We start from the raw sequence: 144179 nt of genomic DNA on the forward strand, positions 1-144179 counted from the left end.
TGTCAAGGCTCAAACTTGGTATTTGTTCAACTTAGTGTTTTTAAAATAAGATAATAATAAAAGGGTTAATAAATATATATTAAACTTTTTATCATAAAAAAATAAAAAATAAAAAAACTACTTGTTAGACTCGATGAACATCCTCCAATAACAAATAACTTATGAATAATTTTGGAAAATAATTTGAAAGCTTAATGATATACGTAAAATAAATTTAGTTGAAAACATATAGCAAATGTAAGTTTTCCTTGGAAAGGATGCGGTATGGGTTATTTTTATCTTATCTTAAACGTAACCAACCCCTTACTTAAATCTCTGGAACAAATTCATTTTTAAAATTCTTAGTCTCCTTAAAAAAATTAGGTGATGACTTCATATTTTTCTTTAATTTTTGGAGGTCTTGTATTTCATGTCGAGTGTGATGGGAGGAAAGTGAACTTTCCTAACCATAAATTTTAGAAGCATGTCTCGGTAAATTTGGCATAACTTTCATTTAAAATACCCAAATTAAGAGATCTTAGTGGTAGGTGAAATCTTAGAGGGAGATATACAACTTTGATGTTTTTGAATTTCTCAAAACAAATCAATTTAATGGAGAAAATAGGGTTAAAAGTTAGGATTCAAAATCTAGTTGTTTTGAAGAAAATATTAGGAAACAAATAAAATGAGATTTTGGACCAAAAAAAGAAAGAGGGAGGAGATCAAGGAAGAGAATATGACTAAATCTGGAAAAAAAAAATGACGGGGGCAAGAAAGAGAGAACTAGAAAGAAGTCATGCTGCGAAAGGAAGTCATGTAGAATGGAGTGTTTCATCAAGGAATTCCAAGCAAAAGATTTTAATTATTCTCCTTATTTTTCATTTGATGTATTCTAATAAGAACATGGTCCAGACTAGCATATTTGACCCGAAAAGTAGACAAAAGTCCATACTATCATATTTGAACCTTTTTAACTCAATCCTCTTTACTTAACCCATTCAACTCCTCTCGGATCCACTTTGTTTTAGGCCTTACAATAGACCTAATAAACACTCCTAATGGATAGTTTGATGTTGTAGCTAGGATCGCATCACTTAACGTGGATCACATAAGGTGTTCTTTAATTAATGGCTTGCTCCAATTGATATGTGATCTTTGATACCTTTTTACAAACATATAGTAAGTTAATTGTTGATAATAAACAATTATGTTGTGCTATTATTTCAAGATGGCTTCTTTATCCATATCAAGCATAATGCTTTTGTTATAATGGTCAAGTCTCTATCTTTGTGCAAACAATGTGTATGTTTCTTCTCTCTTAGTTCATGTTAGTATGGACATGAGAATATGGCTATTTATTTCTATGTATTGTGTCAATCATTTCTTTTTAGATACGATGTTTCAAAGGAAAATGTTCTAAATTCAATAAGAATGTTGCTGCTTCATCAAGTACTAGTGTCGATGATCATGTCGTTAATTTAGATATCAATCATGAAGAGGCACCTATTATACATGTTTCCAACTAAAGCCTATCCAATGCATTCAACAAAGCTAGAATCCCTTCTTCTATAGACATTGTATCAAGAAAACTTATTGCAAAATAAAAAGCCAACAACATTATGAAAGTCATGTTTTTTCTCACTATTGAATTTATTTATTTGTAATAGATTATTTTAAGTTGTACATTAAATGAACATGACTTTTGATGAATTGATTTTCATTGCTGTTATTCGGGCAGTCTTGTTTGCATAAATTTTTAGTTTTATTTAGCTTTAGCCTTTTATCGTGGTGCCTTAGGTCAGTTGGATTTGGGTTACGAGATGATGTACATCTTAGGTACACCTTTCGTGTTTTTGTTTTACAATTTTTCTCTTTAATACAATTACATTAAAAAAAAAACATTCGAAGAACCATTGTTTTAATGAAGTCAACTTTAAGATCATTCTAAATGTATGAATATAGTAGATGTTTGTGGGAAAAGTTTAAGGTTAAATAAATAATATATACTTTGAGTTAATATATAGTTTTTTTAAATTTTAAAAAATAATTAATGTATGAATTGACTATAAGGAAAAAAATTACTAGGGCAAGGAAAATGAGGGGGTTGTTAGGAATGTGTGGGAAAACCACATTGCAATTAGATAAGTATAATGCAAAAAAAAAATTATATTATTGTAAAACTATAATATTTCGTTTCCTTATCTTAATTTTGTTTATCAAATTACTACACTAGGTTGCGTGATTTGTGGCATGATGCCCCTAGATATGCAATGAATAGAGCCAACTTTCATACCTGTTTGTTTTTGCATTTCAAAAACGTTTTTGAAAAAAATTGAAAATTTTTTTATTTTTTTTCTTTGCTTGAAATTAATATTTTTTGGTGTTTTTAGATTATTTTGATGCGCTGATGTCAAAAATAATTTTTAAAAAATTAAAAAAATATTATTTTGATACATTTCTAAGTTAAAAGCACTTTAAAAAGCAACCGTAGCCCCAACAGGCTAGCTTTTTTGACCGAGACATGTCATAGTGTAATTGTTAAAATTTAAAGCTCGATATGATAAAAGGATTATTAAAACAACCTGAATGCCAAAGTGTTGCTTGTTCATCACAGTTTCTATTTAAAATAAAAGAAAGATGCTGAAAGAATATGATCAAAGTATTGTTAAAACAACCTTCTCACTCCACCATTGGATGCCAATGTGTTGCTTGTTCATCACCGTTTCTATTTAAATAGAAAAGAGAAAAGCAAAGAAACCTAATTACCTAAGGAGTTTTGTTTCTTAGAGCTTCAGAAACCTCTCGGTATGCACAAGTCTCTTAATTTTGTCTAATTATTGGAAGGGAAAGTACTGATCATAGTATCAATTCTGCATGCAGGAAACTAGCTCGGTCATGTCAAGCGTTATGTATCTACAGCTTGAGTCGTGCTGCACCACCAAAATCCGAAGTAATCATTTTCTTCCCAACCAAAAAGAGTAAACTCAAAATAATATAGTCTACAGTGAAAACATTCATAGTCTATAGTAATTCGAACAATACAATCCACAATAAAAACAATCACAGTCTATAATAACTCTCTTTATAGTAAAACACTTGTCCTTTTAGTTATAGATAATTTAAGTTCGTCTCTCGTGGTTTATTGAATGAGTTTTATTATAGTAATATGTTCATTTTGAGGTAAAGCCTTCTCTCATCGAAAGGTTTGTTTATTTGATATCTTTATTCATTTTTATATCTCTTATGTTTTTGTGAAATATCAATCATCACATCAAGGGGAAGGACGAACTAAGGACGAAGAGGAGGAAGACCAGAGGACTGAGAGCAAACCGAGAGAACCAGAGGACGAGCGGAGAGAACGAAAAGAACAGAGAAAACCCACGAACAGAACACAACAGGGGAACGAAACACACAGAGCACACCAGGAGGAACGAACTGGGGAAATAAAAAGCAGGGGAAAAACAAGCAAACGCAGAGAGGGCGAACGAACGAAAAAAACCCGGGAAAAACAGAGACGACCGGACATAGAGGAGAAACAGATAATACACAGAGAACACTGGACCAAAGACCACAAACAAAAACACGGACGCAAGAACAGAGATAATACAGAGAAGACGAGCAAAAACAGAAGGCCACAGGAGAACGAAACACACGCAGAACAGGGGACGGACAGGAAGAAACCGATCAGAGAAAAGCAAGAACAGAGGTGAAAGCAGAGGAAGAAAGTAACTAGTCGACCAGTCCTCCATCACGTCTTCATCTCCAGAACTACCAGGTGAGTCTCTTCTCTTCCCCGGTCTTACAATTTCAATTCACTTAACACTGTGCACTTTGGATTTTAATGAACTCATCACTGTACACGCACGATACTTGCGTGCCTGTGGAATAGGTAATTGGCTAAACTAGGTTAAATATATGGATTATTTTCTCCTTTATATTATGAGAATTATTTTTGAAGATTCTATTCAAATTCTTAACAAACTGGCATCAGTTGTTTGTCTTAATAAAATTTATATTAATTTGATATATTTAAGCATATAATTTATTAATTTATATAATACTGTTAGAAAATATATTAAAAGACATAAAATATTATTTTATTTATAAATATAATACACAAACCCTTAGTTATTCTTGGACCTGGATATAAAAGAATGCCTTAACTGGAATTTTACGTTTTTTATTTTTATGATTTAAAAGTTTTTTTTGAAAAAAATTAATTTTTTAAAATTAATTTTTTATTAGTATTTTCAGATCATTTTAATATATTAATGTCAAAAAAAATTTTAAAAAATAAAAAATATTATTTTTCAAGTAAAAAATATTTTAAAAAATAATCATAACCACACTTTTAAACACAACCAATCAACAACGAATTAACAGCTTGATTTTGACTTGAATTTAAACATTTTTATATATTCTCCTAAATAATTGTATTGAGAAAAATTATGTAGGTAATGTACGTTTTCTCTCACTAATACTTTAATTAGCATATCTCTTGCATTCATGTTTTCTATGAATTCTTTAGTTTGCTTGGCCAAATAACAAGACATGTAATTACCACTGATACAACCGCAGCCAAGTTAAGTGACTCAAGAAGAGATCGAGCACTCAACCGACATCATACAATCTTCCAGCACGTTGCAACTCTCTATGCAATTAAAAATAGATATGCCGAGACCAGTACATGATCAGGAGCTTGAACGATGGAAGGCAGTTAAATTCCCAGTTCCGAAGCTTGCAGACTATGGTTTTTCTGAGCCAAATAAAATACTGCAGAAGGAGTTTTATACCTATGCAAAGGAAGACAACTTCAATGCCTTGTTTGGTCTCTTGTCCGATAAACTGGAACATGTTTCATCAGAGGAAGTGCTCAATGTCATTTTCCAACATGTTGCTGCCTCCGGAAATTCACTGCTTCATGTGGCAGCAAGCCATGGAGGCGAAGGTGTGACACAGCTACTGTGTCATCACTTCCCCCTCCTAATCACCAGGAAAAATTTCCTGGGTGATAATGCGCTTCATCTGGCTGCCAGGGCTGGACGGTTTGACACAATTCAAAATCTCGTCAAGCATGTGAAAATTCATCATAAAACACTTGAACTTGCTAGCTTGCTGAGGATGAAGAATAATAAAGGAAACACCCCTTTGCATGATCGATGCAGTCATCAAGGGTTGCCAAGAGGTGGCCTGTTTCCTCGTTTATGAAGACCTAGAAGTTTCCTACCACAAGAACAAGGAAGACAAGTCTCCCTTGTACTTGGCAGTAGAGAGTTGCGATGAGGAGATGATTGCTTCTCTTATAAAAGCTATGTCGGAAGGAAATTTAGGTAATCACAAGTTTTCATCATTTGGACGTGAAAAATAACATGTTACACTTATAATTATTGGTCTCATTAAAACTTATTCTTCTTAATTTCATTTTATGTAAAGCATAAACTTCCTGCATTTTGTGTTTTTTGTATTGATTATCTAATTTTAAAATTATGCTGCGCTAGAAAAACTAGCGGACGGCAAGCCGGATATATATATATATATATATATATATATATATAAAATAATGCTCAAAGTGTTGTAAAATGTATTCTAAAGCATGGAGAAATATGGTTGAAATTTATTATAGTTTTCAGGAAAATATCTTATTGGTTGAGTCTATTTTGTTAATTCTTGACTTGATTTTGCTATGATATGGGGTTGGACTCTTTTATATATATATAAATAATGTTCAAAGTGTTGTAAAATGTAATAATGGTTGAAATTTATTATAGTTTTCAGAGTCTATTTTGTTAATTCTTGAATTGATTTTGCTTAATTTAAGGTTTTCTATATTCAATGAATGGTCATCAAGATCAATAATTATTTTGCATACCTAGAGAAATTTTATGTTAATATTGTAAATTTATATAATCTTAACAAACTCTAAAAGTTGTTTGATGATGCTCATGGTTTCTTGGATAAAATATTACTTAAGAAATGATTTAGGCATTCTTTGAATCAATTGAAACTTTAAAGCTTATCTATTTATTATCTTTATCTTTACTCACTCCTTTAAGCTTTGTTGAATTATACTTTGGCGTTTTATATATATATCAACATCATATCCCTTATTCTTTTTTAGCTTAAACACTGATTTTCTTAACTTTTAAGATAACTAAGTTTACACAATTTTATTCGTGGAAGGTGTGAGAGAAAGTTAGTTTACAAGTAAAATTTATCGCAGACGATGTTATCAAAGTCAACAAGGTGTTGGGAAGTTATTTTCTTTTTAAAAAAAGAAATAAAGAAAAGAAATAAAGGAATCTTTGAAAGTACAATAAAAAAAGGTGTTTTCAGAGATCAAAAGGATTGAAACTTTGATTAACTTTGATTCCTATGGATTATAAACTTTAGAAAATCTTTGAGGAAATAAATTTTATAAAATAATAATACTTGACCCCTCTCAAATAAAAATAAAAACATTTCAAACAAAAAGGCAACAAATATTTTTATCAAAAAAGAATAAACAATATTTCAAAAAAAAGAATAAAAAATAAGAATAAAAATGCAATTAGGGATGAAATTGTGAAGAAATTAAGAGAAAATGGTTGAAATTGGCTAAACATTTGAAAGTCAATGACCGAACTAGAAAAGATAGCAAAATGCAAGGACAAGAAAAATTCAATCAAGGATGAAATTGTGAAGAAATATTAAGAAAAAGGTTGAAATTGGCTAAATAATTGAAAATTGAAAAGTCAAGAACCAAATTGAAAAGGAAAATAAAATTCAAGGACAATTGTTAATGCAATTAGTGGAAAAATTAAAAGAAATAAAAAGAAAATGTTGAAATTGGTCGACAATTAAAAAAAATTAAAGATCCAAGGACCAAATTAAAAAAAAATAAAAAATTAGGAGACCCATTTTTAAACACGAAAATTCGATTAAAATAAATAGCGCAATTTGGGGAAAATAATGTTGTTTTACAACTAAAAAAAGAAAAAAAAAATAGTCTAAAACGACGTTGTTTTGGACATGTATTGTGAACAATGTCTTCTTCTTTGTGGTGGCCTCACAACTTTGTCTTGTTTTCCATGGTTTTAGCCTAACTTTGGGCAATTTTATCTCTCTCCTATACCCTCAAAAATGATATTAAAAAAAAACACATCATTCCCCTCCCCTTAATATGCACTATATTATTAACTAAAGAATATGTGCTCTAACCCTCTAAAGCCATGGTACAACTAGTGCAAATAGACTAACTCAAACATGCTTAGCCAAAGTATATAACAATGGTGAAGGGTTGAGATTGATGCAAAGTAACCAATGATAATGATCATTCCACTAAGAAAGATTCTAGGAGCTTTATCTTTGCTATAAATAATGAGGCAAAACAAAAAAAATAAAAAGAGCTTATCTAGAGAAAAAATGTCGAGTTTGACGGAGAGAAAAAAGAAAAATGAGAGTCTGAGGTTAGAGAAGCGAGGATATATTGAGACAAAAGGTAGAAGAGGTGAAATAAGAAAGGAAATGAAACAAAAAGAGAGAAAAAACCAAAACCCAATAAAATGGATAAAAAAAGAAGAAGAAGAGAGTTTTAAGCTTGAAGTGTAGGTATTGTGAACCATAAGGTAGCGGGGGGAAGAAAGGAACGTAAAAAGAAAGAAAAAGAAGCTAACTCAATGAGAAACAAAGAGAACCAATAAATAGGGAGAGAAACAACTGAGAGTGAGAAAACCACCCTCCACCGCCAGCACCACCATCATCTCCACTAGCAGCAACAACCATAACAACCCTTCTCGCCTATAAATAGCCTCAAGGTAAGCCTCATATCTTTTCTTTTCTTTCCCGTTTAGGTTTGCATGGACACTATTTACTCATGCATTTTTATTTTTATTTTGTTTTGTTTTACTTTTTTATTCTCTTCATGTTAGTGTTATCTACATTTAATAAAATACATCTTCGTCTTTTTATGTATGTATATGTGTGTAAATATTTATTTTTGAAAAAAAAGAATAAAAACAATGTCTCGACAAGTTTTCATCATGTTCAGTTGTATTTTTCATAAAAATTGGACTTTAATAGTAAGGTTGATGTGTCTCTTAGTTTTTAGCAGTCAACATAGGCCTAACACAACATTTTCAACTATAAAACAAGTTCAATATTGCGTTGATGAGTTTTCGCAAGTTTGCATAATGTTCATAATGGTTAAGTACACATGTTTCCTAGTTTTAGGGTTCGATGTAGACATGACATAACATTTTTATGATAAAAACAAGGACAATAATGATTCCATGAGTCTCCACCATGTAGGGATTGTCAAGGCTCAAACTTGGTATTTTTTCAACTTAGAGTTTTCAAAATAAGATAATAATAAAAGGGTTAATAAATATATATTAAACTTTTGATCATAAAAAAATAAAAAAACTACTTGTTAGACTCGATGAACATCCACCAATAACAAATAACTTATGAATAAGTTTGGAAACTAATTTGAAAACTTAATGATATACGAAAAATAAATTTAGTTGAAAACATATAGCAAAGGTAAGTTTTCCTTGGAAAGGATGCGGTATGGGTCATTTTTATCTTACGTTAAACATAACCAACCCTTTACTTAAATCTCTGAAACAAATTTATTTTTTAGAATTCTTAGTCTCCTTTAAAAAACTAGGATGACTCCATATTTTTCTTTAATTTTTGGAGGTCCTATATTTTATGTCGAGTGTGATGGGAGGAAAGTGAACTTTCCTAACCATAAATTTTAGAAGCATGTCTCGGTAAATTTGGCATAACTTTCCTTTAAAATACCCAAATTAAGAGATCTTAGTGATAGGTGAAATCTTAGAGGGAGATATACAACTTTGATGTTTTTGAACTTCTCAAAACAAGTCAATTTAATGGAGAAAATAGGGTTAAAAGTTAGGATTCAAAATCTACCTGTTATGAAGAAAATATTAGCAAACAAATAAAATGAGATTTTGGACCAAAAAAAGAAAGAGGGAGGAGATCAAGGAAGAAAATATGACTAAATCTGGAAAAAATAAAATGACGGGGGCAAGAAAGAGAGAACCAGAAAGAAGTCATGTTACGAAAGGAAGTCATGTAGAGTGGAGTGCTTCATCAAGTAATTCCAAGCAAAAGATTTTAATTATTCTCCTTATTTTTCATTTGATGTATTCTAATAAGAATATGGTCCAGACTAGCATATTTGAACATTTTTAACTCAATCCTCTTTACTTAGCCCATTCAACTCCTCTTGGATCCACTTTGTTTTAGGTCTTACAATAGACCTAATAACACTCATAATATATAATTTGATGTTGTAGCTAGGATCGCATCACTTAGCGTGGATTAAGGTGTTCTTTAATTAATGGCTTGCTCCAATTGCTATGTGATCTTTGATACCTTTTACAAACATGTAGTGGGTTAATTGTTAATATTAAACAATTATGTTGTGCTATTATTTCTAGATGGCTTCTTTAACCCTATCAAGCATAATGCTCAAATTATAATGGTTAAGTCTCTATCTTTGTGCAAACAATGTGTATGTTTCTTCTCTCTTAGTTCATGTTATTATGGACATGAGAATATGGCTATTTATTCCTATGTATTGTGTCAATCATTTCCTTCGATGATCATGTCGTTAATTTAGATGTCAATCATGAAGAGGCACCTATTATACATGTTTCCAGCTAAAGCTCATCCAGTGCATTCAACAAAGCTAGAATCCCTTCATCTAGAGACATCGTATCAATAAAACTTACTGCAAAATAAAAATCCAACAACACTATGTGAGTCATGTTTTTTTATCACCATTGAAGTTATTTATTTGTAATAGATTATTTTAAGTTCTACATTAAATGAAAATGACTTTGATGAATTGATTTTCACTGCTGTTATTCGGGCAGTCTTGTTTTCAGAAATTATTAGTTTTATTTAGCTTTAGTTTTTTTCTGCTACCTAAGGTCAGTTGGATTTGGGTTACGAGATGATGTACATCTTAGGTACACCCTTCGTGTTTTTTTACCGTCTTTCTCTTTAATACAATTACACTTAAAAAAAATATTCGAAGAACCATTGTTTCAATGGAGTCAACTTTAAGATCATTTTAAATGTATGAATATAATAGATGTTTGTGGGAAAAGTTTAAGGTTAAATAAATAATATATACTTTGAGTTAATATATAGTTTTTTTTTAAATTTTAAAAAATAATTAATGTATGAATTGACTATAAGGAAAAAAAAGCACTAGGACAAGGAAAATGAGAGGGTTGTTTGGAATGTGTGGGAAAACCACATTGCAATTAGGTAAGCATAATGCAAAAAAAAATTATATTATTGTAAAACTATAATATTTCATTTCCTTATCTTAATTTTGTTTATCAAATTATTATACTAGGTTGTGTGATTTGTGGCATGATGCCCCTAGATATGCAATGAATAGAGCCAACTTTGATGACATAGCATTGTGAAAAAATTTTAGACCGAGACACATCATAAAGGATAATTGGGCTAAGTTTCAAGAATTTTTGGCATCATATGGTTTTAAAAAATGCTCACAATCTAGGTCTCAAAACAAAAGGAAAAAAAAAAAACTCATGGTTCGATGAGCATGCACACTTAAAGAGCACTTTCCTTGGTGAACCATGCAAAGAGCCTAATAAGAGCATTGCTATATATTTAATTATTTTTTCTTTAATTATTAATTTAGTTTGTATTTGTGAGACTTTTTTACAAACTATTTATTGTACAGGAAAAACAGTTTTGGTGTGAACATACTCCAATCGAGTTATATGAGGAAACTCATATAAGGAAAAGGGATAAGGAAAAAGGGTGAAAAGGTTTATCGATGATAGAATGAAATAGTTCTTTGTAAGTAATTTTGGATAGTTATAATTGTATTACTAATGCTTTTTTTAAAAAGGTTTAATTGGATTTTGACTTTTTTGTTTTGTTTTGAAAGATACATATAATGCCAACATGGTTGCTAAACATGAAGAAGACAATTACAGCCATCCTCTTAATGATCCTCATTTGTGGTTGGAGATTGGAGCAATTGATAGACTTGATAAGAATTGAGTTTATGGTATGCTTATAGCATTGACCCAAGATACAAGGGTGAGTCGTAGTGTTTCAATGGTAGGCACACAACATTCTGACTTCAACCAAACATCGTCGACCATTGAGGAGATGGTTTGAGATAGAATTCTATAACAATTGGCTATTGAGTTGCACAATATAAGAGCATAAATAATGGCAGAACTAAGAGAAGAAATAAGAGCAAAAATCAAACAAAAAATAATAGAAAATGAGAGCAAATACATGCATATTTGGCTTTATATTTCCTCCCTCTCATGGAGCTTATAGATCAAGATCTTATTCACCCCCTCCACCTTTTTAAAAATTGTAATATGTTGTTTACAAAATTTTTATGTATGAAATTCTGTTTAATATAATTATTGTTTGTGTATGGAATTCTGTTTATAATATTTTCAATTTTGTTGTTGTTGTTGTTGTTGTGAGTGTAGTGTAGTGTTAATAAAAAATGCATTTGAGATTATAAAAACTAAACAACACAAAAAAAAAGTATGAAACACTAAAGAATCACCAAAAAATTGCATTTTTGTTAGCAATATTTACTCACATTTCATCGAAAAGTTACATGAAGTTTAGGCATTTCCGATGGAATTGGTGAAGGAATATTCCATTGGAAATTAAAGTGTTTTTTCATCGATGATTTTAGTGGTAATATTTTTTTCTTTTTTTTATGGACTTCCCGATGGAACATGAATGATAAAATCTAAATTTTTGGTGTGAATATTTCATTGGTGATTCCATCATAAAAGAAAGTTTATGATAGAATTACGGATGAAACACAAATATGTTATGAGAAACTTGTTCGGTGGCATGTTTTCGTTGGGAATTCTGTTATTATTTAAATTGCTGAAATTTTTTTTTTCTTATACACTGATTGTCAGAATATTCTGTCAATGTTTTTCAATTTTCTATTAATGATTTTGTGTTAATTCTAGTAGGAAACACTATAGCACTTAAAACACAAAAATCATCATCCAAAAAAAAATATTTGGATAAAAATCGAATCCGCAAACGAAAGATCAGGGAATATGTAAGTTAATTAGCAAACCGAGTATCTAAGCACAAGAACTGGAAGCAAGCAATTACAAAACTGAATAAAAAAGCATAGAAAATAGAGGTATGATGTACGTTGGATTTGGCGATGGTAGGTGTTTGAATGGCTTAAATTCAGGTATGATTAGTAATTGATTTTCAACAAAGCTTACTGCTGCAATGAGCAAAAGATGTGGTTAAATTTGAATAAAAATTATTAGGAGTTCGGATTAATGATAAGAGGAACCCTTGTCAAATTTAAAGCTTGATATGATAAAAGGATGCCAATGTGTTGCTCGTTCATCAGAGTCTCTATTTAAAAGAAAAGAAAGATGCTGAAAGAATAAAGTACTATCTGCATCCAAAAGAGGAAAATCTCAGAGGGGAAACCTTGTCAAATTTAAAGCTTGATATGATCAAAGTATTATTAAAACAACACTCCACCTTGGATGCCAATGTGTTGCTCGTTCATCACAGTCTCTTTTAAATAGAAAAGAGAAAAGCAAAGAAACCTAATTACCTAAGGAGTTTGTTTCTTAGAGCTTCAGAAACCTCTCGGTATGCACAAGTCTCTTAAATCTGTCTAATTATTGGGAGGGAAAGTACTTGTGCATGCAGAAAACTGGTCTTCTTCGTCATCTCCCTTCACTATCCTTCTCTCTCAGTTTACAGTACTAATATACAGGTACACACATATATGTTTCTCCTTCAGAATTTATTTAATTTCTTATATATTCTTTCCTTTTCATTTTAACATGGAATCTCATGATTAGTGTAATGGTTCGGTGTTTTTTTTTTTCTTTTTCCTTTATATATATATATATATATATATATATATTTGATCAAGAACTTCTTTTTTATATTAAAAAATTCAAAAAACAATTTATGAATCTTTTGAATTTATTAAAAGTTTGTAATTCTTGTTACTCTATTATGATATGAGTATAATTGATTTCGGGTTTAAATGTTGTTCTTTCTTTGTTATATCCTCATTTTCGATTACAGCAAAATCCTAGTACCATTTTCGCCTGTGGAATAGGTACTAGGTTAAATATATATATTATTTTCTCCTTTAAATTATGAGAATTATTTTTGAAGATTATATTCAAACTCTTAACAAACTGGCATCAGTTGATTGCGCTAATAAAATTTATATTAATTTGATATATTTATGCATATAATTTATTAATTTGTATAATACTGTTAGAAAATATATTAAAAGTCATAAAACATTATTTTATTTATAAATACAATACACAAACCCTTAGTTATTCCTGGACCTGATATAAAAGAATGGCCTTAACTTGACTTTGATCCTGCTTGTTTTTATGTTTAAAAATATTTTAAAAATAATTAATGTTTTTATTTTTTGTTTTAAATTAATATTTTTTTAGTGTTTTTAGATTATTTTGTGTGCTAATGTCAAAATTAATTTTTTTTTAAAAAATATTTTAAGTATTTTCGAGTAAAAAACACTTTAAAAAATAATTATAACTACAATCTCAAACATACTCGATTTACAACGCATTAGCAGCAGCTTGATTTTGACTTGAATTTAAACATTTATATATATGCTTCTAAATAATTGTATTGAGAAAAATTATTATGTAGCTAATGTACGTTTTCTATCACTAATTTTTTTTTTTTTAGTTTAATGTTGGTGTCCGGGCCAGCTTGCGTGCACATCGACTAATACTTTAATTAGCATATCTCTTGCATTCATGTTTTCTATGAATTCTTTAGTTTGCTTGGCCAAATAACAAGACATGTAATTACCACTGATACAACCGCAGCAAAGTTAAGTCACTCAAGAAGAGATGGAGCACTCAACCGACATTATACAATCTCCCAGCACGCTGCAGCTCTCTATGCAATTACAAATAGATATGCCGAGACCAGTAAATGAGGAGCTTGAACGATGGGAGGCAGTTAAATTCCCAGTTCCGAAAGACTATGGTTTTTCTGAGCCAAACAAAATACTGCAGAAGGACGTTTATACCTATGCAAAGGAAGACAACTTCAATGCCTTGTTTGGTCTCTTGTCCGATAAACTGGAACATGTTTCATCAGAGGAAGTGCTCAATATCATTTTCAAACATGTTGCTGCCTCTGGAAATTCACTGCTTCATGTGGCAGCAAGCCATGGAAGCGAAGGTGTGACACAGCTACTGTGTCATCACTTCCCCCTCCTAATCACCAGGAGAAATTTCCTGGGTGATAATGCGCTTCATCTGGCTGCCAGGGCTGGACGGTTTGACACAATTCAAAATCTCGTCAAGCATGTGAAAATTCATCATAGAACACTTGAACTTGCTAGCTTGCTGAGGATGAAGAATAATAAAGGAAACACCCCTTTGCATGATGCAGTCATCAAGGGTTGGCGAGAGGTGGCCTCTTTCCTCGTCTATGAAGACCTAGAAGTTTCCTACCACAAGAACAAGGAACACAAGTCTCCCTTGTACTTGGCAGTAGAGAGCTGCGACGAGGAGATGATTGTTTCTCTTATAGAAGCTATGCCGGAAGGAAATTTAGGTAATCACATGTTTTCATCATTTAGACGTGAAAAATAACATGTTGCACTTATAATTATTGATCTCATTAAAACTGATTCTTCATAATTTGATTTTATGTAAAGCCTAAAATTAAAGTTATTTCCATGCATTTTGTGTTTTTTGTATTGATTATCTAATTTTTAAATTATGCTGCACTAGAAAAACTAGCGGTCGGCAAGCCCGATATAATGCTTCCCGAGGACAAAAAAGGGAGAAATCTCCTTCATCTTGCAGCATCCATGGGCTTCCTTTTTGGAGCAAGACTCCTGGTTAGTCGATGTCCTGTTGCCGCATCACAAAGAAACGAAGAAGGCAACTTACCCATCCACGTTGCATGCCAGAAGGGCCATCTTGAAGTAGTACGCCAACTACTTATTTATTGGTTCGATCCAATGGATTTTCTCAACGAAAAAGGACAGAATATTCTTCATGTTGCAGCGGAGAGTGGACAAATGAAATTAGTGGAAGAAATATTGGGAAATCGAGATCTGGAAGCACTTATAAATGAGAAGGATTACGATGGAAATACACCTTTGCACTTGGCTGCAATGTATGGCCGTACTGAGATAATGCAGGCACTAGTGAGTGACAAGCGGGTGGATAAAAGGATTGTTAATAATGAAAAGTTGAAACCATCTGGTGTTGTTGTGAAATTACTGCAAGGCGGACCCTTTAAAGCTCCAAAGTCAGATGGAATGGTATGCTTATATGCTGAGCCTTTTGCCCAAAAACTGACCTTATGGTGCCAATGGGCTTGCAATTGCTCTTGAACATCACGAGGGATCAGTTTAACTTGCAATAAATGAAAATGAAAAGGACAACCTTTAACATTACAAAAACTGATTGCAAGAAAATACATTCAAATTCAGTTTCGAATGTATACTTACAGATTAATACTGTCTTTGCTTGTCCTTGCTCAGAACAAGCGAATCGAAACCAAGCATGAGGATGATGCTGTGAGAGGTGTATGGAACAAATCGCAGGAAGCAGAAGTTCGCAAAATGGTAAGATTTTCGGTTTCACAAACTTTCTTTCTTTAAAGTCTTGGCATGTGCCTAACATCACAAAGGGTTTTCATTGCTCCATCATATATCTTAATTTTAACATTATCAATTCTAGCAACTTAGATTTTATTATCATTTACTAGCACCATAGAATCTCCATCATTTTCTTTGGAAGTATCAAAACATTATTTCTTTAAATAATTATGAAAGCAGCATGCAAAATCTACATCCATCATTTTCTTTGTAAATTACAGGACCACCTCTTGAAAGATAGTTGTGTATACCCATTCCTTCATCCATCCTCAAGAGTACAAATCTAACTTCAAAAGAAAAAGATTGGTCATGGGTCTAGAAGCATAAATACCCTCTAGTTTTTTCCATATGCCAATAAAGATAACTTCGTTAATTATCTCTTATAGCCAATAAGATAATGGTCGTATAGAGAGATAAAGAAGAATCAAGCTTCTAGTAATGGCATTATACTCCACAATCCAGCTTCTAGTAATTGCATAGGAACAATCAATACTCATTAATTATCTCTTATAGTCACATTTGTTTCTTTTATACCTGTAGAATAAAAGAAAACATATAAAAAATTTCTTTCATGATCTCTTAAAAATCCATCAATACCAGAGGGTTTTGGTTAGCCATTTAAAGAACCATTCACATTTCACTTTAGGTGGCATCCAAGTCAAATTATATTCTAGTTGCTTTGGTCCACATAAGAAGCTAATCAGGTGATTGAAGTAAATATATTCTAGTATAGCAACAACTTTCACATCCACATTTTGTCCATGTTGCAACTTTACGGAAAAGGGAATGGTAGATTTCTTTTAATTACCTTAAATTTGATTAATCCAAAGTGGAAATAAAGTTCTTTACTTGCTCAAAAATATGGAATATCTCACTGATCTACTAAATAGATAGCGATGAATTACTTCTTCGTTATTATGGGATATTAAGCTAACATTGTCATGATGCTTTATATAATTTGTTTACAATATATTTTCTAATTAACACTGTGTTGTTCAGCGTAAGGTAGTTAAAGGTTTGGTGGAGGCAGATGATAAGACTGAGTTTGACAACAATCTTATCTCTAATTTAACAAGAACGACGTTAACGACGGAGGAACTGAACAGAGGGGTAGGGAATCTTCTCGTGGTGGCAGTACTGGTAGCTGGCGTAACCTTCGCTGGTGCTATCACTGTGCCTGGATCATGTCGTGATCTTAACAGTGGTAGTTCAAAAAATCTGATGAGTTTATATATTTATTTTGACATGCTAGCTATGAATTCCTCCCTCATCGCCGCTATAATCCTTTGTCAGATATCATTAGGTCGTATCGGTAATTATGTAACATCAAGCATGGAGACTGCGGCATATTTTATTTTTTACTCCCTTATCTGCATGGGTTTAGCATTTACATTCATGCTGATAATCACGGTGCAAGAACGTACTGGATTTTTAACCATCATCACATCCCAAGCCATTCTTTTTTTTATCCAATTTAGTTTTTCCTATGGATTGATGCTTTCAACTGCAAATTCAGTATTGTCTTTCCTGCGTGCAAATCCCTTTAAATTCAAGGCTCGAATGAAAAGAAGGATGTACCATGTACGGACTTGTCTTATGGGTAGAGAATAGGATAACATCCAGTTCAAACTGGATAGCTTGCAAACGAGAGGGCATTTTATCTTGTATTTAAATCTCATGTAATTTGTAACAAATAGATATTAAGCTATTTCTCTTCTCTCTTGTAACGACTTTGGTTATATATAAAGCATAACATAGCGGAGCCAGGAATTTTTGTTTGTCTTGAGCTATTAATTAAATATATAAATATTTTTTAAGATAAATTATTAACTCATGTACATGAATTTTTGAAGTTAACAGTAAAGTTTTAATTCAAATACACTATCCAAAATATTAAAATATAAATTTAAAAGTACATAAAATTAAAGGGAAAGTAAAAATAAACTCATTATTAAAGTTACATCCTTTGATTTTTTGTGGAATATAATTCATCTATAATCGAATCTGAATCGATATTATAACAACCCCTTAACCGGGATAAAATAATTATCTCATGTCAACTGGAAAACAAAGTAATTAAATTTTTTCCCTCTTTCAATTCCTCCTTCCTTCACTTGATTCTTCCCTAGATTATTGTTTTATAAGTTGGACTTTGTAAGTTTACAAGGTTATTCTCTCACTTTTCTTTTCTTTTTTCTTGGATTTTTTTTATGTTTTTCCTTTACTTTTTTCTATTTCTCTCTCGCGTTTTCTTTTCTTATTCTGCTTCTGTCTAGTCGGTACCATATAAAAGGAAGGAGGAGCTGATTTGTTTTATTTTTTAATGGCAAATAACCATTTTACTCTTAATGAATAATTTTGCTTTTATTTTACGGTTTTTTTTTTGTTAGTACTACCAAGCTCCGTTCATCCTAAAGTTTTAACCAGATTTTATTCAATATATTTTAAAATCCCTCGTAAAATTTCAGCTCGATCAGATGGTCGGATTGAAAATTACGTCCAAAAACGTAAAACTGGTCAAATTGTAATTTTTCATCAAATTTCTAAATTTCTCCAAAAAATCTGAAATTTTAACCCAAGATAAAGCATCATATTAGAAGGCTCCACATAAATTTTCAGAATTTTTTGAAAACTTAATTAAGAATTACAAATTTATTTTACATAAAACTAATTAAAAAATATTGATAAAATTTTAACCTAGCCCACCCCAGCCTTTGCCATGCCTCCGCCTGTGAACATAATGTCTCTGGTGTGTCTCTTCAGAGTTCTTCCATGTTGCAGGGTACTTGACTTTCGTATTCTTAGCACTAAATAGTTTGACAACAACTAATCGCGTGCGTTCTTAATTCAAAATTTAATTTAACAAAAGGACTCAAAAAATAAGATTAAATAATAAAATTAAAAATAATTCAAAATTTCACAAAATAACCAAAAACAAAAATTAAAAATTAAAAATATAAATAATAAATTTAATGTCTTAATAAATTAAAGGAAAACTATAAAATTTCGCATGGCAACACGATTTTTAAATGGAAGAAAGAGTATAGTGGTATGAGAAGAAAAAAAGTCTTCAACATCGCCTCGCCTAATCAATGACACCACGTGTTGCTCTTAAAAAAAGGATATTACGATGCTTTCAATGATACAGCAAAAGCTAGTGTTCAGTCGCTGAGAAACACCATCCAAATGGCGCCAGTGCCATCGATACGCTAGCACAAGCATTACTAGTTCACATTCTTTTATAGCAAAACTATCATTACTTTGTTTCAATAAATAGTACTTATTAATCTACATGAACAGTGTTTTTCCCAACAGTAATAGTTTTGGTTGATGACCACAAGATGCTATTATTTTGTTTTGGAAACTCAATAAACTATATATTTTATTTATTTATCAGCCTCTATAAACAATAATTAATTATTATATTATTTTGCATGCGTAAAAAAATACCTGAGTAAATCGGCATAGACATGAGATTCGAAGCCCGTAGAATTTAATATTCTTGCAAAAGTTGGGATGTATGAAAAAATCTTTCTTTGTGATAGATATGTGATTTTAAAAAATACATTTAAAAAAAAGTTAAAAATTATATTATATTTTAATTAAAATTTTAAAAGAATTTTTTAGTAAAATATATATATATATAATAAATATTAATTAACTAAATACTATTTCAAATACATGACTATAACAAAATGTAACCTAACTATAGAAACAAGTGTAGCCTAATATTTTAATATATTGTTTTTTGGGATCATAATGATATAATCATGGGCACTTCTCGAAACATGACAGATACATTCAACCGTTTTTACATCAAATATTATCACTTCTTGTTACTCTGATAAATATTTATATGTTTTTAGTGTTGTGATGTAAATTATTTTTAAAAATATGTTTTATAAAATTTATTAAAAAATATTTTTTTTAAATAAAATATACTTTTAAAAATCATATAAAATTAAAAATTATAACAATCTCAAACATTCACCTCTCGTTTTGTACTGCAATGTACTTTTTAAGACAACAACATTTTGTCAAGATTTCCACTTTACACTCAATTCGACTTGCTTGTCAACATCATCATCAGTGTGTTTATATTTTAGATAGCTATAAAGATTGATTTTAATTTTAAAAAAATATATTTTTTTAAAAAATAAAATTATTTATGATTAGTTGAATTTAAATACATGTTTGGTAAAAAATATAATTAAAATTTATATATAGCAAAAAACATGTATAAATAATTTAGATATTTAGGATGCGTTTGTTTTTCATCGGCTTTTGTGTTTGCAATGAAACAAACACGGCAAAGTATTTAGTAATAAATCAAATTGTATTTTATAATCAGGAATCACTAAAAAATTAAATTTAAAACATAAATTTTTATACAGCAGTTTTTACATTATTTTTTAATTGAATTTCATATTAAAATTCAGTCGCTATATGTAAAGATCGGAGACAGGACCGAGGAGAGATAGGCGAGGAGAGAAACTGTCATCTAGATCCTGACAATGCAACCTGCTATAATGGTGTCCAGTGTCCCCTTCTTCCTTAAAAGGCCATTTTGTTGATGGTGATTACAGCACCCTAGAAGGACAAAGAAAAAGAGATCAAGGCCAGGAAAAATAATTAAGTTTCTTTTATTTGATTTTTTTTTTTATTTTTTCAGTTTCTGAGATGAATGAAGATGCACTTTAAGGCTTTAAAACAATTTATGCATGTCTTTAGAATGATTTTATTGTGTTTACTAGCTTGCAATGGAGAAATGAGGTTTGAGAGGCCTAATCAGATGGCCTCCCAAGCCTCGATGCACCTCGCAAACAAGACAACGCTGACTTTTTTTTCCTTTTTTTTTCCTTTTTTTTACATAAATAATTTTTATTAAATAATAGCTTAACTATGTTACATAAAAATAGATTAAATATCATATATAATTACGATATAACAAGAAAAGAGCAACTTTTTTTATATGCATGTAAAAGCTGTAAGTCAGTTTATTAGACTGAGATAAGTATATAAAAAGCAAATAAAAAAAATAATATATAGAGTCTTATTCCTAAAAAATCAAATGTAGAAAAATAAAATCGAAAGGAAATCAATTTAAAAGAATGACAAAAACACCAGCAAACCTACCAAACCTTATGATCCGAATTATGAGAATGAGATAAACCAATAAAAAACAAACTGAAAAAAATTACGAAACTCAATTCTAGAGGAACCAAATGTTCAAGGATGAAACTAATAAAATTTTAAATTAAAAAAGCAATGACCCAAAAAAAACTTGTCAAACCTGTGGTCCTGGTAATGAAATCGGGATAACTAAATTGAAAAAAAAAATCATGAAGACCAATTTTAAAAAAGAAATTGAATGATGAAAATGAAAAAAAAAATTGTGTTGAGAAAAATAAAGCCTAATAAATAAAAGACCAATGTTAACCCGGGTTAATTTTTAAAATATATGACTTGGTTCATAAAACCATGATCACCCTATAAAAAAAATATGGAATCCAATTCCTAACTAACACCAAGAATTATATTAAGAAAATTAATTTTACAAAAGGCTCTAAAACAATAAAAAAAAAAGCAACTAAAAGAATGCAGATAAAAGTAGAAATAAAAAAATAGAGGAGATTTGACATTTTTGAATTGAATGGTGAAATTGAAAGAACAATTTAATTTCACTAGAGGATAAAAAACTAAAAATAGGAATTAAAAATAATATGGACCATATTAAAAAATAAAATAAAAAGACAACCTATAATTTTTATTGAATGATGAAATTGAAAATAATTTTTAATTTTAGAAAAGGACCTATAAATGTCAAAAACATTATTTGTAAATGTCAAAAACATCAGAAACAATTTCTAGTGGAACAAAAATGCAATAGTGCAAGTCATTTTAAAACAACTCTTAGAGTATTAGCCTCGAGTTCTTTAGAAACAGAATAAAGTGTTTTTGGCATAATTTACATAGCATTTGGAGATACTAAAGCTGTGCCCTTTCAGATTCACAGAATCATATCTATTAATCATACAAAGATAGAGATTATTACGTCCTTTGATGCCAACTAATTATGCAATGATCTCATTTACAACAATGAATCTCACCAACAAAAAAGGTATAGAACAAAAGGCAACACCCAAAAGTACAAAATAGTAGCGAGTTGAACAGAAAAACCTTGCAACAAATGTCACTGACATTCTTATGAACTGACCACACAGAACAGCAATTACCACTGAAGAACAAGTAACCCACTGATCAAATTAACATCCTACATACCTCCCATTTTCTCTCCCAAACCAATAGCAGCTGCAAGCTTCGCCATATCCCTCCTTGACGCACTCTCTGCCACAAGCTTCCTCAAGAACTCCTCATCAAACCTCGACTTCAGCCCAAATCCCAACACCATTTGCAAAAACATGACCGCCTCCAACTAAAGCTCATCCAATGAATTCAGCAAAGCTAGAATCCCTTATTCTAGAGACATTGTATCAAGAAAACTTATTGCAAAATAAAAGGCCAACAACACAATGTAAGTCATGTTTTTTCTCACCATTGAAGTTATTTATTTGTAATGGATTATTTTAAGTTTTACATTAAATTAATTTGATGAATTGATTTTTATGCTGTTATTCGGGGCAGTCTTATTTTCAGAAATTTTTAGTTTTATTTATATTTAATAATTATATTATTGTAATTAGGTTAGTATAATGCAAAAAAACAATTATATTATTGTAAAACTATAATATTTCATTTCCTTATCTTAATTTTGTTTATCAAATTACTATTTTATGTTGCGTGATTTGTGGCATGATGCCTCTAGATATGCAATGAACATAGCCAACTTTTATGACATAGCATTATGGAAAACTTTTAGACTGAGACAAGTCATAAAGGGTAATTGGGCTAAGTTTCAAGAATTTTTGGCATCATATGGTTTTAAAAACTCATAGTTTGATGAGCATGCACACTTGAGAATGCAAATAGCCTAATAAGAGCATTGCTATATATTTAATTATTTTTTATTTAATTACTAATTTAGTTTTTATTTATGAGATTCTTTTTACAAACTATTTATTGTATAGAAAAAACAGTTTTGATGCAAACATGCTTTAATGAAGTTATACGAGGAAACTCATATAAGAAAAAGAGATAAGCAAAAAGAGTGAAAAGGTTTATCGATAATAAAGTAAAAAAGTTTGATATGATAAGATGAACCCTTGTCAAATGAACAAAAGATATTGCGGTTAAATTTGAATAAAAATTATTAGGAATTCGGACTAATGATAAGAGGAACCCTTGTCAAATTTAAAGCTTGATATGATAAAAGGATTATTAAAACAACCATTTGTATTAGGTGGTTTGGTACCCTTAATAGGATAGAGTTTTTCCTGGCTTTATTCTAAACTAGGCTATGAGCTGTGTACAAAGATTCTAAAAGCCAATAATAGATTTGAGATCAAAATTATGGGACCACATCTAGGTCTATCCTCAAAACATGGTCGAAAGAATCTTTGCATGTGTAACACACATTTTATATATGTTCAATTGGGTCTATAAGCCTATCAGGACGAACTAAGGACGAAGAGGAGGAAGACCAGGGGACTGAGAGCAAACCGAGAGAACCAGAGGACGAACGGAGAGAACGAAAAGAACAGAGAAAACCCACGAACAGAACACAACAGGGGAACGAAACACAAAGAGCACACCAGGAGGAACGAACTGAGGACGAACTGGGGAAATAAAAAGCAGGGGAAAAACAAGCAAACGCAGAGAGGACGAACGACCGAACGAAAAAACCCCAGGAAAAACAGAGACGACCGGACACAGATAATACACAGAGAACACTGGACCCAAGACCACAAACAAAAACACAGACGCAAGAACAGAGATAATACAGAGAAGACGAGCAAAAACAGAAGGCCACAGGAGAACGAAACACACGCAGAACAGGGGACGGACAGGAAGAAACCGATCAGAGAAAAGCAAGAACAGAGGTGAAAGCAGAGGAAGAAAGTAACTAGTCGACCAGTCCTCCATCACGTCTTCATCTCCAGAACTACCAGGTAAGTCTCTTCTCTTCCCCGGTCTTACAATTTCAATTCACTTAACACTGTGCACTTTGGATTTTAATTAACTCATCACTGTACACGCACGATACTTGCGTGCCTGTGGAATAGGTAATTTGCTAAACTAGGTTAAATATATGTATTATTTTCTCCTTTATATTATGAGAATTATTTTTGAAGATTCTATTCAAATTCTTAATAAATTGGCATCAGTTGTTTGCGCTAATAAAATTTATATTAATTTGATATGTTTATGCATATAATTTATTAATTTATATAATACTGTTAGAAAATATATTAAAAGTCATACAACATTATTTTATTTATAAATACAATACACAAACCCATAGTTATTCTTGGACCTGGATATAAAATAATGGCCTTAACTTGAATTTGATCATGTTTTTTTTTGTGTTTTAAAAATACTTTTGAAAAAATTGAATTTTTTTATTTTTTTTGCTTTAAATTAAATTTTTTAGTATTTTTAGATCATTTTGATGTGCTGATGTCAAAATTGATTTTTTTTTTAAAATATTATTTTGATGCATTTCCAAATAAAAAACATTTTGAAAAACAACTGCAACCATACTCCCAAACACACTCGATCGACAACGCATTAACAGCTTGATTTTGACTTGAATTTGAACATTTATATCACTACAAGATTTAACAGTTTTACCGGCGAAATTTTTTCATCGGCGTAAGACACATATTCCATCGGTAATTAATTTACCAACGAAATCACCGACGGAAATGCTCCGACGGATTTACTGACGGAACAGACGCGTCGGTAATAATATTTTTTTATTACCAACGGATTTACCGACGGAATTTCCGTCGGTAATTATTTAAAAACATTTTAAAAAAATTATTTTATAAAATTATAAAATAATTAAATTAACATAAATCAATACTCTATAATATATACTCAAAATGCTTGGAAAAAAGAATAAGAAAATCAACTCAAACAAATTTGCAACAAATAAATAAAACAAAAAAATAAATTCAACTAAAAAAATTCATACGAAAAAAATGAAGTTGCAATTGCTAAAAATTTAAAAATCATATAAATAAATCAACTAAAAATTGATCTCATATGAAAAAACAAATCTCATAACAACATTTATACAATTATTAAGACAAAAAACAATTAAAAATAAAAAAAAGTTTTCAGAAACCACCAACAATTACCGACGATTTTTCAATCCGTTTGTAATATTTAAATGAAAATTTTAAATTAATTGAATTTTTTCAGAAAACCGCCAAATAACACTGACGACTTTTCAATCCGTCGGTGATTTTTTCCGTAAAAAACAATAATTAACAGTGCAATTGGAAAGTGAACAGTTCTAGAGCTCTCTGGAAAATACGGACGGAATATTTTGTCGGTGATTCCCTTTATAATTGACATGATGAACAGTGTTCACAGTTTACCAACGAATTTAATTTCGTCGGTAATGTCGTTGGTAAAAATGACACGTCATCATTTTATTTTATTTTGCTTTGTTTTAATTTTTTAAAATCCCTCGGAAATTTACCGACGAAAATATTTCCTCGGTATTTCCGTTTATATTTATCGATTTTCTGGTAGTGTATATATGCTCCTAAATAATTGTATTGAGAAAAATTATGTAGCTAATGTACGTTTTCTCTCACTGATACTTTAATTAGCATATCTCTTGCATTCATGTTCTCTATGAATTCTTTAGTTTGCTTGGCCAAATAACAAGACATGTAATTATCACTGATACAACCGCAGCAAAGTTAAGTCACTCAAGAAGAGATGGAGCACTCAACCGACATTATACAATCTTCCAGCACGTTGCAACTCTCTATGCAATTAAAAATAGATATGACGAGACCAGTACATGAGAAGCTTGAACGATGGAAGGCAGTTAAATTCCCAGTTCCGAAGCTTGCAGACTATGGTTTTTCTGAGCCAAATAAAATACTGCAGAAGGAGTTTTATACCTATGCAAAGGAAGACAACTTCAATGCCTTGTTTGGTCTCTTGTCCGATAAACTGGAACATGTTTCATCAGAGGAAGTGCTCAATGTCATTTTCAAACATGTTGCTGCCTCTGGAAATTCACTGCTTCATGTGGCAGCAAGCCATGGAAGCGAAGGTGTGACACAGCTACTGTGTCATCACTTCCCCCTCCTAATCACCAGGAAAAATTTCCTGGGTGATAATGCGCTTCATCTGGCTGCCAGGTTTGGACGGTTTGACACAATTCAAAATCTCGTCAAGCATGTGAAAATTCATCATAGAACACTTGAACTTGCTAGCTTGCTGAGGATGAAGAATAATAAAGGAAACACCCCTTTGCATGATGCAGTCATCAAGGGTTGCCGAGTGGTGGCCTGTTTCCTCGTTTATGAAGACCTAGAAGTTTCCTACCACAAGAACAAGGAACACAAGTCTCCCTTGTACTTGGCAGTAGAGAGTTGCGACGAGGAGATGATTGCTTCTTTTATAGAAGCTATGCCGGAAGGAAATTTAGGTAATCACGTGTTTTCATCATTTAGACGTGAAAAATAACATGTTACTAATTTTTAAAACTGATTCTTCATAATTTCATTTTATGTAAAGCATAAAATTCAAGTTATTTCCATGCATTTTGTGTTTTTTGTATTGATTATCTAATTTTTAAATTATGCTGCACTAGCAAAACTAGCGGACGGCAAGCCGGATATAATGCTTCCCGAGGACAAAAAAGGGGGAAATCTCCTTCATCTTGCAGCATCCATGGGCTTCCTTTTTGGAGCAAGACTCCTGGTTAATCGATGTCCTGTTGCCGCATCACAAAGAAACGAAGAAGGCAACTTACCCATCCATGTTGCATCCCAGAAGGGCCATCTTGAAGTAGTACGCGAACTACTTATTTATTGGTTCGATCCAATGGATTTTCTCAACGAAAAAGGACAGAATATTCTTCATGTTGCAGCGGAGAGTGGACAAATGAAATTAGTGGAAGAATTATTGGGAAATCGAGATCTGGAAGCACTTATAAATGAGAAGGATTACAATGGAAATACACCTCTGCACTTGGCTGCAATGTGTGGCCGTACTGAGATAATGCAGGCACTAGTGAGTGACAAGCGGGTGGATAAAAGGATTGTTAATAATGAAAAGTTGAAACCATCTGGTGTTGTTGCGAAATTATTGCAAGGCGGACGCTTTAAAGCTCCAAAGTCAGATGGAATGGTATGCTTCTATGCTGAGTCTTTTGCCCAAAAACTGACCTTATGGTGCCAATGGGCTTGCAATTGCTCTTGAACATCACGAGGGATCAGTTTAACTTGCAAAAAATGAAAATGAAAAGGACAACCATTAACATTACAAAAACTGATTGCAAGAAAATACATTCAAATTCAGTTTCGAATGTATACTTACAAATTAATACTGTCTTTGCTTGTCCTTGATCAGAACAAGCGAATCGACACCAAGCATGAGGATGATGCTGCGAGAGGTGTATGGAACAAATCGATGGAAGCAGAAGTTCGCAAAATGGTAAGATTTTCGGTTTCACATACTTTCTTTCTTTTAAGTCTTGGCATGTGCCTAACATCACAAAGGGTTTTCATTGCTCCATCATATATATTAATTTTAACATTATCAATTCTAGCAACTTAGATTTTATTATCATGTACTAGCACCATAGAATCTCCATCATATTCTTTGTAAGTATCAAAAGATTATTTCTTTAAATAAATATGAAGGCAGCATGCAAAATCTACAATCCATGAATTTTTCAAAACCTCATTACAATATTTATGATCCATGGGAACATCATCATCTTTGCTCCCATCTTTCATGGTAATCGTGACATCTCTAGACTTCGTATGATTTACCTTTAATTCTTCGAAGTCGGCTTTCATCTTCTCACAATGATACCAAACATGGCCTTTTCATTGACAATAAATATATTTATTATCATTATAATCCACTCTAGGTCTAGAATCTCAAATAGAGTTATTTATGTTAGGAAAGGAATCTGACATATCCTATGTATAAACAGCGCTTACCTTTATATTATAGGATTGTAGTTAGTAGTAGTTGATATTATAATTGTTAGCTAAATTATAGGAGAAACATATGTATAGGAAAGGGATTCTGTGATGACTAGGTATTGTTGTGTATATATATATATATATATATATATATATATATATATATATGTACACATCAACGATATGTAATTAAGCTCTCCAGTTTGCATTCAGTCTGCGTAATAATCCTTTCTCTCATTGATCCTCTTTACATGGTATAAGAGCAGCGTTAAAATCCTAACTCAAATTAATCACTGCACTTTTTTTTGGCCTCCCTTCATCCTTTTCGCCACCATGGCTAATGAGAAAAATCCTTCTGCCACAACAATGATTCCAGTTCCTCTCACAGACGCAGCAAAAACAGAGATCTTCAACCTTTTTTTTACTCATCATTCAGATAATCCAAGTTTAATGCTGATTTCCAAACCTTTGAATGGAGATAATTATTCAGTTTGGAGAAGGGCCATGACTATGGCTTTGAACTCCAAAAACAAGTTAGGTTTTGTCAATGGCACAATCAAACCCCCTCCAGAAGAAACAGATTCAGATAGTTATGCAACTTGGTCACGTTGCAATGACGTGGTCCACTCATGGATCATCAACACTCTCATTCCAGAAATCACAGACAATGTGATTTATAATTATACTACAACTCATGAAGTTTGGGAAGATCTTCATGAACGGTTTTCTGAAAGTAATGCACCACGCATCTTTGAGATTCAACGAGAAATTACTTACCATCAACAAGAACAGCTCTCGGTCTCTGCTTATTACACCAAATTGAAAGGTTTGTGGGATGAACTAGCATCTTACAGTGATGCATCTTATGGAGCCCAACAGGATCAACAGAAATTGATGCAATTCTTGATGGGTTTAAATGAATTTTATAGTGCTATTCGCGGGCAAATCCTTTTAATGAATCCTCTCCCCTCCATACGCCAAGCATACTCCTCTGTATCCCAAGAAGAAAAACAGAGACTTCTCGCTACACGTACAACCACCGATTACAGTGGGAGTGAGGCCATGGTTGTAAGAAGCCACAACAGAACAAATCAATTTTCAACAGTAGAAAGGATGGAGAAATATGATCGTTTTTATAACAGCTCACATGAAAATCGACGCCATGATCAAGACAAGCGACGCCCAGGTTCATCTCGAGGCACACCACAGTGCTTCCACTGTGGAGATATAGGACATTTCATTGACACTTGCTACCAACTTCATAGATACCCACCAGTCCACCCAAAGGCAAGGCAGAACACAAATAAAAATCAAAATCATTTCAACAGTACCCATATGGCTAACCATATCTCTGCAAGTTTGGCTAAGGATACAGAGAAACCGATGGTGACAGGGATTTTAAAGGCATAACTCCAACAACTTTTATCCCTATTAAGTAAGTGCGACACCAATTCTGAGCCACAAGCCCATATCGCCACCACACAACTAGATGCACCTTACAGCCCACAGACTCATGGCAAGACAACAAAGCTAGGTTTGTCTAAAGTCGTTTCTCATAATTGGATAATTGATAGCGGGGCAACAGATCACATCTCTTCATCTTCTAAATTATTCTTACAAAAGAATAAAAATGGTTTGTTATCTCCAGTATTATTACCCAGCGGAGAGAAGGCTAATACCGTTGCAAAAGGGTCACTACCTCTGAATTCTGAATATTACTTATGTGACGTGTTATGTGTGCCTACATTCAAAGTTAATTTATTATCTGTCTCCCGTTTGACAAAAGGCTTGAACTGTTCAGTGACTTTTTTTTTCATATTTGTGTATTTTGCAGGATCTGGCTACGAGGAAGATGATTGGTTTGGGTAAACAGCGTGATGGATTATATCACTTAGTGGCACTGGCCAATAAAAAATCCACGAACAATTCACCTTCAAACAATCAACCAACCTGCAACCTAACCACAAAATCCACCGATCTCTGGCATAGCCGATTAGGACATCTATCTCCCTCTCGTTTACGTTTTATTGCCAAAAAATTTCTAAACATTTCAATCCAATCCAATAATGCTTGCATTGTCTGTCCTTTGGCTAAGCAAAGTCGTTTACCTTTTAATCCTAGTTCGATCTCCTCTGTAAAAGCTTTTGATATTATTCATTGTGACATTTAGGGACGTTATAAGCATCCTTCACTTTTTGGTGCCTATTATTTTCTGACCATTGTTGATGATTATACACGCTTCACTTGGATTTTTTTAATGAGACACAAAAACGAGGCTCAATCGATTTTAAAACAATTTTTTTGCTATGTCGTCACTCAATTCACATCTCGCATTAAAAATTTTCGTAGTGACAATGGTGGTGAATTCCTTTCCCTCCGATCTTTTTTTAAAGACAATGGTGTTATTTTTCAGCATTCATGCGTTTACACACCTTAACAAAATGGGGTTGTAGAACGCAAATATCATCATATTTTACAAGTGGCTCGCGCTTTAAAATTTCATGCTCACCTCCCTACTCATTTTTGGGGGGAGTGTGCCCTCACTGCAGTACATATCATCAATCGGTTACCCACACCTATCCTTTCCTTCCAAACCCCATTTGAGCGTCTATACTCAAAATCACCTCACTACCATCATCTTCGTGTTTTTGGATGTCTGGCATATGCCACCAATGTTCATACCTCACACAAATTTGATTATCGTGTCATGCCTTATATATTCATAGGATATCTTGCTGGCCAAAAGGTATATAAATTGTATAACCTTTCAACCAAAAAAGTCATCACAAGTAGAGATGTTTTCTTTCATGAAACTATTTTTCCATATGCATCTAACAAAACCATCTCTCATTGTGACCCCTTTCCAGCATACTCACACAGTCCAATCCCCTTTACAATCCTTGATACATCATCATTTAATCACAATCTCACAGAACAACCCTCTTCTTCCCAACCCATCGCACCCGACAATGTCACCCCTTCCTTTTCTATGCCCCCGGACCTACCCACACACCCATCATCCTCCAATCTCCACACACCATCTTTCGTAGCATCAGACTTACCCACACCAGACTCTCATCCCTTGCCACCACCCAACCCAGAACCACTTCTTCGCTCCAGCCGCCCACATAATCCACGAAAAAAATTACAGGATTATATGTGCTCCCACATCACGCATGCTTACACCGACCCATCTACTTCCTTGCTTCCAGATCCAATCAAAGGTACATATTATCCCTTAACCAATTATGTTTCATATCATCGTTTCAAGCCTGCACATCATTTCTTTGTTGCTCAGATTGGTCAAATTGTAGAGCCCACAAATTATTCTGATGTTGTTGCCTACCCTGAATGGCAAGCAGCAATGCAATCTGAATTACAGGCTCTCTAGGACAATGGTACCTAGACTCTCACCTCTCTTCCAGCCGGGAAGAAACCCATAAGTTGTCGATGGGTCTATAAAGTTAAACACCGATCTGATGGCTCAATTGAACGCTACAAGGCACGATTAGTTGCTAAGGGATTCACACAATTGGAGGGTGTTGATTATCAGGACACGTTCTCTCCCACTGCCAAAATAATCATTGTTCGTTGTCTCTTTGCTCTTGTTGCAGCTCGCCAATGGTCACTCCACCACTTAGATGTTAATAATGTTTTTCTTCACGGTGACCTCCACAAAGAAATTTACATGTCTTCACCGCCAGGCCTTCGGAGACAGGGGGAGGAAAACTTGGTGTGTCGGCTTCACAAGTCACTTTATGGTTTGAAACAAGCATCACGACAGTGGTTCTCAAAGTTCTCAGAGGTTATTCAAGCTGCAGTATATGTCCAATCTCGAGCTGACTACTTGTTATTCACCAGAACACAAGGCAAGTCCTTTACTGCCCTCCTGATATATGTTGACGATATATTAATTACTGGAAATGATTATGTGAGCATTGATAAACTTAAAAGATTCCTGCATAGTCAATTTCATCTTAAGGATCTTGGCAACTAGAAATATTTCCTTGGCATTGAGGTGTCTTCTTCTAAGAATGGTCTGTTTATCTCCCAACGCAAATATGCCTTAGAGATAATTAAATATGCAGGATTGTTGGGTGCAGCACCCATTGATACTCCTATGGAACGAGGATTGAAGTTGTCTGACAGAAGTGATCTGTTAAAGGATCCGAGTCGATATAGGAAGTTGATTGGCAGATTAATATAACTTACTGTCTCTAGGCCGGATATTACATATTTTGTACATTTATTGAGCAGGTTTATGCATGAGCCTCGTAAGTTTCACATGGAGGTAGCACTTCATGTCGTACGCTATCTTAAAAATGCATCGGGACAAGGATTGTTCTTCTCCTCAAACAATGATTTCAGGTTAAAAACCTATTGTGATTCAAATTGGGCGGGCTATCCAATTACTAGAAGGTCGACCACAGGTTATTGTTTCTTCCTTGGCTCCTCCTTAATCTCATGGAGATCAAAATATCAAAAAACAGTATCACTCTCTTCAGCTGAAGCAGAATATCGTGCCATGACAAGTGGTTGTTGCGAACTGACTTGGCTGAAACATCTTCTTTAGAATTTGGGAGTATCACTTCAAGAGCCTGCCTTGTTGCACTGTGATAATAGAGCTGCATTACACATTGTAGCAAACCCAGTCTTTCATGAGAGGACCAGACACATACACATTGAAATGGACTGCCATTACATCAGAGATCAAATCCAAGATGGATCCATTGTTACAAGATTCGTGAAGTCTGCATATCAATCGACAGATGTCTTGACTAAAGCTTTGGGAAAAGAAGCTTTCATTCCTATGATTCGCAAGTTGGGACTACGGGACATCCACTCTCCAACTTGAGGGGGAGTGTTAGGAAAGGAATCTGACATATCCTATGTATAAACGGCTTACCTTTGTATTATAAGATTGTAGTTAGTAGTAGTTGATATTATAACTGTTAACTAAATTATAGGAGAAACATACATATAGGAAAGGGATTCTGTGATGACTAGGTACTATTGTATATATATATATGTACACATCAACGATATGTAATTAAGCTCTCCAGTCTGCATTCAGTCTGCGTAATAATCCTTTCTCTCATTGATCCTCTTTACAATTTATACCAAATCTACCTCCTTATGCCATGTTCCTCCCATGACAATCATAATTTTATTTCCAAGATGACCTCCCATCACCAATGCCGCGTTACCTTTTGACATTGTTTTCTACTTCAAAACCTTTCATTCTCCAATAAGATTATAATTACATCATTTAAACATGAGGTTTCGCTCTTTATCCTCATTTTTATCTAGTATAACTCTTGAAAGATAGTTGTGTATATCCATTCCTTCATCCATCCTCAAGAGTACAAATCTTTCTTAAAAAGAAAATGATTAGTCATGGGTCTAGAAGCATAAATACTCTCGTGTTTTTTCCATATGCCTCTAAGGGTCAACTCACCTAAGATATTGTACTTAACATATGGAGTCGAAGCCAATCGAATTTGACTCGATGATTTCTTCTTAATTGAGTTCTGATTATTGTCCAGGATTTATGCAGGTTTAGTTTTTTAAGAGAAATATTAAGTCCTTGAGTTGTTAAAACATTCTTCACTATCAAAGAACGAAATCTTTTTTTTTCCTATTGAACAATTTGATTTCAAATTTTATCACACCAATTTGTATCACTACCACAATCTTTAGATTTACCGACAGAATTTTCCGTCGGTATTTGTACTATCATTCAATTGGTAATTAATTTACCAACGAAATCACTAACAGAAATGCTTCGTCAGTGAATCTTTCGTTGGTAATTTTTTATCCGTCGGTAAGTTCATTGGTAATAAAAAAATATTTTTACTGATGAATTTATTGACGGAAAAGGTGGGCAAAAACAATTATCCGCTTCATTCGGTCGGTATTTTCCTTGGAAAATACCGTATGTAATTCCATCGGTAATTATTTAAAAATATTTTTAAAAAATCCATTTTACAAAACTATAAAATAATTAAATTAATATAAATCAACACTCTATAATACTCAAAACGCTTGGAAAAAAGAAGAATAAAATCATATGAAAAAAAATCCTACAACAATATTCATACAATTATTAAGAACAAAAACAATTAAAAATAAAATAAAAAACAAATATAGTGAAAAAAACACGAAAAAAAAAAACTTACCTTAATGTGGTTGCAAGTGAAGCTAAGAAAAGAAAAAAAAAATTCGTAAAGTATATTAATTAAATAAAACTATGAAGAAAAAAGAAGAAAGGAGAAGAATATACATACCTGAGCATGGAGGAGAAGAGAAGGAGTTGAGGAGAGGAGAGAAGAGAAAGAAATGGATATTCATGTTTTTTACATATGGGGAAGAAGAAGAAGAAGAAGAAGAAGAAGAAGAAAGGAGAACCGTCTGTTGTGAAATTATAAATTCTAGGCTTTTTATTGTGCGTTTTACCGACAGATAATTAAATATTAATATTTTTAATCATTCCGTCGGTGATTCTATCTGTAATATTTAATTTAAATTTTTTATTTAATTAAAAAATTTTAGAGCCTGCCAAATATCACCGATGACTTTTCAATTCGTCGTTGATTCCGTCTGTAATATTTAATTTAATCAAAATTTTTCAGAAAACCGTCAAAATAACACCTACAACTTTTCAATCCGTCGGTGATTTTATCTGTAAAGAACAATAATTAATAGTGCAATTGGGAAGTGAACAGTTCACTCGGTATTTCTGTTTGTATTTATCGATTTTTTGGTAGTGAGTCCCGTTCGGGGTTCGTGACTGCCCCTCCCAAGATGTGCGCTTTCTGGGGATCGAACTTGTGTTCTCATTCTTGCAGGGATATAGCAGTTCCTTAACCGCTAGACCAACACTTCATTGGTGTGAGATGGTTTTGGTTTGCCATTTGAAACATTCACATTTCACTTTAGATGGTATTTAAGTCAAATTACTTTGTATTCTAGCCGTTGGGGTCCACATAAGAAGCTAATCAAGTGATGGAAGCAAATATATTCTAGTATAGCAAAAACTTTCACATCCAAATTTTATCCAAGTTGCAACTTTACGGAAAAGGGAATGATAGATTTCTTTTAATTACCTTAAATTTGATTCATCCAAAATGGAAATAAAGTTCTTTACTTGCTCAAAAATATAGATATCTCACTGATCTACTAAATAGCGATGAATTACTTCTTCGTTATTATGGGATATTAAGCTAACATTGTCATGATGCTTTATATAATTTGTTTACAATATATTTTCTAATTAACACTTTGTTGTTCAGCGTGAGGTATTAACAGTTTTGGTGGAGGCAGATGATAAGACTGAGTTTGACATCAAGCTTCTCTTTGATTTACTAAGAACGACGTTAACGACGGAGGAACTGAACAGAGGGGTAGGGAATCTTCTCGTGGTGGCAGTACTGGTAGCTGGAGTAACCTTCGCTGGTGCTATCACTGTGCCTGGATCAGGTTCTGATTTTAACAGTGGTAGTTCAAAAAATCTGATGAGAGCTTATATTTTTTTTGACATGCTAGCTATGAATTTCTCCCTCATCGCCGCTATAATCCTTGGTCGGATATCATTAGGTCGTGCCAGTTATGTAACATCTTGCATGGAGATGGCGACATTTCTTAATTTTTACTCCCTTCTCTGCATGGGTTTAGCATATACATTCATCCTGGCAATCACGGTGCAAGAACGTAATGGATTTTTCACAACCATCATCACATTCCAAGCCTGTCTTTTTTTTACCCAATTAGTTTGTTCCTATAGATTGATGGTTTCAACTGCAAATTCAATATTGTCTTTTGTGCAAGCAAATCTCTTTAAATTGATGGCTGGAATGAAAAGGAGGTCGGATGTACGGACTTCTCTTATGGGTACAAAATAGGATCAAAAGATTTATTGTTTTTTTAATATATTTTTTTAGAAAATCGAAAGACAAATTTGTATTCTGTGTAATTGTTTGGCGATAACATGTGCTGCCATATATATTAATTGTGATAAGGATAATAAGAGCCATCCAGTTCAAACTGGAGAGCTTGCAACCGGGAGGGCATTTTATCTTGTATTTAAATCTCATGTAATTTGTAACAAATAGATATTAAGCTCTTTCTCTTCTCTCTTGTAATGACTTTGGTTATTTATAAAGCAGAACATACATGTCTCTGGTGTGTCTTTACAGAGTTGCAGGGTACTTGACTGTCGAATTCATAGCACTAAATAGTTTGACAACAACTAATTGCATGCGTTTTTGATAAATAGTATGTACTAGTCGTGCACCTCAGCTATGATGTGGGGTTGGATTCTTTTTCTTTCATATAAAAGTGTTGTAAAATGTATTCTAAAGCATAGAGAAAAATACATGATTTAAATAGATCAGACTAGATTAAATAAATTTGTTTTATTTTAATTAAATGATAAAAAAAAAATAATGTGCTAAACTGCTAGAGCATATAGAACAAATTAAGAAAAAATAATCATGATGATAATGTCACACTCAGACATCGCGGCAGTCTTAAAAATTTTACAAGGAAAGAATAAATTTCTAGCATCTTATTCTTTTAGGGAAAATGTCTTATTTAAGGAGTCGCCACCTAGTATTATAATCACTAGAAACCCTAACTGGTCAACATAGATTCTATAGTACGAGACTAGTTGTGGCTAGAGAAGATATAAGCACCCCTAACACATCTTGTTTATTTGTGTTATTACAATTCACTGGTAATATTCATGACTCTAGCGTCGTGAATATTTAATTACAGTTACTTTCAACGCTGGTCTTGGTAAATATTCCATTCCGGGTAATTCCAACTCTGGCGTTGGTAATTACTCAACTACGAATAATTCCAACTTTGGCGTTGGTAAAAATTCCACTATGAATAATTCCAACTCTGGCGTTGGTAAAAATTCCACTACGAATAATTCCAACTCTATTCGTAGCTAAAAAAAATCATTAAGATCATTTTTTTTTATTCCGGTATCAGTGAATAAAATCAATAAAAAAAACATGTATTTTCTTATTTCTAATGCATGCAATTTCTATTTCTATTTTTTATTTTTTATTTTTATTTATTCTAGAGAAGATATAAGCACCCCTAACACATCTTGTTTATTTGTGTTATGACAATTCACTGGTAATATTCATGACTCTAGCGTCGTGAATATTTAATTACAGTTACTTTCAACGCTGGTCTTGGTAAATATTCCATTCCGGGTAATTCCAACTCTGGCGTTGGTAATTACTCAACTACGAATAATTCCAACTTTGGCGTTGGTAAAAATTCCACTATGAATAATTCCAACTCTGGCGTTGGTAAAAATTCCACTACGAATAATTCCAACTCTATTCGTAGCTAAAAAAAATCATTAAGATCATTTTTTTTTATTCCGGTATCAGTGAATAAAATCAATAAAAAAAACATGTATTTTCTTATTTCTAATGCATGCAATTTCTATTTCTATTTTTTATTTTTTATTTTTATTTATTCTTTTATTTATTTATTTATTGGCTGGGCCCAGCTCAGCTCATATGGGCTGGGCTAGACCCAGCCAACCCGGCCCGGTCACTAGCCCAAGCCAGTGACCCGGCTGGGCAAAGCACGCGTGAACTTGATTCACGCGTGCATGGCACTGTGCGAAGGTAATTAATTACCTTCGCACAGTGCTAAATGCACTGAAGTTTCAAAAAGAATGAAGAGGAAGAGAAAGCTTTCCTTGCCGCAGGTTGCTTCGCTGGAGTGTTAGCGTCTTGGGCGAAGATCAGTGAAGGCGTCCGTTGCTAGGAACTGGAATTCCTCCTTCTACCTCTGCTTTCCTGCCCTCTGTTTCTTCTTCTCTCGTCTGTGTATTTTTTTTTTGCTCTGTTTTTCTACTGCTTCCACCTCTGGCGTTTGTTTTCTTCCTTGCTGTTTCGGTCCCCTCTGGTGAGGGAAGGCTAGTTTCTGTTATGGGATTTCTGGAAAAAAAAAAAAAAAAACTAAGAGTTCCTCTGGTTTCTTTGTGTCTCTTTTCTTCCCGGTGCTTTTTTTCTCTCCGTCTCTCTCTGTTTTTCTCTCTTCGTCTGTGTCTCCTGGGTTTTTTTTGTGTTCGTCTCCTGTGTTTTTTTCTCTGGTTCTCGTTCCTCTCTCCCTGGGTTTTTTGCCTTTTCTTTTTTTTCTGGGTCTCTTCTCTCTGTTCCTGCCGTTCCCCCTCTGTTTTCTTCTTCAGTTTTTTTTTTCCTGCGCCATCTCATCTTCTCTGGCTTTATAGCCAGAGATTTGAAACGGCTTCCATCCTTTACTCCAGCAACGGCTCCTGAGGAGGAAGACGAAGAAGGCGATTAACAAATTCTAAAAACGGCGCCGTTTGTGTGATGGGAATAGACATTTTCAATCTGGTCACTGAAGTTATGAAATCGTGTAATCAAGTCCCTGGGTAAATTATAATTGGACCCCTGTATTTCCGCGCTTTTTACAAGCTAGTCCTTGGACTTTAATCTGCTGTAATTTGGCCCCCAATTTGCCCCAAACTTTGGTATTTCTTCAATTAAGTCCTTGATTTCATTAATTAAATTAATTCCAAGCTCAAATAAGTTTCAAAACTTATCAATTCTCCAATTAAGCCCTTGATTTGATTAATTAAATTAATTCTAAGCTTAATTAAGTCTCAAAACTTTCAATCATGTTGCCTTTAACCCAAATTTTAATTTATTCTTCATTTTTTTTTATTTGTTTTTCATCATCATTTTTTTATTTTTTTATTATCATTTTTCAGTAAATAAAATAATAGTAATAATAATAATAAAATAAAAGGGTAAAAAATTGGGTTATGAAAAAAGTCAAATAAGTTAAATGAAAAAAATATTAGCTAATAAAATTGTCCGAATATTGAAATTGTGCTCTAAAACAGTTAAAAATCTTTGTGACAAAGTACAAAGTCAAATAAGCTGATAACATTTAATTAGATGATAAAACAAAGAAGGGTAAATAGATTGAATCAAACAAAAAAAAGTTTGGATGAGAACTTATAAAAACATCAACAAAAAAGAAAAAAAAGTAATGGAGCTTAGTTCCGAGCCAACCAAATATTAAAGATTGAAATCGGAGAAATAAAAAAAAAACTTAAATCTATACGAGTGTGCATGTTAAAGTTGCAAGTCGGTTTATTAGACTGGGATAAGCATATAAAAAGCAAAAAAAAAAATAATAGAACCCTATTCCTAAAAAAATCAAATATAGAAAAATAAAATTGAAAGGAAATCATTTTAGAAGAATGGCAGGAAAAAAAAAAAGAAACACCAGTAAACCCAACAAGCCTACCAAACCTTATAATCCAGATTATAAGAATGACATAACCCAATAGAAAGTAAATTAGAAAAAATTACGAAACTTAATTATAAAGGGAACCAAATGTTCAAGGATGAAACTAATAAAATTCTAAATTAAAAAAGTAACGATCCAAAAAAAACTCGTCAAACATGTGGTCTTGATAATGAAATAGGGATAACTGAATTAAAAGAAAAAAAATAAATAAATCATGAAGATCAATTTTTTTAAAAAAAATTGAATGATGAAAATGAAAATGAAAAATTATGTTGAGAAAAATAAACCCTAATAAATAAAAGAACAATGTTAACCCAGGTTAATTTTTAAAATATATGACTTGGTTCATAAAACAATGATCACCCTATAAAAAAACACAGAACCCAATTCCTAACTAACACCATATTGAAGAATTAAATTAAAAAAATTAATTTTATAAAAGGCTCTAAAACAAGAAAAAATAGCAACCAAAAGATGAGAACAAAAGTAGAAATAAAAAAAATAGAGATTTGGCATTTTTGAATTGATGGTGAAATTGAAAGGACAATTTCATTTCAATCAAAAACTAAAAATAGAAATTAAAAAAATATGGACCAAATTAAAAAATAAAATAAAAGGACAACTTGCAATTTTTATTGAATGATGAAATGAAAAATAATTTTTAATTTTAAAAAAGGACCCAGAACAAGAACTTAGTAATTAAAAAAAGAATGGTCGAATTTGAAATAACAATAAAATAAGGGAACAACTATGAAATTTAAAATGGCTATCGTGAATTTTGAGGAGAAGAGAGAGAAAATAAGGAAAGAATAACGAAAATAACACTGACAACACACCACCGAGAATGAGAATACATGTGCCACCCCTGTAGGAAAGAATGTTGAGATGCATGAGCTACCCCCATCAAACTCGTGGTCCTAGTAATGAAATCAGGATAACTAAATTGAAAGAAAAAAAAAATCATAAAGCCCAATTTTTTTTAAAAAAAAAATTAAAGGATGAAAATGAAAACTAAAAATTGTGTAGAAAAAAACTCAATAAATAAAAGAACGATGTTAACCCGGGTTAATTTTTAAAATATATGACTTGGTTCATGAAACCATGATCATCCTATATATAAAAAAAAACATAAAGTTTAATTCCTAACTAACCACATGCTGAAGAATTAAATTAAAAAAATTAATTTTACAAAAGGCTCTAAAAAAAAACAACCAAAAGAATGAGAATAAAATTAGAAATAAAAACAAATTAGAGGATGAAATTGAAAGGAAAATTTAATTTCACTATAGAATCAAAAACTAAAAATAAGAATTAAAAAAATATGGATCAAAATTGAAAAATAAAATAAAAGGACAACTTGCACTTTTTTTATTGAATATCGAAATTGAAAATAATTTTACATTTTAGAAAAAGACCTAGAACAAAAACTTAGTAATAAAAAAGGGACCAAATTTGAAATAATAATAAAATAAAAGGACAACTATGAAATTTGAAATGACTAGTATGAAATTTGAAGATAAGAGAGGGAAAATATGAAAACAAATAAAGAAAATAAGACCAACTACACACCACCAAAAATAAGAATACATGTGCAACCCCTACAGGAAAAGAATTCTAAGATGCATCAATCGCCACAATGGAAGAGTGGGTTGGCCGCTAGAAAAGGTTGCATGTGCCGCCAAAGCTGCTACATTTTTTTAACTATACCCATTAATTCCAGTCTCCTATATTTGTTTCATAATCAAATTCAGTCCTTTAAGCTTTAATTGCTTTAAATCAACTTAATTTAAACATATTTAGATAAATTGGGCATCAATCGAGCACCAGACCTTTGCCTTAATAGATCAATTGCTTTAAATCAACTAATTTTTAGCATGATTACTAAATTGTTATGATTTTCCTGTTAGGCATGCCAATCTATTAATTGATAATAGATCAATGAATTCTTTATTTTACATGTTCCTTGTTATTCATTTCTTCCTTCTAATAAGAAGATACTACACCTAAAAAAGTGCAAGCAGCAAACGAAATTGGTTTGATTAACCAAAATTTGGCAAAAAAACAAGCATAGGTACCCAATGGCGACTCCAATCATGGAAAGAAGTGGAAAGAATACAACGCTCGATAGCCAAACCATTTAAAACTCACAGCACGGAAATCACATCCAGCTTGAGCTCCATATAAAGGTAATCAGCGTTACAGGCATGGGCATCAGATCCAGTCATGAGACAAGACAAAAAAAAAAAACTTTTATACGGGAAAGGGAGATGAAGGGGGCGGGTCCCAAAATTAGAGGGCCACATCCAGAAATCATAGAGACCAAATAAAAATAAAAATAAAAATCTTAACATCTGGCTAGGTTTCTCCCATCTTATTGAGTGTAGGATGAAGGTTGGTAAGTAACGGGTGCAGCAGAGCCGTAATCATATGCCCCATAACTGGTCTGGCTTCCATAAGAACCACTGGCACGGAAACCGGCAGCACTCATGTTCTCCGCTGGCTGTGAGTAGAGTTGTTGAGGAATTGTACTGGAGCTTTGAGAGTGATGGTAGGGTTGCTGAGAGATTGCAGAAGGGCTTTGAGCGTGGGAGATACCATAAGTTGATGCATACGGGGCTGCTGCAGGGCCCTCATAGACACTCTGGCTAGGGTAGTGGAATGGCCCAGAATATCTTCTAGCCGGGCTATGCTGTGCAGGGGGAGGAGCATTCCTGCGGCTGAAAGAGGAATAATTGTTCGAAAATTTGGCAGCTTTGGCTTGACGATAAGGAGGAGGTCCACTGTCCCGGGCACCACTGGAACCATGGCCTCGCTTGTTTTGAGACTTGGTAGCAGTGGCAGCTGACGTACCCCTCTTCCTCTCTGCTTTGGTTTTTTCAAGCAGAGAAGCACGTTTTCTCAAGCTGTCAAGGGAAAATTCTGATTCAAGCTTATGATCTTCCACACATTTGATGATTGCTTTAATAGAATTCAACTCCAAGGTACTTGACTCATCCTGCAAAAAAATTACTAAGAATCTTGCAGACTCAAATGTTTCATGTCATTAGAATTACACAATATAGATAGAGATTAGACACACCGTTGCAGCTGCACTATAATTGCCATTCTTCAAGACAGTAGTTGTGATCTTCTTGGAATTCTTAAGATATGACTTGAGTAGAGATACAGGAGAAAATATTTTCGTCAAACCAGATTCAGAAGCAAAATATACAGCCTCTATCTCTTTCCCATTCTTCACCAATTCATCGATTATATCTGCAAAACAAATTATGATTGAAAACGATTACTAAAAAAGTGATTATATATAGAACAATATATCAAAATCAGATTTGAAATACGAGAATAAAGTGATGTTCCTAAGAAAAAAGTTTAACCCCATAAACACTTGTTTGAACTCTCAGCTAAACTAAGTATAGACATATACACAGTGATAGTCATATCTTGAAACCAGTAATAGGGATCATACACTACTTAACTACCTCTCATGAGGGGAGGAATGAGGCAGGTTTGGTTCATATGAACTAAGAAATAAGCAAGAAAGATATTCTGTCAACTAACCTTAAATGATGGTTAGGATTATTACTCCCGGGAATACAGAAAACTTTGTTATTATCTGAAGTCACAACACAGATAAACTCTGCCTACCAAGATAAGAGGTTTGCTAACAAAGTTGCATGCACAATTTAAAGGGGAACCAACCCCTGTTGGAATGGCAAACCAATAAAATTAACAGACTTTTTTTTTCTTTCACAAATGGTTGATGAGAACCATTGAACACTTAAAGAGTCTAGTTCACTTAAGCGTACAAAGAACATTCTTCAGAAAAGGAAATAAGCAGTTCTATGCACAATGATGTAAGCAAAACCAATTCAACTCTCGCATGTCATTTATACATTTATTTGTCAGGGCAGTATAGCATTGTTTCCATCACCTTGGTAAAGTCTGTTTTATTTAAATAAACTATCACTTTCCAGGTGATATCAATGCCATAAGATTGTACACGCTGGCTTTCGAAAGCATCAGCCTGGAAACATTATGCAAATACCCAATTAACTTAACAAGGCCACACCAAGCAGATGTAGTAGTACCAGGATAGGACCTTGCATTATTTGTAAATGTCAAAAACATCAGAAACAATTTCTAGTGGAACAAAAAAGCAATAATGCAGGTGTAGACACAATTTTGAGCACCTGAAATTAAACAAGCACGCGTGTACAAATATATGATTTTATTAAATATATGAATGGGTACAATCTCTACGTAATATATTCTTTCAAAAGAACAAGACAATCCTCTGATTCTTCCCTTGGATTTGATGTATGGTGACTTGATTTATTTGAGTAATCAAGCCGAGATTTGTGCTTTGCAAGAACGCGAATTTGGGCGTGTATTGCGAAGCGAGATGTGGTGATTTGATACTTTAAAGAGTACCTTTGATTCGTCTTCAAAGTGTTGCTAAAGAATTCTTATGGAGCGTTTAGGCTTGATCCAACAGAGCTTAGCGAGATTTGGTGATTTGATGCTTTGAAGAGTACCTTTGATTTGTCTTCAAAGTGTTGTTGAAGAACTCTTATGGGGCGTTTTAGCTTGATCCAACAGAGCTTCGTTCTTTGTAGACTTCAAGCGTAGATGAAGGAGGCTTGAGAACTCTTTGAGAGAGCTTCCTTGCTTGAAGAGAGAGAGAGACCGAGAGCTTCCTTGCTTGCAGAGCTTGTCTTGAAGGAAATTTGTATCTCCCGGAATCCTCCTTCCTTTAGGTTGAGGCCCTCTATTTATAGAGATCTGTAAGGGCTCTCAGGTCCTTTTCCAATGCCACATGGTATAATTTTATTGGTTGATATTTATTGACGGGATCTTGCATTTATGAAGAGATATCTGATGGGATCTTGTATTTATGACAAGATATCTTGAATATCTCATCCCAAGTGTCAACTTTTCATTGGCCAAGAAATATATGAAGGCTCATTTATTTTCCATGTCATTTATTTCAATTTTATTTTATCCTTTCTTTTAAAGAATAAAATAACACAAGGCGAAATTTAATTGGTAGAAAATTTGTGTTTCTACAGATGCCCCCTCGAAACAAGTTCACTTACTTTCAAAACAAGTGGGCATGTCTCGAAAAATATGGTTGAGAGAGTTTTATACTTTCGACTAAAATTTGATTTGATCATATTAGATTTTCACAATAAATAGATAAATCTTATTGTGAAATAAAATATGATAGTCAAAATTGGAAATTTATGTACCAATCTTATTGAAATTTATCAAATCAAATGATAGAATATCTAAGTTTAATACCTTATTTGAAACAGTTGCATATTTGAGGACCAAACAAAATTTATCTTTATACTCGAATAGCAACCAATACTTTGACCGGCATGCAGGAAATTTTTTTTTTTTTCATCGGAAGTGGTCACTGTAACATCTTGTTTTGAAGAGCTCATTGTTCTGAATCCAACGACGCAATCCGTTCGTGATTCCAGCTAGTGGTTAATGAATTATCACAAATTAAAGATTTTGATTCATATTCTCTTTCTTCTCTAGATATGCGTGCCCTCATTGTTTGATGAATTATTTGCTTGCTTCATTCACGTTCAAATGCTCTTTCCTTTATAATTCCTTGTATTTTTAACCGATTGAGAGCAAAGACTAATCAAATGCTTTTCAAGTTAGGAAAGATAGTTTGCCTTTTCAACAGTACAGGAAAACTTTGTCTTGGGTAGCATGTCGCATCCTTTGTTTCCTGAATGAACTGCCGAGAGAGGGTAAATGAAGATTGCGGAATCGAACAGGAATTATCGCTTTTTTCGCTATGACTTGAATAGGAAAAATTTGCAGAACTGAACAAGAATTATTGCTCTTGTTTCATAAGAGGAAAAGCAACTTGCATAGCCGACCTTTCTATCACAGAATACGAGTTTTTTTTTCTTCTTTTGTAATCAGGCAACGGTCTATAGTGTGGCTATAAAAGGCAACTACATTGTCTTTTTTTTTTTGTCACCAACTTAGCAGTCCTTCTGTTCCTTCATTAACTGTATAGCATCCACCTAGCAGCTCAGCATCACCGACGGGCGACGGTCCTAGCAGGTATGCATAGCTCTCCAGTATTTGTTTTACAATTGCAGGTTTCCTTCCTTTTGTTTTTTGTATATATACAAGACACAATTCTGAGTTTATGCAGGTGAAGTAATCTGTAAACTTTTAACCAAAGCTCGTAAAACAACCTTTATTATGATCAAATTATCTTGATTCGAACGTCTATGAAATTGGAAGCAACGTCTGCTGTAGGCGGATTCACATGATTATTCCTTTTTTACCATTGTCAACACTGCAATCTCAACTTGGATTTCAACTGTGTGTATAATAAACCATCCGTGGAAAAACTTCCAAAGTTTCCAAGGCTTCATGATGCGTGAGTATACGTGATCTTCCAACCAGTGGTCTAGAATTATGATTTCCTTGTCCATCAGGCGTGTTTACGGTTGAAGTTGCTGCAAGAGATTCAACATCCTTGTCATCAATGCTCTCTAATCATTGGCACCACAAATTATGATATACTATCAGCCCTGAATTTGATGAGTTATGATATATATGTTCTCCCAGCTCTGGATTACATTTGTGAAAGCTGCTAGTTCAAGGCGCCTCTTTTTTTTCACGGACCTAGAATTCACACATGAAGGCCAAAGCAATTCTACCATCTCAGTTCTACAGAAGTCCATTTCACGTCAACATATATAATGTTTTTTTTTAAACGAGGGTGACCTTGCACTGATTTGTCGGATCCAATGCTTCGTGCACCCATGTTCTTCATCCAGCTTCTTCTGCCATTCAAGCAATCTGGATTTATCCTTAGATTCATCAACGTATGTTCTATCTGATGCTCTTTCAATTTCAATTGGTCGGGAAGACCATGCAGCCTTAACTCAAAACCACCCGTGATTGATTGGAGCTCCTCATTAGCATTCCGAAGCACTTTCATATCTATCTCCTTGTTTGCATCAATTCTAACAAGTACCTAATTTCTTGTTCAACTCATGCATAATGTCTTTTTTTTTTTTTTACGAAGTGCATTAGTTTTCTCTCCTGATCTCAGGTGCTTATTCTTAGAGTGTGGATTGGAAATCCATTCTCTGGTTCAGATAGCAGGAGCGACAAGTCACTAACCGTCCTTGTATAATCTCTTAAAGCATCGGTGACAAGAAAGATATATGTCCCTGTATAATATTTTTTTTTTGTATCTATGTCCTTGCAGATTTTTCTTCAGCAAGTCCTGCCCCCTGATGATCATAGTAATATTTTGCATGGACTCACTTTCATCTTCTCATTGAATTAACACGAAGCTGTTGCAGCAGTAGCGACAGAATCAACAAATCCTTCAGTCTTAAAAGTAGCGACAATTTGCAGTTGTAGCTGCAGCTTCCACTCGTAGTAAAACACCAGCAACTTGTAAAGGAAGTGTTTATTCAGACCACATTTCATCATCATCATCATCAAACTTTCCTCAGCAACAAGGCAGAACCCAACAAGGTAATACACATATATCTTTTGCAGCCAGCTAAAAATTATATGCTTCTTCATAAGGGCAACCAGGTCCCAGTAGTGACCAATCCTCGTCTCCTCCAATGGTGAATGGTTCCCCTACAACGTCGATTTCTAAGAGTACAGTGGAACTCCAAGGACACCCAGCTGCACAAGTAACAAAGGCGGCCAATCATCTCAGCAATCCAAGAGCTCTGTTTTAGTGCCTGTGCAAATTAAATTCATCTCCATTTGGTGGAGAAAAAATATTCCATCAATCCTTGGTTATCCTCACAACTCTTCTTCATCATCAGCAGCAACATTAATTAACAAAGCATGCATTGCAGTTGGCTCAGTTAATCTACATTAATGCTTTTTATGCAAGCTCTGTTGAATACTAAACTCAATCTAGAAGGTCAAGGAAGACAACCACCGGCCAGCCAGCCACCAGCTGTGACCGACCAGCCACCAGCCACCAGCCGCCTTCACACTTGAAGGTTGAAATATCTTGTTTTGAATTCGTGTATAAATAGCAAGCTGAGCTTATGCTATTCTGTGTGGAGAGATTAGAGAGAAACACTAGAGAGAAAGAGAGAGGGCGTGTATTAAGCTTTTTGTGTTTGTAAGCTATTTGTTTCTTGAAATAAAACAGTGTGTTTTATCCCCTCTGAGTGTTTCAAAACCACCACAAGTGGTTTCTCCCACCAACAATTGGTATCGGAGCCCCGTTCGTCAGAAAACAGAAGTGTTTTGGGAGATATCCGAATTTTCAAAGTTGTCACAAACAAGTTTTTATCACTCCACAGTGTAGAGCTCATCCATACGAACTCACTGACGCAAGAATCAGCTTCATCGGAGACGGAGGTAGCCCACACGCGCCTCCTGAAAGTTCTGTAACTGTAGCCCAGTCGCACCCACGCGCTCCAGAGGAAGAAGACGAGTGCCGTACACACGAGCCATATTCGAGCCGTGTAAGCCGATATCCAGCCGAGCTTCCAGCCGAGCTTCCAGCCGAGCCGATCTTTAGCTGCAGCCGAGCCGATAGAATATTCCACAGAATATTCCCGGTTCAACCCAGCGAACCGCCCGACGCCCAGAATTGGTTTCTGGACCGGTTCACCCATTTTCTGACCTGATTTATACAAAGTCAGACCGGTTCCCGACTATTTAGACCATTCCGGATCGATCTACAGTGTCCGTTTTGCCAAATTCAACTCCCAGAAGGAGATATAGTCATTAAAAGAGCAAAATGACTACAGAAGGTACACATACACTCATCTCGAAGCTGACCAAAGACAACTATGATAGTTGGTGCATCAGATTGAAAGCATTTCTTGGTTCACAAGAGTGTTTGGATATTGTACAACATGGTTATGATGAACCAGAGTCCAAAGAAGCAGAAGATGCTCTACAAGAGGCACAGAAGCAAGCTCTAAAAGTCAACAGAAAGAAGGACAACAAAGCAAAGACCATCATCTACCAAGGTCTTGATGAAGATATATTCGAGATCATAGCTTCCGCTGAAACATCAAAAGACATATGGGAGGCTCTCCAACAAAAATACAAAGGTGCTGACAGAATCAAGAAGATTCGTCTTCAATCTTTGCGAGGTAAATTTGAGTTATTGCAAATGAAGTCCTCAGAATCTATTTCTGATTATCACACAAGGATTATGGTGATAGTCAATCAGATGAGGAGAAATGGAGAAGCCATCATAGATTCTCGAATTACTGAGAAAATTTTGAGATCCCTAGATCCAAAATTTGATTTTGTTGTTGTCGCCATTGAAGAGTCCAAGGAAGTGGACAAGTTGACAGTGGATGAACTTATGAGTTCTTTGCAAGCTCATGAGCAGAAGATTGTAAAGCGAAATGGAGATAAGGCCATCGAGCATGCCTTACAAGCAAAGCTGTCTCTCAAGGACAGATATGAGCAAGGGGAGACTTCAACAAGTGGATATACCACTCAAGCAGGAAGTCAACAATCCAGAGGAGGATTCCAGATATTCCAAGGAAGAGGTTCTTGGAATACAAGCTTTAGAGGAAGAGGTGGTAGAAACACCACCAGAGGAGGTCGAGGACAACAAGCATTCACTCCTAGAGGAAGAGGAGGCGGTTACAATAACCGTGACAAGAGGAATATCCAATGTTATAGTTGCAATCAATTTGGGCACTATAGCACTGAATGCCGAAGGAAAGCTCCGTTAGAGATACGTGAGCAAGTCAACTATGCAGAGAAGGATGACAGAGAAGAAGCTGCATTTCTTGTCCAACAAGAACTTGGCGAGAAACAGGAAAATATATGGTATCTAGATACTGGAGCCAGCAATCACATGTGCAGCTACCGAGAGTTATTTGGTGATCTAGATGAGACCAAGCAAGGTCTAGTTACTTTTGGAGATACCTCAAAGGTTCCGTTCAAAGGTAAAGGCAGCATCCCAATCAAGTTGAAGAACGGCGATTCCAGCTACATGGCCGATGTTTATTATATCCCAGCCATAAAGCAGAACCTGATCAGCTTAGGTCAACTTTTGGAGAGGGGTTATACTTTTTACTCGAAGAATTGTCATCTGACAATTAGAGACAACAATTGGAGATTAATTGCCTATGTGAAAATGTCCAAGAATAGGATGTTTCCTTTGAACATCCAGTATGATGCAGCAAGGTGTTTGAGTGCCATCACCAACAGTGAAGAATGGCTCTGGCACCTGAGGCTTGGACATCTGAATTTCACGAGCTTGAAGATGCTAGCAAGCAAGAAGATGGTCAAAGGTATGCCTCACATTGATCATCCAGATGAAGTCTGTAAGAGTTGTGTCCTCAGCAAACATCACAGATCCAGTTTTGCCAAAGAAGTCAACTAGAAAGCAAAGAGGTCACTGGAGTTAGTGCACACAGATGTGTGTGGCATATGCAAAGATCCCAGATGCAAGAAGGAGAAAGCTCGATGATAAAAGCGAGAGATGCATCTTTGTGGGATATGGTGAGAGAAGGATGGGATACAAGCTGTATAATCCCATCACAAAGAAGGTAATCATGAGTAGAGATGTTATCTTTGAAGAAGATAAATCTTGGGAATGGACTGATGATGAAGAAGCAGTCATATGGATCAACATTGATTTGATCCTTGAAGGTTAAGAAGTACCAACAGTACTTGTCGAAGAACCGATTGTGCCAGCAGCTGAACCACAAAGTCCGGTACACAGATTCCCTGTATTCAACAGGAGGAACACACCAGGAGCATCATCATCAACACCACCATCAGCATCCTCATCAGAAGAACCAAGAAGGATGAGAAATCTTGAAGAGCTGTACGATGCCACTCAAGTAATGGAAGATACAAATTTGTTTTGTTTCTTTGCAGATAGTGACCCATTAAGCTTCAATGAAGCTGTCACAGAAGAGAAATGGATTAAAGCAATGGATGAAGAAATACATGTCATTGAGAAGAATGATACCTAGAAGCTGACTTATCTACCAGAAAACAAGAAAGCAATAGGTGTCAAATGGGTCTACAAGACAAAGAAAAATGCAAAAGGAGAAGTGCAAAGATACAAAGCCAGATTAGTGGCTAAAGGCTACAAACAGAGAGAAGGCATTGACTATGGAGAAGTATTTGCTCCAGTAGCCCGGCTAGAGACAATCAGACTGATGATCTCACTAGCTGCACAACATAGATGGAAGATCTATCAACTCGATGTGAAGTCAGCATTTCTGAATGGCTTCCTAGAAGAAGAGATCTATGTTGAACAACCACTTGGATACATTGATGCTGAAAATAAAGGCAAAGTATACAAGTTGAAGAAAGCTCTCTACGGTTTGAAGCAAGCTCCGCGTGCTTGGAATACCAGAATTGACCGGTATTTTCAAGATAATGGATTTGAGAAATGTCCATATGAACACGCCATATATGTGAAGAAAGGAGCAGATGGCAGCATCTTATTTGCGTGCCTGTAGGTTGATGATTTGATATTCACCGGCAACAACCCTACCATGTTTGACGACTTCAAACAAAACATGGTACATGAGTTTAAGATGACTGACATTGGTCTAATGTCACATTTTCTTGGCTTGGAAGTAACGCAGAAAGAAGAAGGGATTTTTGTATCCCAAAGCGGTTACGCCAAAGATATTCTTGAAAGGTTCAAGATGGAAAGATGCAATCCGGTATCAACTCCAGTTGAGAATGGAGTGGAATTGAGGAAAAGTAAAGTTGGAAATGTTGATCCAACTTACTTCAAAAGCTTAGTAGGAAGCTTAAGGTACTTAACATGTACCAGACCGGATATACTCTATGGAGTTGGTCTTGTCAGCAGATACGTGGAGACACCAGACCAGTCTCATTTGAATGCAGCCAAGAGAATTCTTCGCTACATCAAAGGCACAATGAATGAAGGTATGTTTTATACCTCAAGTAAAGACTTTAATCTTGTAGGCTACTCGGATAGTGATTGGGGTAGAGATTTGGATGAAAGGAAAAGCACAACAAGGTTTGTCTTTTTCATGGGAGACACATCTTTCACATGGTCATCCAAGAAGCAATCGATTGTCACATTATCAAGCTGTGAAGCTAAGTATGTTGCTGCCAACTCAGTCGTATGCCATTCAATATGGTTAAGGAATATGCTGAAGTTTTTGGGATTTCCTCAAGAAAATCCTACGGAGATTTATATTGACAATCGATCAGCAATCGCATTGGCAAAGAATCCAATATATCATGAAAGGAGCAAACATATTGATACACGTCATCACTTTATCCGGGAACATGTGAAGAATGAAGAAGTCCAACTGATATCTTGCAACACAAATGATCAAGTTGCAGACATCTTCACAAAGCCTTTGAAGAGAGAAGTATTTATCCGATTAAAGTTCATGCTTGGCATGATATCTCTCGATTGAGTTTAAAGGGGAGATATGTTGAATACTAAACTCAATCTAGAAGGTCAAGGAAGACAACCACCAGCCAGCCAGCCACCAGCTGTGACCGACCAGCCACCAGCCACCAGCCGCAGCCGCCTTCACACTTGAAGGTTGAAATATCTTGTTTTGAATTCATGTATAAATAGCAAGCTGAGCTTATGCTATTCTGTGTGGAGAGATTAGAGAGAAACACTAGAGAGAAAGAGAGAGGGCGTGTATTAAGCTTTTTGTGTTTGTAAGCTATTTGTTTCTTGAAATAAAACAGTGTGTTTTATCCCCTCCGAGTGTTTCAAAACCACCACAAGTGGTTTCTCCCACCAACAAGCTCAAACACTTCATGTAGCAAATTCAACAAACGTTGCATTAACCTATTGGGTTTTATCTGCGACAGTTGCATCAGCAACGTGTGCCTTCTTTGCACCTTCAGCTTCTTTTTAGATCCTATCAGCCCATCATATCGTTTTATCTGAGTCCTCTGGTGATAAAGATGACATGGCCTATTGAGCTTTATCTTCATCTTCTTGAGAGTTTATTCCGAGGTGCTCACTTATGGTAGCCATGTTCTCTAGGCTTAGATACTTCATCATTGATATGAACATTTGTTGTATAGTTGGATCCTTCATTTGGTCCCTATCTGTTCTTGCATATCAGAAGTTGAGGCAGGAAAGCTTGACGGAGGAATATTTCTCGAACTTGAAAAAGATATCCAATGAGGAACTAACTCCACTGATGCTACCATTCTTATTAACTGTAAATTTTCCTCGAGTTTCTATTGGTTTTGCCCCAGCAAAGGAACTTGATCCGTCAGTGTTTAAAGCTGAAGCAACGGCTGGAATTAAGTCATTTCCTCTCGAAGAAGATGCCATTTCAAACATTAATTTTCTGAAGCACTTATGGTGACATCTTACTCATTATATCACCTACTCATGTTTGGAGGAACCATACCAAATCTGAAGCCATTTGAAGCATACTTTGAAGCTCTTCAGGTCATCTCATTGATCATATTTGAGGTAGTCTTAAACGAACATGTCAAGAGACATCTCTCCAGCTTATGTCGCGTTTTGAAACAAGAAAAATCTTGACATCTCTTAAAGACTTATGCAGGTGACTTACCTATAGCAATATTCCAAATCGTTCTCTTATGCACAACAACATCTCAACGACTAGAAGGCAATTTTTTTTTTTTTGCTTTGACAGTGAAGGTGAGCTTTGGATGTTGCAGCGCAGCAAGACCGAGTTAGAGTAATTCCTCAAGGCGTATGATGGAGAATTTTCTTAAGAGAAATCATAACCTTCAGCATTTGAGCAGAGATCACCATATTATTTTCTTTCCTTTATGGATAAAGGATCAAGTCACAGCGTATTTCAAAATATATTTTTTTGTCAAAGAGGTTTTTTTTTTTTTGCGTGACTGTACTCAGAATGAATTCTGAGTTGCCTACGTACCTTTGTGGATAAAGGATCAAGTCATAACGTAGTTCAATTTTGTTTTTTTTTTTTTTGTGCCTTTCACAGTTTTAGCTCGTGCGGGCCAGGAGCTACATCAGATTTCAAGCATAGTATCTTTTCAAGAATTTGCCGTTGATAGGCCCAATCCTCAATCCATTCTCATCGACAATTTTGTAAGCTCCATTGGTGTAGACTTCTTGAACCACATAAAGGCCATCCCATTTGGAGAGGAATTTGTTGCCCCCATCTTGGCAATACTTAAAACATTGGTGGAGCGTTGAGGAGATGATACCATTTTCATGTATCCATGGTCGTCCAAGTAGCATATTATAAGTAGTTTTGACATCTATGACATGGAAAAGTGCATTGAACTTCATATCTTCCATGTGTATCGCAAGCCTTATCTTTCCTATGGCGTTTTGCCCTTCTTGATTAAAACCTTGAATCATCAGATGACTTGGGAAGAGTTCATCCATAGGAATCCCCAGCTCTTTCATAGTCTTAAGAGGTAGTATATTGACCGCCGAGCCATCATCCACCAAGATACGATTCACCATCTTTTCATCAACATATCCTTTAATGAACGGCAACTGATTATGGAGTTTTGATCCAAGCAACAAGTCTTCGTCGTTGAAGGATATCTCTGTTATGCAAACACCATGAGCCAAGTTTGAAGAGTGAGCATGACTTTCCTTCATGACAGGTTCAATAAGAGTTTTCTCTTCATCAATATGATAGCAAGCAGCAAGTGCATTTTCAATCCTTCTCGTCTCTATTGGCATGTACCCATCCAGTGTAACAAGCTTCCTTAGACTTTGAGCTGAAAAACCCTTATTTTTAACTGGTATGGATTTTCGTTGAATCTTTCGGCGTATCGGCTCAATTAGCTTCCTCACCGTCGAGATCCTCATTCTAGCTGGCTTTGTCATCTGCATGCGCCTCTTCCTTCCTCTTCTATGTATGACTAAAATCCATCCTTCGTCATCATAATTTTCAGATGAATCAGGTTTCGAGTTGTCAACATGAGGTGCGAGGGTTATACATGGAGTTTGACTTGAGGATGCAATGAAGCTCATAGGCAAAATGATTCCAAGCTCTATAGGTTCAAAGGAGCCAAAACTTATTGTAGGGAGTGACTGGCGTGGTCCTAAATTGACCATGGTTGTGATATTAGAGGTTGCTACTTCATCATCGAAAACGATATCCCCATTCTCGTGTAGCCTCATGATCTTATCTTTCAGCACAAAGCACTTCTCTACGGGATGACTGATCAAGCAATGGTATTTGCAATAGTTTGGATTGTCCATTTGGTTTGCTTCATTGGGGCGTTTCACCTCCGGTAACTCAATGATATTTGCCTCAAGCAAATCATCCAGCATCCTAGATATGTCTGAGTCGGGGAATGGATACACCTTTTCTTGTCGCTCTTTCATGGATGGTTTCTTTATTTCACCTTTTTGAAAAGTAGCCGATGTCGCCCGATCATTCCTCTTAACTCCAGCTGGTACCCTTATTGCAGTCGAGTTAACTACTAAAGATTTATTTCCCTCGACCTTTGAAGTGCTCTTTTCAAATCTATGACCTTCAAGCTTATTTCTCATTGGCTCTTGCATAGGTAATGATGAGCTTTCAGCCGCCGCAATGCTAAGTTCCATGTCGTGTGCTCGAGTAGCCAATTCTTCAAAAGACTTTGGTTTGATACCTTGTAAAATATAGCGTAGTCCCCAATGCATCCCTTGAATACACATGTCTAGCGCTGAAGTTTCGGTGAGCCGATCTCTACAGTTGAGGCTAAGGTTTCTCCACCGATGAATGTAGTCAATGACAAGCTCTTCCTTCCATTGACGTGTATTAGTGAGTTCAATCATGCTAACCACATGACGAGTGTTGTAAAAGCGGTTAAGAAACCCGCGCTCTAGTTGCTCCCAAGTATCGATCAAGCCAGACTCCAAGTCAGTGTACCAATCAAAGGCATTACCTTTCAAGGAACGAACAAACTGTTTTACCATGAGATCGCCCTTAGTTCCGGCATTGTTGCAAGTCTCCACAAAGTGAGCTATATGTTGCCTAGGATTTCCTTTGCCATCGAATTGTTGAAACTTTGGTGGTTGATAGTTCGGAGGCATCCTTAGCAGGTCAATTCGTTAGGTGTACGACTTTACATAAGAATATGAGGGTTGAACTGAGCTTTCTACTTGGTCCGTGATGGCTTCCTTGATAAGTTCTTTCAGTTGATTCATGGTAAAAATACCATCAGTAATACCGTGTATATTCCTTGCAGCTCCGATTGTAGAATCCTCAATGACATCTAATTGATCTACTTGTAAAGCCTTGGTAGCCGAGGTTTGGCCTCCTTCGTTCATGCTCTTAAGCTTGTTCATCAACTTTGTTATATCGTGGTCTTTTGGCTTGAGTGAAGTCGAAAGCCCCTCGACGAGTTTTGTCAAGGTAGCCACTTGATCCTCTAAAGATGTTGTCTCGGTCATCATCACTGACATGGTGCCAAAACCCGAAGCCTTACTTGGTGATTGACGCGAAGAAGTTTCCATGGGTGAATTGTCGAAGTCGCCTTGAGTGCCGAAGAGAATTTCGCGCACCCCACTTGACTCTTGTAGTGGAGTTGCTTGTGGCTTCATCTTTGAGGTGAGATCCTATGCCCCTCTTGCATTCGAAGTTGATGTCAACTTGAGAGTTGGCTTAGTTTGATCATACAACTCGACGATGGATTTTGTTTTCAATGGCGGGGTTGAAGAATCTTCAATAGTATGTTGGTGACTTGAATCAGTGGCCTTGTTGCTTTTCGAAGCGACAATGGTGATCATGTTCCTCCTAGTTGTCATTGAGAGTTTGTTGAAAATTCTTTCTTGAATGGAAGAGATGAGAGGTAGAGATTTCCCCAGTGGAGTCGCCAGAAATTTGTAGACACAATTTTGAGCACCTGAAATTAAACAAGCACGCGTGTACAAATATATGATTTTATTAAATATATGAATGGGTACAATCTCTACGTAATATATTCTTTCAAAAGAACAAGACAATCCTCTGATTCTTCCCTTGGTTTTGATGTATGGTGACTTGATTTATTTGAGTAATCAATCCGAGATTTGTGCTTTGCAAGAACGCGAATTTGGGCGTATATTGCGAAGCGAGATGTGGTGATTTGATACTTTGAAGAGTACCTTTGATTCGTCTTCAAAGTGTTGCTAAAGAACTCTTATGGAGCGTTTAGGCTTGATCCAACAGAGCTTAGCGAGATTTGGTGATTTGATGCTTTGAAGAGTACCTTTGATTTGTCTTCAAAGTGTTGTTGAAGAACTCTTATGGGGCGTTTTAGCTTGATCCAACAGAGCTTTGTTCTTTGTAGACTTCAAGCGTAGATGAAGGAGGCTTGAGAACTCTTTAAGAGAGCTTCCTTGCTTGAAGAGAGAGAGAGACCGAGAGCTTCCTTGCTTGCAGAGCTTGTCTTGAAGGAAATTTGTATCTCCCGGAATCCTCCTTCCTTTAGGTTGAGGCCCTCTATTTATAGAGATCTGTAAGGGCTCTCAGGTCCTTTTCCAATGCCACATGGCATAATTTTATTGGTTGATATTTATTGACGGGATCTTGCATTCATGAAGAGATATCTGATGGGATCTTGTATTTATGACAAGATATCTTGAATATCTCATCCCAAGTGTCAACTTTTCATTGGCCAAGAAATATATGAAGGCTCATTTATTTTCCATGTCATTTATTTCAATTTTATTTTATCCTTTCTTTTAAAGAATAAAATAACACAAGGCGAAATTTGATTGGTAGAAAATTTGAGTTTCTACAGTAGGTCATTTTAAAACGATTTGGAGCATAGGCACTTCAACTCTTAGAGCATTATCCTCGAGTTCTTTAGAAACAAAATAAAGCGTTTTTGGCATAATTTACATAGCATTTAGAGATACTAAAGCTGTGCCCTTTCAGATTCACAGTATCATATCTATTAATCATTCAAAGAGAGAGATTATTACGTCCTTTGATGCCAACTAATTATGCAATGATCTCATTTACAACAATGAATCTCACCAACAAAAAAGGTATAGAACAAAAGGCAACACCCAAAAGTACAAAATAGTAGCGAGTTGAACAGAAAAACCTTGCAACAAATGTCACTGACATTCTTATGAACTGACCACATAGAACAGCAATTACCACTGAAGAACAAGTAACCCACTGATCAAATTAACATCCTACATACCTCCCATTTTCTCTCCAAAACCAATAGCAGCTGCAAGCTTCGCCATATCCCTCCTTGACGCACTCTCTGCCACAAGCTTCCTCAAGAACTCCTCATCAAACCTCGACTTCAGCCCAAATCCCAACACCATTTGCAAAAACATTACCGCCTCCAACTAAAGCTCATCCTATGCATTCAGCAAAGCTAGAATCCCTTCTTCTAGAGACATTATATCAAGAAAACTTATTGCAAAACAAAAAACCAACAACACTACGTAAGTCATGTTTTTTCTCACCATTAAAGTTATTTATTTGTAATAGATTATTTTAAGTTTTACATTAAATAAAAATAACTTTGATAAATTAATTTTCACAGCTGTTATTCAGGTAGTCTTGTTTTTAGAAATTTTTTGTTTTATTTAGCTTTAGGTTTTTTTCATGCTGCTTAAAGTTAGTTGGATTTGGGTTACTGATGTACATCTTAGGTACATTCTTCGTGTTTTTTTTTTATAGTTTTTCTCTTTAATATAATTACACTTAAAAAAAAATATTCAGAGAACCATTGTTTCAATGAAATCAACTTTAAAATCATTCTAAATATATGAATATAGAAGATGTTTGTGGGAAACGTTTAAGGTTAAATAAATAATATATAATTTGAGTTAATATATAGTTTTTTAAAATTTTAAAAAATAATTAATGTATGATTTGACTATAAAGAAAAAAATTACTAGGACAATGAAAATGAGGGCTTGTTTGGAATATGTGGGAAAACTACATTGCAATTAGGTAAGAATAATGCAAGAAAAAATTATATTATTATAAAACTATAATATTTCATTTCCTTATCTTAATTTTGTTTATTAAATTACTATACTAGGTTGTTGCGTGATTTGTGGCATGATGTCCCTAGATATGCAATGAACAGAGCCAACTTTGATGACATAGCCTTGTGGAAAAATTTTAGACCGAGACACGTCCTAAAAGGTAATTGGGCTAAGTTTCAAGAATTTTTGGCATTATATGGTTTTAAAAAGTGCTCACAATCTAGATCTTAAAACAAAAGGAAAAAAAAGTCATGGTTCAATGAACATGTACACTTGAGGAGCACTTTTCTTGGTGAACAATGCAAAGAGCCTAATAAGAGCATTGCTATATATTTAATTATTAATTTAGTCTTTATTTGTGAGATTTTTTTACAAATTATTTATTGTACAGGAAAAATAGTTTTGGTGCAAACATACTCCAATGGAGTTATATGAGGAAACTCATATAAGGAAAGGGGATAAGAAAAAAGGGTGAAAAAGTTTATCGATAATAGAGTGAAAGAGTTCATTGCAAGTATTTTTGGAAAGTTATAATTGTATTACTAATGTTTTTTTGAAAAGGTATAATTCAATTTTGAATTTTTTTTTTGTTCTGACATATACATATAATGTCAACATGGTTGCTAAACATGAAGAAGACAATTACAGCCATCCTTCTCACAATCCTCATTTGTGGTCGGAGGCTGGAGCAATTGATAGACTTGATAAAAATTGAGTTTATGGTATGCATATAGCATTAACCCAAGATACAAGGGTGAGTCATAGTGTTTTAATGGTAGGCACACAACATTCCGACTTCAAACATCATCTGCCATTGAGGAGATGGTTTGAGATAGGATTCCATAACAATTGGCTATTGAGTTGCACAATATAAGAGCGTAAATAATGGCAAAACTAAGAGAAGAAATAAGAGCAAAAATCAAACAAGAAATAATAGAAAATGAGAGCAAATACGTGTATAATTGGCTTTATATTTTTCTCCCTCTCCTGGAGCTTATAAATCAGGATCTTTTTCACCCCCTCCACCTTTTTAAAAATTTTAATATGTTGTCAATAAAAATTTCATGTATGGAATTCTGTTTAATATAATTATTGTTTGTGTATGGAATTCTGTTTATAATATTTTTAATTTTGTTGTTGTTGTTGTTGTGAGTTTAGTGTTAATAAAAAATGCATATGGGATTATAAAAACTAAACAACACAAAAAAAAAAAGAGTATGAAACACTAACAGAACCACCAAAAAAAATTGCATTTTTTTTAGCAATATTTACTCACATTTCATTGAAAAGTTACATAAAGTTTAGGTATTTCCGATGGAATCGGTGAAGGAGTATTCCATTGGAAATTAAAGTGTATTTTCATTGATAATTTCAGCGGTAATATTTGTTTCTTTTTTTTTTTGACAGACTTCTCGGTGAAAAATGGGTGATAAAATCTAATGTTTTGGCGTGAATATTTCATCGGCCATTCCATTAGAAAAGAAAGTTTATGATGGAATCACCGGTGAAACACAAATCTCTGATGAGAAACTTGTTGATGGCATGTTTTCGTTGGGAATTTTGTTGATATTTAAATTGCTGATAAAATTTTTTCTTATACACTGATTGTCAGAATATTCTGTCAATGTTTTTCAAATTTCTATTAATGATTTTGTGTTAATTCTAGTAGGAAACACTATAGCGCTTAAAACACAAAAATCATCATGCAAAAAAAAAAGGATAAAAATCGAATCTGCAAACGAAAGATCAGGGAATATGTAACTTAATCAGCAAACCGAGTATCTAAGCACAAGAACTGGAAGCAAGCAATTACAAAACTGAATAAAAAAGCATGGAAAATAGAGGTATGATAAAAGGATTATTAAAACAACCTTATTGGATGCCAATGTAATATGTAGACTACTTTCTAACTTAGTATTAAAATTGATATCAATTATATAAACAGTAATATATAAAGTATAACTTTTCAAAGCACAAAGGGAAAGTGAAATCACAATTAAAACATAGAATTTTTAATGTAATTTTTTCTTAAGAAAACATTAGGCATTGTACTCCGATTGAATATTCATTATAAATTTTAAGAATATTATGAATATTATTTTTATATATAGTTATATATAAAGTAATTCCTAACATACTAAAAAAAATTGGAAAATACAGATGAAATATTTCGTCGGTATATAGAAAAGATTATGTTGATGTTGAAAATTGCTAATGAAAACGATGATGGAATACTACTGTCGAAAACTAACTCGTTATATTTTTTTTATTTTATCGGCAATTTTGTTGGCAATTTTATATACTAATAGTATCGTCAATAGAATATTTGCACCTAAAAATCATATTTTACTACCTATTTTTCATCAAAAAATACTTTGGAATTGGAAACTGCCAACGAAATAAAAAAAATTAAAAAAATTGAAAGCTATCTCTAATTCCATCACCGTTTATTTTTTTTATTGAATATTCCATTAATTAGCGACTTTGTTGAAAAGTTCTTACATATTCTGTAAGTTTTACCAAATATTCTAGAATGTTTACGAACATTCCGGTGGAACTGCCATCATAAATGCCGATGGAATATTGATTCCATTGATGATTCTGTTGGAGTTTTTAATTTTTTTTGTTTTGTTTGTTATGATCCTCAATCCAACAATTGCTTACAATAAACTTACAACCACAACAAAAGGCATCTTTAAAAATTGACTTGTACAAATTTTGCAACATATAATATTAAATGGATAACGAATACTTATGTGATTTCATAGTTGGAAGATTTAAGTATGAAATTTATATGAATAGTACACAAAAATGAGATGAAAAAATTTCATGCATAAACATTAACAAAAGTAGAAACAATAAAAAATAGCGGTAGGAAACTATTCAAATTTCAATTGAAATATAATCAAATCAACAAGATGAAGTATATCTAATACATCAAATCAAAGGTGTTGAAGGTTCAGGAGGTAGAGAAAAAGGTACACCAATAATTGCACTTAGTTGAGCCCAAACATTCTATTTTATTATAGCAGTTGTGCACTCATCTTCTCCAACTCAACAATCACTTATTCCTAAACCTTTTTATGCACAATCTAATCAAATTCCTATGATGAATAGCTTGGGTCGACATATGATGTGTCTAGAGTTGAAACAGTGCAACCCTCCATCAGTTCTTGGATTGATGCTATAAGCAAACAATAAATTGGATTCCTATTAGGTCCATCACTTGTAGCAGCCTCTAATCACACTTGAGGATGTTGAGGATGATGGGTAGAAATTTTTTCACCAGATTTCTCAACCATGTTGGCATTATATCTCTCCTATAAAAAAAATCAAGTTTTAAAATTCAATTATATTTCATATTATTAATGCAAATAAATAATCTTAAAAAAAATATAACTATCAAAAAACTTATAATGAATGCATCCACTCTTTTATCGATAAATGTTTTTCTCTTCTTCCCCCTATCACCCTAATTAATATGAGTTTTCTTATATAACTTCATTAGGATTAGTTTTCGACGAACTTTTTTTCTTAAAAATTAAATAGTTTGTTAAAAATCTCACTAATAAACACATAATTAAAATTGTGTGTGCGCGTCATAATGAACTCTTACTACGTGCTTTGCATGATGGATAAACAAAATTGCTCCTCTAGTTTGCTTGTTCATCGAAGCATAAGTTTGTTTATTTTGATTTTGTTTACTGGATCTTGAGCATTTTATAAAACTTTATGATACCATAAATCTAAGATACATTATCCAATGATGGTCTATAATATACTTTAGTTTATACCTTTTCCACTTCTCTATGTCAAGTGACCCAACCTTCTTCATTGCTCTTGCATGGGCATTGTACCAAAACATCTCGCAACCTGGTATAACCAATAGTTAATTCTTCAAATGAGCATTTTATCATAAATATGATGAAATGAGCAGCTTCAAGATTAGAAAAATATACAACAAGATTATCTAACAACTATAAATAACAACAAGATTATCACCCTAATATAATCAACCAAACACATTAGGGAGGTGAAATAACAAACCATTATGTAAAGTAAAATTTAGAACTAATAACTTACAAATACTAAAAAGATAATAAAACATAACAATAAAAACTTTAATTTTTTAGGTGAAATTTAGAACTAATTTTTTTTTATTAAAAATGAATCACAATTAACCTAAACAAACCAACTAATAATTCACAATTTTTTTTTGGCATAAGGCAATAACAACTTAATAACCCATCATTTTTTAAATCCCAAAGTAACTTAATTCCTCCAATTTAGAAAAATATAGTTCATAATCCAATAACTATCAATCCCTTTGTAGGTTGAAACATACTTTAACCCTAATTTTTATCAATTCCACACAAATTCATTTTTTTCCTAAAATTTCAACTAAACCATAAAATTGTCAAAACAATAATTGTTACCCCTTATTTATTCAATTCAAGAATAAATAACATCAATTAATACCTAATTATTATCAATTACACATTAATTTTATTTTCCCTAAATTATCAACAAAAACCTATATCAAATTAAATTAATTGGAACTCAACTAATTATACATTATTTCTTTAATTCAAACTTATTCAACTTAAATTAATACCTTTAATTATTATCAATTCCACTCAAATTCAATTATCCCTAAATTTTCAATTTAACCATAATATTAATATAAAAATAATTTGCACCCATTAAATTACCTATCATTTCTTCAATCCTAACACACTTAAGTTATAAAATCACACTCAATTTCATCAAGTAACAAATTAAATTTATTTACCCAAATCTCAAATAAACCCTAAAATACAAATTCTACATTGCTGCATAAGACACACACACACACACACAAATATATATATAAGTAAGTAAATTACAAATACTATAAATAAATTTCAATAGATTAACTTAAAACATAAATGTGTGGGTTTGCTTACTTGGTAGAATGAAACTTGACAAGAAAAAAAACCAAGAGAGGGAAGTTTAGGTCTTGGGAGAGCTATTGCACTAGCAGAGTTTTGGTGGCTAAATTTATAGAGGTGGGTGGAGGTTTTAGGGAGAGAAAGAGAGAGGTGGAGGTTTCATCTTTAATTTTTTTTAAAGGATAAAATTATTTATCCATTTTGTGTTTGAATTAGAACTATTACATTTTTCTTCTCTAAAATCTCAGATGGAATTTTTGTTGGCATTTTTGTAGGTGACTTTGACATGTTAGAAATGTTGACATAAATTCTTTTTTTTATTTTGTTGTTGTTTCCATAAGAAATTACTAACAAAAAATTCCCATCGCATTTTCCGTTGGTAAATTGTGATGGAATATTTTTCGTTGGCATTTCCATTACTTTGTTTGAATTTTCTTGTAGTGACATTAACCTTAAAAGCTTATAATTTTATTTGAAAAGTATGATACCATCATATAATTTTAAAAATATCATTTTGATTGTTTTATACAAAAATAATTTTCTTTTAGAATATTAAATAATATAAAAACAAGAAAAAGGAAAGAGTGAGTAGAGTCAAGCCCATGCATGTAGACTTGTTTAAACGGATTGTCTAGTAGCTTGCTTTAAAAAAAAAAAACTCAAGCGGAAAACACATCATCCACTTTAGTTTTTTTTTTTTAATAAATGGGTTTCATATTGTGACATCTTATCCACTATCAAAAAAATCAAGATTTGGGTCATTTGGAATCTAAAACAAAATATTTCACCTAAAAACATTAGTCTTAAAACTCAAAATCATTAGAAAAAATCTTAGAAAACTTAATAACTCACTTTTCAGCCCCATAACACCCTTTAATTAGTCTAAAAACTCAAAATCATACAAAATCAAAACAAACTCTATGGGTTCTGATCTACTTTTTCTAATATGATTAAGGTTGTGTTTGTTTTGCAACTGCTTTTGCAGTTGCGGTGCAACAAACACAGCAAAGTGTTTGGTAACAAACTAAATTGCATTTTGTACCGCGGGACCCATTAAAAAATTAAGTTTAAAACATAGTTTTTGCGAAGCAGTTTTTACATGTTTTTTTAACTGAGTTTCGTAAAACCCTGTTTGTTTTTGCGTTTCAAAAGCGCTTTTGAAAAAATTTAAAAAAAATTTATTTTTTTACTTCAAATTAATATTTTTTGTGTTTTCAGATCATTTTGATGTGCTGATATTAAAAATAAATTTTTTAAAAAACATTTGATGCATTTTCAAGTAAAAAGCACTTTGAAAAACAACTGCAACCACACTTCCAAACATTTTATACATGTTTTTTGCTACACATAAACCTCAACCATAATTTTTACCAAACACGTATCTAAATCCAACTAACTACACTTTTTTAAACTTATTTTTTTAAAACCACAACCACAAAATTTACCTCAAAAACAAACACACTTCCAAAACACATGTTTCGAACTCCTATATTTAAAATGGCCCATTGACACCATTATTAGCTTTTTTTTATCCGAATATGGCTAGCCAGCCAAAATGTTTCTCTTCTCTCCCTTTCGATTACTTTCTCTCTCATTTCTTAAGGTCAAAGGACTGAAACATGAGGAAAATATATTTGTTAGGATTGAACTACCAAAACTAAATACTACAATAAGATATACATAAAAATTAAAATTTCAAGGATTAAATCAAATATTTTTACTAAAAAGGCATTATGGATGCACTGTATCAATCCATAATAAACATATGAGAGGATCTATAGTAATTGAAATAGTAAAACCTTTAGTGTTTTTAGTTTATTTCATAATTATAATTCCTATTCCTATTAAATTAACCATGAAAATTCTTGGTGTTTATATTTTTTGAATTTTTTATTCAACTATTATTTATTTTTACTATATTGGTATTGTAAAAAAATATCTCAACCCAAAACTTTAAGCTAATAATTAAATCTCAATGAATTTTTCATATTAATGTCTTGTGCACCCTATTAATTACAAGTCTGTTAGACTTAAAACTTATATATACCCACCATTACTTTATGTTTATTCTTTAAAATTTAGTTAGAGATAAAAAGATAGTGAGAATGAAGTTTTTGATTGCTTTGTCATTAAAATTATGATACTAAGTCTAAAAATCATCTTAATCTAAAAGTTTCAACTGTTAAAAAAAATTTATATTGAGTCAAGAAAAATTAGGGAGAATAATAACTTTTCTAGTGTAAGGATAATTATTTAAGGTAATATCCCCTAATTATTAATGGTATACTATTAGAGTAAGAATGGTAATGCCAAGTGATTATCTAGAGATAGAAAGTTGTATGAGTAATTAATGTTTCCTACCAACTATACAGTAAATGGGTAGAGCAATTTTGGATCGGGTATGCTTGTCCAAGTCTATGTCTTTAGGAATAACCTTATTCAGGCTTATTTCTTCAAGGCATGTATATCCAAGGGTGTAATATTGTTTTGGGATACAAGTTTTATCCATGGTAGGTACTCTTTTTTGTAATATAATCTCTATTCAAGACTAACCTCTATTTATCAATTGGGATACAAGGTCAGTCTGAGAGGATGTGTGGCTAGTCCAATCTAATGGATTTTATAAAGGCCTTGAATTTCATCCCTTATTAATTAATTACCTCATGTTTCAAAGTGATGTTCACTTAGACATAATAATTTTGTTTTACAATGTAATTTAAAAAGATGAAAGCTTTGGAGATGCAACTCATCAAGTTAAAATTGTTCGACTCTCTTGTTTTATTAGCCAAAGTGGTTCCTAATCGGTTAAATAACAATGAAATGTTGCCTACGAGGTTATATTTTATTCTAATCGGTTAAATAACAATGAAATATTATTTTATATATTAGTTGAAGAGGAAAAAAAAAGGAAGAATGCTAAATTGTTTAGTTTAAGAGTAATCATCTGATGTGATAGGTTTTTATAATTGGCGGTGAGCTATTAAATGATAAAAGTTATGTAAGGACCATCCATTAAAGCATTAAAGATGGCGTGTCTTGACGTCGTCTTTTTAAACTCCTAAATAATTATAATAAAAATAATAATATTTATAACATAAATAATATTATTTTTTATTTTAATCATTTTAATTATAATATAAATAATAATACTTATAATACAAATAATTATATTTAGAAACTTAAGATTCAAGAATCTCGGGTCCTGACGCTGAATCCAAGAGAATTGGGTCTCGATGCCGGACCCAAGAGCATTGGGTCCTGATGTAGGACCCATTAGCCTTGGGTCCTGACGTCGAACCCAAAAGAATTGGTACCTGATGCATGACTCAAGGGAATTGGATCCTCACGTAAGACTCATCAATCTTGGGTCGTGCCGACAGACCCAAGAGCTTTGGGTCCTGACAAGACCCAATGGATTTGGGTCTGCACTCTAGCCACACCTAAGTTTCTTGGATGAGGCACCCATTTCCAGTTTCAAGTTTCTTGGGTCTGGAAGGGGATGTCTCACCCCAATTAATAATAATAATAATTAATTTTACCCTTTAAATCAATTTTATGTTTTTTTATAGTAATAATATTTATTACAAATTTAATAATATTAATAAATATAATAATATTTATAGTATTAATAATAATATTAAACTCGCCTACTCAAGTTCTTATAATATTTATAACACAAATAATATTATTTTTAATATTAATGCTATCAATTATAATACAAATAATACTATTTTTAGTATTAAAATTTTTAATTATAATAAAAATAATATTATTTATAGCACAAGTAATAATATTTTTTATATTAATAATTTTAATTATTATAAAAATAATAATATTTATAATACAAAATACCTAAGATCCAAGAACCTTAGGTCCTGACGCTGGACCCAATAGAAACGGGTCTGTATGCTGGATCCAAGAGAAATGGGACCCAACGCTTGACCCAAGAGAATGTTATCCTGATGCAGAATCCCTTAGCCTTGGGTACACACGTCGAACCCCTGATAATCGGGTCCTAGCGCAGGACCCTAGGCTATGGAATCCTAACGCAGCATCGAAGATAATAATAATAATAATAATAATAATAATAATAATACAAATAATAATATTTTTAATATCAATAACGTTAATTATATTAAAAATAATAATATTTATAATATAAATAATAATATTTTAATTATTATATTAATAATATTAATTATAATAAAAATAATAATCTTCATAACACAAATAAGAATATTTTTTATATTAATATTTTTAATTACAATAAAAGTCTTGAGTCCTGACGCATGACTCAATAGATTTGGCTCCGGACTTAATGCTTTTGGGTCCCCGAACTTATTGGGTCCTGTTGTGCAATTGGACCCAAAGCTATTTTGGGTCCTATCACCAACAGGACCCAACTCTAATGGGTCCTGCTGGGGGCAAGAACCTATACATAATTTATTTATGTATTTAATAATATATATAATTCAAAACTACTGAATAAAAAATCTAAAGACAATAAAATATTGATAAAACTTTGAATCTCATACACTAATGTTATAAAATTAAAATATCTTCTATTACCCAAAATAATATTATATTATAATATTTATCCATTATTTTTAATGGATTTTATTGTTCAAAAATTCTCTTATATAATACAAATATATAAAGTATATGATGTGAATCAAAAATTTATTGAGAGCTCCATCAACTTTAATATGATAATATTAGATAAAAAATTTAAAAAGTTTCAAAAAAAATTTCAAAGAATTTTTGAAACACAAAAACAAACATGTTTTAATAAGAAAATTCAACACAAACTCAAATGGAAAAAAAATATTATGACCAACCAACTTTTAAACAATATAAAAAAACTCCCATCAATTTATTTACTCTTTAATTTATGAAAAATAATTACATGAGAGAAAAGAAAAAAAATTTTAAAAAAAATTATTGATGGGTCTTAGTAGCGTTGGGTCTAGCTGGGCAGCAAGGCTCAACATCATTGAGTCATGGTTGGCAAAATGACCCAACAGTGTTGGCCCAAAATAATATTATACTATGATATTTATGAATTGTTTTTTTTAATGGATTTTATTGTTAAAAAATCTCTTATATAATAAAAATATATAAAGTATATTATGTGAATAAAAAAATTATTTAGAGCTCCATCAACTTTAATATGACAATATTAGAATTATAATTTTTTTGAATGCTTTATTTTGAAAAAAAAATCAAGAGGAAACAAAATAAAAATCTTAATTTGAAATAAAGAAAAAAATAAAATTTTTGAAAAGTAAAGCATTTTTGTACAATATAAAAAATAAAAGCATTTTTGAAAGGCAAAAAAAACAAACATACTTCAATAACAAAATTCAACCCAACTTCAAATGAAAAAAAATTCTCATCTATTTATTTCCTCTTTACCGTATTAAAAAGAAAAAAAAATAAAGTCTTAAGTTCTGCTGGGGGCAGTACCCAACTCTAATGGGTCTAGCAGGACCAAACATTGATGGGTCCTGCTCGTAGCAGGAGCCAAGGCTGATAGGTCTAGTGGTGGCTGGACGCAAAGCTATTTTGGGTCCTTTTGGTGCCAGGACCCAACTCGAATGGGTCCTGCTGGGCAGAACCCAACTTGATATATTCTCTTGGGTGTGGCTGCATAGCCGGACTTAATCTCAATATATTTAAAAACAAAATTAAAAAAACATCAAAAATATTAATTTGAAGTAAAGAAAACAATAAAAAAATTTCAAATTTTTTCAAAGCATTTTTGAAACACAAAACCAAACATACTTTAATAAGAAAATTTAACCAAACCAAAAATGAAAATTTTTTTTATCATCACTCAACTTTTGTATAATATATAAAAAAATCACATTAATTTATTTCCTCTTTACAGTATGCGCGCGGGCTTGCAGACCTGCTTGTCAGGTCTTCAGCAAGGCGTGCAGATTTACCTAGCGCTCAGGGCATGGCAGCCCCAGCGCCAAGTGTTTGCAGCCTGGTGTTGCTGCCAGGCTCTCTAGCTGGCCCTAGCGCCAGATGTCTGTTACCTGAGCGCTAGGTATCTGCAGCCTGGGTCGTGCTACCTCGCTAAAATCTGAACTGATCATTTTCTCCCCAACCAAATAGACAACCTCATCCCCTGCAGTCTTTGCAACTCTATGTGGTAAGGGCAGTTCATGTCATTATATCTCTCCAACCCATAATGCTTTTAGCAAAGAGCAAATTCAAAATAGTATACTCTACAGTGAAAATACTCACTATCTATAATAATTCGCGCTACAGTACTAAATAATGTAATTCACAATAAAAACAATTACAGTATGTAATAACTCTTTTTATAATAAAATATAAATCTCTTTCAGTTATAGTTAATTTAAGTACGTCAATTGTGGTTTATTGAATGAGTTTTATTATAGTAATATGTTCATTTGAGGTGACGCTTTCTCTCATCGAGAGGTTTGTATCTTTATTTATTTTTATATCTCTTATGTTTATAATAAAATATAAATCCCTTTCAGTTATAGTTAATTTAAGTACGTCAATTGTGGTTTATTAAATGAGTTTTATTATAGTAATATATTCATTTGAGGTGACGCTTTCTCTCATCGAGAGGTTTGTATCTTTATTTATTTTTATATCTCTTATGTTTTTGTGAAATAACAATCATCACATCAAGGGGGAAGACGAACTAAGGACGAAGAGGAGGAAGACCAGGGGACTGAGAGCAAACCGAGAGAACCAGAGGACGAACGGAGAGAACGAAAAGAACAGAGAAAACCCACGAACAGAACACAATAGGGGAACGAAACACACAGAACACACCAGGAGGAGCGAACTGAGGACAAACTGGGAAAAAAAAAAGCAGGGGAAAAACAAGCAAACACAGAGAGGACGAACGACCGAAAAAAACCCAGAAAAAACAGAGACGACCGGACACAGAGGAGACACAGATAATACACAGAGAACACTGGACCAAAGACCACAAACAAAAACACAGACGGAAGAACAGAGATAATACAGAGAAGACGAGCAAAACAGAAGGCCACAGGAGAACGAAACACACGCAGAACACGGGACGGACAGGAAGAAACCGATCAGAGAAAAGCAAGAACAGAGGTGAAAGCAGAGGAAGAAAGTAACTAGTCGACCAGTCCTCCATCACGTCTTCATCTCCAGAACTACCAGGTAAGTCTCTTCTCTTCCCCGATCTTACAATTTCAATTCACTTAACACTGTGCACTTTGAATTTTAATTCACTCATCACCGTACACGCACGATACTTGCGTGCCTAGTTACCAGCCGGGTCCTGCCCAGCCCATACAGGCTGAGCTGGACCCATCCAAAAAGAAAACTCTAGGCCTGGGTCTCAGATCCAGCCGGTCTAATCCTCTTTATTTTATTCTCTTTCATTTTGATATCTGATCAATCCAGCTTTTGTTTTATATTAAAAAAAATAGTTTGAACCTTTTTGAATTTATGTATAGACCCGTCGTGTTTTTTTTAATAGTATTTTATTGTATATTTGATCTATAAATGTTTACTATAAAATACAAATTTGATATTCAATAATTTTATTTTTAAAAAAATATATATATGCATTGATTTAACTTAATTTTACTGAGTTATTCACTAATCTTTGAGCTAGAAATACTTTATATTTTTGTGAAATAACAATCATCACATCAAGGTATTTATTAGACTTTTGGGATATTTTAGTATTACTCTCTTCTTAAGTACAAGTTTGTAATTCTTGTTACTATATTATGATATGAGTATAATTGATTTCGGGTTTAAATATTGCTCTTTCTTTGTTATATCCTCATTTTCGATTACAGCAAAATCCTGATACCATTTTCGCATGTGGAATAGGTAATTGGCTAAACTAGGTTAAATATATGTATTATTTTCTCCTTTATATTATGAGAATTATTTTTGAAGATTCTATTCAAATTCTTAACAAACTAGCATCAATTGTTTGCGCTAATAAAATTTATGTTAATTTGATATATTTATGCATATAATTTATTAATTGATATAATACTGTTAGAAAATATATTAAAAGTCATAAAATATTATTTTATTTATAAATACAATACACAAACCCTTAGTTATTCTTGGACCCGGATATAAAAGAAGGACTTAACTTGAGTCTGATCCTGTTTGTTTTTGCATTTTAAAAATATTTTTGAAAAAAATTAAAATTTTTTTTATTTTTTTTGCTTTAAATTAATATTTTTTAGTGTTTTCAGATCATTGATGTGCTGATATTATTATTTTGATGCATTTTCGAGTGAAAAGCACTTTAAAAAACAACCGCAACCACACTTCCAAATACATTAAAAATTGACAAGACGTTAACAGCTTGATTTTGACTTGAATTTAAACATTTATATATATGCTCCTAAATAATTGTATTGAGAAAAATTATGTAGCTAATGTACGTTTTCTCTCACTGATACTTTAATTAGCATATCTCTTGCATGCATGTTTTCTATGAATTCTTTAGTTTGCTTGGCCAAATAACAAGACATGTAATTACCACTGATACAACCGCAGCAAAGTTAAGTCACTCAAGAAGAGATCGAACACTCAACCGACATTATACAATCTTCCAGCACGTTGCAACCTCTCTATGCAATTAAAAATAGATATGCCGAGACCAGTACATGATCAGGAGCTTGAACGATGGAAGGCAGTTAAATTCCCAGTTCCGAAGCTTGCAGACTATGGTTTTTCTGAGCCAAATAAAATACTGCAGAAGGAGTTTTATACCTATGCAAAGGAAGACAACTTCAATGCCTTGTTTGGTCTCTTGTCCGATAAACTGGAACATGTTTCATCAGAGGAAGTGCTCAATGTCATTTTCAAACATGTTGCTGCCTCTGGAAATTCACTGCTTCATGTGGCAGCAAGCCATGGAAGCGAAGGTGTGACACAGCTACTGTGTCATCACTTCCCCCTCCTAATCACCAGGAAAAATTTCCTGGGTGATAATGCGCTTCATCTGGCTGCCAGGGCTGGACGGTTTGACACAATTCAAAATCTCGTCAAGCATGTGAAAATTGATCCTCATAAAACACTTGAACTTGCTAGCTTGCTGAGGATGAAGAATAATAAAGGAAACACCCCTTTGCATGATGCAGTCATCAAGGGTTGCCGAGAGGTGGCCTGTTTCCTCGTTAATGAAGACCTAGAAGTTTCCTACCACAAGAACAAGGAAGACAAGTCTCCCTTGTACTTGGCAGTAGAGAGATGCGACGAGAAGATGATTGTTTCTCTTATAGAAGCTATGCCGGATGGAAATTTAGGTAATCACATGTTTTCATCATTTGGACGTGAAAAACAACATGTTACACTTATAATTATTGGTCTCATTAAAACTTATTCTTCTTAATTTCATTTTATGTAAAGCATAAACTTCCTGCATTTTGTGTTTTTTGTATTGATTATCTAATTTTTAAATTATGCTGCACTAGAAAAACTAGCGGACGGCAAGCCGGATACAATGCTTCCCGAGGACAAAAAAGGGGGAAGTCTCCTTCATCTTGCAGCATCCATGGGCTTCCTTTTTGGAGCAAGACTCCTGGTTAGTCGATGTCCTGTTGCCGCATCACAAAGAAACGAAGAAGGCAACTTACCTATCCATGTTGCATGCCAGAAGGGCCATCTTGAAGTAGTACGCGAACTACTTACTTATTGGTTCGATCCAATGGATTTTCTCAACGAAAAAGGACAGAATATTCTTCATGTTGCAGCGGAGAGTGGACAGATGAAATTAGTGGAAGAAATACTGGGAAATCGAGATCTGGAAGCACTTATAAATGAGAAGGATTACGATGGAAATACACCTTTGCACTTGGCTGCAATGTATGGCCGTTCTGAGATAGTGCAGGCACTAGTGAGAGACAAGCGGGTGGATACAAGGATTGTTAATAATGAAAAGTTGAAACCATCTGGTGTTGTTGTGAAATTATTGCAAGGCGGACGCTTTGAAGCTCCAAAGTCAGATGGAATGGTATGCTTATATGCTGAGCCTTTTCGAAAAACTGACCTTATGGTGCCAATTAATGGGCTTGCAATTGCTCTTGAACATCACGGGGGATCATACTCCAAATTAATCATCATATATACTTGCAAAAAATGATAATGAAAAGGACAACCTTAACTGATTGCAAGAAAATACTTTCAAATTCAGTTTCGAATATATACTTACAGATTAATACTGTCTTTGCTTGTCCTTGCTCAGAACAAGCTAATCGATACCAAGCATGAGGATGATGCTGCGAGAGGTGTATGGAACAATTCGCAGGAAGCAGAAGTTCGCAAAATGGTAAGATTTTCGGTTTCACAAACTTTCTTTCTTTTAAGTCTTGGCATGTGCCTAAGTCCTAACATCACAAAGGGTTTTCATTGCTCAATCATATATCTTAATTTTAACATTATCAATTCTAGCAACTTAGATTTTATTATCATTTACTAGCACCATGGAATCTCCATCATATTCTTTGTAAGTATCAAAACATTATTTCTTTAAATAAATATGAAGGCAGCATGCAAAATCTACAATCCATGAATTTTTCAAAACCTTATTACATTTATGATCCATGAGAACATCATCATCTTTGCTCCCATCTTTCATGGTAAATTACAGGACCACCTCCCATCACCAATGCCTCGTTACCTTTGACATTGTTTTCTAATTTCAAAATCTATCATTCTCCAATAAGATTATAGTTGCATCATTTAAACCTAAAGGTATCCTTTTAACTAGTATTGTTTGCACCAATGGCTTGTAGAATGAGGTTTCGCTCTTTATCCTCAATTGTTTTCTAGTATTGACTACTTGAGTTGTCATCCTGTTAACTCTTGAAAGATAGTTGTGTATACCCATTCCTTCATCCATCCTCAAGAGTACAAATCTAACTTCAAAAGAAAACGATTAATCATGGGTCTTCAAAAGCATAAATACTCTCTAGTTTTTTCCATATGCCAATAAGATAACTTCATTAATTATCCAATAAGATAATGGTCGTAACTATTAGGTACTTTACAAACCAAACGAAACTAAAAAAAAGCAATGTTCTATAACCCACAAAGCCAAAACATAAACAAAAGTATGTGTTTCTCTATGTATTCCTTACTTTGCCAAATGATCTGTGGCATGATTAATGTCACTAAGACTATGTGCAAAGTTCACAAAAACAAGAATTTAAAATGTTATTGATTTTGTCTTATAAACATCATAATCTTATATGATCTCAGTCACATTTGATTCTTTTATGATCTCTTAAAAATCCATAGAGGGTTTTGGTTAGCCATTTAAAGAACCATTCACATTTCACTTTAGGTGGCATCCAAGTCAAATTATATTCTAGTTGCTTTGGTCCACATAAGAAGCTAATCAGGTGATTGAAGTAAATATATTCTAGTTTAGCAACAACTTTCACATCCACATTTTGTCCATGTTGCAACTTTATAGAAAAGGGAGTGATAGATTTCTTTTAATTACCTTAAATTTGATTAATCCAAAAAGGATATAAAGTTCTTTACTTGCTCAAAAATATGGAATATCTCACTGATCTACTAAATATATAGCGATGAATTACTTCTTCGTTATTATGGGACATTAATAAGCTAACATTGTCATGATGCTTTATATAATTTGTATACCATATATTTTCTAATTAACATTTTGTTGTTCAGCGTAAGGTATTTAAAGTTTTGGTGGAGGCAGATGATAAGACTGAGTTTGACAACAATCTTATCTCTAATTTAACAAGAACGACGTTAACGACGGAGGAACTGAACAGAGGGGTAGGGAATCTTCTCGTGGTGGCAGTACTGGTAGTTGGAGTAACCTTCGCTGGTGCTATCACTGTGCCTGGATCATGTCGTGATCCTAAAAGTGGCAGTTCAAAAAATCTGATGAGAGCTTTTATTTATTTTGACATGCTAGCTATGAATTTCTCCCTCATCGCCGCTATAATCCTTTGTCAGATATCATTAGGTCGTGCCAGTGATGTAACATCAAGCATGAAGAACGCGACATATTATAATTTTTACGCCCTTTTCTGCATGGGTATAGCATTTACATTCATCCTGCTAATCACGGTGCAAGAACATACTGGATTTTTCTTAACCATCATCACATCGCATGCCTATCTTTTTTTTATCCAATTAGTTTGTTCCTATGGATTTATGCTTTCAACTGCAAATAAAATAAGGTCTTTCCTGCGTGCAAATCCCTTTAAATTCATGGCTCGAATGAAAAGAAGGATGGATGTACGGACTTCTCTTATGGGTAGAGAATAGGATCACATCCAGTTCAAACTGGATAGCTTGCAAATTAACGGGAGGGCATTTTATCTTGTATTTAAATCTCATGTAATTAATTTGTATCTCTTGTAACAAATAGATAAGCTCTTTCTCTTCTCTCTTGTAACCACTCTGGTTATATATGAAGCAGAACATACATGTCACTGGTGTGTCTCTTCAGAGTTCTTTCATGTTGCAGGGTACTTGACTTTCGAATTCTTAGCACTAATAGTTTGACAACAACTGGTCGTGGACCTCAGCTATGATGTGGGGTTGGATTCTTTTTCTTTCGTATAAAAAAATAATGTTAAGTGTTGTAAAATGTGTTCTAAAGAAAAATACATGATGGACTAGAATAGATTAAATAGATTTGTTTTATTTTAATTAGATAATAAAAAAAATAGATAATAAGTTAGAGCATATAGAACAAATTAAAAAAAATGATCATGATAATCTGAAAAAAAAATCAAAAGGGATAAATGATGTGATTCAATTTCTAACCTATTGAATATAAAATGATGAAATTGGATAGAATAAATAGTCTAATTCCCAACTAATCAAATGTTAAAAGTTAAAAAAAAAAATCAGTTATACAAAAAAATAAAAAAAATAACAATTGAAGAAATAAAGATCAAAATTAAAATAAAAAATAAATTTTATTTTAGATTAAAGGGTGAAATTAAAAAGGAAATTCAATTTATCAAAAGAATGAAGACTAAATTGAAAACATATCAAAGTTTGAGTCTAATTTGGATCAAAATTGCAAGGAATTAAAGTTTAAGGATGAAAGTGAAAAGATGGGGGTTACTGTAAGGAGCTTAATTGATTTTTCCAGGGGTAATTTTGAAAGAATTAAAAGTTGAAAAGTTAATTAAGGACTGAATTGAAACATTTAGAAACTAAGGACTGTTTTGTAAAAGGCGCAAACATCCAGGGGTCCAATCACAATTTATCCAGGGGGCGATATTAAAAAACAAAAAGAGGGAATTTCCTGTTTAAGGGGCTTGATCGCGAAATCTCCAAACTTCAGTGACCAAACCGATAGAAAAGCAACGGCGCCGTTTCCAAACGAGCTGTTCATCTTCCTCAACGCCTCAGCTGCCCACGATGCAATACGTTACTGAAACGTATGGCATTCTCTGGCTATAAAGCCAGAGAAAGAAAGGCCTCCAGGAGGAAGGAGGAGGACGAACTAAGAACGAAGAGGAGGAAGACCAGGGGACTGAGAGCAAACCGAGACAACCAGAGGACGAACGAAGAGAACGAAAAGAACAGAGAAAACCCACGAACAGAACACAGCAGGTGAACGAAACACACAGAACACACTAGGAGGAAGACCAGGGGACTGAGAGCAAACCGAGACAACCAGAGGACGAACGAAAAGAACAGAGAAAACCCACGAACAGAACACAGCAGGTGAACGAAACACACAGAACACACTAGGAGGAGCGAACTGGGGAAAAAAAGCAGGGGAAAAACAAGCAAACGCAGAGAGGACGAACGAACAAAAAAAACCCAGGAAAAACAGAGACGACCGAGTAATTCCAGGGGTAATTTTGAAAGAATTAAAATTTGAAAAATTAATTAACGACTGAATTGAAACATTCAGAAACTAAGGATGTTTTTTCCAGAGGAGACACAGATAATACACAGAGAACACTTGACCAAAGACCACAAGAAAAACACAGACGCAAGAACAGAGATAATACAGAGAAGACGAGCAAAAGCAGAAGGCCACAGGAGAATGAAACACATGCAGAACAGGAGACGGACAGGAAGAAACCGATCACAGAAAAGCAAGAACAGAGGTGAAAGCAGAGGAAGAAAGTAACTAGTCGACCAATCCTCCATCACGTCTTTATCTCCAGAACTATAATGCAGGGGTTAACATTTTCAGTTAAGTTTAGTTTTTATTTAAAAAACCAATCAAATTAAATTTTTATTTTTTTTAATTTAAAACTAAAACTGAATCAAAATCAGTTCAACCCGATTATTTTCAGTTCAATTTGGTTAATTAAAAAAAATGAAAAAACCGATAATCTAGTTTTGTTTCATATGAAGAGCAAGTTGATGCCAATAACAACAAAACGAAGAAGATAGATGATAAATTGATTAGTCTATATGGCAAGAATTCCAGCCTGTTCAAGTGCAAAATAATAATCCTAACCAACAAGATTTCCATTAACTCATAAAAAAACCAAAACAGTCCGGAAAATCCATGAATCCAAAGTAGATAAAAGAAAAGCAGATCCCTTTTATGCAAAAGCATGTGGAAAAAATGCACATCCCTTTTATACCAAAAAAAAAAAAAAAATCTATCCCTTCATAAAGTGTTCAGTGTTCACATATCAAGAGTCAACACAAATATAGTGAAAGAGGAAAAGATTGAAATTTTACGGTAATGCTGGTGTTGAAAGTTTTGATGATAATTGTTTGAACTTCGAACGCTTGAATTTTGATCTAAAGAATTAGAGAACAATGAGAATGAGAATGAGAATTAGAGAAGGAGAGTAGTGAGAAAGAGAGGGGCAACTTGAAAGGCATTTGGGAGAGAGGAGGCGACTGAGACCTGAGGGTGAGGGGTTGTTAAGTTTAGGTTTAGGGTTTCCTTTTTTAGTGGGTTTAGATGTTTGTTGAATCGGTTCAATTTGGTCCGGTTCAATCGGTTTAAGATTTTAGAAACCGAAATTAAATCAAACCGATTTTTTTTCAGGTTTTTTAGTCGGTTTTTTAATTTGGTTTTTTGGTTAATTTTTTTTGGTTTGTTCGGTTTAGTCAGTTTTTTGGTTTTTTTGCTTACCTCTACTACGAGGTACATGTTGTAAAATGTGTTCTAAAGCATAGAGAAAAATACATAGAGTGTGTTTGGTATTGCGGTAGCTGTTGTGGTTGTGGTTTAAAAAAAGTTGTTTTATAAAAAGTACTTTTAGTTGTGGTTGATTTAAAAAAATAGGTGTTTGGTTAAAACTGTGGTTAAAATTGAGGTTGAAGAAAAAGTAGTTTAATGTGTTTGGTTAAGAATGTTTTTGAAATCGAGGTTATAAAATAATTTAAAAAATATAAATTAATATTGATGGTTTTTAATTTAAATATTGTGGATTTAACTATTGCGGTAACATCATGAAATAAATCATACTTTATATAAAAAAAAATTATTGTTCTATTAAACTATCTACAATTCCATTACGTACAAAATTTATCTGACAAGAACTACAGTTTCCATAATTTTTTAGCATGTAATAAAATTAGATAAAATATTATCATGTATAAAATTCACTCTAAACTAGTTTTTTTAAAAAAAAATTAACAAAAAAAAATCCACGCAGTGCAAGTGAACAGTGCAAGAGAATTGCACTGTTCACTATTTTTAACATGAACAGTTATAGACTTTGCACTGTTCATGTTAATTGCACTGTTCATGTTATAGACTTCTGTGTTTGCATCCACTTTGCACTGTTTATGTTAATTGTACTGTTCATTGAACAGTGCAATTAACACCACAGTGCAAGAAAAGCATGTTACACTTGCTTCTTCCAATCCTGCGTTGCAAACACAGAAAGTGATGGGCCCCATGAACAGTAATTAATGGTTTTTTCTTTACCAAATGCTTGCCTCCTGAGTTTTGATTAAAACGCAAACTCTACCGCGTAAACAAACGGTCTCTATAATAGACCAGTTATAGACTTAGACTAGACTAAGTAGATTTGTTTTATTTTAATTAGATGATAGAAAAAATAGACAATGACCTAGAGCATATAGAATAAATTAATGTGTTTGTTTTCCGGAAAGTGATTTCTGAAAAACTACTTTCCAAACTTTCCTGTATTGGTTTGTCATTAGGAAAGTTGGTCAACGGAAAACACTTTTCGGTCAATAGAGAACACTTTCCAGTCAAAGAAAAATTTGACTTAGTTTCTAGGAAAGTGTTTTCCTTTTATTTTGGGTGGAAAACACTTTCCAGAAGTTGTAAAAAATTTAGAAATATCATATTATTTGTTGATTATATCAAATTTGCTCCTCAAACTTTTGATTGCTATATATATTTTGTTTTGAATATTTATTTTTCAATTTCATCCCTTAGAATTTAATTTTTATATTAATTTTGGTCCTCATTTTTATAATTGTTATTTGCTTTTCCCTTATCATTTTTTAATTGAAATTTTTTTTCTATCAAATTTGATCCTCATTCTTTTGATTGTTACTTATTTTATTTGAAATAATTTATGAAATGTTAATTATTATTATTTTAATTTCTTCATCTTTCAATTTTTTTATTTTTTAGATTTGATCTCTATTATTTTGATTATTATTTATTTTATTTGAGATAATTTATGAAATTATATATTTTTTTCAATTTCATTCTCATTCAACTTTTTAATTTGTAAGATTTGTTACTCATTATTTTAATAAACTTGAAAAAAAAATATTAATAAGTTATTTTCTAGCTTATTTTCCATGACATAACCAAACACTGAAAAGTATTTTTCAACTTATTTTTCATTACACTACCAAACATCAAAAAATAATTTACTTTTTCAGAATTTAATTTAAAAAAAAAAATACTTTCTATCCATACGGTAGCACATGCATTACTGGTTCACATTCTTTTATAGCAAAACTATCATTACTTTGTTTCAATAAATAGTACTTATTAATCCACATGAACAGTGTTTTTCCAAAGAGTATTAGTTTTGGTTGATGACCACAAGATGCGATTATTTTGTTTTGGAAACTCAACAAACTATATATTTTATTTATTTATCAGCCTCTATAAACTAATAATTAATTATTATATTATTTTGCATGCATAAAGAAATACCCGAGTAAATCGGCATAGACATGAGATTCGAAGCCCGTAGAATTTAACAAGGAACAGGACATGTAAGGACCTGTTAATATAACACTTTATTTTTTTTTTCAATCTCCAGGGTGTTATCTAAAATGCTAGGGAAAAAATAAAATAATAGTTGAAGTAAAAAAAATAATTAACAAATAATGGCTTTACTATGTTACACAAAAATAGATTAAATATCAAAATTATGGTATAACAAGAAAAAGGCAAATTTTTTTATTTGCATAATTATAAAATAGTTTCGTTATAATTCAAGGAAGGAACTACTTTTATTAAACAATAATAATAAAAAAGAAACAAGAAGAAGTGATGACTAAAAATTAGTTTTCACTGCTCCTAATTAAACAAGTGGTAGTGATTATTAGGGAACGTTTGGAACGCGGTTTAACCCGTGTTCCTAAAAAATTTGAAATTTTTTATTTTTTGCTAAAATTTAATATGATTTGTATGTTTTGGATCGTTTTGATATACTGATGTCAAAAATAATTTTTAAAAAATAAAAAAACATCATTGGCATGCATTTTGACACGAAAAGTTATTTGAAAAGCACCCGCAACCACACTGCCAAACAAGCTCTAAATCCATAGCCCAACGCTACGCCACAAGTTAAATGAAAAAAAAAATATATATTAGCTAATAAAATTGTCCGAATATTGCAATTGTGCTCTAAAAAAGTTAAAAATCTTTGAGACAGTCAAATAAGCTGATAACATTCAATTAGATGATAAAACAAAGAAGGGTAAATAGATTGAATCAAACAAAAAAAAAAAGTTTTGATGAGAAGTTATAAAAACATCAACAAAAAAGAAAAAAAAGTGATGGAGCTTAGTTCCAAGCCAACCAAATATGAAAGATTGAATTCGGAGAAATAAAAAAAAACTTAAATCAATCTCAGTGTGCATGTGAAAGTTATAAGTCGGTTTATTAGACTAGGATAAGCATATAAAAAGCAAATAAAAAAAATAAAACCCTATTCCTAAAAACTTAAATGTAGAAAAATAAAATCTAAAGGAAATCAATTTAGAATAATGACAGGGAAAAAAAAAGAAACACCAACAAACCCAACAAGCTTACCAAACCTTATGATCCGGATTATGAGAATGACAGAACTCAATACAAAGCAAACTAGAAAAAATTACGAAACTCAATTCTAAAGGGAACCAAATGTTCAAGGATGAAACTAATAAAATTTTAAATTAAAAAAGTAACGACCCATAAAAAACTCGTCTAACCTGTGGTCTTGGTAATGAAATTAGGATAACTGAATTGAAAGAAAAAATAGATAAATCATGAAGATCAATTTTAAAACAGAAATTGCAGGATGAAAATGAAAAAGAAAAATTGTATTGAGAAAAATAAACCCTAATAAATAAAAGAACAATGTTAACCCAGGTTCATTTTTAAAATATATGATTTGGTACATAAAACAATGATCACCCTATAAAAAAAACACAGAACAAGAACTCATTAATTAAAAATAGAAATTAAAAAAATATGGACCAAATTGAAAAATATAATAAAAGGACAAGCCGCAATTTTTATTGAATGATGAAATTAAAAATAATTTTTAATTTTAGAAAAGAACCCAGAACAAGAACTCAGTAATTAAAAGAAGAATGATCGAATTTGAAATAACAATAAAATAAGGGAACAACTATGAAATTTAAAATAGCTATCGTGAATTTTGAGGAGAAGAGAGGGAAAATAAGGAAAGAATAAAGAAAATAACACTGACGACACACCACCGAGAATTAGAATACATGTGCCACCCCTGTAGGAAAGAATACTGAGATGCATGAGCTACCCTATCATCAAACCCATGGTCCTAGTAATGAAATCAGGATAACCAAATTGAAAGAAAAAAAAATCATAAAGACCAATTTACAAAAAAAATTAAAGGATGAAAATGAAAGCTAAAAATTGTAAAAAAAAAATAAAACTCAATAAATAAAAGAACAATGTTAACCCGAGTTAATTTTTAAAATGTATGACTTGGTTCATGAAACCATGATCATCTCATCAAGAAAAAACATGGAGTAAAATTCGTAACTAACCACATGCTGAAGAATTACATTAAAAAAATTAATTTTACAAAAGGCTCTAAAAAAATAGCAACCAAAAGAATAAGAATAAAATTAGAAATAAAAACAAATTAGAGGATGAAATTGAAAGCAAAATTTAATTTCACTATAGAATCAAAAACTAACAAAAAGAATTAAAAAATATAGATCAAATTTGAAAAATAAAATAAAAGGACAAATTGCAATTTTTTTATTGAATAACAAAATTGAAAACAATTTTACATTTTAGAAAAAGACCTAGAACAAAAACTTAGTAATAAAAAAGGGACCAAATTTCAAATAATAATAAAATAAGGAGACAACTATGAAATTTGAAATGGCTTGCATTAATTTTGAAGAGGAGAGGGGGAAAATAGAAACAAATAAAGAAAATAACACCAAAAACACACCATCAAGAATGAGAATACATGTGCTACCCCTACAGGAAAAGAATTCTAAGAGGCAGCAATCGCTACAATGGAAGCGTGGGTTGGCCTCTAGAAAAGGTTGCATGCGCCGCCAAAGCTAGTGCATCTTTTTAACTATACCTATTAATTTCAATCTTTCATATTTGTTTCATGATCAAATTCGGTCCCTTAAGCTCTAATTACTTTAAATCAACTTAATTTAAATATATTTTGATAAATTAGGCATCAATCGAGCACCACACCTTTGCCTTAATATTGTGGGACCTTTATATCTAAGAATAAAAACTATCAAGACATTCAAAAAAAAATGGAAGGATCAAATTAAAATAAAAAATAACGACAACTAAAATTAGAAACTAGTCCTCAATGGGACAAAATTACAAGTGTTTATAAGTTTTCAAAGACTCAATTTTAGTCCCAAAAGCCTTAGTTGCTCTAAACCAATAAAATGGAATATTTTGTTGTAAAATTAAACATCACCTAATCACTTGGAAGATTGTATCCAAATTATATTGAGATTATTATAGTGTATGTTGTATGGACATGTGATAGTTAATATGTGGCTGAAAATTTCCAAACATTCATATTAAAGTGTTTATTATTGACGGATATCCTAGGACTTGTCTCCTAGAAAACATGAAAAAAACGAGTGCTTGATCAACTTTATTTAAGCTCATTTTAGTTTTGATTGACCTAATCAATCAAAGCCTAAATGGTGTTATTGATTACCATGGTATTATTGTGATAAGTTGTGTTTTTTATTTCTAGCAAAATAATTTTCAAACTAACATTAGATAGATTTAAGTTATGATAAAAAAAAAAATATTTTTAAAAGGAGACATTATTATTTAACTAGAGTTTAGTCAAATTATCTATTACCATCTAATCTTGTCATTAGGCCCAAAAAATTGAATATAAAGTTGTGCTGGTAGAGGCAATGACATTCAGAAAGGTGGCAATATTATGAACTATAAGGGGACATTATTGTGCTATCCATGTGTAGCTCTTTGTTTATATAGAGAATTAGATGATGAATAACCATTTTATAGAACATCTAATACAAGCTTCTCCACTGGTCTCAATGTTTGTGAGTTATTTTCAGACCTCTTGTGGTCTATCAATTACAAGGACTAACTAATTGTTACCCATTATAGCCATGTTCTTACTAAATTGGATTTTTAGCATGATTACTAAATTTTATGATTTTAACAAATTAATCCTATTAGACATGGCAATCTATTAATTGATAATAGATCAATGAATTCTTTAATTAACATGTTCCTTGTTATTCATTTCTTCCTTCTAATAAGAAGATTCTACACCTAAAAAAGTGCAAGCAGCAAACGAAATTGGTTTGATTAACCAAAATTTGGCAAAAAAACAAGTATAGGTACCCAATGGCGACTCCAATCAAGGAAAGAAGTGGAAAGAATACAACGCTCGATAGCCAAACCATTTAAAACTCACAGCACGGAAATCACATCCAGCTTGAGCTCCATATAAAGGTAATCAGCGTTACAGGCATGGGCATCATATCCAGTCATGAGATAAGACCAAAAAAACTTCTATACGGGAAAGGGAGATGAAGGGGGCGGGTCCCAAAATTAGAGGGCCACATCCAGAAATCATAGAGACCAAATAAAATTAAAAATAAAAATCTTAACATCTGGCTAGGTTTCTCCCATCTTATTGAGTGTAGGATGAAGGTTGGTAAGTAACGGGTGCAGCAGAGCCGTAATCATATGCCCCATAACTGGTCTGGCTTCCATAAGAACCACTGGCACGGAAACTGGCAGCACTCATGTTCTCCGCTGGCTGTGAGTAGAGTTGTTGAGGAATTGCACTGGGGCTTTGAGAGTGATGGTAGGGTTGCTGAGAGATTGCGGAAGGGCTTTGAGCGTGGGAGATACCATAAGTTGATGCATACGGGACTGCTGCAGGGCCCTCATAGACACTCTGGCTAGGGTAGTGGAATGGCCCAGAATATCTTCTAGCCGGGCTATGCTGTGCAGGGGGAGGAGCATTCCTGCGGCTGAAAGAGGAATAATTGTTTGAAAATTTGGCAGCTTTGGCTTGACGATAAGGAGTAGGTCCGCTGTCCCGGGCACCACTTGAACCATGGCCTCGCTTGTTTTGAGACTTGGTAGCAGTGGCAGCTGACGTACCCCTCTTCCTCTCTGCTTTGGTTTTTTCAAGCAGAGAAGCCCGTTTTCTCAAGCTGTCAAGGGAAAATTCTGATTCAAGCTTATGATCTTCCACACATTTGATGATTGCTTTAATAGAATTCAACTCCAAGGTACTTGATTCATCCTGCAAAAAAATTACTAAGAATCTTGCAGACTCAAATATTTCATGTCATTAGAATTACACAATATAGATAGAGATTAGACACACCGTTGCAGCTGCACTATAATTGCCATTCTTCAAGACAGTAGTTGTGATCTTCTTGGAATTCTTAAGATATGACTTGAGTAGAGATACAGGAGAAAATATTTTCGTCAAACCAGATTCAGAAGCAAAATATACAGCCTCTATCTCTTTCCCATTCTTCACCAATTCATCGATTATATCTGCAAAAAAAATTATGATTGAAAACGATTACTAAAAAAGTGATTATAGAACAATATATCAAAATCAGATTTGAAAGACGAGAATAAAGTGATGTTCCTAAGAAAAAAGTTTAACACCATAAACACTTGTTTGAACTCTCAGCTAAACTAAGTACAGACATATACACAGTGATAGTCATATCTTGAAACCAGTACTAGGGATCATACACTACTTAACTACCTCTCATGAGGGGAGGAATGAGGCAGGTTTGGTTCATATGAACTAAGAAATAAGCAAGAAAGATATTCTGTCAACTAACCTTAAATGATGGTTAGGATTATTACTCCCGGGAATACAGAAAACTTTGTTATTATCTGAAGTCACAACACAGATAAACTCTGCCTACCAAGATAAGAGGTTTGCTAACAAAGTTGCATGCACAATTTAAAGGGGAACCAACCCCTGTTGGAATGGCAAACCAATAAAATTAACAGACTTTTTTTTTCTTTCACAAATGGTTGATGAGAACCATTGAACACTTAAAGAGTCTAGTTCACTTAAGCGTACAATGAACATTCTTCAGAAAAGGAAATAAGCAGTTCTATGCACAATGATGTAAGCAAAACCAATTCAACTCTCGCATGTCATTTATACATTTATTTGTCAGGGCAGTATAGCATTGTTTCCATCACCTTGGTAAAGTCTGTTTGATATAATAAATTTTTTTTTTTATTATCACTCAACTTTTGTATAATATAAAAAAAATCACATTAATTTATTTTCTCTTTACAGTATGGTGCGGGCTTGCAGACCTTCTTGTCAGGTCTTCAACAAGGCATGCAAGTTTACCTTGCGCTCAGGGTATGGCAGTCCCAGCGCCAGGTGTTTGCTACCTGGTGTTGCTGCCAGGCTCGCTAGCTAGCCCTAGCACCAAATATTTATTAGCTGGGTCATGCCGAGCGCTAGGTATCTGCAGACTGGGTCGTGCTACCCTGCCAAAATCCGAACTTATCATTTTCTTCCCAATCAAATAGACAACCCCATATCCCCTGTATTCTTTGCAACTCTATATGACGAGCAGCTCATGTTATTATGTCTCCCCAACCCATCATGTTTTCCAAAATAATATAATACTCACTATCTATAATAATTCGCGATACAGTACTAAACAATGTAATTCACAGCAAAAACAATCACAGTCTGTAGTAACTCTTTTTATAATAAAATATAAATCCCTTTCAGTTATAGTTAATTTAAGTACGTCAATTGTGGTTTATTGAATGAGTTTTATTATAGTAATATGTTCATTTGAGGTGATGCTTTCTCTCATCGAGAGGTTTGTTTATTTGATATCTTTATTTATTTTTATATCTCTTATGTTTTTGTGAAATATCAATCATCACATCAAGGGGGAGAACGAAAAGAACAGAGAAAACCCACGAACAGAACACAACAGGGGAACGAAACACACAGAACACACCAGGAGGAGCGCACTGAGGACAAACTGGGAAAAAAAAAAGCAGGGGAAAAACAAGCAAACACAGAGAGGACGAACGAACGAAAAAAACCCAGAAAAAACAGAGACGACCGGACACAGAGGAGACACAGATAATACACAGAGAACACTGGACCAAAGACCACAAACAAAAACACAGACGCAAGAACAGAGATAATACAGAGAAGACGAGCAAAACAGAAGGCCATAGGAGAACGAAACACACGCAGAACACGGGACGGACAGGAAGAAACCGATCAGAGAAAAGCAAGAACAGAGGTGAAAGCTGAGGAAGAAAGTAACTAGTCGACCAGTCCTCCATCACGTCTTCATCTCCAGAACTACCAGGTAAGTCTCTTCTTCTCTTCCCCGGTCTTACAATCTCAATTCACTTAACACTGTGCACTTTGAATTTTAATTAACTCATCACCGTACACGCACGATACTTGCGTGCCTAGTTACCAGCCGGGTCCTGCCCAGCCCATAGAGCGCATTAATCTACTAGTCTTGATAAGGATCCCTCGGCACTTGAGCTGGACCCATCCAAAAAGAAAACTCTAGGCCGGTCTAATCCTCTTTATTTTATTCTCTTTCGTTTTGATATTTGATCAATCCAGCTTCTGTTTTATATTAAAAAAAACAATTTGAACCATTTTGAATTTATGTATAGACCCCTCGTGTTTTTTTTAATATTACTTAATTGTTTATTTGATGTGTGAATTTTTACTGTAAAACACAAATTTAATATTTATATATATATATATATATATATATATATGCATTGATTTAACTTAATTTTATTGGGTTATTCACTAATCTTTGAGCTAGAAATACTTTATATTTTGCGAAATATCAATCATCACATCAAGGTATTTATTAGACTTTTGGGATATTGTAGTATTATGATACGAGTATAACTGATTTCGGGTTTAAATGTTGCTCTTTCTTTGTTATATCCTGGTACCATTTCCGCCTGTAGAATAGGTAATTGGCTAAACTAGGTTAAATATATGTATTATTTTCTCCTTCATATTATGAGAATTATTTTTGAAGATTCTATTCAAATTCTTAACAAACTGGCATCAGTTGTTTGCGCTAATAAAATTTATATTAATTTTATATATTTATGCATATAATTTATTAATTTATATAATACTGTTAGAAAATATATTAAAAGACATAAAATATTATTTTATTTATAAATATAATACACAAAACCATAGTTATTCTTGCACCTGGATATAAAAAAATGCCTTAACTGGAAGAATTTGACTTTGTTTGTTTTTGTTTTAAAAAATATTTTTGAAAAAAATTAATTAATTTAAATTAATTTTTTTATTTGTATTTTCAGATCATTTTAATATACTGATGTCAAAAATAATTTTAAAAAAATAAAAAAATATTATCTTTCAAGTAAAAAGCTTTTTAAAAAATAACTGCAACTATACTCTTAAACATAACCGATCAATAACGAATTAACAACTTGATTTTGACTTGAATTTAAACATTTATAACACAACCAATCAATAACAAATTAACAACTTGATTTTGACTTGAATTTAAACATTTATATATATTCTCCTAAATAATTGTATTGAGAAAAATTATGTAGCTAATGTACGTTTTCTCTCACTAATACTTTAATTAGCACATCTCTTGCATTCATGTTTTCTATGAATTCTTTAGTTTGCTTGGCCAAATAACAATACATGTAATTACCACTGATACAACCGCAGCAAAGTTAAGTCACTCAAGAAGAGATCGAGCACTCAACCGATATTTTCCAGCACGTTGCAACTCTATGCAATTAAAAATAGATATGCCGAGACCAGTACATGAGGAGCTTGAACGATGGAAGGCAGTTAATTTCCCAGTTCCGAAGCCAGACTATGGTTTTTCTGAGCCAAATAAAATACTGCAGAAGGAGTTTTATACCTATGCAAAGGAAGACAACTTCAATGCCTTGTTTGGTCTCGTTTCCGATAAACTGGAACATGTTTCATCAGAGGAAGTGCTCAATGTCATTTTCAAACATGTTGCTGCCTCTGGAAATTCACTGCTTCATGTGGCAGCAAGCCATGGAAGCGAAGGTGTGACACAGCTACTGTGTCATCACTTCCCCCTCCTAATCACCAGGAAAAATTTCCTGGGTGATAATGCGCTTCATCTGGCTGCCAGGGCTGGACGGTTTGACACAATTCAAAATCTCGTCAAGCATGTGAAAATTGATCCTCATAAAACACTTGAACTTGCTAGCTTGCTGAGGATGAAGAATAATAAAGGAAACACCCCTTTGCATGATGCAGTCATCAAGGGTTGCCGAGAGGTGGCCTGTTTCCTCGTTAATGAAGACCTAGAAGTTTCCTACCACAAGAACAAGGAAGACAAGTCTCCCTTGTATTTGGCAGTAGAGAGTTGCGACGAGAAGATGATTGTTTCTCTTATAGAAGCTATGCCGGAAGGAAATTTAGGTAATCACATGTTTTCATCATTTAGACGTGAAAAATAACATGTTACACTTATAATTATTGGTCCCATTAAAACTTATTCTTCTTAATTTCATTATATGTAAAGCATAAACTTCCTGCATTTTGTGTTTTTTGTATTGATTATCTAATTTTTAAATTATGCTGCACTAGAAAAACTAGCGGACGGCAAGCCGGATATAATGCTTCCCGAGGACAAAAAAGGGGGAAGTCTCCTTCATCTTGCAGCATCCATGGGCTTCCTTTTTGGAGCAAGACTCCTGGTTAGTCGATGTCCTGTTGCCGCATCACAAAGAAACGAAGAAGGCAACTTACCTATCCATGTTGCATGCCAGAAGGGCGATCTTGAAGTAGTACTCGAACTACTTACTTATTGGTTCGATCCAATGGATTTTCTCAACGAAAAAGGACAGAATATTCTTCATGTTGCAGCGGAGAGTGGACAGATGAAATTAGTGGAAGAAATACTGGGAAATCGAGATCTGGAAGCACTTATAAATGAGAAGGATTACGATGGAAATACACCTTTGCACTTGGCTGCAATGTATGGCCGTTCTGAGATAGTGCATGCACTAGTGAGAGACAAGCGGGTGGATACAAGGATTGTTAATAATGAAAAGTTGAAACCATCTGGTGTTGTTGTGAAATTATTGCAAGGCGGACGCTTTGAAGCTCCAAAGTCAGATGGAATGGTATGCTTATATGCTGAGCCTTTTCGAAAAACTGACCTTATGGTGCCAATTAATGGGCTTGCAATTGCTCTTGAACATCACGGGGGATCATACTCCAAATTAATCATCATATATACTTGCAAAAATGAAAATGAAAAGGACAACCTTTAACATTACAAAACCTGAATGCAAGAAAATACATTCAAATTCAGTTTCGAATGTCTACTTACAAATTAATACTGTCTTTGCTTGTCCTTGCTCAGAACAAGCTAATCGATACCAAGCATGAGGATGACGCTGCGAGAGGTGTATGGAACAAATCGCAGAAAGCAGAAGTTCGCAAAATGGTAAGATTTTCGGTTTCACAAACTTTCTTTCTTTTAAGTCTTGGCATGTGCCTAACATCACAAAGGGTTTTCATTGCTCCATCATATATCAATTTTAACATTATCAATTCTAGCAACTTAGATTTTATTATCAATTCTAGCACCATAGAATCTCCATCATTTTCTTTGCAAGTATCAAAACATTATTTCTTTAAATAAATATGAAGGCAACATGCAAAATCTACAATCCATGAATTTTTCAAAACCTTATTACATTTATGATCCATGAGAACATCATCATCTTTGCTCCCATCTTTCATGGTAAATTACAGGACCACCTCCCATCACCAATGCCTCGTTACCTTTTGACATTCTTTTCTACTTTCAAAACCTATCATTCTCCATTAAGATTATAGTTGCATCATTTAAACCTAAAGGTATCCTTTTAACTAGTATTGTTTGCACCAATGGCTTGTAGATTCACTCTTTATCCTCAATTGTTTTCTAGTATTGACTACTTGAGTTGTCATCCTGTTAACTCTTGAAAGATAGTTGTGTATACCCATTCCTTCATCCATCCTCAAGAGTACAAATCTAACTTCAAAAGAAAACGATTAGTCCATCAATACCAGAGGAACAATCAATACTCTCTAGTTTTTTCCATATGCCAATAAGATAACTTCATTAATTATCTCTTATAGCCGATAAGCTTCTAGTAATTGCATATATAGGAACAATCAATACTCATTTAAAAAGATTTTTTAATTGTCAAAACCTCAGTCACATTTAATTCTTTTATACCTCTAGAATAAAAGAAAACATATAAAAAAATTATTTCACTTTAGGTGGCATCCAAGTCAAATTATATTCTAGTTGCTTTGGTCCACGTAAGAAGCTAATCAGGTGATTGAAGTAAATATATTCTAGTTTAGCAAAAACTTTCACATCCACATTTTGTCCATGTTGCAACTTTATAGAAAAGGGAATTATAGATTTCTTTTTATTACCTTAAATTTGATTAATCCAAAAAGGAAATAAAGTTCTTTACTTGCTAAAAAATATGGAATGCCTCGCTGATCTACTAAATTTATAGCGATGAATTACTTCTTCGTTATTATGGGATATTAAGCTAACATTGTCATGATGCTTTATATAATTTGTTTACCATATATTTTCTAATCAACACTTTGTTGTTCAGCGTAAGGTTTTACAAGTTTTGGTGGAGGCAGATGATAAGAATGAGTTTGACAACAATCTTATCTCTGATTTACCAAGAACGACGTTAACGACGGAGGAACTGAACAGAGGGGTAGGGAATCTTCTCGTGGTGGCAGTACTGGTAGTTGGAGTATCCTTCGCTGGTGTTATCACTGTGCCTGGATCAGGTTCTGATCTTAGCAGTGATAGTTCAAAATATCTGAGGAGCTCTTTTATTGGTTTTGACATGCTAGCTATGAATTTCTCCCTCATCGCCGCTATAATCCTTTGTCGGATATCATTAGGTCGTGCCAGTGATGTAACATCAAGCATGAAGAACGCGACATATTATAATTTTTACTCCCTTTTCTGCATGGGTATAGCATTTACATTCATCCTGCTAATCACGGTGCAAGAACATACTGGATTTTTCTTAACCATCATCACATCGCATGCCTATCTTTTTTTTATCCAATTAGTTTGTTCCTATGGATTTATGCTTTCAACTGCAAATAAAATAAGGTCTTTCCTGCGTGCAAATCCCTTTAAATTCATGGCTCGAATGAAAAGAAGGATGGATGTACGGACTTCTCTTATGGGTAGAGAATAGGATCACATCCAGTTCAAACTGGATAGCTTGCAAACGGGAGGGCATTTTATCTTGTATTTAAATCTCATGTAATTAATTTGTATCTCTTGTAACAAATAGATATTAAGCTCTTTCTCTTCTCTCTTGTAATGACTTTGGTTATATATAAAGCAGAACATGCATGTCTCTGGTGTGTCTCTTCAGAGTTTTTCCATGTTGCAGGGTACTTGACTTTCGAATTCTTAGCACTAAATAGTTTGACAACAACTAATCGCGTGCGTTTTTAATTCTAAAAAAAATTAAAAAAAAATAATAATGAAAAGAATGAGAATTATTAGACCCATGAGAGACCCATTCACAAACTTGTTTTCGGTGAGCAACCTATTCATAGACCCATCAATTCATAAAAATTCAAACAGTTGTGTAAAGACTGGGATTCGGTGAGAGACCCATGACACAAGGGACATGGACTTGTCTGTAATTTGACAAATAAATTACTCTAGACTCTAAATCATGATGCTATTTGCAGAAGGTGCAAAAAGATAAATAGAATAACTTACTATGGCTGGTGGAGACTGGTCACTGGAGAGCCGCCGTTGTTGTTGTCTGAAATCTGCATCTCATGGTGGCTGGTGAAAAAGACGGTTGTTGCCTGTTGGTGGTGGACCGATGGTTGATTGCTGGAACTTGGACGGCTGAGAGAAAGAGAACAAGGATTTAGTGACTTAGGGATTTTGATTTTTTCCGGTTCTGTGTTGTTAACTTGTGTGAAAGACTGAAAAAAGATGAAGAAAGATGAAGATCGTGGTTTTGTTCTGCGTGTGAGTCACACGGTGTGATTGTGTGTACTGTGTAATAGTCAATAGGCCAATACTTGCTTGACACGTGGAGCTAGAGGGAACAGTGGCGCAACATTTCCTGTTTTGGTATAGACGCGTAAAATCGGGTGTAAAATCGCGTTTTTGCACGATTTCACCCGATTTTAACGATTTTACCCGATTTTACCTATTTCCGAGTTTTTTGAACGATTTAGCACGTTTAGCCTATATTGACTCGTAAAATCGTACGATTTTACGAGTTGAATCACGATTTTAACAACCTTGGTTGCAAGTGAAGCTAAGAAAAGAAAAACAATTCGTAAAGTATATTAATTAAATAAAACTGTGAAGAAAAAAGAAAAAAGGAGAAGAATACATACCTGAGCATGGAGGAGAAGAGAAGGAGTTGAGGAGAGGAGAGAAGAGAAAGAAATGGATTTCATGTTTTTTACATATGGGGAAGAAGAAGAAGAAGAAGAAGAAGAAAGGAGAACCGTCTGTTGTGAAATTATAAATTCTAGGTTTTTTATTGTGCGTTTTACCGACGGATAATTAAATATTAATATTTTTAATCATTCCGTCAGTGATTCCATCTGTAATATTTAATTTAAATTTTTAATTTAATTAAAAAATTTTAGAAACTGCCAAATATCACCGATGACTTTTCAATTCATAGTTGATTCCGTCTGTAATATTTAATTTAATCAAAATTTTTCAGAAAACCGCCAAATAACACCGACAACTTTTCAATCCGTCAGTGATTTTATCTGTAAAGAACAATAATTAATAGTGCAATTGGGAAGTGAACAGTTCACTCGGTATTTCTATTTGTATTTATCGATTTTCTGGTAGTGAGTCTCGTTCGGGGTTCGTGACTGCCCCTCCCAAGAAGTGCGCTTTCTGGGGATCGAACTTGTGTTCTCACCCTTGCAGGGATATAGCAGTGTCTTAACCGCTAGAACGCTTTATTGGTGTGAGATGGTTTTGGTTTGCCATTTGAAACATTCACATTTCACTTTAGATGGTATTTAAGTCAAATTACTTTGTATTCTAGCCGTTGGGGTCCACATAAGAAGCTAATCAAGTGATGGAAGCAAATATATTCTAGTATAGCAAAAACTTTCACATCCAAATTTTATCCAAGTTGCAACTTTACGGAAAAGGGAATGATAGATTTCTTTTAATTACCTTAAATTTGATTCATCCAAAATGGAAATAAAGTTCTTTACTTGCTCAAAAATATAGATATCTCACTGATCTACTAAATAGCGATGAATTACTTCTTCGTTATTATGGGATATTAAGCTAACATTGTCATGATGCTTTATATAATTTGTTTACAATATATTTTCTAATTAACACTTTGTTGTTCAGCGTGAGGTATTAACAGTTTTGGTGGAGGCAGATGATAAGACTGAGTTTGACATCAAGCTTCTCTTTGATTTACTAAGAACGACGTTAACGACGGAGGAACTGAACAGAGGGGTAGGGAATCTTCTCGTGGTGGCAGTACTGGTAGCTGGAGTAACCTTCGCTGGTGCTATCACTGTGCCTGGATCAGGTTCTGATTTTAACAGTGGTAGTTCAAAAAATCTGATGAGAGCTTATATTTTTTTTGACATGCTAGCTATGAATTTCTCCCTCATCGCCGCTATAATCCTTGGTCGGATATCATTAGGTCGTGCCAGTTATGTAACATCTTGCATGGAGATGGCGACATTTCTTAATTTTTACTCCCTTCTCTGCATGGGTATAGCATATACATTCATCCTGGCAATCACGGTGCAAGAACGTAATGGATTTTTCACAACCATCATCACATTCCAAGCCTGTCTTTTTTTTACCCAATTAGTTTGTTCCTATAGATTGATGGTTTCAACTGCAAATTCAATATTGTCTTTTGTGCAAGCAAATCTCTTTAAATTGATGGCTGGAATGAAAAGGAGGTCGGATGTACGGACTTCTCTTATGGGTACAAAATAGGATCAAAAGATTTATTGTTTTTTTAATATATTTTTTTAGAAAATCGAAAGACAAATTTGTATTCTGTGTAATTGTTTGGCGATAACATGTGCTGCCATATATATTAATTGTGATAAGGATAATAAGAGCCATCCAGTTCAAACTGGAGAGCTTGCAACCGGGAGGGCATTTTATCTTGTATTTAAATCTCATGTAATTTGTAACAAATAGATATTAAGCTCTTTCTCTTCTCTCTTGTAATGACTTTGGTTATTTATAAAGCAGAACATACATGTCTCTGGTGTGTCTTTACAGAGTTGCAGGGTACTTGACTGTCGAATTCATAGCACTAAATAGTTTGACAACAACTAATCGCATGCGTTTTTGATAAATAGTATGTACTAGTCGTGCACCTCAGCTATGATGTGGGGTTGGATTCTTTTTCTTTCATATAAAAGTGTTGTAAAATGTATTCTAAAGCATAGAGAAAAATACATGATTTAAATAAATCAGACTAGATTAAATAAATTTGTTTTATTTTAATTAAATGATAAAAAAAAATTAATGTGCTAAACTGCTAGAGCATATAGAACAAATTAAAAAAAAATAATCATGATGATAATGTCACACCAAGACATCGCGGCAGTCTTAAAAATTTTACAAGGAAAGAATAAATTTCTAACATCTTGTTCTTTTAGGGAAAATGTCTTATTTAAGGAGTCACTATCTAGTATTATAGTCACTAGGAACCATAACTGGTCAACATAGATTCTATAGTACGAGACTAGTTGTGGCTAGAGAAGATATAAGCACCCCTAACGCATCTTGTTTATTTGTGTTATGACAATTCACTGGTAATATTCATGACTCTAGCGTCGTGAATATTTAATTACAGTTACTTTCAACGCTGGTCTTGGTAAATATTCCATTTCGGGTAATTCCAACTCTGGCGTTGGTAAAAATTCCACTACGAATAATTCCAACTCTGGCGTTGGTAAAAATTCGTAGCTAAAAAAAATCATTAAAATCATTTTTTTTATTCCGGTATCAGTGAATAAAATCAATAAAAAAAACATGTATTTTCTTATTTCTAATGCATGCAATTTCTATTTCTATTTTTTATTTTTTATTTTTATTTATTCTTTTATTTATTTATTTATTGACTGGGCCCAGCTCAGCTCATATGGGCTGGGCTAGACCCAGCCAACCCGGCCCGGTCACCAGCCCAAGCCAGTGACCCGGCTGGGCAAAGCACGCGTGAACTTGATTCACGCGTGCATGGCACTGTGCGAAGGTAATTAATTACCTTCGCACAGTGCTAAATGCACTGAAGTTTCAAAAAGAATGAAGAGGAAGAGAAAGCTTACCTTGCCGCAGGTTGCTTCGCTGGAGTGTTAGCGTCTTGGGCGAAGATCAGTGAAGGCGTCCGTTGCTAGGAACTGGAATTCCTCCTTGTACCTCTGCTTTCCTGCCCTCTGTTTCTTCTTCTCTCGTCTGTGTATTTTTTTTTTTTGCTCTGTTTTTCTACTGCTTCCACCTCTGGCGTTTGTTTTCTTCCTTGCTGTTTCGGTCCCCTCTGGTGACGGAAGGCTAGTTTCTGTTATGGGATTTCTGGAAAAAAAAAAAAACTAAGAGTTCCTCTGGTTTCTTTGTGTCTCTTTTCTTCCCGGTGCTTTTTTTCTCTCCGTCTCTCTCTGTTTTTCTCTCTTCGTCTGTGTCTCCTGGGTTTTTTTGTGTTCGTCTCCTGTGTTTTTTTCTCTGGTTCTCGTTCCTCTCTCCCTGGGTTTTTTGCCTTTTCTTTTTTTTCTGGGTCTCTTCTCTCTGTTCCTGCGGTTCCCCCTCTGTTTTCTTCTTCAGTTTTTTTTTTCCTGCGCCATCTCATCTTCTCTGGCTTTATAGCCAGAGATTTGAAACGGCTTCCATCCTTTACTCCAGCAACGGCTCCTGAGGAGGAAGACGAAGAAGGCGATTAACAAATTCTAAAAACGGCGCCGTTTGTGTGATGGGAATAGACATTTTCAATCTGGTCACTGAAGTTATGAAATCGTGTAATCAAGTCCCTGGGTAAATTATAATTGGACCCCTTTATTTCCGCGCTGTTTACAAGCTAGTCCTTGGACTTTAATCTGCTGTAATTTGGCCCCCAATTTGCCCCAAACTTTGGTATTTCTTCAATTAAGTCCTTAATTTCATTAATTAAATTAATTCCAAGCTCGAATAAGTTTCAAAACTTATCAATTCTCCAATTAAGCCCTTGATTTGATTAATTAAATTAATTCCAAGCTCAATTAAGTCTCAAAACTTCCAATCATGTTACCCTTAACCCAAATTTTAATTTATTATTCATTTTTTATTTGTTTTTCATCATCATTTTATCATATTTTTTTTATTATCATTTTTCAGTAAATAAAATAATAGTAATAATAATAATAAAATAAAATTGTCAAAAATTGGGTTATGACAGTTGTCTCCTCTTTATAATATTTACTATGCAAAGATATTGGAAAATTTCATTTTCTTTTAGCTTTGTGTAGTAAATTTATAAAGAAAAGTAGATATAGAAAGAACTTTTGCTTCTTTTTTTTTTAGAGTCTTGAAAACTTCGAAAACAATAGATTGACATATGACTTTTACAAGGAGATGTAGAAATCAAGAAACAAGTTATTTGGAAGAAGATCCACTTTTTTTTGTTGTGTTTTTTTTTTTAAATGGATCAAATTTGGGCAACCTGCCCGATGATAAAAGAACGCAAAGAATTTCGCGAGTGATCTAATTGTTCCAGGCGACCTGCCTGATGAAGAATAAAACGCGAGAAGGGTTTTGCGAGTGGTCTAATTGTTCCAGGCGACCTGCCCGATAGGAAGAAGAAACGCAAAGGATTTCGCGAGTTGTCTAATTGTTCCAAACGACCTGTTCGATGGTGAAAATATAGAGAGAGATTTTTTTTTCTTAGAAGTGGTCTCGTTGTAATAAGTGACCTACCTAGGTGGGAAAATACAAAGAAAGGGTCTCATTGTAATGGGTGACCTACCCAAGTAAAAAGAGAAAGGAAAATGAGGGCTCGAAGGCGCACTCAAAAGGATGGTCGAGGGATCAAAGGCGCACTCAAAGGAAGTGAAGGCTCGAAGACGCACTCAAAAGAATGGTCGAGGGCTCGAAGGCGCGCTCGAAAGGAAGTGAGGGCTCAAAGGCGCACTCGAAAAAGGTGAGGGATCGAAGGCGCACTCAAAAGAGGTGAGGGCTCGAAGGCGCACTCAAAAGAGAGGTAGGGTTAGGAAACACACTACCTTGGATGGTCAAGTGCTCGAAGACGCTCTCAAAAAGTGAGGTAGGGTTAGGAAACGCACTACCTTGGATGGTCAAAGGCTCGAAGGTGCACTTGAAAGGAAATGAGGGCTCGAAGGCGCACTTAAAAGAGAGGTAGGGCTAGGAAACGCATTACCTTACATGATCAAGGACTCAAAGGCGCACTTTAAAGGAGATAGAGGCTTGAAGATGCCCTTGAAAGGGAAGTAGGGTTAGGAAACGCACTACCTTAGATGGTCAAGTGCTTAAAGGCGCACTCGAAAGGCTCGAAGGCTCGAAGGCGCACTTGAAAGGAGATAAGGGCTTGAAAGCGCTCTCGAAAAGGGAGGTAGGGTTAGGAAATGCACTACCTTGGATGGTCAAAGGCTCGAAGGTGCACTTGAAAGGAAATGAGTGCTCGAAGGCGCCCTAAAAATGATGATCGAAGGCTCGAAGGTGCATTCGAAGGAGGTGGAAAAACACAGAGATTTTTCAGGTGGCCTAATTCTCATGGGCGGCCTGCCCAGGTTGAAAAATTCTCAAAAATGAAAAATTTTCAAAAGCAATTTCAATCTTTGGCCATTTCAAGTTGGCCTTCCACTTGATGGATTCCGCCAGAATTTTCTCTTATGAAATTTGCAAAACTCATTGTCCAATGTCTCAAAGTTTAGATGATATACATGCATCTTTACCTGATTTAAAATATAGGCCCCCATTTCTTCTTGATCTTCTTGTTGTTTGATTGATGAAGACATGATATCTCTGATTTGGTCATCTTCATTGCTTGGCTTCTAGCCCACTTGAGTTAGCCTATGTAAGTTTATTCCCAAATTTGTTTACATAACTGAGCCTTTGTGGTGCCCATCATGACCCACTTGCTTGCTAGAGATTTTCTGTCTCGTCAAATAATTTGAGACGATCATTCATTACTCCCCGTCTCACTTCTAATAACATTCGGTGTCAATTGCTAAAAGGATCAAGTTGTCTTTCGTAAACCAAAATACCCCCTTATCTTGTTGTAGGAAATGCTCATCTCTTTTTCCTATAAGGGATCGATTCTCCTTCTAAACACAATGTTGCCCCCTTGTACTAGTCATTGCCCCCAAGTGTGCTATGTCAGTGACTTAGACAAATAATGTTTTTAAGAGGCCATTCTCTCATTTCTCTCCTTTTTAGTTTTGTGAAGGAATATGGGTCTAGAATGAATCTTGAAATCTTGATCTTGCATTTTGAAAACAAAAATTGTTTCGTTGTGAGTTTAAAACAATTTGCTTTTGAAATATTGCAACTCCTTGGCTATTTTTTTTCTTGAAAAAGAGATTATATGCTCTTGTGTTTGGCAATGAGGTCTTCGGTGAAACTATGTCATGAGATGACCTTTTGTTTTTATAGGTTTTCAAAGTGAAGGGCTCGAGAAAAAGCTCGAGGTTTTGTTTGAGAAAAAAAACTTGTCTCTTTTTTAACATTCATTTTTATCAGCATGAATAATAATGAGTAGTTTATTCTTGATGTCATGAATCATATGAAAAGGTATTCTTTGCATTTTGAAAGCATTGTTTATTGTTCCAGGTTGCTTGCTTGCTTGCTTGATTAGAAAGGACTTCTACAGGCACGTAACGTAGGCTGTGGTTTTTTGCTATGAAAGAAAATGATTCATAAGGCTCAAAGAGTGTTTCAGGGTTTCAAAGACTGAGGATCACTATCAACAGTTTGACTCTTGATGTCATTCATATTTTATTTTGCCGCTCTTCTTTGATTTGTCACTTCTTCTTTTTTATTGCTTTGCTATGGCATACTCACTTTATCTTGGATGTCACTTTTTCTAGTGATTTGGGCATGCCCCCTAGCATTTGAGTTTCTTACGCTCTTATGCCTTTTTGGCTTTCTCACAGCTTTTTCTCTTTTCTCATTGAAATTTTCTCTTACCCCCTAGTGTAGGGTGTGATCCTAGTCGGGATTTTTTTTTCATGAAAGAAAAATTATTCAGGCTCAAAAAGGGATCGCAAGGGATGTACTTATTTCAGAACGTGAAAGGAATAACAAAGATGGTCTTTCCTCATTTCAAGCGCAAGCAGTTAAGATCAATAAACTTTGACCTCATCCAGTATGATGGTTTGGTCTTTGCAAAGATGCATTTCATGAATCATGAGCAACGAGTTCACTACATACCATTATTCATACATTTAAAAACACATGATTCAAGAGTCATGGGGTAAGGGTGTTTATTCATTTTTTTTTGTTTATAATTTAGTCACCTCAATGATGGAGTTGTTTGATTCACTTGTCATTCTACAAGTAGAATGTCAAAAATATCATTTTTGAATAAACATCAAATTATTTTTTGAAATCAAAATGCTAGATCAATTTTTCAAAACTCCAATAGGGAACTGATTTTGGTAAAAGAGATGAATTGCGTCTATGAGATCACGCGAGGCTTCAAAAGTGTATTCGTGAGTTCTTATAAGAAATCTCTCTTAAGAAGATGAATAATGCTTGGTCGTAAACACGATTGAATGACAAACTCATTATTTCATTGAAACTTTGGAAAAGAAGTTCAACAACAAAGAACTTATGTCAACATCTTGGGCTATGAATATTGGCATGGTAACACATAAAAGGGCTAAACATTTAGCAATCATTGATTGGAATTTTCAAAATCTTTCAATCATTCATTCTCCTCGACAAGGGCATCTTTTCAACAGTTAGTTGAAGTCATATGCAGACCATTCTCGGCCTAGTATCACCATAGCTTCTTTTCTTCAAGATAGTTGATTTCTGGGAGTCAGTGTGAAGAAATTAGCTATAGAATGGTAGGTGCCTTGGCAACCAACTTCAGTGTCCCTCCCTTTTCCAACTAAAACTGTTCTTCTCAATCGGGTCAGCAATCTTCCCTATCCCAATGGCTTGTTCAATCCTCTCAGCTATAACAACCAGGTCAGTGAAATGTTGAGCAGAGCTTCCAACCAGGTATTCAAAGTACGGGGCCTTAAAGGTGTTGGAAAATAAACTAATCATCTCTTTTTCCAACTTTAAAGGGTTTACTTGTGCAGTTACCTCACTCCATCTTCGAGCGTATTCCCTTATGGACTCCTTGTTTTCCTTCTCCATAGCTTGCAAGCTTAACCGATCAGGACCCACGTCTATATTGAACTTATATTGTCTCATAATAGCATCAACTAAATCCTTCCATTTTTTAACCTTGGTATTGTCCAACCGTATATACCAAGTAAGGGTAGTGTCACTCAAGCTGTCTTGAAAGAAATGAATCAGGAGTTTCTCATCATCAACCACCTCAGCCATTTTGTTGCAATATGCCTTGAGATGAGTTACAGGGCATTGGGTTCCTGTATATTTAGCGAATTCTGGGACCCTAAACTTCTTAGGAATGACTACGTTAGGTACCAAACACTTCTTGACAGCTTTCACTAGGTCACACAAATGATTTCCCTCAACTGCCCTTACCCTCTCTTATAGGGCAGTCCATTTTTCCGGACCCTCTTCTTTTACCCTCTTGCCCTTTTGAGATTCCTTCTCTGTAGAATCAATGGTAAACGGCATTCTCATGGGGTAAGCTGGTTGGAAATACATGGCTTGTTGAAAATCAAATGACAACCCATTTGCCCCCAGATTCTGTGGATTGAAAGTATTTATGAGCATAGGTTCAGGCTGAGCTATATGTGTTGCTTTTCCAGATTTGTCTCTCAAGACCTGTTCGAGTAGACTAGTAAGCCTTGCGACTTCTTCTTTAAGATTGTCCACCTTTTTTTAGTGTTGGGCTTCCAACTGGCTCTTTCTTCATTTTTCATTTGTCATTTTCTCAAATAATTGTTATACGTAGGTTTCAATGGGAAACCTATATTTCAACCTGCTAAATATAAATCATGCAATTATGCAAAAATGTTGATTCAATTTAAAAAAATGTGTATGAAATGCAGACTTCCCCTTCACAGGATGACAACCTAATAAGAAGATCCTAAGTGTTGAATGCATCAAAGGGTTGGTCATTATCTAGTTTCAAAGGGTCTCTCACATGCTCAGTAATCGTCCTTGAAAGGTCGATATGAGGCTTACAAGTAGTGTGAAGATAGAGGCCCTAAGTAATATCAGTTTGGCATATCAACCACTTCCAAGTAAACAATCAAGTGAGAGTTGAATGGTTTCACAAGTCTTACTCAGGCTAAAGCCATTGGGATACCGCTACTTTCCCACTTATCTTATATTGTAAAGTGTGTGCTCTCAAAGTGATGCATAGAAATATAAACAAGGATGCATGCTAAAGTAGTAAATGCAGGAAAAATAAACAAATAAACACAACAAACAAGATAGCAATAATAAGACAAAAGGCAAAGCTTAATCCTAAAAGTCCTCGGTGGAGTCGTCATTCTGTCACACCCAGATATCGCGGCGGCCTTAAAAATTTTACAAGGAAAGAACAGATTTCTGGCATCTTGTTCTTTTAGGGAAAAAGTCTTGTTTAAGGAGTCGCCACCGAGTATTATAGTCACTATGAACTCTAACTGGTCAATAGAGATTCTATGGTACGGGACTAGTTGTGGCTAAGGAAGGTATTAGCACCCCTAGCGCACCTTACCTGAGGTAAGCTACATTGCTAATCTTGTCTTAAATTGCTAAATTTTTTGTTTATTTATGTTATGACAATTCACTAGTAATATTTCTGACTCTAGCGTCAGTGAATATTTAATTACAGATACTTCCAACTCTGGCGCTGATAATTACTCAACTATGAATAATTTCAACTCTGGCGTTGGTAAAAATTCGTAACTAAAAAAAATCATTAAAATCATTTTTTTTATTCCGACATAAGTGAATAAAATCAATAAAAAAACATTTATTTTCTTATTTAATGCATGCAATTTCTATTTCTATTTTTTATTTTTTATTTTTATTTATTTATTTATTTATTTATTTTTTGACTGGGCCCAGCTCAGCCCATATGGGCTAGGCTAGACCCAGCCAACCCGGCCCGGTCACTGGCCCACGCCAGTGACCCGGCTGGGCAAAACACGCGTGAACTTGATTCACGCGTGCATGGCACTGTGCGAAGGTAATTAATTACTTTCGCACAGTGCTAAATGCACTGAAGTTTCAAAAAGAATGAAGAGGAAGAGGAAGAGAAAGCTTACCTTGCCGCAGGTTGCTTCGCTGGAGTGTTAGCGTCTTGGGCGAAGATCAGTGAAGGCGTCCGTTGCTAGGAAACTGGAATTCCTCCTTCTACCTCTGCTTTCCTGCCCTCTGTTTCTTCTTCTCTCGTCTGTGTATTTTTTTTTTTGCTCTGTTTTTCTACTGCTTCCACCTCTGGCGTTTGTTTTCTTCCTTGCTGTTTCGGTCCCCTCTGGTGACGGAAGGCTAGTTTCTGTTATGGGATTTCTGGAAAAAAAAAAAAACTAAGAGTTCCTCTGGTTTCTTTGTGTCTCTTTTCTTCCCGGTGCTTTTTTTCTCTCCGTCTCTCTCTGTTTTTCTCTCTTCGTCTGTGTCTCCTGGGTTTTTTTTGTGTTCGTCTCCTGTGTTTTTTTCTCTGGTTCTCGTTCCTCTCTCCCTGGGTTTTTTGCCTTTTCTTTTTTTTCTGGGTTTCTTCTCTCTGTTCCTGCGGTTCCCCCTCTGTTTTCTTCTTCATTTTTTTTTTCCTGCGCCATCTCATCTTCTCTGGCTTTATAGCCAGAGATTTGAAACGGCTTCCATCCTTTACTCCAGCAACGGCTCCTGAGGAGGAAGACGAAGAAGGCGATTAACAAATTCTAAAAACGGCGCCGTTTGTGTATGGCAATAGACATTTTCAATCTGGTCACTGAAGTTATGAAATCGTGTAATCCAGTCACTGGGTAAATTATAATTGGACCCCTGTATTTCCGCGCTGTTTACAAGCTAGTCCTTGGACTTTAATCTGCTGTAATTTGGCCCCCAATTTGCCCCAAACTTTGGTATTTCTTCAATTAAGTCCTTGATTTCATTAATTAAATTAATTTCAAGCTCAAATAAGTTTCAAAACTTATCAATTCTCCAATTAAGCCCTTGATTTGATTAATTAAATTAATTCTAAGCTCAATTAAGTCTCAAAACTTTCAATCATGTTGCCTTTAACCCAAATTTTAATTTATTCTTCATTTTTTTATTTGTTTTTCATCATCATTTTTTTATTTTTTTATTATCATTTTTCAGTAAATAAAATAATAGTAATAATAATAATAAAATAAAAGGGTAAAAAATTGGGTTATGAAAAAAGTCAAATAAGTTAAATGAAAAAAATATTAGCTAATAAAATTGTCCGAATATTGCAATTGTGCTCTAAAACAGTTAAAAATCTTTGTGACAAAGTACAAAGTCAAATAAGCTGATAACATTTAATTAGATGATAAAACAAAGAAGGGTAAATAGATTGAATCAAACAAAAAAAAGTTTGGATGAGAACTTATAAAAACATCAACAAAAAAGAAAAAAAAAAAAGTAATGGAGCTTAGTTCCGAGCCAACCAAATATTAATGATTGAAATCGGAGAAATAAAAAAAAAACTTAAATCTATACGAGTATGCATGTTAAAGTTGCAAGTCGGTTTATTAGACTGGGATAAGCATATATAAAGCAAATAAAAAAATAATAGAACCCTATTCCTAAAAAAATCAAATGTAAAAAAATAAAATCGAAAGGAAATCATTTTAGAAGAATGACAGGAAAAAAAAAAAAGAAACACCAGTAAACCCAACAAGCCTACCAAACCTTATAATCCAGATTATAAGAATGACATAACCCAATAGAAAGTAAATTAGAAAAAATTACGAAACTTAATTATAAAGGGAACCAAATGTTTAAGGATGAAACTAATAAAATTCTAAATTAAAAAAGTAACGATCCAAAAAAAACTCGTCAAACATGTGGTCTTGGTAATGAAATAGGGATAACTGAATTAAAAGAAAAAAAAATAAATAAATCATGAAGATCAATTTTTTAAAAAAAAATTGAAGGATGAAAATGAAAAAAAAAATTGTGTTGAGAAAAATAAACCCTAATAAATAAAAGAACAATGTTAACCCAGGTTAATTTTTAAAATATATGACTTGGTTCATAAAACAATGATCACCCTATAAAAAAAACACAGAACCCAATTCCTAACTAACACCATGGTGAAGAATTAAATTAAAAAAAATAATTTTATAAAAGGCTCTAAAACAAGAAAAAATAGCAACCAAAAGATGAGAACAAAAGTAGAAATAAAAAAATAGAGATTTGGCATTTTTGAATTGATGGTGAAATTGAAAGGACAATTTCATTTCAATCAAAAACTAAAAATAGAAATTAAAAAAATATGGACCAAATTAAAAAATAAAATAAAAGGACAACTTGCAATTTTTATTGAATGATGAAATGAAAAATAATTTTTAATTTTAAAAAAGGACCCAGAACAAGAACTTAGTAATTAAAAAAAAGAATGGTCGAATTTGAAATAACAATAAAATAAGGGAACAACTATGAAATTTAAAATGGCTATCGTGAATTTTGAGGAGAAGAGAGAGAAAATAAGGAAAGAATAAAGAAAATAACACTGACAACACACCACCGAGAATGAGAATACATGTGCCACCCCTGTAGGAAAGAATGTTGAGATGCATGAGCTACCCCCATCAAACTCGTGGTCCTAATAATGAAATCAGGATAACTAAATTGAAAGAAAAAAAAAATCATAAAGCTCAATTTTAAAAAAAATAATAATTAAAAGATGAAAATGAAAACTAAAAATTGTGTAGAAAAAAACTCAATAAATAAAAGAACGATGTTAACCCGGGTTAATTTTTAAAATATATGACTTGGTTCATAAAACCATGATCATCCTATAAAAAAAAAAAACATAGAGTTTAATTCCTAACTAACCACATGCTGAAGAATTAAATTCAAAAAATTAATTTTACAAAAGGCTCTAAAAAAAACAACCAAAAGAATGAGAATAAAATTAGAAATAAAAACAAATTAGAGGATGAAATTGAAAGGAAAATTTAATTTCACTATAGAGTCAAAAACTAAAAATAAAAATTAAAAAAATATGGATCAAAATTGAAAAATAAAATAAAAGGACAACTTGCACTTTTTTTATTGAATATCGAAATTGAAAACAATTTTACATTTTAGAAAAAGACCTAGAACAAAAACTTAGTAATAAAAAAGGGACCAAATTTGAAATAATAATAAAATAAAGGGACAACTATGAAATTTGAAATGACTAGTATGAAATTTGAAGATAAGAGAGGGAAAATATGAAAACAAATAAAGAAAATAAGACCAACTACACACCACCAAGAATAAGAATACATGTGCAACCCCTACAGGAAAAGAATTCTAAGATGCATCAATCGCCACAATGGAAGAGTGGGTTGGCCGCTAGAAAAGGTTGCATGTGCCGCCAAAGCTGCTGCATCTTTATAACTATACCCATTAATTTCAGTCTCCTATATTTGTTTCATAATCAAATTCGGTCCTTTAAGCTTTAATTGCTTTAAATCAACTTAATTTAAACATATTTTGATAAATTGGGCATCAATCGAGCACCAGACCTTTGCCTTAATAGATCAATTGCTTTAAATCAACTAATTTTTAGCATGATTACTAAATTGTTATGATTTTCCTGTTAGGCATGCCAATCTATTAATTGATAATAGATCAATGAATTGTTTATTTTACATGTTCCTTGTTATTCATTTCTTCCTTCTAATAAGAAGATACTACACCTAAAAAAGTGCAAGCAGCAAACGAAATTGGTTTGATTAACCAAAATTTGGCAAAAAAACAAGCATAGGTACCCAATGGCGACTCCAATCAAGGAAAGAAGTGGAAAGAATACAACGCTCGATAGCCAAACCATTTAAAACTCACAGCACGGAAATCACATCCAGCTTGAGCTCCATATAAAGGTAATCAGCGTTACAGGCATGGGCATCAGATCCAGTCATGAGACAAGACAAAAAAAAAAAAACTTTTATACGGGAAAGGGAGATGAAGGGGGCGGGTCCCAAAATTAGAGGGCCACATCCAGAAATCATAGAGACCAAATAAAAATAAAAATAAAAATCTTAACATCTGGCTAGGTTTCTCCCATCTTATTGAGTGTAGGATGAAGGTTGGTAAGTAACGGGTGCAGCAGAGCCGTAATCATATGCCCCATAACTGGTCTGGCTTCCATAAGAACCACTGGCACGGAAACCGGCAGCACTCATGTTCTCCGCTGGCTGTGAGTAGAGTTGTTGAGGAATTGCACTGGGGCTTTGAGAGTGATGGTAGGGTTGCTGAGAGATTGCAGAAGGGCTTTGAGCGTGGGAGATACCATAAGTTGATGCATACGGGGCTGCTGCAGGGCCCTCATAGACACTCTGGCTAGGGTAGTGGAATGGCCCAGAATATCTTCTAGCCGGGCTATGCTGTGCAGGGGGAGGAGCATTCCTGCGGCTGAAAGAGGAATAATTGTTTGAAAATTTGGCAGCTTTGGCTTGACGATAAGGAGTAGGTCCACTGTCCCGGGCACCACTTGAACCATGGCCTCGCTTGTTTTGAGACTTGGTAGCAGTGGCAGCTGACGTACCCCTCTTCCTCTCTGCTTTGGTTTTTTCAAGCAGAGAAGCACGTTTTCTCAAGCTGTCAAGGGAAAATTCTGATTCAAGCTTATGATCTTCCACACATTTGATGATTGCTTTAATAGAATTCAACTCCAAGGTACTTGACTCATCCTGCAAAAAAATTACTAAGAATCTTGCAGACTCAAATGTTTCATGTCATTAGAATTACACAATATAGATAGAGATTAGACACACCGTTGCAGCTGCACTATAATTGCCATTCTTCAAGACAGTAGTTGTGATCTTCTTGGAATTCTTAAGATATGACTTGAGTAGAGATACAGGAGAAAATCTTTTCGTCAAACCAGATTCAGAAGCAAAATATACAGCCTCTATCTCTTTCCCATTCTTCACCAATTCATCAATTATATCTGCAAAACAAATTATGATTGAAAAAGATTACTAAAAAAGTGATTATAGAACAATATATCAAAATCAGATTTGAAATACGAGAATAAAGTGATGTTCCTAAGAAAAAAGTTTAACCCCATAAACACTTGTTTGAACTCTCAGCTAAACTAAGTACAGACATATACACAGTGATAGTCATATCTTGAAACCAGTAATAGGGATCATACACTACTTAACTACCTCTCATGAGGGGAGGAATGAGGCAGGTTTGGTTCATATGAACTAAGAAATAAGCAAGAAAGATATTCTGTCAACTAACCTTAAATGATGGTTAGGATTATTACTCCCGGGAATACAGAAAACTTTGTTATTATCTGAAGTCACAACACAGATAAACTCTGCCTACCAAAATAAGAGTTTTGCTAACAAAGTTGCATGCACAATTTAAAGGGGAACCAACCCCTGTTGGAATGGCAAACCAATAAAATTAACAGACCTTTTTTTTTCTTTCACAAATGGTTGATGAGAACCATTGAACACTTAAAGAGTCTAGTTCACTTAAGCGTACAAAGAACATTCTTCAGAAAAGGAAATAAGCAGTTCTATGCACAATGATGTAAGCAAAACCAATTCAACTCTCGCATGTCATTTATACATTTATTTGTCAGGGCAGTATAGCATTGTTTCCATCACCTTGGTAAAGTCTGTTTTATTTAAATAAATTATCGCTTTCCAGGTGATATCAATGCCATAAGATTGTACACGCTGGCTTTCGAAAGCATCAGCCTGGAAACATTATGCAAATACCCAATTAACTTAACAAGGCCACACCAAGCAGATGTAGTAGTACCAGGATAGGACCTTGCATTATTTGTAAATGTCAAAAACATCAGAAACAATTTCTAGTGGAACAAAAATGCAATAGTGCAAGTCATTTTAAAACAATTTTGAACATAGGCACTTCAACTCTTAGAGCATTAGCCTCGAGTTCTTTAGAAACAGAATAAAGCGTTTTTGGCATAATTTACATAGCATTTGGAGATACTAAAGCTGTGCCCTTTCAGATTCACAGTATCATATCTATTGATCATACAAAGAGAGATTATTACGTCCTTTGATGCCAACTAATTATGCAATGATCTCATTTACAACAATGAATCTCACAAACAAAAAAGGTATAGAACAAAAGGCAACACCCAAAAGTACAAAATAGTAGCGAGTTGAACAGAAAAACCTTGCAACAAATGTCACTGACATTCTTATGAACTGACCACACAGAACAGCAATTACCACTGAAGAACAAATAACCCACTGATCAAATTAATATCCTACATACCTCCCATTTTCTCTCCAAAACCAATAGCAGCTGCAAGCTTCGCCATATCCCTCCTTGATGCATTCTCTGCCACAAGCTTCCTCAAGAACTCCTCATCAAACCTCGACTTCAGCCCAAATCCCAACACCATTTGCAAAAACATTACCGCCTCCGCAGGTCCCACGACTCCACCGCCACCGCCACCGCCACCGCCACCCTCCCCATCAGCCTTCTCCTCTACCTCGTCCTCCTCCTTCCAGTTCTCCAAAATCCCAGCAGCCCTCTCCACCACACTACGTGCAAATTCCGGCCCTTTATCCTTCCTTCCAAAACAACAACCTTCCGGGAAAAGCGCCTGCACCAGTATTCCACATGCCCACCTCTTATCTGTAACCCCAACTTTCCCAACTTTATCTCTTACTAACTCATCCACTGCATCCAAAGTCAGTCTCGCAGGATCCACAGCTTCCATTATCGCACGTGAAATCTCCGCTCTAAGAAACACTGATTCCTTCCGTTTCGAAACTACAAATCTTAACAACCCAGATGAATCCATTCTCCTACATAAAGACTTCAACGAATCCGATAAATTATCGAAAGAGTGGGAATTTCGGAACTCCGATAACGCGGTCTCTCTTTGCTCCTCGACTTTGGCAGCAGCAGCTGACTCGCGTTCCGGTATGGATTTTTCTCTGCAACTAAGGGATTCGAGGGTTAGCTGGGAATTGGATTCTAAAGATTGGAATTTGGATTCCAGGGATAGAGATTTCTGGGAGAGGGAGTTTTGAAGGGATTTGAAGTGAGTGGTCAAGGTTGTGAATAGTTGGGTACAGGAGGATAGAATGGTCTTTCGCGCGTCGAGGTCGTTGAAGAATTTCTGCGTTCTCTCTGTTTCGATTGCTAATTCGGTCGCCATTGATTGAAGACGATGAAGATTGTGAAACGATGCTGATTCTTTAAGGAATGAATGATCGATCGAGGGGTTTCAAAACCCTAAACCCTAAAATGTTGGTTGAGGGAAAAGGAAAGGATTTATGCACTGAGGATGACTGGTTCCGTATTTTCCCTTTGCGTTTGTAATGCATTTGTTTGTGCGATAGGAAATGTATTAAATTAATGATTTTTTAATTAAAATAAAGTTTTTAATTAAAAAATATATATTTTTAATAATTTTATCGCATAACCACATACAATTTTAATTTAATAATTTTAAGAGTATCCTACTTTTTTTTTTTTTTTCATCACCGCTCAATGGTAATGTTTTTCACATTATTCTTAGAATTAAACCAAATTAGATATATAAACATGTATGATGCATTACTAAAGAAATTGAAGAATAAAATACATATATTTTTAATATATCTATTAATGTTTTCCCTCAATCCATTGTTTAAAATAATAAATGTTACCCTTACAATTATTTTCTTGACTACTTTTTTTCTTTCAAAACAAAATAACAAGCTCAAATGCAAATTGGGATGGCAACTTTATCCAATTAGGTGCCTAATATCACTCACGTAATGTAATATTCAATTTTGACTTACTATAGATAAAATTTCATCAAATTTCACTTGGACCAAATATAGAATTCACTTCCTCGTATCCAATCTGATATTTTCATTATTTTTTATAAAAAAAATAAATTATAAATATATACATTTTTTATGGGATGATATATACTTTGGACTTTGCTTTATTTAGAAATTTTGATTTATGGTATTGTTATTGGGTTTTCCAAAACACATACATGCAATGCAATAGAAAATGTAAATTTAAAAATTTTTGGGATTCTTAAGGATCCCGTTAGATAGATTTAGAGTTCTTTAGGGTTTATGTGACTTGAAAATGAGATATTTCTTTTTGGCTTTGAATATTTGTTTCAACGCCTAGTGGTTGCAAACCACAAGTCGTTCAAGTGTTCAACCTCTAACAGTAATCCACACGAACCATTATTGATAAATCTCCTAAACACTTTTAGAAGAGATAGATTGATATACCTTAAAATGCTAGCCTTTTTTCTTGTGTTTCATGTGTTTAAGTACTATATTTTTCTCACCTTAAAAAATAAAAGACATATCTTTCTATTTATAGAGAAACCAAAAATACCCTATAAATGATAAAATATCATTTTTCCCTTAAATAATATCATATATATCATTTTAGGCTAATTTTAGAAATTTATTCAATTAACTCCTTACGTTATTGTTTATAGGTCTAGAATTATAATCATTTATATTAATTACATATAGTTTATATTAATTACATTATAGTTCTTATTTTTAAAATTTATTTACAATCAAGTCACACTTGATTAATCATCCTATTTTAATTCCTAACCAACGGTTCTTATATGTGTGACCTATAGGTTCCCTAATAAGTTGACCCAAATATAAGTCATAATCCTAAATAAAAATAAGATTAAATAATTAAACAAAATAATTTATTATCAATTCAACAATTGATTTTTTTATATATTTGAAGATCAAATAAAATATCTAGCAACCTGTCATTATCTCTTAAATATTAGAAAAGTTATAAGTGGTTTGACTCAACTTTTCAGTAACAAGTTTCTTAGTGTAATTATTATCATTTGATCAATAATATTCTAATTTAGACATTATAACATGGGTGGTGAATACTCTCTTGATCACTCAAATGTCTCATATAATTCATGTTATACATAATTTCTGCTCATTCGTTACCTCGATTAGGATAACATGTAACATGATTAAAATATAACAATATTGATATAAGACAACTTAGTGATCTTAAGTCTAAGAATCACTTACATGATTGTCATGTGAGCTTTTCAATAGATAATTTTTCATTTTTTTTTACAAACAATACTGAAGCTCCCCAGGGCAAGTTACTAGGCCAAATGAAGCCTTTATCTAACAATTCCTAAAGCTGAACCTTCAGTTCAGTCAATTTCATAGGTGTCATCCTATAAGGAGACTGGGCTATAGGAGAAATTCTTGGAATAGTTTCTAGGGGAACTTCAATTTCTCTACGGGAGGTAATCCAGGCAATTATTCTAGGAATACATCTCGGAACTCACTTACAACGGGAATACTAGCCAAATCTATACTACCCTTTTCCAGCTCTCTTACATGGGCTAACCAAGCAAAACAACCCTTCCTCAGTAACTTTCTAGCCACCAAAACTAAGATTACATAACTTGCAATATCTTTTTGTTCCCCTTTAACCACTACTCTTTTATCACCTATTCCTTGGATTGCCACCGTCTTGGTGAAACAATCCACTTATGCCTTATGTTTACTTAGCCAAACCATACCCAGATTCAAGTCAAAATCATATAACTCTAACGATAAAAGATCTACCCTCAATTCTGACCCTCCAATATATAGTTTTACCCCTCTATAAAAACTGTCAAATCTCTGGCACCTACATCTGATTTATAACTCTTTCTCCTCTCTTTTTTCCAGCCAAAGCCCAGCAACCTCAACATCCTCTTCACCACGGTAAGTCATACAACCTATCCCTCTCATACACTTCACCCACTGCACTATGGTGACTACTCCCTTTGATTTAGGAGTTGTATTGGAGGCTCCCGCTGCCATTCCTGCTGCTACAGCTCTTATTATATGATCCATAGAAGCAAGATTCGAAAATGGGTTTGACCCGGCTACCGGTGCCACTGATGGGGGTATATTATCTCCCCCCGTATGTCTGATACATCGGGCATTGTTACCCCAGCCTGACGGGACAACAAATCATCTCAAAGTCTCACTGACTCGCCCCTTTCAGAGTATACTGATGTTGTAGGTACATGAGAGGAAGTGTCTGTCAAGGGATCCCAATCTGGATCACTTTTATAATGAAGACTCTGATCATTTCCCTGAACTGGGAATGGATCAGTCCTGGCTCCCTGCCTTGTTCTCACCATTCTGAACCACATTTTAAAACATTATACTCATTCTTATCCCTGGAATAGCAACCTGAGCTCTGATACCAAATGTAACATCCTCATATCCAGGATAAAGTAACGATCTTATGTTAACTGATAAATAGAGTGATTAATTTTTTTTTTCTATATCTATTCATGGTGTTTGTATTAAAGTCTATCAAAATTTCGATGGAGTCTCCCCTATACTGGGAGGTCCCAACTCCCAAGTTATCGACATACGACCTGTTTACACTTTTAATGTACCGCATCTCCTAACTCAATTCAACCCAATCATCCTGGGTCTAAATCCCACAAACATCATCATTCATATCAACCACAATGTTTATGATATACATTGTACAACAATTATCATTATGGATGGATAAAGATATAAACATGCATACATGAAACATGGTTATACAAACTACATAATTAAATTCATATATTCAAGTTTAAACATCAATTATACAAATTGAGTTATATAAAAGCTGTAATATTACCAAATATAAGGGTATACTCCCTAAAACCTAAATTACAAAAAGTGAATCTAAGCTAGAATCTACTCCTGTCGTGCATGCGATGGTCCTGAAAATAAAAATACATATTATTGAAATATGAATATCACAATAATATAGCAATACAAATATCCAGCAATTTATAAAGGCAAACATGCATTCATATTTTATTCACTTCTCCCTTTTGGAAACTCTTTCTCCTTCAACTACTAAAAACCATTTTATCTTTCATTATCAACCTCCATTCAATATCTCATAAGACCACCCATGATTATTTCTGCTTAACACATTACCGATACTAATTTTACTGTTATCATCATCATCCCGTAGAAGTCAATGCAAGGTGATCCCCTTACCCGGGATCCTAACATACACTAAATGTATGCTAGTCAATACATGGTGATCCCTTTACCCAGGATCCTAATACACACATAATGTATGCTAGCCAATACATGGTTAATCCCCTTATCCGGAATCTTAACATACACTAAATGTATGCTAATCCAAACATGGCGATCCCTTTACCCAGGATCCTAACATACATTAAATGTATACTATTTCACGCTCCAAATCACACTTTTCATATTTCCTTTGTCAACGATGATTTCATCACTTGGCAATTCAAACAACAACCGTTCACCTTGAATACACATACATTCAGAATACTATCCAAAATATCAGCATCATTGCGCAAACTTTCCTCCTTTCTCTTAATATCCAACGTTCGGTAATTCACATCTCACATCAATAACATATTAAATCATAGAATTTAACTAGAAAGTATATGTGTGGATCACCTACCTGTAGTAGAAGCTCTACTCGTGCTCCCTTGCTGTTGCCACTACACAACGCCTATGGTCCCTCCTGGTAATCACAGGCATAATCTCATAAGTGATCCTTATTCAAGGATATATTTCATATTAACCATATTAACAACCAATACATGTATTTCTTTCAATTATTCCTTTCTTTATATTTTATGTTCTCTCATTTCATCAATTTAAATCATCATTCTTTTTCCAACCATGGTTACCACTCTTTTCTCTATATTTAATTTGTTACTGTTTATACCTCGAATTGTTACTGTCCGACCTCTTCTTAGATTTTTAACTATATCTAGAGTTATAGAACTCCGTTTCAAGCGAGATTGGTCTTGTTGGAAAGTTAAGACATGAGGCTACAAGTTCTCTAAAAGAAGGAGAACCCAGTTCTGCCTCTAAGACAGTCAAAATTGCTCATCAACAAATATTTAAATTGTTACTGTCCAACTGTTACTGTCTAGATATTGAACTGTTATTGTCTGACCTCTCCTCTGATATTTAACTATATCTAGAGTTATAGAGCTCCGTTTCAAGAGAGATTGGTCTCGTTGGAAAGCTAAGACACGAGGCTACAAGTTCTTTGAAGAAATGAGAACCTAGTTCTGCCTCTAAGACAGTCAAAATCGCTCATCAACAAACATTTGGATTGTTACTGTCCGCTGTTACTGTCTTGTTTTTGAATCATTATTGTCTGACCTCTCCTCAGATTGTTAACTATAGCTAGAGTTATAGAACTCCATTTCAAGCAAGATTGGTCTCTTTGGAAAACTAAGACACGAGGCTACAAGTTCTCTAAAGGAAGGAGAACCCAGTTCTGCCTCTAAAATATCAAAATCGCTCATCAACAAACATTTGGACTGTTACTGTCCAACTGTTACTATCTTGTTTTTGAACCGTTATTGTCTAACCTCTCCTCAAATTTTTAACTATATTTAGAGTTGTAGAACTCTGTTTCAAGCAAGATTGGTCTTTTTGGAAACCTAATACATGAGGCTACAAGTTCTCTGAAGGAAGGAGAACTCAGTTCTGCCTCTAAGACAGTCAAAATCGCTCATCAACAAACATTTAGACTATTACTGTCCAACTGTTACTGTCCGACCTCTCCTCAGATTTTTAACTATATCTAGAGTTATAGAACTCTGTTTCAAGCAAGATTGGTCTCTTTGGAAAGCTAAGACATGAGGCTACAAGTTCTCTGAAGGAAGGAGAACACACTCTGCCTCTAAGACAATCAAAATCACTCATCAACAAACATTTGAACTGTTACTGTTCAATTGTTACTGTCTTGTTTTTGAACCGTTACTGTCTGACCTCTCCTCAGATTTTTAACTATATCTAGAGTTATAGAACTTCGTTTCAAGCAAGATTGGTCTCTTTGGAAAGCTAAGACATGAGGCTACAAGTTCTCTGAAGAAAGGAGAATCTAGTTCTGCCTCTAAGACAATCAAAATTGCTCATCAACAAACATTTGAACTGTTACTATCTTGAACCGGTACTGTCTAGGTATTGAATTGTTACTGTCTTAAACTATTACTGTCTAGATATTGAACTGTTATTGTCTGACCTCTCTTCAGATTTTTGGTGAGAATAGGAATATTTATGCTATATAATTTTTCTTATTTGTAGTTAGGCCCCCACATCTTTTTTTCTTTTTATAATTAAGTTATATCTCTTTTCATTTCTTATAATTTCACCTCACAACTTTTAGTTTAGTTTATTTTCTTTAATTTAATCCAACCCTCAATATTTTCGGGTTGATTTATGATATTTTGAAATATTTCGTCCAGAAACTTATATTCAAAAAATTTTGAATTTCTATTTTTATTTAACCATATACATGAATTTCTTTACTTTTATTTCTCATGTAATTAGTTTGCAATTTAAACAACCTTTATTTTTTTTCCAGACATTCCCCATAAAAAAAAAAATCCTTTTAAGCCGTGTTTTTTACTGTAACTTTGTACATTCAGCCACCATAAAACCAGTCCCTGCTCCATATTTGTTGATACAAAAATTAAGCTAAAATAGAACACAAAACTAGGTGCGAACACAATACAAGGACAACTAGCAACATAGAAAGCTAGAAGACTGAGATCTCTATGGAACAATTAAGGGCCAACATTGGTTTTAGGACAATCGAGTATATTTAAATTGGAAAATACATGTTTTTTTTTGTATTTTTATATTAGTTTTTGTTTTGATGTGTAAGCAATAATCTATTTGGAGAACTCTAATAGATGACCCATTTTATGTTCCTATCTTGGATATTGACTATTTGAATTAACAAATACATGTTTATGTTGTTAGTTTTTTTTTTCTATGTTTGGAATATATTCATTAATGTTGCAAGCGAGTTTGGACTAGATAGATGTAATTATATATACGACCATTAAGAGTAAATGTTGGTTTTTAAACCCATTTCAATTAATATATACTGAAACAAGCTCATGCCTATCCATAACTCGCCATCCCTACGATTTAAATGCCCATCTTTTATCAAAGTAAATGGGCTTGTGAGAAATTGAAAATGCAATGAAATTTGACTAATAGAGGGAAATAATTAGTGTAAAAAAGAAGAAGAAAACTTTTGAGATGAGTCGAAACAGTCGATAAACTCGAGGGAGGCAAATCAAATTTCCCCAAAATTATCTTCTCTGATCAGTGCTCAAGCAGCATAGCATATATTACAAGGAGATGAATAGATAAAACAATCGCTGCAATTTCTCCAGAGGAATATGAGGAGAGAGTACATAAAGAATTTGAATACATTAAACTGGTCTAAGAGAAAATACATCAATGGAAGAGATATGTGATTGCAAGAGCCAGCATGAGAAGGATGTAAGCAATTCCTTGATCAATCGTCTTGCCTGCAGCAAAAACCAACATTTAACAACATTAGGATAATTCCAATTAAGCCAAGGCATAACTCAGTGCACAGTACATTTAGGTACCCAGAAATGAAGAAATGAAAAAATCAAGACAGTTGCCTACCATCATTAGTTGGGCCTTCTGCAGGGGAAGGAGCCGTGCCTTGACCGAAACCAAACTCCAAGAGTGCCAAGAACATGAAGCCAATGATGGGAAGAGCATGCAATCTCATGGAACTCATCTTCAGAACTGATAATGATCTCACACTAGTATAAAAGAAGAAGAACAAACAAAAACGGAGCTGGGGGAGGGAACTCGGAGGGGATATGTGACAAAGCTAGAAGACGAGAAGATATGAGACGCATAAAGAGGTTTGCGAGGGATTTATATGAACGTTAGGAAAGAAACTTCGAGGCAATTAAGAAACGCGGAGGAGGCTGCACTATTTCGTCGAAGACAAGAGAAAATCGAATCCATACGAAGAAAAAAAATATCATTAGGGGATTATTTGACTGGCTCGGCGGCTCATCTTATTGACTCGTTCAAGAAAGTGACCTCGAAGCTGCCTCGTGGCGTTGAAGTGTGGCTTCTCACAAGAAGGGACGCGTTGCTTTCTCTCTCCCCCCTCCTTTATACTATTCTTAGCTTTTCGTTTTGACGGGTTATTTTCTTTTTACTCTGGAATGGAAGACTTGCATGGAATACTTTTTATTTTTTATTTATCAGATTTGTCGTGTTCTCATTTCTTTGAGCTATCTCTGTTTGATTTTGAATTGTATTGGGTCATCAATTGAAATATCTTCGAGCATTAGATGGGAAAGTTTAGGTATATAACTTCTTATTTTGAAATAAAAAAGAAATTTGATTGTATTTTAAAATAATTTTTTGTATTTTTTAAAACTAGAATTATATGAAAACAAGTTATTTATATCTCTGTTATTTCAATATACACACACACTAAGACAGTATTCAAATGCTATTTAGATAACATCACACAGAACATTACCAATTCCACTAGCTAACTTCTATTCGTAATTAATTTAAATTTATTCATGGTTTTGTCACATGGCTTTATTATAAAAAATTTATGGTCTTCAAATCAATTTTTTTTTTTTTATTAATGTAGATGTCTAGATTAGCTTACGCACACATCGACTAATCCTACGGGCTCTAAATTTAACGACCATGTAAGCCTCCAGTAATCATCATATTATTAATCACATTACTCGAATCTAAGATCACATGGGAGCATAGGCGGAGGTATGGCAAAGGCTGGGGTGGGCTTTAGCCTAGGTCAAGATTTTATCAATATTTTTTGACTAGTTTTATATAAAATAAATTTGTAATTTTCAATTAAATTATCAAAAAATTCTGAAAATTTACGTGGAACCTTCTAATATGATGTTTTAACTTGGGTTAAAATTTCAGAATTTTTGGAGAAATTTAAAAATTTGATGAAAAATCACAATTTGACCAGTTTTAAGTTATTGGACGTAATTTTCAATCCGACCATCAGATTGAGCTGAAATTTTACGAGGAATCTTAAAATATATTGAATAAAATCTGGTTAAAATTTTAGGATGAACGGAACTTGGTAGTGCTAACAAAAAAAAAAGGACCGTCAAATAAAAGCAAAATGACTCATTAAGAGTAAAATGGTTATTTGCCATTAAAAAATAAAACAAATCAGCTCCTCCTTCCTTTTATATGTTGCCGACTGGGCAGAAGCAGAATAGAAAAAGAAAGAAAAGAAAAGGCGAGAGAGAAATAGAAAAAAGTAAGGGAAAAACATAAAAAAAAATCCAAGGAAAATAATAAGAAAAGTGAAAGAATAACCTTGTAAACTTACAAAGTCCAACTTATAAAACACTAATCTAGGGAAGAATCAAGTGAAGAAAGGAGGAAATGAAAGAGGAAAAAAATTTAATTACTTTGTTTTCTAGTTGACATGAAATTGTTATTTTATCCCGGTTGAGGGGTTGTTACAATATCGATTCAGATTCGATTATAGATGAATTATATTCCACAAAATATCAAAGAATGTAACTTTAATAGTGAGTTTATTTTTACTTTCGCTTTAATTTTATGTACTTTTAAATTTATTTTTTAATATTTTGGGTAGTGTATTTGAATTAAAACTTTACTATTAACTTCAAAAATTCATGTACATGAGTTAATAATCAATCTTAAAAAATATTTATATATTTATTTAATAGCCCAGGACAAAAAAAATTCCTAGCTCCGCCCTTGCATGGGAGCAAACACCTTGATATATTTGGTTTGATTGTGCTAATATTGATGGTTCCCCACTCCATAGGAACACTTAACTTGGTGTATATTATTATTATTATTATTATTATTATTATTATTTGAGAAATAGTCTCTCTTTGGAGAACAATTTAAAATATTATCTAAAAACAGAGGAACCTTTTTGAAAGTCGACGAGGCAGAGATAATATGAAATAGAAAATAAAAAAACCCGAAATAACCCGTCTTTAATAGAAGTCCAAAACAACAAAAGAATGGGAATGAATTAACAGAAAATAAAAATATTAGTGATGTAGGGACTGAATTCTGAATGGACTAAGAGTATGGGAATGGAATTAACAACATGAAGAAAAAAATGTGAATTGTGAAAATAACCTGAGTTCAGTTAGCCTAACCATAGTCAAAACATGTATGAGCTGTACTCGTCAAAATTGGAGGGTAGAGAATAAATTAGTATATCACTGATATTATATTAATATATACGGAGCAATTGCTGGAATGCCTAACCGCAATACTGATTGCAAGCAAATAAAATCCCCCTCTCTTTCGTATCTGCTATTTCCCCGCTATAAGAAATGTTCTTATTTGAACAACCAAACCTAAAGTTTCTTTTAGTGAAAAAAAAAACTTGTTTTTTTAGGAATTATTTTTCTAGAAAATGTTTCATTTTCATTTTCATGAAAATTAGGTTATTTTCTATTATTTAGATGCATCAAGAAAATATTTTTATATAGAATAAATTATTTTTTATTCATGATTTTTGAACTATTATAATAAAATGAGAAGAATAGTAATACAAACAAATAAAGATGATAGTAATTATAATAATCATGAAATGATGATTGTTATGGTAGTGGTAACGATGATAACAAAAAAAAAATATTTATAATAATAGTGGTGGTGATGAGATTACAATGTTATAATATTATAGTGTAATGATGACAAGATATTTGTTATATTATTAATAAAATAATACTTGGTGGTTGTGGATCGATAATAGTAATAATATTTTTTTAAGGTTACTATAAGATAATGATAAAATAGTTGTTATATGAATAATAAAAATATAGTGGTGTGAGTTGTGATTGTGGTGGCGATGGAATTATAGCAATGGTAATGAATAATAATGATGTTGGTCAATATCATAAATTTAGAACTTGATTAAAAAATATTTTTTTAATAACTTATTTTCTAATGTTTCTTTCACATTGAAAACGAGGAAAATATTTTTCTAAACAATATTTTTCATAAAACAAGCAAACCCTAAATTTGAGACACGGTCAAAGTGTACCCAACGACTTGGATACACCACATGCCATTGATAAGGACGGTAGACCATGATTTTTCTCCTTTTTTTTTTGGGTTACAGTGTATCATAGATTTCTTAAAGTGATATTTGCAGAGACCAACACCACCACCTCTCGGATCTGCAGAAGAATTATTTGTGAAGAAATTTATTTTCTAAGATTACGTTATAGTCTTCTAGAATTTATTAGCTCAATTGCAAAGTTTTTCCTTTTCTTTTGTGCACTTCCATGCATGGAATCTATTATATTTGCAAAGTTATTTGAATAAAATAACTCAACGACGCGTGAAAGGGTTTCTTTTCTTTTTCGCGTGAGAAGAACTTATCTGATTTTGATACTGGAAATTGATGAGGTAAGAGTTTGGTATTGATAATTCTATTCGGGGGGGCAGCTCGTCAACAATTTAAATTTTATATGGACTATTTTTTTAATCCGGGTCTTTCCTTGTTTGTGATTATTCTAGCTTTTATTATAAACTTGTGAAATAAACTTATAAACTACCGTAGAAAATAAGCATGTCTGTCGTTTGGATTGTATTTAAAAATAATGAATGACAGAAGGATTAAATATATAATAGGTGATTTCTTTACAATGTTTTCTTAAGTTGGAGAATTTGGCATCACTTATTATTAGGTTTTGACTTTTCATTAATTTAATTAGGCCTGTTTGAAAGTGTGGTTGTGGTTGTGGTTGTGGTTGTCTTTCAAAGTACTTTTCGTGCTGAAATGTATTGAAATGATGTTTTTTTTTTTAAAAAAAAATTATTTTTGAAATCAACGCATTAAAACGATCTAAATCATATAAAAAATTAATTTTTAACAAAAAAAATTATGAAACACGGTGCCTAAAGCATGGTGTTGTATTGTTTTTGTTTTTTGTTAAAAAAAATGAAGATCCTATGAAATTTGTTTGATTTTATTTTTTATTTTCAATGGACAAAAATTGGCAATAAATTTTCATATCTTTTGAAAATAAAAAAGACTTAAAAAAGTTCTGGAAACTTTTATTTTTCCACGCTAAATAGCCATTGTTTTAGGAGTTGGGTCATGATCATACTGCGAGCTTGAGAATGGGTCCAAGATGCTAGGATCTAGCTAGGACATGATTCAAAGTGCTCTACGGTCGTGTTCGGACTGCATTGAGGTGCCTCTGGGTCAAGCTGAGATTTGATTCGAGCGTTGAGCAGTCAAGTGAGGATTTTTCCTTGTTTCAGTTAGTCGAATCATGTTTTTAAAACTATATAAAAAACTTATTAAGAGTGCAAATTTTTTTTAATGTTATAAACTCGTACAAGATGATAAATTTTAAGTGCTAACTTGATGTGAATCAGTTTATTTAACATGTTTAAAGAAAACTTTAATGATATTTTTTTAAAAATTAATATTAAACGATAAAATTAAAAAAATATATAACAAAAAATAAAAGTGAATATCAAGCAAACTTTTCAAACCAGTAATTCTGGATATTAGATAAAAAATATCATTTATGAAACAGCAGCGAAATTCAATTCCTAGCAAATATAATATCGAATGATGAATTATCATCATTATTATTATCATTACTAATATTGTCATTTTCATTACAGCTACCACCATTAATATTATTATCAATAAGTAATATTATAATTGTTATTAGTATTATTATCGTGATTACTATCACTATCATTATTATCATTGCTATTATTATTACTGTTTATACTAGTGTTATAATTATTATCACCACCACTATAACTAATATTATCATTATTTTTATTATTATTACTATTATAACCACAATTAGTATTATCATCATTATTATTATCACAATTACAATTAATTATTACTATTATTATTATCACAATCACAATCACAATTAACTATTACTATTACTATTATTAATAAATTTGAAAAAACATTTATTACTATTGAGAAAAATCATAAATTTGAGTTGAATGGTAAAATTATTATTATTATTATTATTATTATTATTATTATCACAATAGTAATAATTATACCACCACCACCACCACCACCACCACCATCATCATTAATATTATTTATATAATTATTAATAAATTTGAAAGAAAAATTATAAATTTAATTTGAAGGGTAAAATTAAAAACTATAAGAACTTTGAAAAAAGAGCCAAGGAAAAAAAATCAAAAGTAGAAGGATCAAAATTGAAAAATATAATATACACAAATTAGAATTGAAGGACTAAATTGTAAACAAACAAAACTCAAACAAAAGAGAAAATGACCAAAATGAAAACAAAAATGATGGATTTTGAAACACCAACAAAAAACAGAGAAGGATTTAGGAGGACTGAAACTATAAAAGAAATAAAAAAAAATAAGAAATTAATAAATGAGGACTAAAATGAAAAACCAAACACATAAGAAATTGTAATTGAAGGACAAAATTGAAAAAAAAAACAAAACTTCTATAAAAGGAATAAGAACGAAATAAGAAATTCAAAGAATGAGGACTAAAATTGACAAATAACAAACAAAGAGGATAATTGTGCACTTTAGTTGTCAGGAGAGAGAAAAGAAAGAAAAAAATTGATCACCAGTGGCAATTAAGAAATTATCAGCCTACACGCGCCCCATTAAATGGAAGAGGGCATGACTGCGCATCCAGGGAGATGATGGATGGTGCAGATGTTGCCTCCTCACTGGTGCATGTGGAACACGCGCCAACAACTTTTCGATTAAAAAATAAAAAATAAAACATGAAAATACCAAAACACCTCTAAAGACAGCTTCTTTTCTGTCTTTTTTAAGGGTAAAAACGTTATTTTATTGTACATGAAAATTGAAAAAACCCGAAATACCCTTGTCTAGCAGCCCTTTTTTTTTTTTTATCTTGGGGGCAAAAAAGTATTTTTACTGTTATGAATATTGTGAAAAGTCAAGAAAGCTCTTGGTCAACAGTTCTAAATTTTATTGACTTTAGGGGTAAGAAAATATTTTTGCTATGTTAAAAAATTTGAAAAGACGCATATATCCCTAAACAATTTTTTAATGACCATTGAGCCATTGAAAAAGACCAAAATACTCCTAAATCAAAGGCTTAAATTTAAGCCGCTCAAAGGTAAAAAGATAATTTCACTTTAACAGTACATAATAATGTCTGTGTAGAGCTACATTAAAACTCCCCATCTTTTAGCTTTCTTTATAATGCTTCAAGGTCATGCCGGAACTAGATTTGGAGCTCCCAAGGACTAGGGGAGGGTTGGAATTAAGGCATTGAGGTGTTTGTATAGGGACCTTATTTAAGATTACCAGGGGATAGCCTAGACCAAGTTTAGGGTATCCAAGCATCAGGCCAAGTCTGTATCAAACTTACATTTGAGGCTACTAAAGGTCAAGATGACATTACGTCTAGACACCCAAGGTTAAATTTAGGGCACTTAGAATCTGGTAGAGACTAGGTTGAAGGTATCCCGAGTGAAGATCACAAATCGAGTCAAGGTTAAATGAAAGATAGGACCATACACTACAACTCTTGATACCATAAGTATTTGTCCTATTATTTCGAGCACCCAACCAAAACTATCGCTTTTTTAGAAAACAGAAGAACTAAAATGTCTAACTATGAATTAAAAATAACAAAAATAAATATGAAAATAATAAAAAAAAAAACATACGAAGAAAGAGACCAAAAATAATACCAAAACATTAGAGAATTTTCTGAAAGAGAACAAAAAAATAAAACATACATGTCCAGAATACGACGTTGTAAGAGAAAAAATTGTAGAATTTCCATAATTTTTTGCTTTCTAGAAAAAATAAATTGGAAAGTTTTTTTAGCAATAAACATAACTTAAATTTATAAATATTATGAGTTCTCTGTCTATACATTATTTTTGTCTTATTGAAAAAATGAAGAACATATTTCTTTTTACCACTATTTTAAATATCATTCTTTTTAGGGGAAAAATACTCACTACATTCACACAAAATAAACATTCTACAATTAATTGGGTCACTTTGGAAGACTTTGTTTTTTATAGATCAAATTAAAAACTTAAAGAAATAAAGGAAAAAGACAACTCCAAATTTCTTTACATTTGAACAAAGATTAGTTGGCAACATTACGATGATAACATCAAATTCATATTATGAGATGGCATACCCGCGTAATGCCACGGACTTATAAAACAAATGTATTTGATAGTATTATAATTGTGAACCAGCGCTAGATAAGTAATAGAAACTAAAGGTATGATAAAGCCAATATTTCACAACGGAAAAAAAAGTTGTGTTGGTGATAAAAAATTTAGAGACTGAACAAAATGATTTGTAGCAATCCACACTGTTTTGTGAGGAAAGATACAGTGCTTTTGTCACATGATTTAACTTTTATGTTAATAAAAAGTAAAAAAAATTACAAAGTTAAATTCTCTACCAACTTAATATTAAAAACAAATCAACAAAGATAATTTTAGAAGGAAAAAAACCCATGAGGAAAAACGTTGTAGCAATTGACAATGTTTTGTGAGGAAAACTATAGTGCTTTCCCCAATAAAATCGACAAAGACACTTTTAGAAAAAAATCATTAAAAAAAAAACCATTTAGAGAAATACTATAGCAATCCACAGTGTTTTGTGAGGAAAACAACAATGCTTTTCCCATATGATTTAGTTTTATTGTAATTATAATTCTTAACCAACTTAATATTAAAAAAAAAATCGACAAAGATAATTTTGGAAAAAAATCATAAAAAAATCATGTGGGAAAACACTACCGCAATTCACAGTGTTTTAAAGAAAAAAAATTACAAAGCTAAATTCTCAATCAGCTTAATATTAAAAAAATAAAATCGATAAAGACAATTTTAGAAAAAAAAATTACAAAAAAAAAACACAAAAAAAAACAGGGAAAAAAAACCATGTTGGAAACACTATAGCAATTCACAGTGTTTTGTGATGAAAGCTACAGTGCTTCCCCATATGATTTAGCCTTATTTGTAATGATTTATAATATAATTCTCAACCAGCTCAATATTAAAAAAATAAAATTGACAAATATAATTTTAAAAAAATCATAAGAAAAAAAAACTATGTGGAGAGACACTGTAGCAATCCATAATGTTTTGTGAGGAAAGCTACAGTGCTTTCCCCACATGATTAAGCTTTATTACAAAGTTAAATTCTAACCAGCTCAATATTAAAAAAATAAAATCGACAAAAATAATTTTGAAAAAAAATATTACAAAAAAAAAGAAAACACAAAAGAAATTGGAAAAAAAACTAGGTGAGGAAGAACTGTATCAATCCATAGTGTTTTGTGAGGAAAGTTACAGTGTTTTCCCCACATGATTTAACCTTACTTGTATTTACTTGTAATTATAATTCTTAACCAGCTTAATATTTAAAAAATAAAATTGACAGACAATTTTAGAAAAAAACATAAAAAAAAACCATGTGGGAAAAAACACTGTAGTAATCCACAGTAATTTACGAGGAAAGCTACAGTGCTTTCCTTACATATTGTAACTGTAATTCTTAACCAGCTCAATATTAAAAATAAAATCGAAAATGATAATTTTGCAGAAAATCATAAAAAACAAAAACAAATAAAACCTTGTGGAGAAACGCTGTAGCAATCAACAATGTTTTAAAGAAAAAAAATTACAAAACTAAATTATCAATCAGCTCAATATTAAAAAAATAAAATCGACAAATATAATTATGAAAAATAAAAAAAATCAAATAGAAAAACCATGTGGGAAGACACTGTAGCAATCCACAGTATTTTAAAGGAAAAAAATTACAAAGCAAAATTTTTAACTAGCACAATATTAAAAAAGTACAATTGATAAAGATAATTTTTGAAAAAAAAGGAAATAAAGAAAAATAAAAAAGGGGAAAGTACTGTAGGAAAAACAAAAAAAAGAGAAAATTAATATACTGTGATTGAAAAAAAATAAAAGTGAAAAAAAATGAAAAAAAGAGTGAAAAAAAAGAGTAATACACTGTGGATTACTATTGTAATCCACAGTACATTGGGTATGGGTGAATAGTGATTTCCCCACATTCTTTAGCTTTATGTATAATAATGGTGTAATTGTTTTCAAATTAGATTTTATTATAATTAAAACAAAATTAGTGTTAGGTTTATCTTAAATTGTAGGTCAAAGTAAGAAAATAAATATCCATATACTTAGTCTATGTATAAAAGCTTATTTAACTTATTTATATTAGATCTTTCAAATAATTTCTTATACGTTTTAGTGTTTTTTAAGTATATGTTCTATTTTTCATATTCTTCGTAAAAAAAGTCTTATTCATATTCTTCATATGATATATCCTCAAATACAATACTTATATGACAAGTTGGTGTTTTTATCATATAACTTTGTTCTCGAGCTTATGGTTTAATTATTATTTTTTTATAGTAGCACCTTTGTTGACTCCTTTTGCTATAAAAGGAATTTTTTTATATAGTGAATGTGTCATGGTTAATATCTATTTTTTAAAAAAAGATGAAGAAACAAATTCTATTTTTCTCTCCTATTTACTATGATGACGAAGAATAAAATTATCACTATATTTATTTCTTTCTCTACTTCTTCTTCCAAGTGCAAGAAAACCCCACAAGGTTGCAGATTTTTTATACAATTTAGGGCCCTCCCCTCAACACCCTATGGGGATTGTCTACAAGGTTTATAACTACTCCTCTTATTATAGGACATTTACTTAGCCAATGTTTAGATCCAGCTCTACCCAAACATTTTTGTTCACCCCAACATTCCCTACTTATTTGACTATTGCTGAGCAGTTTTTGAATATTAAACGAACCTCTATAAGGTAATTTTATTATGGAAAATGTCCCCCCTTTTTAGTTTCGTTATAGAACTTACAGCTCTAGTTAATTGTCCACCCCTTTTAAGTATGATTTCTATGTTATGTATGGTCGTGCCTAAGGGCATATCAGTTAAAGCAGATTCTTCTTCTTGATCAATCAAAACCTCTTCCCAAACTATATAAGCTTCTTCCAAAGCATATGACTTTATGAGAGTAGATGATATTAAAATATACCATAGGAATTGGGGTATAAGTTGACTTTGATTTGTCCCCCGTTTCCTTACTTTATAACTTCCATTTATTTACATTTCATTGAAAAAGTAAACAAGCTTAGGAGTTTAATTAGATTTATTGATAATATTACATTATTAAATATTATTTACACTTTCGTGTTTTGATAGTTAGTTAGAATTTTCTTCTTCTTCTTCTTCTTCTTCGTCAATTGAATCGTCATCAGCTCCATCCCAATCTTTAATATGGATATCATCATCATCATCTTCATTGACATATGCTTGTCATTAGAGCTCAGAACAACATTTAACTCCTTTGTGTCAACATTAACAAGACTATCATCGAAAACATGAAAATTTAAATTTTCTTCTAAGTCAATCGAATGAGTAACTCGATATGGTTCAACCAACTCACTAACTTAAAAGACTTCATCTCATACACTTGTGTCTTCGTTCTTATTCTGAACAACCTCGACACGACCCCTGGGTGTCGTTTTTGAAATGGATAACCAATCAACTCTTGATTGATCCTTTCTAAAGTAAGGGGTATATGTGTAATAAACTTGGCATTGCTTTGTGAAAACAAAGACATCATTTATGTTGCAGAGTCTAGCTTTTGAGTTGATTTCCACCAGACCATAGTGAGGATCTACTATGATTCCTTTGTCAGTGGTGTCATACCAATAGCATTTGAATAAAAACATTATATTCTGCTCGCTATGATATTGCAATTCGATGAGCTCTTCTAATTTACCATAATAATCAACTTCAAACTCACTACAAGTCGATCCCTTAACAGAAACACCGTTGTTATATGTCTTTCTTCCATGCCCATATTCTTCAGTATGAAACACATATCCATTGACAAAATACCCGTTGTAGCACTTAACTTTTCTTTCAGGACTCAAGCTTAATAAAGACAATGAAATAGCAGCACTCCTTCCCATTTGATAAACCTTGTATATCAAGTACAACAATGAATAATAAATGAGAATTCTGTAATGAAATACAATAACTTGCAAGAGATAATGAGTTTGTGATAGTACTTTCATGTGTTTTGAACCACGCGGCAAATTGTTCATCTTGTAATCGAAAGATTTGGGCTTCGATCAGCTGTGAGTTATTGGACAGTAAATATTGTCGATGTTGCCTACAAGGTTTTCAGAATTATATGAGTTTATGATATTACAATATACTTACTGAATAAAAGGTCTCAGCTCATCACAGTTAAATAGAACATAATTGTATGCTTGTTAGAACTCTATCTCAGACAAATATCTTTTCCTTACGATATTTTTAGGTGTGGGTCGTCTAGGATTGAAGAATATTAACAAGTTTCCATTGGAAGACACTTTACCACCTTCATCATGTCGTGGAACGCGGTTGATTCTCGTTCTCAAATGAGGTTCGAAATAGTACGAGATAAATGTTGAGATCTCCTCAACAATATAGGCCTCACATATCAAAGGCCCAACATGCGCCTTGTTCTTAGCGTTTTTCTTAAGATTGAACAGGTACCTGTATGGAATTAAACAAATATTTTAATTAAGCAAAACAATGAAAATACTTTATGAATTACATTGCATCTATAATATCTAACCTCTTGAAAGGATACATCCATCTATGCTGGACTGGTCCTCCAACTTTTGCCTCATATGGTAAATATATGGGTAGATGCTCCATCGAGTCAAAAAACGATGGAGGGAATATCATCTCAAGTTTGCATATTATCTCGATGATATTCATTTCAAGCCGTTCAATGTGATTTGTCTACAACTTGCTGGAGCTTATATCTTTAAAGAAATGAATAATCTCTGTGAGTGCATCTCATATACCCTTTGGCAATAAATCACATTATGCTAATGGAATGAGTGTTTGCATAAACACGTGGCAATCATGACTCTTTATTCTATACAATCTGCATTCCTCCAGATTAACCAACCTTGATATGTTTGAGGCATGTCCATTGGGAAAAAGCAGACTCTCAAGCCATTGGTAGATTAGTTGTTGTGCATTTATCTCTAACACAAAGCTTGTTCTGGGTTTTGCGACCCGTGACCCATCAAAAACCAACTTCATATTTTTACGGTTACAAAACAAAGCTATATCCATTCTAACCTTGATGTTGTCCTTTGTCTTCCCCTTCATATCCGTGATGGTGTTGAAAATGTTTTCAAACACGTTCTTTTCTATGTTCATAACGTCAAGTTTATGACAGAGGAGATTGGTCTTTCAATAAAGAAGCTCCCAGAAATTGCTTCGCTTTACCCAGTTGTGCGTCAAACCAAAACTAGGAAATTTCTGCTTACCAGATTGGAAACCAAACACAATGTCACCATACTCTAATACAACGTCATGCAATTCTTTACTAGAAAGACGCGGGGGTGCAACATCCATTTCAACTCTGCCAATAAAAAAATCCTTTCTGTTCTTTCTGTACCTGTGATTCATTGGCAAGAAATGACGGTGACAGTAAAAAAAAAAAGTTTTACCTCCATTTGTTAGCGTGAATGCCTTGTTGTTTTCCATGCAGTATGGACATGCTAGTTTTCCATGCGTGCTCCAATCAGAAACCATTCCATAAGCTGGAAAATCATTGATAGTCCATATCAAAGTTGCCCTCATAAGAGAATTATGTTTTCTCGATATATCATAAGTCAAAGCTCTAGAGGACCATAATTGCGTCAACTCATCAATCAACGGTCAAAGACAAACATCTATATTTCAGCCTAGATTGCTTGGATCGGGTATCACAATAGATAAAAACATGAACTCCGGCCTCATACACATCCCTAGTGGCAAGTTGTAAACCATGAGTATGATCGCCAACAAGAATAAGGAGCAGTAAATGACCCGAATAGGTTGAATTCGTCTGTACACAACCCAAGACGCACGTTCCTTGATTTAGCTAAAAGGTGAGGATGCACACTGTTAAAGTGTTTTCCATGCACGCCATCAGAAGGATGCACCATCACTCCATCAACCACATCATGTGATTGATGCCATGTCATGTGCTGAGCAGTCTTTGGTGACATGAATAACCTCTGTAGTCTAGGTGTGATTGAGAAGTATCTAAGTTTTTTATATGCCACGAGAGTCTTTCCCGTGCCAGTTCTGGGTTTGTAACGGGAATGCCCACATGTCATGCACTCGATCAGCTCAACATTTTCAAGGTAGTACAACATGTAGAAGTTAAGGCACATGTTAATTTTCTAGTATCCTAAACCGAGGGGTTTTATCATGGACTTAGCGGCATAGAAGTTCTCTTTCAGCCTGTTCTCTTCAGGAAAATACTTCTCGCCAATTCAATAATTCTGTCATAACCGGCCTTACTCAACCCACAATCCAACTTGGAGGTGATCACATGTACAATGGCTGATAATTTATTATGATTTATGCAGCCAACCTATAATGGTTCATCAGAATCTTTTAATAGATCAAAAAACCTGGTCGCATCTGCATTAGGTTCTTTTTCTACAATTGGACATTGACTAGCATTACCTTGATTCATTCTCATTGTCTTCATAACCATATTCTTGTAAGGATTACTATTGTCATTTGCAACTCCATGCACGTTGCTAGCACTAAAAGTTGACATAACCATCCTTTCTACCATGCTCTCATTACGAACAGATTGTTCTCCGTATGTATACCAACACAGGTAATCCTCCATGAACCCCTTGTGTAGAAGATGTATCGTTATAATATCTGCATGCAAATACTTTTTATTTTTACACTTCCTGCATAGACACCTAATATCGTCTCCACTAAAATTTCTCGGAATAGATGTTGTAAAATTAATAAAACCCTGAACCTCATTCAATAATCCATCTCCGCAATCCTTGTGGTGAGTCTCGATACATCTATGAATGATCATCTATGACTTCTATCAAATCTCTATAAAATAATGATGACAACATGTATTAATTAATTATGTTAAGTAAATAAATTTGCAAAAATATTGGTTTAACTCGAGATTATCCAACAAACTAATTACAACTTCTCTTAAATATTCATTATCAATTATCAATGTCCATACAAATTTATACACATAAATTTATGAAAATTACAACTCCACAAATTGATAAAAATTAAAACGGACCCGGTAAACAAGCTATTATTTATTTCATCACAACACATCTAATTCAGTAATTAGACATAAGTTTCAACAATTTACAAACAAATACAATTGTATAAAATCTAAAACAAACCATAACAAGCACAAAATTATACATTCATACTACAAGTTTGTTTGAGAAAAAACAATAAAACATGTACATACACCAACAAAATACATATACTAAAAAAAAATTAAATAATAATAAAATTGACATTTTAATGTTAAAATTAAAAAAAGATAGATTTACTTACAAAAAATGACAAAATCCATAATAAATCAGAACACAGATGTTGTGACTACAAAAGTTAAAGAAGGATGACTTGTGTTGAGAAAGAGGGGTAGTTTAGGGGGGGTGAATGTTTGCAGCTAGGAGGAGGGGGGGGGAGGGGGTAGTTTCTTTAAATGCAAGGGTGGGGGAAGAACAAGGAGAAATAAGAAAAGGGAAAGGAGGGTCGAAAGCGTAGTGATATATTAACTTTTACCAATGAAATCACTGACGAAATATTTCTGTTGGTGATTCTGCCGGTGAAAGGGTCACGTCACTGTACAGAAATCCCGGTTTGAATCCCTCGGTAATTTCATTGGTAAAATTGCTTGCAAAAACTTCCACATCATCGACCTGCTTTTTTTTGCAAAATTCTAAATAGTCCCTCGATAATTATGTCGGTATATACCGACATAATTGTTTCGTCGGTAAATACCGACATCATTACTGAGGGATTTACACCCGTTGATAAATATCACCGCAAATTCCCGACAGAAAAATTTCATTTGTAAATCCGTTGGTTTTAGTCGAGTTTCTGATAGTGAAAAAACTAATCAGATTCTAACTTTCATGGGCTATACAAACTAATGGGCTAAAAAAATAATAATTTTTCAATGACCAAACCTAAGCTCAAATTTCAATTAACAAAAAATAATATTTTTTACAGTTCAAAATATTATTTTGTAATAAACTCAAACCCAAAACCATTCTCAAGCCTAACATTTGGGTTTAAATCCAAAACCTATTTATTTTGCTTAGGAACTCTTTGCTCTAAAAGTTGTTTGTTATTTGGGCACAATTTTAACTTATCAACTTTCTAGTATATAAACATCAAGAAAACTTTTCTTCTTTTTTATGTGGGATAGAGTTATTTTAGAGAGTTTTAGATTTTACCAAAACATGTCAACTAAAAATTCTTTGAGATTAATTTTTTATTTTTCTATAATTTATTTAAGTCATGTTAATATTTTATATTACAGAATTTATTTTAAAAATTAATTTTTAATAAAGTTTTAACTCTGAAAATAAATGAATACCAATTTTTTATTTAACATCAAATGCAACCATTAACTATTTTTTTAAAAACAGATTTCCCAACATTCAATACCTTGCTTTGCAAAGGGAGGAAAACCCGACATAAGAAACCACCTTGATTGACTTAACCGCAAATCCGATCGATTCACCAATGATCACATTATTTTCTTCAATCCTGAAAATGAGTTTCAATGAAAAGCAACATACAGAAAATGTTCACTTTTCTTCCATATTTTCTCTGATCAAAGCTTAATAAAGTTTAAGTGTTGGGATGACGCAGTTTCTGGGTCTCCCTCCTTTTGTTACCTCACACGGTGTCGTGGACAATGGCACCGTCTGGTGCCTTCACAGTTTGGCATGAACGATCCAAATAACAAGTGAAAAAGTGTAAAGAATCTGATGACTATGCAAAGCATCAGCATTTTGTCCCATTTCAAACAACACCTCTCCTATAAAGTGCAGCCTCATCCCATCTCCACCCACGAAACAAACCATTTTATCCGAAATAACCAATTTTCTCTACCAATCAAAATTTATGTAGAGAATAGGAAGTACAAACCAGTAAGCTCGATATATAATAAAAACATAAGCGACGTGTCCCTTCCACTTGAGATACAACAAGTGGCAAGCATGAATCGGGCTCACTAAACCTGGACACACGGCAGCGTTTATGCCACATGTCGGCCAGAAGAACCTGATCTTTCTTTGGAGGAGCATTTGGCTGCTTTCCTTTCGCATTTGCGGCTTTGTTATCTTATTAGGCCGTGGTTTAGGATGAGTGAAGGTAGTGGTTTCGTCAGCTAAGCATATTGCTTACTCAGATCAGTAATAAACAATAACCCACGCATGGAAGAAATGAAATTGCAAACCCTTTCCGGGAAGGAATCAATCAACCTAAAGCTAAAGTTCCTCTACACCTCTGAAACTTTAACTTTTAGACTTCCTTTCTTTACTTGAAATCTCATAACATCACGGATTCTTTCCTTTTCTTTACAAGCTCTCTCATCACAATAAACTTACTCTAATACAATCTCCACAGAAGAAAGGTTAGAAGAAAAATGTGTCACCCGCCGGGTGTGCCTTGGGTTAGCAGGAACTTGGTGGTGTATCGAAGATGGCTAGTTTTACAAGCGGTGGAGACAGAAACTGGACATGCACCGACAGAGGTGGCTGCTACTGGCAGCAGTGCTGTTGCTGGCTCGATAAAGAAGTGTTTGTGTTCTCCCACAAGGCACCCCGGATCCTTCAGGTGCAGGCACCACCGTTCTGATTATGTGTGGGGTGGGAGAATAACAAGAAGGAAGCAACCTCCTTGAAAGGTCTGATGTAAGTGTATAAACAATGAAAAAAGAAATTGAAGTGTTTAAATCTTGTGTCCAATAAATTTCCTTTTCATTCACTGCTCCAGTTTCACACACTGGGTTCCGTTGATAAACGTCTAGTAAAGTAACTTAGCCAACGGGCATAGGAACATGAAAATGGCATCCGTTTATAGATTTTCAGGATAGGAACTCAACCATTCGGCATAGGTTCAGAGACTGATTCTGGTTACTGGTCTCAAAGTCTCACCTTTTTTCTTCATTTGTCTCCATTTGACATCAGTGCAGCACCAGAACAAAAACTTTGTTATTTTATTTATTTATTTTTTCTATAAAAAAGTGAGGCATCTAGTAAAGGGGACTTTAAAAAGAACGTCTTTCTTGCAAATAATAATCAATCGCATCTCGTCATCAGTTAAGGATGCACACTCTTTCATTCGGGTATCATATCGAAAGCACATATAGATCCTTGAGTTCAACTATACACTGAGTCCAAACACATATAGATCTAGGAAGCTGCTATACCTAACTTTTTTAGGTTTAGCTACACGCCGAGTTCAAGAAGATATTGGTATGGCGAGTTGCCAGACTCATCATCTTTGGGTTTAGCTATGCGCTTAACACAAGTAGACATGAGTCTAACAAACTATCAAACTCATTGCCCTTAAGCTTGGTATTGTGTCGAGTCCAAGTGAATATGAGTCTGATGACCATTATTGACCCCATGTTGGGCCATAGCGACTCTCAGTTGGTGGTCGGTCAATGCCAAGGAATATATGAGGCTAGAGAACCAATTATGCAACGATATCTTTAGAAGGTCCAACCTTATTTTTCCAAGTAAGCTAGAGGTAAGAGCATTTTCATCACTCGTATTTCAAGAGAAGATAACCACCAGATAAATCTCTTATCTAAATTTGCAAGCTTCAATCTTGTAAACCTCCTTATGGATGTTTGGGTTGATGTTTTGAAAAAATCAAGTGAGAGTGAAGAAAAGCTTGTGATTGTTCCATTCAATATTGAAGAACATTGGAGAACCCTATCAAGCACTTCTTGTTTACTAGGGATTAACCTCAAATAGAAATAAAGTCATCCATCTAACTGGGCAAGTAATGGGTTATTGCATCATCAATAATATTCTATATCAAAGATCCACCTCAACTCCACTTTTAAAGTGCTTTTCTCTTGAAGAAAGCACTTATGTTTTAAGGGAGATACAAGAAGAAATATATGGCTTTCACACAAACTTTAAAGCTCTTGCTACTCAGACTACATGAGTAGGTTTCTACTAACCAATCATACTTCATGATGACACAGACTTGGTGAAGAGATTTGACAAATGTTAGAGATTTGTCTCAGTCTTTTGTCAGCCTTTTATAAAAATGATCATCATAGCCTTTTGTAGCCCTTTGCTCAATAAGGGGTGAACATCTTAGGTCTATTCTTTAAGGCCACGGGTAAAAGGTAGTTCGTTTTGCTAGCAGTTGATTATTTCACCAAATGCATAGAAGCAAAAGCCTTAACAGAGATCACCATCAATAAAGTAATCTCATTCTTCTGGAAAAATATCATTTATCAATTTGGGGTTTCTAAAATCTTGATAATTGATAATATGACATGATTTGACAACTGTAAGATGAGAGAGCATTGCTAGAGGTTTCATATTGACCATAAGTTCTCTTTAGTGTCACTTCCCCAAACCAATGGTCAAGTTGGACTAACTAATAGAGTCTTGTTTAATGGACTTAAGAACAAAGATAAAAGAAACTAAGTTAGAGTGGACATTACTGCTAAATAAAATATTGTGGGCTTACAAAACAACTTAGAAGACATATATTGGAGAAACTTCATCTCTCCTCACCATAGAATCTAGGTCGTGATCCAAACTAAGATTGGATGTCCAACTATAAGGTAGGATATTATATCTTAAAAGGAAATGAACAAAGCTTTAGGGACAATTTGGATTTGCTAGAAGAGTCTTAGCTGACCGCAACAGTTAAGAATGAAGTTTATCGTTGTAGAATTACTCGGTACTATAATGATAGAGTCAAGAAAAGAAGACTCAAGTTAGGAGATTTAGTGCTAATAAAGTTGAAGGCTACAAGAAATAGAGAAAGTAGAGGCAAACTAGCCCCAAAGTGGGATGGTCCCTCTAAAATCACAAGGGTGGTAAAGACAAACACTTACCATTTACAAGATATAGAAGGGAAAAGTCTCCCTCATTCCTGGCACTTTGATCATTTGAAAATATACAATAGTTAATGAGAAAATGAGTGTAAGTTTCTAATATATGAATGACTTATTCAAAATAACAATATATTTTTGTTTTTTCCAAGTGATGCCTAAGGGCTTCTCATTAACTCATCAAGGGATTGACTTGGTCTACCTAAGGAAATAGCCCCATAATCACCAAGAAGTGGGTATGAGGTCTCCTTAGGGCAATAATCTCACACTCGTCAAGGGATGGGTATGAGGTCTTCCTAGATAAATAGCCTCACACTCTTTAAGGGATTAACTTGGTCTTTCTATGTCAATAACTCTACAATCTCCAAAGGATGAGTATAAGATCTCCCTAGGGTAATAGCCCTACAATCTTCAAAGGATGGGTATGAAGTCTCCCTAAGGCAATAGCCCCACAACTCTTTAAAAGATTTGTTTGGTCTCCCTAAAGCGATAACCCAACAACTCTTTGAAGGATTAAAGGAACTCTTGAATAAAGGTATACCTGCAACCTAGATTTCCTCTTGGTTCCAGACAGGGGGAAATCCAATAAAAGGATAGGCAGTTCAAATCTCATAAAATTTAAAACTTCTCTAAGTATAAGACTGCCTAAAAGAGTCCCTCCTAAAACTTCTTATAATGATGGGCGTTGGACCCATCCTTACTAAAAAAAGTCTAACAAAATATTTCTCAAAGAAAATAAGGAAATGAATAAACTAACAATTTTTTAAAAAATTCTAATAGTCTTTACAAAGTATAAAACCCCCCACAGGACTAGGTTTTTAAAAAAGCTAAAAGGAATTAGGGGGCTAAGGCTTAAATATTGAGGCGAGGCTCCTCAGTAAGATATTCTCCATGTTGGGCAACTACAACCCTAGTAGGGAAGAAATAAACAAAGTCGAGTATAGGAGCTAGATGGAAGGCTGCACTGAAGTCTACTTGCATTCTTTTTTACAACTTGAAGAAATACAGGTTGGACATAGCAAGAAAGATCTTGTCTTTAATTGTCTCAATCACTGTTGCAGACCCTCTAAAAAACTCCTAGAACTCCTCAGAAGAGTTCCACAAGGCCTTTAACTTTGTATAAGAGCTCATCTATGTTGATTAGGTCATTTTCCATCTCTGTTTCAGTCCTAGCTCAACTCAAGTTAAGATATGAAGATCCCATCCTCGATGCAGACAAGCTCTTCTTTTTAGATATTGATGAAGTTTCTCTTTCTCCTTTAGTTGTTAACCTTGCATAAAAACAAAGTTAGAAATGAATATTTAGATGCACAAAAACAAGAGATAAATAAGTTGTATACTTTGCAACAAGGCCTGGTAATTCCCTTTGGCCATCTTATTGACATTGTACTTGGATGAGGTCGAGGTCAACGCAGCATGTGTTTTTTCTTCATCCGAACATAACCCTAGACTTCTTGCATCTCATCTCTAGGGCTTGCATTGCAAAGTGTTCAAGCTTGTCTTGCAAAATTTGTTTTATGGATGCAGTAGGAAGACAAAGAACTAACAGACATCATTGTTGTTTTTAGCACCACTAATCAAATGGTAACAGGTCCTAAACATATTTACAGTAGGCTCAATTCCACAAGCATAGGGAACTTGTCAAAAGTAGACAAAATTAGTCATTCATTAGGATGTCGTTGGCCTAGATCCAACCTATAATATCAAGAAACTTCTCTCATAAACACTTGAAGATGGAATGTATACCCTAACTCATACATATATATGGGGCACTGATTTCACAGTACCCCTGGTTGGTGGGCAAGGTCAAATGGTTAGTTCTTTCATCCTTAGAAGGCAATTTAGCCATGTAATCTCCTGATTGTTGACCATTTATAAAAATTACCTCATTTATAGTTAGGGTGCTAGGTGCATTATCCTCAGAAGTTTGAGGTAGCCTCTCTCTTCTACGAAGTTCGCTGGAGGTATGAGAGAAAAGACTTTTTTGGCATCGAGAACTACTTTCATCTCTTCTAAAAGTGGATGTTGGAGTTATATCCTTTCTATTTTTAAGACCCAGCCTAATAGACCCTTGTCCCTTACTGCTTCCTCTAGTTTCTGATTGGAATATAAACTCACCACCAGAGGAAGAAACATCCCTACTCCTAGGGTCAGATCTAACTCTTCTAGAATCCATTTTTTTATAAGAAGAAGAAGTTTTAAAGTGTGGAATACATAAAACAACAAAGCTTCTTGACATAGCAAATCTCACTCAAAACTTTTTCAGCAATGTATTTTTATAAAGAAATTACAAGAGTGAAATTAAAAGAAAAGAAAGGAATTGAAAACAGCTAGGGTTATAAAGGAGATAACTTTTTATCCTTACCGTTTGATTAATAAACTTGATGGTGCCATAAATCTCTAAAAACCTACTTAAATATTGCATTGAATGCATGTTGTCGTTTTATTTCCCAAGAGACTCTCTTTCAATAAGGACAAGCCACTTGGCAATAAAAATATCAACAGTTTTTCTTATGATAGCATATCTCATGGGGAAGGTAAAAAGTCTCTCATTAAAGATGACAACCTACTCAAATAATCAAACAGACATGAGTTTGGTGAGTTGTCAAACCTAACATTTTTTAGTTCAACTACACGCTAAACCTAAGTAGACATGGGTCTAAAAAGCTATCAGACCCATCGCTCATAGGCTTGGTATCGGTCCAAGTCTAAGTGGATATGGGTCTGATGACCATTATTAGACCCATGTTGAGCCATGGGGCTTTGTTTGTTTATTCTTATGATTTTTAACATAAAATAATAATGTTAAGAATATTCATTTCTCTACATCCCTAGGTGTATAAATGTTTTCTAAAAGTCCACCATATTTTCATCACCATAAATATTATATAAAGAATATTTATCCTTTATTAATATGGTGTAAAGGATATTTATCCCTCATTTAATATTGTGCAATTGATATTTATCCCTCATTAATATTATTAGGGGAAATGACTCTCCAACTTCTCCATTCAAGCAACATGACAAGGTTCAGAAGCTAAAAATACCCTTGAACCTCCCAGGTTAAGAGTTCATAATTTCTATTATCTAAGTATTTATACTTTAATTCTAAGAGCATTTATCATAGAAAAAAAAAAAGAACAAACACTCTTGTTCTTAGAATTTAAACTTCATTCTCTTATTTATTACAATTACTTACTTAAAAGTCATTGACTTTATCATTTAAGGGTCCCTAAACCTCACAAAAATAGACTACTTTGTAGGTGTTAGGCCTTTTACCACCAATCATCTTATTCTTGAGCTATTAAGAAGGGAATATTGATTTGAACGCGTGATGACCCACTCTTTAAATACTCAAAAACCTTATTCCTGAGCATATTAAATTTTGGAACATCATCAATTTTGATCACTCTTGCTTTGCTTTAGTGAATTCTATTCTCAGATAAAGCTTATCACCAAACTATTGGGTTATCATTAGTCCTCGTACTACTACAACATGTTTAAAGGTTTATTGAGTAAGGTCACTTTATATCTGCTATTTAAAATGGTGAACAACTATTTGTTTAATAATGGTGACTTGTATTAAAGTTTTCTAATTGTTTTTTTTTAATATTCTTAAACCATTTTCAAAATTAGAAATGAAAAAAAAAAAGATAAGAAAATAAAATATTTTTTTAAAATAATATTTTGACAAAATAATTAAAATACTTTGTTGAAGTTAAAAACAATCTAATTAAGATAAATAAACATAAAACTCTAAAATACATCTAATTCCTAAACTTTCCTTTCATGTACTCATATGCATCTAAATTTTATTTGATACTCTTCCTCCGACAAACCCTTGACACCTTTTCATTATTTCTCATATCATATTTTGCTAGTAATGTGCCCTTTTCCTCTATACTCACCTTTTGATCCATAGCTCAACTTATAGCAAAGTAAAAAAAATGAAATTTCAATAAAGTCATCAGTATTCCACTTAAATTTACACCAAACACAAAACCCTCTATTTTTTTTAATCATAATCAATTGAATTTGATAAGTACATCAAATATTTGGTGGAAGGTGTTAAAAACATTGGGAAAAAAAGTTGAAGTTGTAGCAAAACAACATGGTATAAATAATTTGTTTTAATTGTAATACCTTCATAGTCCTTCATCTCTATATTTAATCCTTAATCTAGAATTTGTTTCTCTTCACTAGCTAGTTTCTAAACACTTTGTTTGTTATAGGGGATTGAGAGAAGGTTGGATAAGAAAGGAGAGATTGAAGAGGAAGGATTTGGTGTATCCTTATTTATGCAAGAAAGAATCCAAAAAAGAATAGGAGGAATCCCTTTATTCCTTCTTCACTTAATTTCCAATACTTTCAATTTAAATAAATTGACACCTATCCTTCCATTCATTTATATTTTTTTAATATTTTTTATTTGAATATATTGACTATTATTTGGATTGCTAATAAGTCATCCATCATTTCTTCTTTTTATCTTTATATTTTACCCAATTCGTCCTTCCTACTATCCATTCTTCGTGGCAAAAACAGTCAACAAAAAAATAGTTGTTGTTTTGGTGTTAAAGCATGCTTACTTTCACTTAAATTCTTCCATGTATGATATTCAAAAGCGAAGCCTTAATGAAGTTGAAATTGATTTGAAATTGAGATTTTTTTATTCAAGAAAAGACACTTGTACTTCCTACTATCCATTCTTCGTGGCAAAAACAGTCAACAAAAAAATAATTGTTGTTTTGGTGTTAAAGCATGCTTACTTTCACTTAAAGTCTTCCATGTATGATATTCAAAAGCGAAGCCTTAATGAAGTTGAAATTGATTTGAAATTGAGATTTTTTTATTCAAGAAAAAGACACTTGTACTTCTTTCTGGATGGTTATAATTCATAGCTAGTGAATATAATTGTGAATATTATATATTAACTTCATACCATCAAATAACCAAAAACTATATTGAAAGGTTTGGTGATTCAATTTTTTTTTTAAACGAGAGAAAGTAATATAAAAGCCAATGACTTGGCTCAACATGGATCAGGATATAAAGTGGCATTCAATTATCATGGCATCATATCAGTAAAATTGTTGATCGATAAACCATTATTGATTATCAATAGGGGTATAATAATGAGCAAACTAGTACAGAATCCATGGAAAAAAATCTACAAGATAGTCATAATAAAACCATTTGTGAAATTTTAAGACAAGTACAAGTAGAGGATTTTAACAATTATAGTGTCCTTGATCCTTATAAGGAATAAAGAAAGGAAATGAAAAAAATTAAAAGACCCTTTATATAAAGTTTTAAGATCTTTTAGACTAAAAGCGACAAATTATGTCTTCATTGTGTAGAAGACATAAAACTAAAGTTTTACTCAACTGTTTAGGGTTAAAAAAACAGCTTTATTTATCATGAGTGAGGTTTATGAAGAACACCGTGGAGCACATCAATTCAACATCAAAATGAGATGTTAATCATTAACCATAACTTTTATTAGTTAGAAATAATCAAGGATTATATTAGTTATGCAAAAAGGTATCAAGCATGCCAACATTTTGGTCTAAACTAGTATATGCCATTAAACGAGCTCAATATAGTGGTCAATTCATAGCCTTTTAGAGGTGGGGAAATTGACATCAAGTTGGGTTTTGAGAAAAACATAAATACAATAAAAATGGTAATTTTAATTTTTTTTTTAAAGTCTCAAGGATCCCGTTAATCAATCTAAAGTCGTATAGAGTTTAAGTTAGATTATTTGAAGACCAAATCTTTTTTATGAGGCTTGATGAATTTTTTCAAGGTTAGGTTGTTGTAAGTTATAAGCCATCTAATTATCTGACCAAAAGTATTTACACGAACCACCAGATTAGAAATTTCTTAAAACCCTTTAGATTAGAGAGACTGATTGTTATACCTAAAGTGCTAGCTGTTTCTTTTTGTGTTTTCAAGTGTTTATGTACCTTATATTTTGTACAGAAAATATGAGGCATAATATTCTATTTATAAGAAAACATAATAACTCTATAATGGAAAAAAATATTATTTTGCTCCTGAATAATATCACGTATATTATTTCATGATATTTTTAGAGATTTATGAAATGAAATCCCTACTTGATTTTTCTATGTTTGGAATTGCAATCCCCTATATAAATTACATTCTAGTACTTGATTTCTAAAACTTATTTATAATTAAGTTATATTTGATTAATCATCCCAACTTAATTTTTTACCAATGGTTCTTTATGTATGTAACCCATTATGTTTCTAATATATTGGTTAAAATATAAATCATAAGTCTAAATAAAATAGGATAAAATAAATTATATAATTTAATTTATTATTAATTCAATAATTGATTGATTTATATTTAATGATCAAGTGCATCATTTAACAACGTTTCATGATCCCTAAAATATTAGAAAACTCATACATGATTTGACTTAACCTTTTAGTGACTAGTTTCTTAGTGTAATTATTATCCTTCATCAAAAGTGTTTTGATTTAGATATTTGAGCATGAAGTATATCTTCTTTGTCAAATTATATTTTTTTCTCAACACTATAGTCATTTTATCTTTAAATAAAATTTAAAACTCTTTTCAAATCTCATTATATCATATGTAAGGATTTTAGAATCAATATTATTTGAGAACAGATGGCATATTTTTTCTAATTCACTTAAAGTGATAAATCCTTTCTTAATTACTCAAATATCTTCTTATAGTTCATGTTATACCTAACATCTACTTATTTTTGTTACCTTTGATTAATGTAACATGTAGTCAAGATCAAAACATAGCGTTTTCTATATAAAATAACTTAGTGATCTTAAGTCGAAAGATCACTTATATAACTGTCACGTGAACTTTCCATTGACAAAAGTGATCTCTCCTTATGGAACACATATATAGTTCAATTCAGTGTACATGTTATCTAACAAGCACCTACATATCTGTTTTAAGTATCCCTCATACCTCGGCATATAAGAATAATTTATTCATTTCATGAAGAAAAGAACATAATATGTATTAATATTAACAACTCTAATTAATATTTAATTTTAATATAGCATCAACCAAGATTATTTAGGAACATTGTTTTGATGTAATAGAAATCGAGAAAATTTAGGAACAATGCTTTAATACAATAGAAATCTCATAATTGTAACCACTTTATAACTTCTTTTACAAATCATTTTTTTACCAAGGACTTCGTTTTAAATTTAGATTCATTAGTCAAACATAAATGAGGATTAAAGATAAGAAATCATTTATTAATAATAAATATGTTTTTATATGAATAAA

General features: G+C 33.3%; 3 protein-coding genes and 2 long non-coding RNA genes across 16 annotated transcripts; 2 read left to right on the top strand and 3 right to left on the bottom strand.

Annotated features, from left to right (window-relative positions):
- The first annotated feature begins 3001 nt into the window (after window positions 1-3001).
- LOC7476269 (protein ACCELERATED CELL DEATH 6) lies at window positions 3002-94968 on the top strand. Of its 8 annotated transcripts, XM_052449045.1 has the most exons (6): window positions 3005-3754; window positions 13878-14238; window positions 71850-72230; window positions 72399-72937; window positions 73169-73252; window positions 94084-94968. In XM_052449045.1, exons 2-6 carry the CDS (start codon window positions 13902-13904, stop codon window positions 94690-94692), a joined length of 1950 nt encoding a protein of 649 aa, XP_052305005.1. In that variant the 5' UTR covers window positions 3005-3754; window positions 13878-13901; the 3' UTR covers window positions 94693-94968. The 8 variants fall into 8 exon arrangements, with proteins under 8 accessions (XP_052305009.1, XP_052305005.1, XP_052305007.1 ...); XM_052449049.1 differs by lacking the exons at window positions 13878-14238; window positions 71850-72230; window positions 72399-72937; window positions 73169-73252 and adding exons at window positions 88359-89093; window positions 89262-89800; window positions 90043-90126 and having other exon boundaries at window positions 3002-3754; XM_052449047.1 differs by lacking the exon at window positions 13878-14238 and having other exon boundaries at window positions 3050-3754; window positions 71479-72230.
- LOC112325074 (protein ACCELERATED CELL DEATH 6-like) lies at window positions 29936-35936 on the top strand. 3 transcript variants are annotated; one of them, XM_052449053.1, is made up of 3 exons: window positions 29936-30983; window positions 31374-31628; window positions 35052-35201. In XM_052449053.1, exons 1-3 carry the CDS (start codon window positions 30467-30469, stop codon window positions 35054-35056), a joined length of 777 nt encoding a protein of 258 aa, XP_052305013.1. In that variant the 5' UTR covers window positions 29936-30466; the 3' UTR covers window positions 35057-35201. The 3 variants fall into 3 exon arrangements, with proteins under 3 accessions (XP_052305013.1, XP_024446352.1, XP_052305014.1); XM_024590584.2 differs by lacking the exon at window positions 35052-35201 and adding an exon at window positions 32017-34322; XM_052449054.1 differs by lacking the exon at window positions 31374-31628 and having other exon boundaries at window positions 35052-35936.
- Window positions 41198-110326, bottom strand: LOC18107622 (FRIGIDA-like protein 4a). Of its 3 annotated transcripts, XR_008058075.1 has the most exons (4): window positions 109258-110323; window positions 107766-107941; window positions 106935-107681; window positions 41198-41319 (listed from the first exon to the last, which is right to left on the bottom strand). XR_008058075.1 is itself a non-coding variant. In XM_052449052.1 (3 exons), the coding sequence occupies exons 1-3, from the start codon at window positions 110150-110152 to the stop codon at window positions 84264-84266; spliced, it is 1695 nt and encodes a 564-aa protein (XP_052305012.1). In that variant the 5' UTR covers window positions 110153-110326; the 3' UTR covers window positions 84001-84263. The 3 variants fall into 3 exon arrangements, 2 of the variants coding, with proteins under 2 accessions (XP_052305012.1, XP_006371900.1); XM_052449052.1 differs by lacking the exons at window positions 41198-41319; window positions 106935-107681 and adding an exon at window positions 84001-84887 and having other exon boundaries at window positions 109258-110326; XM_006371838.3 differs by lacking the exon at window positions 41198-41319 and having other exon boundaries at window positions 106811-107681.
- Window positions 110327-113515: 3189 nt separating this feature from the next.
- Window positions 113516-115483, bottom strand: LOC112324957 (uncharacterized). Its single transcript, XR_002978952.2, has 2 exons — window positions 114460-115483; window positions 113516-113728 (listed from the first exon to the last, which is right to left on the bottom strand). It is a non-coding gene; the product is annotated as an uncharacterized LOC112324957 (long non-coding RNA).
- A 1606-nt stretch (window positions 115484-117089) lies between these two features.
- Window positions 117090-117962, bottom strand: LOC7476272 (uncharacterized). The gene is made up of 2 exons (XR_002978972.2): window positions 117471-117962; window positions 117090-117346 (listed from the first exon to the last, which is right to left on the bottom strand). It is a non-coding gene; the product is annotated as an uncharacterized LOC7476272 (long non-coding RNA).
- Between the last annotated feature and the right edge of the window lie 26217 nt (window positions 117963-144179).

Source organism: Populus trichocarpa, chromosome 18 (assembly GCF_000002775.5).
Source record: "Populus trichocarpa isolate Nisqually-1 chromosome 18, P.trichocarpa_v4.1, whole genome shotgun sequence".
Lineage (NCBI taxonomy): Eukaryota > Viridiplantae > Streptophyta > Magnoliopsida > Malpighiales > Salicaceae > Populus > Populus trichocarpa.

Coding starts and splice junctions, on each gene's coding strand:
- LOC7476269 (XM_052449045.1), top strand. CDS start 13,902: ATGGAGCACTCAACCGACATTATACAATCTCCCAGCACGCTGCAGCTC. Junction 72,938..73,168: donor CTCCAAAGTCAGATGGAATG/GTATGCTTATAT, acceptor GTCCTTGCTCAG/AACAAGCTAATCGATACCAA. Junction 73,253..94,083: donor AAGCAGAAGTTCGCAAAATG/GTAAGATTTTCG, acceptor TTTGTTGTTCAG/CGTGAGGTATTAACAGTTTT.
- LOC112325074 (XM_024590584.2), top strand. CDS start 30,467: ATGCCTTATATATTCATAGGATATCTTGCTGGCCAAAAGGTATATAAA. Junction 30,984..31,373: donor GCTTCCAGATCCAATCAAAG/GTACATATTATC, acceptor CTCTTGTTGCAG/CTCGCCAATGGTCACTCCAC. Junction 31,629..32,016: donor GTTATTCACCAGAACACAAG/GCAAGTCCTTTA, acceptor TTTATTGAGCAG/GTTTATGCATGAGCCTCGTA.
- LOC18107622 (XM_052449052.1), bottom strand. CDS start 110,152: ATGGCGACCGAATTAGCAATCGAAACAGAGAGAACGCAGAAATTCTTC. Junction 107,942..109,257: donor TTTTGGAGAGAAAATGGGAG/GTATGTAGGATA, acceptor TTTGTTTTGCAG/ATATAATTGATGAATTGGTG. Junction 84,888..107,765: donor ATTATAGTGCAGCTGCAACG/GTGTGTCTAATC, acceptor ATTTTTTTGCAG/GATGAATCAAGTACCTTGGA.